The 133610-nt window shown below is 38.3% G+C and overlaps 1 protein-coding gene across 1 annotated transcript; it reads left to right on the forward strand.

The window, feature by feature from the left end:
- Positions 1 to 841: 841 nt before the first annotated feature.
- DEUP1 (deuterosome assembly protein 1) lies at positions 842 to 105304 on the forward strand. The gene is given in 13 exon segments (XM_089915872.1): positions 842 to 1096; positions 29880 to 30137; positions 31539 to 31634; positions 38627 to 38758; positions 43410 to 43523; positions 45528 to 45770; positions 51711 to 51856; positions 55257 to 55362; positions 60034 to 60231; positions 61930 to 62016; positions 82822 to 83018; positions 88652 to 88766; positions 104112 to 105304. Coding segments are annotated over 13 exon segments (2124 nt in total). The 3' UTR covers positions 104289 to 105304.
- The last annotated feature ends 28306 nt before the right edge of the window (positions 105305 to 133610 follow it).

A 133610-nucleotide genomic window follows, 5' to 3' on the forward strand; every position in this document is an offset into this window, starting at 1 on the left:
CAGCAAATGTTTTTTTGAAATTCAGGTGGAATTTGGATGGAGGAATTGAGGTCAGTATTAAATTGATAGCCATATTAAAGTAACAAATTAATGTTAATATTATGAAAGTGGAGTGCAAATAAAAGATTTTAAGAATTAGGAATTAATCGACTGAATGTATTGCAAGGAATTCTGTCCCTAAAATAGATGCTAGAATATTTTCCAAACACAAAATCTAATTGCTTAAAATATCATTCGTGGTATCAGTAGGAAAAAAAAGGGTATATATATATATATATATGTGTGTGTGTGTGTATGTACAAGTATTTATGCATATATTCTTTCCTATCATTTCTTTGAAATCAGAACCATGAGACAGAGCTTCTGTCATCAATTATACTTGGAATTTGGTGAAAAAAAGAAAGAATTTGGAATCAATCACTCTGAGTTCCGTCCGTGTTCCCCCACTTAGGAGGCATTTCCTTCTCCCTAAAAGGGAAGCAATACTATCTGCTCCGTCTAACTCGCAGAGCTGCTCTAAGGACCCAGTGCGCTGGACGGGAAAGACAGGTACAGTTGCTGCTGAAAGTCCAGCTCTTCCTAGCTGGGGACACTAGCGACTCGAAAGGCAGCTCTCTTTGCCGTAAGTCTATTTCTTTTTCGTATCATTTCAAATGTGGGTAAGAGAGGGGGGAAGCCAGGGGATTTAAGGAACATGGATGCAGAACCCTCCCTCCCCCCAGCTGTTTACACTTTGTTCCCTCGTTATTTCGTTCATTCATTCGACAAATATTTCTCGGAACCCGTCGAGTGCCGGACACCCTGCTAAGCAGTGGGAGCCACAAAGAGGACAGCACCCAGAATGTGGTCGCGGGGAGCCCTCCGCCTGCTGAGCAGACCCCACACCCAAAACTGCAGGGCGGCGAGGTCCCGGGTAGCCCGGCAAGGCGCGCCAGCCGCGGCCTCCCGCGGGTCAGCCCGCCGCGCCGCCAAGCCCATCCCCCGCCTCACCCCCCCCGCCTCACCCCCCCCCCCCCCCCGCAGCAGCGAGTTCGGCCGCGTCCCCATGGCAGCCAGCGGTGGCTCTGCGGCGGCGGCGGGCCGGGAGCTAGAGGCCGTAACGGCCTCGGAGGCCGCGCGGCGGGCGGGCGGGCCCGGGAGGCGGGCGGCGGGGCCCCTCGGGGCGGGCCGGGCTGGCGGTGGCCCCGGCGTTCCTACTCTCGGGGCTTCAGACCTCTCGGGAGAGCGCGGCGCGGCGCAGGTAACCTTCCTCGGACCCTCGACCTTTAGCCCAGCTTGCCCAAGAGGGGCGGGGGACCGCCAACAGACAGGCTGTTCCGCGGAGGCTGGCCTTGAACCCTCCTGGGGGGCGCGGGCTGCGGGGCGGGTGGAGAGAGGCTCGGACTGACCCTGTAGAATTCAGAACAGAGATTCTCCCTAAACTGGAAGGTCTGTGTTCTAGTTGTGTGGCTTTGGGCAAGTCACTTGGCTCGTCTGTGCCTCAGTTTCGCTGATGTTAAAGTGAGGGATTTGAGAACCTACAAAATGAAATTATTCATCTGAACGTACTGGTCAAGTTTTCATTGCCCATTCCTGCTCCTCGCCCTTCTGCTCCACTCTCAATTCCAGGGTCTCTCTTTAATCCCTTTGATTTGAGAGGGACTTGAGCCCGCCTGTCTTCCTCCTCTTTCTACCATCTTGAATGCTGTTTAACTTTTATTCAGAGGAGTCAAAGTCCTTTTCAATATTTGTCCATTTATCCTCATAGATTTTTTTCTTTTTAATTAAAACTACGTTGCTGGGAAAACCTTTTTTTTTTTTTACTTTAGGAAGTACTAACATCCCTATTTTGTCAAAAGGGTGAGCAGGTGCCCACAGAGCCACTGAGGAATTGTTAAGATTTCTATTTTTAGGCAATTTTACGTTTTTTGTCCTAAATCTCATGGCATATTCATTCTAACTAAGTCCAGACAGGACCAAAGAAAGACTCTACTCAAATAAAGGTAGACCTTTAGGGGAACCACCAGGAAGGAAAGCTTGAGTACCTTCAGCTGGGACCCATCTGGAGTAGGAATTCTGTTTTACTTATCTCATGTGTTGGCACTTTGCAAAGTACCTGGCACCAAGCTGTTGTTCATTAGATAGTGAATGAATGTTCACTTCAGTCAGTAGCATCTATTTCAACTCATCACTAAGCCAGTAAATGCATGGGGCACACGCACACATGCAAGTTTCTATGTTTTGTGGAACCAAGAGCTACTACACTCAGAAAAACTCATATAACAACATGGTTTGCCAGTAGCAAAATTTTCTTGTTCTATAGGTTAATAAATGTAAGCATTTTAGGAATCTAGATCATTTTTTTTCCTCCTCACAGATTAAAAATCAAGAAATTCAAACCAGATGCAGCAGTTTCTTGACATGGAGAACCAAGCCCATAATACAGTGGAGTAAGTGCTGAGACATTGCTTTTTAATTACGTTGGTACTTAATTATGCCAAAATCTCCCTGATGATATGTGAATTTTGAAATTTAGTATTAATAGAGGATGTACCAATTATTTTTGGTGAGGACGTTGGGAGAAATTCAAGTGACTTTAATTAAGAATCTATAGTTTGAGTCTTTCCAGTTTTGACTATGGATCTGTAGTCAAAAATCACCATTTTCCAACTTTTAGTGAAATTTTCCAGTGTTCTAGGGTGATGGATGCCCACATAGCCTCATGTGCTCTTGGGTTTCCACAGTGCAGCAGCTCCTGGCCAGCGTGCTCCTTTCCTGCTGCATTGAGTGTCCAAGCATCCCTCCAGGCTTGCCCTCAAGGCTGAACTCAAAACGTAAACATAGCCTCAAAACAGATTTAGCTCCTCAAAACTGCAGCAAGAACTGGATATTTTACCAAACGTTTCAGGAAGAGATAAGGAATAGAGTTTGTATGGCATTTGCCATTGTAAAAAATTAAATTCTTTTTGACAAATGTCTGTCCTGCCCTGCCACCAGCACCATAAAGGTTTCTCTTCCTACTGTTTCATTAGCCAACTGGCCACTGGCTGACCCTAGAGCTTAGGGAGTTGAGAGGGAGTGGAGAAAGTGGGAGAGGCATGGGGGGTAGGGGCGATACTATAGTGCCTGATCTTGACTGTGACTCACTTTGGCACTAGTCAAACACTCCAGATATCTTACTTTCAGTTATTCTGCTCAGACTGTGACTTTGACATCAGGCTAAAAGGTGCACAAGTCTTAAAATTCTACTGCATACTCCTCCTTAGAACAGCCCTGCTAGGTATCATTCTCATTTTACAACTAACAAAATTGAGCGTATTAGTTAGAGTATAGTCTAAGCTCTTGTGACAAAGAGACCCCCAAATACAGAGGTTTAAAAAAGATTGAAGTGTATTTCTGTTTCATCCACAAGACCAGAGATGAGCAGACCAAGGCTGGTAGGGCAGCTCTGCCATTCTCACTACATGATTTCCAGCTCTGGGCCTGAAGTGATTGCTTCAGCTCCCACCGTCATGACTGTGCTCCTGCCAGAGGGAAGGGGTAAGGGCAAGAGGAGAGAGTAAGACCATTCCTCTTAGGAGTATGACCTGGAAGTGACAAGCCTTGCTTCTGTTCACTCCGCATTGGCCAGAACTTAGCCCCAGGGCAAGAGCTAGCTGCAAGGAAGGCTGAGAAATGCAGACTCTAACTGGGCAGCCATGTGGCCAGTTAAAGCTTAGAGGTACTATAATAAAAGGAAAAAGAATGGATATTGGTGAACAACTAGCAGGCTCTGTCACACTGAGTTCAGAAAGGTAGAAAGAAAGAGAGATAAAGCAGGAACTTGGCCCAGAATACACAGCTGGTTTGTGGAGAAGGTAGGATTTGAATTCAGCAGATACGTCTGGCTCCAATCCCAGCATTTTGCTACATTAGAAATGGATGGGAAAAAGATGTGGGGAGCATCCTGCCTGGAATCCATAGCAGAGCCAGGATAGGGTTCTGAATGGAGCAGGTGTTAAGTCCCTGGTGTGAAGATGGCACTAAGGGCTATGATGCAGATTGAAGGTCTTGAAGCTAAGGTTGGGTACCAGATATCACTTCACTCCTGCAAATCTGAGGCATGGAGACTGCTGTTTCTCTTCATTCTTTTGGAAAAAAGTATGGAGGACTGAATGTATGCCAGGCACAACGCTAAGCTCTCTGACTCATACAAAGACCGTTAAGGAACAAACCTTAAAGAACTTGGTATTTAGTAGGGAGCCATAGAGCTCATTTGGGTACAATGTAATTACAAACCAGAAGTGAATGAGAATTACTGGAGGTTTCCATGAGAAAGCCACCACTTACCACAGCAGACATGGGACCAGACCTTGTCGACCTTGGTCTCCAAAGAATGGAGAGCCGGGTTGGCTTTGCCTCTGTCCCATGCACTATTGAGAAATATGTAAAAATTTAGATCATGAAGATGATAAAACCTCACTCATCAGGGGTTTGTTATATGCTTATCAAACCATGTCACCTATATACACAGTAATGATTTGTGGAGCAACCTTCATTTGACAAAGATTTCATTTATCTAAAGTCTACAATGAGCCATTCATTGGTCTAAGCACCAGGAAGACAGCAGTGAACACACTAGAGCCCGCTCCTCCAAGGGATTTTTACGTTAGTGGGAGAGACAGTGGGAGATATCAACATGTTTCATATGTGATATGAAGAAGAATAAAGCAGGCTGAGGATGAAAATGGGGTGGTCAAACAAAGATTCCTGGTAAGGCAGCATTTGAGCATAGCTTATGTCTGGGAGAAGGCGGTTCCAGACAGGAAGAACAGAAAACACAAAGGCCTGAGGTGGGAGCTTTTACACAGAACATTTATGATGTGGGTGAGTCATGATTCTCTGACATCTAGGTTATAACAGGGTTTGATTTTTATTTATCCAAGATTTCTCCCAATTATAGGTGTTTGTGCCATAATTATCAACCTAAACTTCTAAATGAAACATTTATTTATTTATTTTTGTCATGGGGGTTTTTTGTTGTTGTTTTTTATACATCTTTATTGGAGTATAACTGCTTCACAATGCTGTGCTAGTTTCTGTTGTACAACAAAGGGAATCAGACAAGTTTGTCCTTTTTGTTTTCAGAGTGTATGCCCAGAACATAAATAACTATAGGATGAATAAATAAACTACTTTTATTGGACTTTTTAAGAGAACCATGTCTACATTTTACTTTGTTTTTGTTTTATTCATGAATTACTGCTCTTTGTCCTTTTATGTTTTATTTTACTTATCCTGTTCTGATTTTTGAGTTGAAAAGTATTCAGTTATTTTCATGATTTCTGGATTTCATGATTTCTTTAAATAACACAAGCATTTAAAGCTAAAGTTCCTCTTGGGCTCAACTTCGCTGCAGGCCGTAGAATTAGTGTTTCCACTCTCAATTTCTAAATGATCTATTATTTCAGCTTTGATTTCCTCTTTGACTCAAGAGATATTTGGGAGATGTAACTTCTGGGGGCGGGGTTTAATTATCTTTTTATTATTACTTTCTAATCCCCCTACGTCCATGGTCATAGAATATGACCTATATGATAGTTCAGTTTCATTAAGATTATTCTTATGATTTGTTACATGATCAACTTTTATTAATGTCCTTTAGGCATTGAAAACAAATGTATATTTTGCTTAAGAAAAAAGGTTAAAAAGTTATACATATATAGCCAAACTGTTTAATTGTTATTATTATTATGTTTAAATTATGCTTTTCAAATCCACTATTACCTTTTTGTCTATTTGATCTGTCACATTTTAAGAAAGATCTTTAATTGTAAATCTTATCCAATTCTTCTTTTATTTCAGGCAGTTTTTATTTTATATGTCCAGTGTTCTGTTGCTCAATATATTGAGGTTCATGGATGTTATATCTTCGTGGTATATTATATGGTTTAACTTTATAGAATGTCTCACAAGTATAAGTGAGTGATTTTTATTTGAATTCTACTTTGCCTGATATTGATATTGCCATCTCTGCCTTCTTCTTAATTTGCATTAGTCTGTAATAGCCTTCTTCATCCCTTTTATAAGGGAAAAAATTCAGTCTTTTCATTCCTTTGTAGGGAAAAACCCATTTCTTCCCTACTGTGTCTTTCTTCCCTGTGTGTCTCCTTTACCTTCACAGAGAACACTTCACTTCTGGTCACCAAATGTGTGGAGGTTTTTTCCCCCACCAAGCAATTCTCTGGGACACCAGCTGGGTGTCCTGCAATTCAACTCAGTTCTGACACTGTCTACCTAGAGACAGCATCAGATCCCACAGGTTGAGGGCTTAGTCCCACAAGACTCCTCACCACCCTCTTCAGCTCCAGTTGCAAGCCCAGTTTGTCACCTGTGCTTCTGACCAACCAGTTACAGATCAGAGGTTCCAATAGCCCCTCCTTGGATTTGATTAATTTGCTAGAGTAGCTCACAGACTAGGGGAAACACTTACCTTTAAACTCTTACTTTCATCCAGCTTGTTAAAGGATACAGATGAGCATCCAGATGGAAAGGATGCATAGTGCAAGGTATATGGGAAGCGGCATGCCACTCTCCCAGCATCTTCACCTGGTCACCAACCCAGAAGCTCTCCAAACACCATACTTTGGGAATTTTTATGGAGGCTTCATCACGTAGGCATGATTGATCACTAACTCCATTTTCAGACCATCTCCCTACACAAGGGAATGGAGGGGGGAGAGGCGGGGCTGAAAATCCCAAGTTTCTAATCATGACTTGGTCTTTCTGGTGACCAGCCCTCATCCAGGAGTCATCTAGGAACCTGCCCAAAGTTGCCTCATTAGAACAAAAGACACTCCTATCACCCAGGAAATTACTAAGGTTTCAGGAACCAAGGTCTAAGACCAATATTAGAGCAAGAGATGCCCCTAGAGTTCTTATCACTTGGAAATTACAAGGGTTTTAGGAACTTTGTGCCAAGAACTGGGGGCAGAGACCAATACACATTTTCTATTCTCTCATACCCTTGTTTGCAATATTTTTTTAATATCATATTGTGTCTCTTATAAGTAGCATATGGTTAGATTAATGTATATATATACCTCAATTGGAATGCCTTTGCCACTAAAAAGAGGATTTTATGATCATTAATATATTAACATTTGACCCTTTTTGCTTTGCCAGCATTTGCTAGTCTTATCTAGTTTTCTTTTTTTTCTTTTTCTCTTAGAAGTTCTACATCCTATTTTATAAGTTTTTAATTTACATTTTTTACAAATTTTTTTTTTTTTTTGCGGTACGCGGGCCTCTCACTGTTGTGGCCTCACCCACCGTGGAGCACAGGCTCCGGACGCACAGGCCCAGCGGCCATGGCTCACAGGACCAGCCGCTCCGCGGCATGTGGGATCCTCCCGGACCGGGGCACGAACCCGCGTCCCCTGCATCGGCAGGCGGACCCTCAACCACTGCGCCACCAGGGAAGCCCAACAAATATTTTAAATTTGGATTTCTAGTCTGGCTTCCCGAATTTTTAGTGTAACTTTGACCTCCCTCAATCCTATGTAAGACTTCACGTTTAGTACTGTTTTTGCTTCCACATTCCCTTACTTCACCTCCAAGAAATAATCTGGATTTCTAGTTCTGATTTCTATTAATTTATATATAAATGATTATATATAGATAATGTTAACTATTTTATTCCTCTTTTAAGAATCCTCTTTAATAGCTGTAAATTTTATTGCATCGCTTATTACTATTATATAAAATTTTCCCTGTTCTTAATTTAATTTATTTAAAATTCATTTTTAATTTGACTGAAGTACTGCCTTAGGTAATCTTTTCATAAAAATGAACATAGGTAGTGTACTTCTTAACTTTTTTCATGTCCAAATGTCTTATTTTTACCCTTACACAGGAACTCTGTAACAGTCATTACTCCCATGGTCTTGAAGTGTAGTGTTGAAAATGGAAAGTCCAATGCCAGTCTCATTCTCTCCTCCAGGTTTTGTTATCCCTTTCTTTTTTTTTTTCATATCTGGAGGCTTATGGGATTTCTTTTTATCCTTGAAATTTACAAATTTACCAAGATAACTTTCTAGGTATAGATCCTTTCTCAATAATCCTTCACAGCATTTGGTGAACACTTTTATTACTGAAGATTCAAATCTCTTCAGCTCAGTGAAATTTTCTTCTATTCCTTTGATTAGTAATTTTCCACCATCTTGTTTCAATCTACTCGAATGCCTACATCTTTTTCTTTTTTCTCATAATTTCCATCATTGTCTTTTTTGTTCTGTGTTCTGGAGGAATTCCTTGCATTTTGTCATTTTTATTTCAGCAATGATTACATTCTGGTTTTTTATTGCTTCTCTTGAGATCTTTAGTATTGACAACCATGTTTTTTATTTCCAATACTTCTTTTTTGTATGTTTATTTCATTGTTCCTTTTACATAGTAAATTGCTTTACTTTATCAATGCAATACACCCTTTGACTCATTAAAAATATGAATAAGAAGTGTTTGAAATTAGCTCTTGCTTCTTATATTAACTCCTTTACAGTCAGTCATTCTGTGGGTGTGCCTCCAGTATATTTCTCCACATCCTTCAATTTGTGCCTCTTTCCAAACCCCAACAATTACTCCACGGTGCTGCCTTTCTCCCAGCCTCTGCTACTCTAGAAGAGAAATCAATTACATTTCCAGAGAAATCATTCCACCAACTACAGTGCAGCTACAGCTCCCTAAGGGCTCAGTATAACCACCATCCAATGTGCTGTGCAGTCTAATATATTTAAGGTTATTAAAGCTTATGTTTAATAAACTTATCTCTGAAGGTCATTTCTAAATAGGAATTCCACAAATGCACTGAGCAATGCTAAGGTCAATAAAACACAGAGAGTCCCAAAATTTCTGAATTCTGGAGTGATGTTTTGAAAAATGTCATTTTCCTTGTACAATATAAGTGGATGCACATATGATGGATTTTTTCTTTAAAATATCTTCTAACTGAAAAACAATATTTATCCAGATTTTCCTTTACTTAGTTACTCATGTATGTAATTTAAAAAGTCATTTGGTTCTTTGTCACTGTTACCAAAAAACAGCAATCTCCTATTCCTGCTCCAGTTTTCCACTCCCGAAAGGCAACCACTTTCATTTCTTTTGGCTAATCCTTTGATATTTATCTCCATATCTCTAAAGAACATGCTTACATTGCTACTTCTTGATTTTTCAGTTTTGGTCACCTCGTCATCCCTGCTATACACACACACACACACCATTCCTCCGTTCTCTCAATACACCATAATTTTGGTTGGATCAATATTCTGTTTGCCTTGTTATGACTTTATAAATACCTCTACCTTTATAAATACTCTTCACCTCTGAGCCATATAGTATACTGTGATTACTTTTCCTTTCCTGCACGTTTTGTTTTTCCTGGAGTTAATACCTCTAGTATCTTAATTATAAATTTTTTGAAGTTTTCTTCTTTCTGCATAATTTTCTTCAAACAATGTCTTTCTGTTTGTATTTGACCTCACTGTGTGAACTGCTTTCCTCAGATGTCTGTGATCTCTGACTGCTTGCTCCTATTTAAGAGTAATGGCATCGGAAGCTGATGGGAAGATCCAGTGTACAGGGGTAGGGCTTGTTGATAGTGGTCTTCACTGTCTGATTATCAGGGTAGTCTCTTTCCTTTGTCTCAGGCTGATCAGTTTCCAGAGAACGTGATTCGAAATCCTCCTGCTTACAGGGTATAAGTTGGGCAGCCAGTGTTCACCTCCTACTTCCAGAAATATCTAGTGGGTTGCTTCTTGGCTTTTTCCAATACTAGCTCCCATTTTTTTGTCCTGTAGGTTTAACCTTGTAGGTTAAAAATATTCCTTTGCTTTATTTTAGTAGGATTTGGGAAGGGAGCAAAATTTGTATGTTCATCCACCTTCAACCAAAAGTCTCATTTTCTCTACTGAATCATTTACTCTTTATTCTGTGACTTATATCTGAGTCATTGATCTCATTCATAGAATCTTGTCAGATCCTTCCTAAAAATCTAGGTACTGCTACATGATCTACCAAAATGTTTTTATCTGCTGTGAAAGTCATATTTTCAAAGACCAAGGCAGATGAATATTAAAGCACATTCTCACATCTGAATTCAGAAAAATCCTTTAAAGGAGTACTCTTCTATGTATACAACTTTTTTTTTTTTTTTTTTTTTTGTGGTACGCGGGCCTCTCACTGTTGTGTGGCCTCTCCCGTTGCGGAGCACAGGCTCCAGACGCACAGGCTCAGCGGCCATGGCTCACGGGCCTAACCGCTCCGCGGCATGTGGGATCTTCCAGGACCGGGGCACGAACCCGTGTCCCCTGCATCGGCAGGCGGACTCTCAACCACTGCGCCACCAGGGAAGCCCTCCTTTTTTTTTTCTTTAATGTTTTTATTGGTGTATAATTACTTTACAATGGTGTGTTAGTTTCTGCTTTATAACAAAGTGAATCAGTTATATATATATACATATATCCCCATATCTCTTCCCTCTTGCATCTCTCTCCCTCCACCCTCCCTATCCCACCCTTCTAGCTGGTCACAAAGCACCAAGCTGATCTCCCTGTGCTATGCGACTGCTTCCCACTAGCTATTTTACATTTGATAGTGTGTATATGTCCATATATACACTACCACTCCCTCACTTTGTCCCAGCTTACCCTTCCCCCTCCCTGTGTCCACAAGTCCATTCTCTAGTAGGTCTGCGTCTTTATTCCCATCTTGCCCCTAGGTTCTTCATGACCATTTATTTATTTAGATTCCATATATATATGTTAGCATACGGTATTTGTTTTTCACTTTCTGACTTATTTCACTCTGTATGACAGACTCTAGGTCCATCCACCTCACTACAAATAACTCAATTTCGTTCCTTTTTATGGTTGAGTAGTATTCCATTGTATATATGTTCCACATCTTCTTTATCCATTCATCTGTCGATGGACACTTGGGTTGCTTCCATGTCCTGGCTATTGTAAATAGAGCTGCAATGAACATTGGGGTACATGACTCTTTTTGAATTATGGTTTTCTCAGGGTATATACCAAGTAGTGGGATTGCTGGGTTGTATGGTAGTTCTATTTTTAGTTTTTTAAGGAACCTCGATGCTGTTCTCCATAGTGACTGTATCAGTTTACATTGCTACCAACAGTGCAAGAGGATTCCCTTTTCTCCACACCCTCTCCAGCATTTATTGTTTGTAGATTTTTTTTTTTTTTTTTTTTTTTTTTTTTGCGGTAAGCAGGCCCCTCACTGTTGTGGCCTCTCCTGTTGCTGAGCACAGGCTCTGGATGCGCAGGCTCAGCGGCCATGGCTCACGGGCTTAGCCGCTCCGTGGCATGTGGGATCTTCCCAGACCGGGGCACGAACCCGTGTCCCCTGCATCTGCAGGCAGACTCTTAACCACTGCGCCACCAGGGAAGCCCTGTTTGTAGATTTTTGATGATGGCCATTCTGACCGGTGTGAGATGATATCGCATTGTAGTTTTGACTTGCATTTCTCTAATTATTAATGATGTTGAGCATTCTTTCATGTGTTTGTTGGCAATCTGTATATCTTCTCTAGTGAAATGTCTATTTAGGTCTTCTGCCCATTTTTGGATTGGGTTGTTTGTTTTTTTGATATTGAGCTGCGTGAGCTGCTTGTAAATTTTGGAGATTAATCCTTTGTCAGTTGCTTCATTTGCAAATATTTTCTCCCATTCTGAGGGTTGTCTTTTCATCTTGTTTATGGTTTCCTTTGCTGTGCAAATTTTTAAAAGTTTCATTAGGTCCCATTTGTTTATTTTTGCTTTTACTTCCATTTCTCTAGGAGGTGAGTAAAAAAGGATCTTGCTGTGATTTATGTCATAGAGTGTTCTGCCTATGTTTTCCTCTAAGAGTTTTATAGTGTCTGGCCTTACATTTAGGTCTTTAATCCACTTCGAGTTTATGTTTGTGTATGGTGTTAGGGAGTGTTCTAATTTCATTCTTTTACATGTACCTGTCCAGTTTTCCCAGTGCCACTTACTGAAGAGGCTGTCTTTTCTCCATTGTATATTCTTGCCTCCTTTATCAAAGATAAGGTGACCATATGTGCATGGGTTTATCTCTGGGCTTTCTATCCTGTTCCATTGATCTGTATTTCTGTTTTTGTGCCAGTACCGTATTGTCTTGATTACTGTAGCTTTGTAGTATAGTCTGAAGTCTAGGAGCCTGATTCCTCCAGAATCCAACAGCACATTAAAAGGATCGTACACCATGATCAAGTAGGGTTTATCCCAGGAATGCAAGGATTCTTCAATATACACAAATCAATCAGTGTGATACACCATATTAACAAATTGAAGGAGAAAAACCATATGGTCATCTCAATAGATGCAGAGAAAGCTTTCGACAAAATTCAACACCCATTTATGATAAAAACCCTCCAGAAAGTAGGCATAGAGGGAACTTTCCTCAACATACTAAAGGCCATATATGACAAACCCACAGCCAACATAGTCCTCAATGGTGAAAACTGAAACCATTTCCACTAAGATCAGGAACAAGACAAGGTTGCCCACTCTCACCACTATTATAGTTTTGGAAGTTTTAGCCAGAGCAATCAGAGAAGAAAAAGAAATAAAAGGAATCCAAATCAGAAAAGAAGAAGTAAAGCTGTCACTGTTTGCAGATGACATGATACTATACATAGAGAATCCTAAAGATGCCACCAGAAAACTACTAGAGCTAATCAATGAATTAGTTAAAGTAGCAGGATACAAAATTAATGCACAGAAATCTCTTGCATTCCTCTACACTAATGATGAAAAATCTGAAAGTGAAATCAAGAAAACACTCCCATTTACCATTGCAACAAAAAGAATAAAATACCTAGGAATAAACCTACCTAAGGAGACAAAAGACCTGTATGTAGAAAATTATAAGACACTAATGAAAGAAATTAAAGATGATACAAATAGATGGAGAGATATACCATGTTCTTGGATTGGAAGAATCTACATTGTGAAAATGACTCTACTACCCAAAGCAGTCTACGGATTCAATGCAATCCTATCAAATTACCACTGGCATTTTTCACAGAACTAGAACAAAAATTTCACAATTTGGGCTTTCCTGGTGGCGCAGTGGTTGAGAGTCCTCCTGCTGATGCAGGGGACACGGGTTCGTGCCCCGGTCCGGGAAGATCCCACATGCCATGGAGCAGCTAGGCCCGTGAGCCATGACCGCTGATCCTGTGCGTCCAGAATGGGAGAGGCCACGACAGTGAGAGTTCGCGTACCGCAAAAAAAAAAAAAAAAATTCACAATTTTTATGGAAAGACAAAAGACCCCGAGTATACAACTTTCTTAACCTTTAGAGTGTCCTTTCCCTCTGAGGCATATTCATAATCACAACTTTATTTACCTGTTTCTTATGAGTTAAATACAGTTTTAATTATAATTTGTAAATAATTCTAATATAAGTCAATATATATTTGTAGTTTAATAAATTGTCATGTATTATTTTTGCACATTGAAAATTATTTTTAATTTGATTGATTCTCGTATCTGAGTGGCCCAGACTATACCCCATTATTCTCCCTCCCTCATAATTTATCCCCCACAAAATACACATATTCCTCTCCAGAGTAATCAAATTTAACAAGTTCTAGTTTCTTGTTTCTCTGAAGAAGCAAAGTGAAGTGGACCTAGGGTAGAATTCTGATATCTCAGACTTTGAAGTTAGACCCTGAAGTGTTAGCACAATGCTAAGTGGTTGTAGGAATTCACTGAGTGACTTTGAAAGGAGGGAAAGACACTTAGGAAGAAAGGGGAGGGAGTGAGATAGAGGGGAGGAGGGAGTGAGGGAAGAAAGAAGGGAAGGGAAAGGTTCCTTTGAAAGACTCGTTAAGCTGCTATTAAGTTAAGGCAAAGATTAAAGTTTACCTCTGTGTAGGATAATTTGCACGTAATTTTTACAGGACAATGTTTACAAAAGGTTGGTTGTATTAGTTACAAGTTACATTTTTTTAAAAATGAAAAAGAGATAAGCCATGATATGTGTAAACCTAGGCATGTACATCAGGATCCAGGCACACTCACCCTGACCTGACATTGCAGATGCTCCGTGGTCTGGCACCTTGGAACCACTTGGAGCAGTTGTGAGCCTCTTGTCAGATCATTGGTGAAACAGAGAGGTGCTAAAACATGAAAATGATAGAAACAGGAGGAGCTCGTTAGTTCTCTCCCCTGCGGGGGAAAAAGCAGTCTCACTGGGCCATAGGTCATGTAAAAGCTATGTACAAAAAGAGCATAACAGAGCCAGGTGCACTATAGAATCATGCGGTGAAATGGCTTCCAAATTTTCTCTAAAAAAGAGAAAAGCAGAAATGCAAATATCTTGTGCTAATCTTATTTTCAAATTATGAAAATACTTTTAAAAAGTTCAAGAATAGGAAAAAATGGGTGGATCAGCAAAACAGCTGACTCATGAAGGACAGCTGGTCAGAGTACAGATGAAGTCTGTACCCATTCATATAAGAAACTGAAGTGGGATATGAGGCACATTTGGTGCTGTGGCCCAGGGATCCCAGAATACCCAAATCTTGCCTCAGATCACAGACAATCTCAGGGAGATACATACATACTTACGATGGCAAAGAAAAACAGACACTTTGAGCGGTGAATGATAACGAGGCCACCCACTTCCCACAGTGTCCATGGGGGCCATGAGGACACCCCTGCCCCTCTCAGCCGTGGTGGTATTGGCAAAGGACTAGTGGGGAGCTTGAACCCCTCCCCCGGCCACCCAGCAGTAATGAGGAGTCCCTTCTCCCAAGTAGCAACAGATGCTTGGTCAAGAACGTGGATTCCACCATGGCCTGGCAGGAGTGAGACAGCACCCCATCTCTCTGGTGGTGCATTCTCAGAAAAGGCCTGTTGAACACAAATTTTATAAAGGATCCAGAGTCTCATAACACGATACCCAAACAGATTAGGGTTTTTATTTTTCTGCAGGTTGGCAGTTCAGAGCTGACACTGGCTCTACCATACCATCAGGGATTCATGGAGCTTACAGTGCAGTGGGGGGACAGACTTTAACAGATAAATGAGGGTATATTCTGTCAGGGGGATGGTAGTGACTGCCTTGAAGAAAAATTAATCAGGTTATGGTAGTAGAGAGTTACAAAGTAAATCTGATAAGGTGAAATCTGAAGAAAGACCTACAGAAAGTGAGGGTTCTCTTCATATGTATTCATATATATGAATATATGTAATTCATATATATATGAATTATATATGAATATATATAATTCATATATATATGAATTTTATTTATATATATGTATTCAATATGGCCTGGGGAATGGCATTCCAGGCAGAGGAGACAGCAAAAGCAAAGGTTCTGAGGCAGGAACATACTTAGTATTTTCAAGGAACAAAAAAAAGGCCAGTGTGTTTAGAGAGGAGCAAGCCGGGAGGAAGGTGGTAGGTGGTGACCTCAGAGAGACAAATAGAACCAAGTCCTGTAGGGCCTTGCAGACCTGGTAAAGACTTTAGGTTTCACTCTGTACGATGGGAAGTCACTGGAAGGCTTTGAGCAAAGCAGTGACATTTTCTGACCTAAAGTTTTGAAAGGCTCATTCTGGTTGCTATGTGAAGACTAGACCATAGCAAAGCAAGGGTAGAAAAGACAGACAAGCTGAACTCTAATTCAGTGGGAGATGGCAGTGGTTTGGATCAGGTTGGTAGAAATAGTGACAAATGGGGATGTTGTGACAGAAAAGCTGATAATATTTAGAAATCATAGATTGAATATGGAGTGTGCAGGAAGGAGATGTGATGGTGGGCTTTTGTCCCACCAATTGGAAAGATAAGATTGTCATTTATTAAAATAAAGAAGACTGGAAAAAATGCAAGCTTGGTTTGAGATGCCTGTTACCCATCCAAGTAAAGATCAAATAATTAGCTGTATATCCAAGTCTAGATGTATCTTTCTGCTTCATCACCCTCAGTGTGTGGCTTTATTGTTTGGCCCCAACTAATGATTGCAAGTTGGCGGAACCACCTCCAGCATCACATCTGCCTTCCAGGAAGGGAGCAGAGGAAGGGCAATGGGTAAAAACAAAAGAGAGCGTGCCAGCATTTTATTTGGGGTTCCTACAGAAGCCAAAGCCCTGAAACAAGGATTTGGATACAAGTAGTTTATTTGGGAGATGAAAGTATGGTCTATTAGTTCCCTATGACTGCTGTATAACAAACTCAGTGGCTTAAAACAACTAAAATGCATTTACTCACAGTTCTGTGGTCCAGAAGTCCAAAATCAGTGTCACTGGGCCAAAATCAAGGTGTCAGCAGGGCTGTATTCCCTCCAGATGCTCTAGGGGAGAATCCGTTCCTTGCTTCTTCAGGCTTCTGGTGACTGCCAGCATCCCTTGGCTTGTGGCTACATCACTGATCCTTAAGGCCAGCATCTTCTCATTTGTGTCTGATTCATCTTCATATCCCCTTTTCTTGTGTGTGTCAAATTTCCCTCTGCCTCCTTCTTAGGGCCCACCCAGATAATGTAGGATAATCTCCCCATCTCAAGACACTTAATTTATACAACGAACTTTCTTCCAAATAAAATAACATTAATAGGTTCCGGGGACTCAGACCTTACATCTTTGGTGGCCATTTTTCAGCCTATCACCTGTAGGGTTGGGGAAGTAAAACAAGGAAAGGCAGTTTATCAAACCAAGTACCACTGAGGGTGACTGGAGCAAAATCCTGATGGGGAAACTCTGGAACCCAGTGTAAATCACACTCCTCAGAGTTCTTCCATCCAAGGAGCAAATGAATGTTTATACACCAGTAACCGACAGTTATTGGTTGAAGGTTGCTCCTGGGAGGGCTTCAATTCCCTGTCACTGCTGGCCTATCACACAGGAGGCAAAGAGGACTCCAGTAGCAAGAGAAGACACTTAGGCAAAGAAATGCAGGCTCTGTCCACTGGAAGTAGGCTGAGTGCCCTGAAGTGGTAAGTGTGAGAGATGTGTGGGACACCAACAGCAACTGCTGTGGCCTTCTTTTCAACAGCTTCACGGCAACTTCCGCTTACATTTCATAGGCCAGATTTTGTTACATGGCCATGCCTAGCTCCAGGGGAGACTGGGAAATGTAGTTGTTTTTTTCGCTGGATACATTTCCACACTGAATAACATCAGAGCTCTGTTGGTATGGAAGAAAGGAAAGCTGGATGTTGAGTAGGCAACTAGCCACATAGGAGATAAGGATGGAAGCAGACAAGAGATAAGGATGACTCAGGCTAGGGTTTTATCACTGGATATGGTGAGAAGTAGTCAGAATTTAGTATACTGGAGGCAGTGCCAATAGGACTATGGTTCTGGGGTTTGAGGAAAACCCAAATCTAGAATCATGAAGAGTTTTTTTATCTTGAGTAACTGTAACTATGGTGCCAATTAAAGAAATGGAGTGGACTGGAGTGGGAGCAGGTTTGTGGCACAGGGAGTCTAGCACTCTGCTTTGAACTTGTGAAGACTGAGATGCCTATAGACGCCTATGGGAATGTCAGTGTGGAATAGGTAGTTGGTTAGAGAAGTCCGGAGCTCAGCAGCTCAGGCTGCAGATACAGATTTGGAAGTTATCAGAACAAGCTGACATTAGAAGTTTCATTAGAAATTTCTAATATTTAGGGAACAGTATATTTCTTAGTTTTCTAGCATTGGAAAAACAGATTTTATCAGTGTTTGCCTAATTCTTCACTGTTAGGATCCAGTGAAATAGATGGCTGTAGTTTTAAATAGAAAAAGGGTAAAGTGACTGTCCTCACATGTACTAACACTGCAGTCTCTCATCAGATAGACCTTTCGGCAGGAGGGAATTTTAATTGTCTTAAGAGATTGGCTTATAGAATCCATGCTTATGGTTATTAGTGGAAGTCAATTATTAAATATTTAAATGTTTAAATAGTCAAAAAAAGCACAAAGGGTAATTTTAGATGTTGAAAATGGGATAGCAATATACGTCAGATACAAATTTGATTTTGGGTTCATACTTTTTCAGTGGCTTTATAATATGTCCAGATTTGCTTTAGTTTCAACCTCTCCCACAGGCTTAAGAAAAGAAATATAAAAAAACAAACAAAAAAATCTAAGCTAATGCGTGTGTAAATATTTATTTACTATTAATTGTATCCTATGTTTGTATGTATTAATATGGAATAATTTTTCAGATAATTATTTATGCTTCTAGATGATTGTAGAAATCACCTGAAGAAAGAGGGTTAGTGCTTGCTAACATTTCACTGTCTCCTTACCTCATTCGATCTGTGAACCAAGATGTTACTCAGAATGTGAATAATTATCATAGAAAAGTTTCAAGAAAAAGTTTATCTGTACTGTAGATCTTTAAACAGAATTTCCATTCCCTTTAGAACATAAAAAAAATGAGATTTTAAATTTGTATGTACCTAGAATTCTTATAAAACATTGATAGAGACTTGAAAGCTATGACATTGCATTTTCTTTCTATAAACATCTTTTTTTGATGATTATAATGAAGGCTTTAGAATAAGGCCTTTATAAGTACAGTTAAGCATGCTTTATTGGAATAGTGGGATTTACACCTCCTCCACATCCTAACATTAAGCTTATCAAATGAGAGCAAAGAATGGACTGAATATGAGCTACCATCTCAAATATGCAATAAGAATAGGCATTGCAATGCTAGTATGTCAGCAAACACTCATGGTGACAGTAAATAACGTTTTTTGGACAACAAAAAAAAGTGCTTGAGAAAAAGCTACTTTTAACTATAATTCAATAATTAATTTTGAACAAGGGCAACCATGAAACTATGACCTAAAAATCATAAAGTGATAAATCTTTCATTTACTGTTTTAGGAGACACAATTGACTAAAGAGCAGGCTGACACCATAGACATGTCTACAAAAGTGAGTTCTAGGAGTTCTGCTGGAGCCTCTCTCGTTTGGTTCTAATTATGTTTCAGGTGTAGTACAGAATGTGACGTGCAAATAGGATTTGTGAGCCACCACAGAAATGTTAAATTCTATTTATTTATTATTATTTTTGAAACTGAAAAAACAGTTTATCCATTTCTCCTACCTCCACCTCTTGCCTCTGGCCACCACCAATCTGTTACCTGTATCTATGAGTTTGGTTTATATATACATTATATCTTATATATATATATATATATATATATCTTAGACTCCACATATAAGAGAGTACATATGGTATTTGTCTTTCAGTGTCTGACTTATTTCACTTAGCATAATACCCTCAGGGTTCATCCATGTTGTTGCAAATGGCAAGATATCACTCTTTTATGTGGCTGAATAATATTCCATTGTATGTGTGTGTGTCTATACACACACACATATACATACATGTACCACATCTTCATCCATTTATCCATCAATGGACGTTTACTTTGTTTCCATAACTTGGCTATTGTTAAATAATGCTGTAATGAATATGGGGATGCATATATCTTTTCAAGTTAGTGTTTTCATTTTCTTCAGATAAATGCCCAGAGGTGTAATTGCTAGATCGTATGGTAGTTCTAGTTTTAATTTTTTGAGGAACCTTCATACTGTTTTCCATAAAAACTGTACCAATTTACATTCCCACCAACAGTGTACAAGTGTTCTCTCTTCTCCACATCCTTGCCAACACTTTATATTTCTAGTCATTTTGATAATAGCCATTCTGACAGGTGTGAGGTGATATCTCATTGTGGGGGTTTTTTGCATTATGTTTAATGATTAGTGATGTAGATTAACAATAAAGAGCATTTTTCATGTGTCTTTTGGACATCTGTATGTCTTTTTTGGAAAAATGTTTATTCAGATCTGCTTTTTTTTTTTTTTTTTTTTCGGTAGGGGCCTCTCACTGTTGTGGCCTCTCCCGTTGTGGAGCACAGGCTCCAGACGCACAGGCTCAGTGGCCATGGCTCACGGGCCCAGCCGCTCTGTGGCATGTGGGATCTTCCCGGACCGGGGCACGAACCCGTGTCCCCTGCATCGGCAGGCGGACCCTCAACCACTGCACCACCAGGGAAGCCCCAGATCTGCTCATTTATTAATCATATTTTTTTGTATTGAGTTGTATTAGTTGTTTATATATTTTGGATATTTGCAAATGTTTTCTCCATTTTCATTTTGTCAATGATTTCCTTTGCTATGCAGAAACTTTTTAGTTTGATGTAGTCCCACTTGTTTATTTTTGCTTTTGTTCCTTGTACTTCTGGTGTGAGAATCAAAAAATCATCATCAAGGCATAATGCCAAAGAGCTTTACCACCTGTTTTCTTCTAGGAATTTTATAATTTTGGGTCTTACACTCCAGTCTTTAATCCATTCTGAGTTAATATTTGTGTATAGTGTAAAAGTATTAGTCCAGTTTCAATCTTCTGCATGTGGCTGTCCAATTTTCCCAAAACCATTTATAGAAAAGACTGTCCTTTCCCCATTGTGTATTCTTGGCTTCTTTGTCATCAGTTATTTAGCCATATATGCTTGGGTTTATTTCTGGGCTCTTTATTTTGTTCCTTTGATCTGTGTGTCTGCTTTTCTCTGAATATCATACTGTTTAAATTACTATAGCTTGTAATGTAGTTTGAAATTAGAGAGTGTGATACCTTCAGCTTTGTTCTTTCTCAAGATTGCTTTGGCTATTTGGGGTCTTTTATGGTTTCATACAAATTTTAGGATTATTTGTTCTATTTCTGTGAAAAATTCCATTGGGATAGGGATTTTGATAGGGATTGCATTGAATCTGTAGATTGATTTTGGTGGTATGGACATTTTAACAATATTAATTTTTCCAATCCATGAGCATGGAATATCTGTCCATTTATCTGTATTATTTTCAATTTGTTTAATGTTTTGTAGTTTTCAATATACAGGTCTTCCAACTCCTTGGTTAAATTTATTGCTAGGTATTTTATTCTTTTTTGATGCAATTGTAAATGGGATTGTTTGCTTAATTTCTCTTTCTGATAGTTCATTATTAGTTTATTTAAATACAACAGATTTTTGTATATTGATGTTGTATCCTACAACTTTACTGAATTTGTTTATTAGATTTAACAGTTTTTTGATGGAGTCTTTATACTATATATATATATATATATATATATATATATATATATATATAGTGTCATCTTAATAGAGTGACAGTTTTACTTCTTCCTTTCCAATTTGGATGCCTTTTATTTCTTTTTCTTGCCCAATTACTCTGGCTAGGACTTCCAATGCTATATTTAATAAAAGTGGTAAGAGTAGGTATCCTTTTCTTGTTCCTGATCTTAGAGGAAAAACTCAGCTTTTCACCATTCAGTATGATGTAGGCGTGTCACATGTGGCCTTTATTATGTTGAAGTACTTTTGTATGTCCCCTCTGTACCCACTTTATTGAGGGGTTTTGTCATAATGGATGTTGAATTTTGTCAAATGCTTTTTCTGCATCTATTGATATGATCATATGATTTTTATCCTTTATTTTGTCTATGTGACATATCACAGTGACTGATTTGTGGTTGTTGAATCATCCTTGCATCCCTAGAATAAATCCCACTTGATCGTAGTGTATGCCTGTTGAATTTGGTTTGCTAATATTTTGTTGAGGATTTTGCATTTGTGTTCACCAGGTAATTTTCTTTTCTTGTGACATTCTCGTCCGGTTTCAGTATCAAGGTAATGCTGGCCTCATAAAATGAGTTTGGAAGAGTTTGAAAAGGATTGGTATTAATTCTTTGAATGTTTGGTAAAATTCACCAGTGAAGCCATCTGGTTCTGGACTTTTGTTTATTGAGAGGTTTTTGATTACTGATTCAGTCTCTTTACTAGCAGTCAGTCTGTTTAGATTTTTTATTTCATTATGATTCAGTCTTGGTAGATTGTATATTTCTAGGAATTTATCCATTTCTTCCATATTGTCCAATTTGTTAGTGTATAATTTTTCATAGTAGTCTCTTATGATCTGTTTATTTCTGTGGTATCAGTTATAATATCTCCTCTTTCATTTCTGATTTTGAGTCCTCTCTTTTTTTCTTGGTGAGTGTAGCTAGAGGTTTGTCAATTTTATTTATCTTTTTCACAGAACCAGCTTAGTTTCACTGATCTTTTTTTATTGTCTTTTTAATCTCTATTTCACTTCTGCTCTAATCTTTTTATTTCCTTCCTTCTACTAACTTTGGGTTTTGTTTGTTCTTTTTCTAGTTCCTTGAGGTGTAAAGTTAGATTGTTTATTTGAGACTTTTTTTTTTCTTGAGGTAGGTATTTATAGCTAAAACTTCCCTCTTAGGACTACTTTTGCTGCATTCCATAAATTTTGTATGTTACATACGTATTTTCATTTGTCTCAAGGTATTTTTTTACTATCTCTTTTTATTTCTTCTTTGAACCTTTGGTTATTCAGTAGCATGTTGTTTAATATCCACACATTCGTGAATTTTCCAGTTTTCTTGTATAATAAATTTCTAGTTTCATAACACTGTGGTCAGAAAAGTTGTTTGATATGACTTCAGTCCTTTTAAATTTAGTAAGACTTGTTTTGTGACCTAACATATGATCCATGTACACTTGAGAAGACTGTGTTTTTGTTGCTTTTGGATAGAGTATTTTATAAATATCTATTAAGTCCATCTGGTCTAATGTGTTGTTTAAAGGCTGATGTTTTTTAATTGATTATCTGTCTGGATGATCTATCCATTAATGTAAGTGGAGTATTATAGTGTCCTACTGTTAGTGTATTGCTGTCTATTTCTCCCTTTAGGTCTGTTAATATTTGCTTTATATATTTAGGTGCTCCTACGTTGGGTGTGTAAATATTTACAAATGTTATATCTTCTTGTTGGATTGACTTCTTTATCATTATACAATGCCCTTTTTTGTCTCTGTTACAGTCTTTGTTTTAAAGTCTATTTTGTCTGATAAAAGTATAGCTACTCCAACTTTTTTTTCAGTTTCCATTTGTATGAGATATCTTTTTCCATCCCTTCACTTTCAGTCTATGTGTGTTCTTACATCCTAAATGAGTCTCTTGTAGGCAGCATATAGATGGGCCTTATTTTCTTATCTGTTCAGCCACTCTGTGTCTTTTGATTGGAGGATTTAGTCCATTTACATTTAAAGTAATTATTTTTTTTAATTTTAAAAATTATTTTTATTTATTATTTATTCATTTTGCCTGTGCTGGGTCTCAGTTGTGGCATGTGGACTTCTTAGCTGTGACATTCAGACTCTTAGTTGTGGCATGAGGGCTTCTTAGTTGCAGCATGTGGACTTCTTAGTTGTGGCATGTGGACTCTTAGTTGCAGCATGTGAACTCTTAGTTGTGGCATGCATGTGGGATCTAGTTCCCTGACCAGGGATGGAATCCAGGCCCCTGTGTTCGGAGTGTGGAGTCTTACCCACTGGACCACCAGGAAAGTCCCGAAAGTAATTATTGATAACTGTGCACTTACTGCCATTTTGTTAATTGTTTTCTAGCTGTTTTTACAGTTCCTCTCTGTTCCTTTCTTCTTCTCTTGCTCTCTTCCTTTGTGATTTGATGACTTTTTTTAGTGGTATGCTTATATTCCTTTATCTTTTGGGTATTTACTATAGGTTGTTGCTTTGTGGTTACCATGAGGTTTACATGTAACAATTGCTATCTATAACAGTTGATATAAAGTTGATAATAACTTAAGTTTGATACCATTGTAAAGCTCAACATTCTTACTCTTCCCCTTGCTGCATTTAATGTTTTTGATGTCACATTTTACATCTTTTCATCTTGTATATCCCTTAATTGTTGTAATCATAGTTATTTTTACTACCTGTTTTTGAATCTTCTTACTAGCTTTATAAGTGATTAACTCACTACCTTTACTATATATTTACCTTTCCAGTGAGATTTATTCTTTCATATGTGTTCTTGTTATTAATCAGTGCCCTTTCTTTTCAGCTTCAAGAAGTTCCTTTAACATTTCCTGTCAGGCCAATTTAGTGGTGATGAACTCCTTTAGCTTTTGCTTTTCTGGAAAATTCTTTATATCTTTTCTGAATGATAACTTTGCTGGTTAGAATAGTCTTGGTTGAAAATTTTTTTCTTTCACCACTTTGAATATATTGTGTCACTATACATTTAGTAGAACTAAATAATAGTAATATAACTAAGATAGTATGTTAATACATTTTTAAAATGAGTTTTATTAGAATATTTTGAAAAAGGTAAGACCTGATAAGATTGCTCATCAGCCTTTTGGAAACTCATTTTCTTAGGCTTGTCCATGTTGCATGAAATAGTGTCCTCTTTATTTTTTCTCCCTGCTTCCCTTCCTCTCTCCCTCCCCTTTCTCCGTGATGACTTCTATATTTGTTTTTTAAGGCAAAGCCCCTCTTCTCTCTCCCAAGGTGAAGATCCATTTCTGTCAGACTTCTCTCATGTCCTAAACTGAACTCACTCTTTTTTTTTTTTTAAATAGACCTGTTATCCCATTCTGTTTTCCAGACTGGTGATGTATAGACTGACCCTACATTTCAGTTTGCCGAGAACAGCCACTGTTTATACCTGTTGTCCTGGAATAATTAATATTAGTGCCCCTTTCACTTTTAAAATTGTCCTGGGTTGGATAACAAATCATATGGTCACCATAGTTATCTGTCTGATGAAGGTCTGCCTTTTAAGAATCAGCACCTGGGCTTCCCTGGTGATGCAGTGGTTGAGAGTCCGCCTGCCGATGCAGGGGACACGGGTTCGTGCCCCGGTCCGCGAAGATCCCACATGCCGCGGAGCGGCTGGGCCCGTGAGCCATGGCTGCTGAGCCTGCGCGTCCGGAGCCTGTGCTCCGCAGTGGGAGAGGCCACAACAGTGAGAGGCCTGCCTATCGCAAAAAAAAATAAAAAGAATCAGCACCTAAGCCCATTGTTAAAGGACTTTGGGGTGACATATATTACATGTATCTTACTCTAGCCCCTTTTACTCTGAATGACTCTCTCCACATTCCATTCCCCTGCCCTTTCCCAACACACTTGCCACTACTGCCTCCATTTACATCACCAGCTTTCTAGTTCGCTCTCTCTTCATCTCCAAATAATGATGTCCTGATATTTTAACTCTAGGATCCCCAGACTGATATGTTACCCTGCAAGTCTCAATGTGCCCCCTCCTTTCTGGCTTAATGCATTCAGACTGCTGTCCTGACCTCAGGATCTTTCTCTTGTGAATTGCTCCCAAGGATAAACCCAATAGTTAGGGCGGGGGTTTACGTGTCTTAAGTAGTGTTATCCAGCACAATCCAACCAGTCTCCAATGCTGAAAGATTCAGAGAATTTTTTTTTTTCTTTTTTAGCTCCTCAGTCAACTTTTCTAAACTTGGAATAATAAGGTCTACTTTATGGGATGTTATAAGGCTTCATGACAGGAAGTACAGGAAAGTAATTAGCATAGTGTTAGTCAGCATTTGACTAAAGGAAGAAATACAAATATAAATAATGTACTGTCCAGTTATGGAGGAGGCTAAACTAAGCCTTTTGTATTTTATTTTAAAGTTCACTAGATTTAGGAACAGATATTGATACTGAGACAGCTGAACTGCTATTAATTATCTCTGAGAAACTGAAGAAGGGAAAATATACTACAAGATTAGACCATTGACTTTCAAAAGGGAGTATTAAATATGACCAAAAGCTGAATTTGATGTAAAAGTGTGTTTGACTAAATCTTAGGTAAGACTCTGGAAAAGATTATCAGTGGTTTGTGAGCATCCAGAAGAGGAAGCAGTGGCCACCAGGACTCAGCGTGGATGCACCTGGACCACTGCATGCTAGACCAGCCTTGCTTCAAAGTGCAAATATGCTGGTATATCAGAGAACATATAGACAGAGATGTACTTGGGCTTTGGCATATTTTATAGGGCTTTTCACCACATATTTTGTGGGAAAAAAAAGTAAGGTTAATTAAGTGGATTAACATCTGATTATAATAAAAGAAATAATCAACAGATCACTGTGACCCTGAAGGGCTTGATTATGGAAGGCCAGAGGGCTCTGTCCTGTCTCCTGTCCTTTATGACATTTAACAATCACTTGTATGAAAAAAAACTGTATATGTAAAACAAGTAATGCTTATCAAATCTGCTGCTGACACAAAATTGGGAGGTATAGTGAATATATTCTCTGACAGTACCAGGATCACAAAATATATGCTCAGGTGTTACCTCTTTCAGGAAGTCTTCTGTGATAGTCCACGCTGTCCAATACCCAAGGGGTATTCGGGCCCCTCCTTTCTGTTCCCAAAAGAACTGTATGTATTCATCAATCTGTTACTGTACCTGCCTGCCTTGCAAGTCTTCCTATACACAGGCAGTTGGTCTTGTGTCTCTGTCTTCCTAGTTCCTCTCACAGTGGGGAGAAGTCACCTGTGAATGTTTGCTTCCTTAAAGAATCAGTGATGACAACCTACATCAAGGCTGAAACTGTAACACTGAAATGTAATGAAAATAAATATAAATCCCTGCCCTTGGAGCATCCCCCAAAATGAAACAATCACAAGATAGCGAGTAGGTGGCTCTACTCATAGCATTCATGAAAAGGAAAAAGCGTGTTTAGCAAGAAAAAACTTGCCTTAAAAGTCATATGATATCACTGCTTTACCCTTCCCCCTCCCAAATTCAAAGCTAAGGTGTTCTTCATCTGCTTGAATGAAAGTATGTATCACCTAAAACAAAGGATGTGAGAGTCCCTCTCTGAGCTGATTAGACCATGCCTTGGGTACCATGTTAAAGTTCTGAACAATACATTTCAAGGAGGAAATCGACAAACAGGAAGGAACTTGTTCAGAGGAGAGCCACCAGGATTATGAAGGTTCTGAAAATCTTAAAATAGTCATTCATTTCTTCAACTAATACACAGTTCAACAACTGTATATTAAGCATGTAGTATTTCCTAGACAGTATACTAGGTAGTGAATGGTAGAGAAAAAAAAAATCTCTACAAGCAATTGAAGGAAATAAAGATAACTTGTGAAAATAAACAAAGACCACCCAATAAGAACAAATGAAGGCTATTTATTCAAAGATTTCTATAAAAAGGGAGTCAGCTATCACTTGCATTTGGCAGACTCAAAGACAGGCAGGAGAGTGGGAAGGCTTAACAGTGAAAAACCAGAAGGCTTCAGGTATGCCTCAGCCCTAGGCTGTCGACATGGGGAAGCTAGAGGCAGGATCGTTAGAAGCAGGGCCTCCTATGTGATTGGTTTGGGGAACATATTTGCCTTTCTCTGGTTGGTCCTGAGTTGGAAGTGGAGGCAAAATTGGGGAAGCTGTCAGTCATTGACCAAGTCTTGACCATTCTAGGACTTTTGCTGCAAAGGTTTTGGGTCAGAATCCATTACCGTATATTCTGGCATTGTCTGTTAGTATGTTCAGTCTCAAATATTGAACATTGAGAAGACTCAGGGAGAATCTGGAGGTACACTGATAACTGTATTCAGCATATTGATAACTGTATTCAAGTATTTTATAGTCTACAGTGTTGAAAAGGCATTTGTTCTCAATGGTTACAATGGATCAAATTAGGACCAGTGGATGAAAAAGTTCTTCAGTATAAGAAAGAACTTTTAAAAACCCACTTCTGTTTAGATGCAATCTCAGACAGTGGTTACCTGCTAAAGGAAAAGTTCAGACCTAGGCTGGGTGACCTCTTGGCAGTGATATTACAAAATAGATCACAAACTTTGGCATGCACCAAGTGGCATGTACTTGATACCTTTGTTACTAATGCAGAATCTGGGCTCTGTCCTAGATTTGCTGAATCTGATCAGTGGGTTATGATAGATGATTCTCTCCAGAAACATTTGTGGAAGGTATGCAAACACTGAATGGGTAGTTGGACTAGATGACCTGTAAAAGCCCTTCCACCTTGAAGTCTAATATTCTGACTTTTGCATATCATAGTCATAACCAGGAAATAAACACTTCGTTCACTTATTTAACAATACTGATTGAGTAGCTCATATTATGCCACACTCTACTTTAGGCCTATATTTTAATTCTATTAGCATGGTACATTCCTATATGCCAAGGAGATAGTAATGGAAAAAACTCGTTTGTTGACTCTTCAGAGATTTATTGAGCATCTGCTATGTGCTGGAGCACTGTGCTAAGCCTTGGGGAGATGGTGATGAACAAGACTGATGTAGTCCTTTTTCTTTCAGAGCTTACACCAGCAGAAAAAAATAGACAAAATGTATTTACAGTAAAGGGTGATACATGTTGTTATGAAATAAAAATGGTGTGAAAACCATTCTTTTCGTTCTGTTGTTTTTCCCCACATCAGAACTCCAACCAAAATCCAATCAAGTTTTTTATAGAGGAACTAGTATTTCCTTTCCTCAGACTTGTTTTAGGTTTTAAGTAAAAATTGAGAGCCTTTGGGCCTTAGCCCAGGAATGTTAGAAGACTTAAGAATGGCATTTTGTACTTAAAACCTCTGTGGTGTCAAAACTGGTGAATCTGCTGTTGAATAAGCCAATCAAAGGGACATCTCTTGTTCAGGATGACTCTGGGTACTTGAGAAAGGGATTCTGGAAATTCTGAGTTCTTTGAGTTCAAATACCTATTTCTAAACCTATTGCAACAGAGCTAATTTGTACTACATTTTTCAAGCAAGTTCTTATGCAAAACACCATGTCTTTTGCTGTGTGGTATATAGGAAGGAGCTTAATTAAGATGGGAAGCAGCCGTCTAAGATCTAGTTCTGGCTCTTCCATTAATTAATGTGTGACCTTGATGTCTCCGGGCTTCAGTTTTTTAAAAATGCTAAATGATCCTTAATTAGCCCTAAAATTCTGATTTGGTGCAACTAAATGGAGGAAATGATGTCTTTTATACCTGCCTCTCCTGCCTTCCTCCCAGCTACGCAAATATATTGGAAGCCCTATCAGCACCACTGAATGGATACTGAAGTAACTTGCTTTTCTCATCTGGACATTTGTGTGTTCTTTAAGCTGAAGTCTGAGGTCTCAACATCTACCTACTTATCCAGGCTGAATGACTGGATTTATACCAGGTCCTTGCGGAATGCTTCAGCTTCTATGAAGGAGGACCCTGCCCTGGGAGCACTTAGCAACCTCTCCAACTCTCGGTCTCTATAATTCTAGTTATCATCAAGCGTCTTGTTTCAAACACAGTAGACCTTCCTAGACTCAAAATATTACCACTTTTCTGACTAATAGTATCCCCATTGTCTAAAATCTTACATTACTCTGCCCACACCTGCCCACTTAGATTCCTTCCAAAGAGATACCACCAGCCAGATCACACCAAGTTTCTCTCCCGAAGGAGCAGCAGTGTAGCCCAGATAGTACATTTGAATCTGGTCCTACCTAGCCTGGGCTTGTTCCTCTCTCCCTGGCAGGCACAATTGAAGCCCCAGCTGACCTGCCGTCAAACCTTCTCAACTTATGATAGGCACATAGGTATATGTATATTTACATGTAAGAGCATGGAATCATTTTTCATAATTAGAATTTTCCTTCGAATTAGCCCACTCTAAAATTAATTAATTTATTTATTATTTTTAAACTAACTTTCTTTATTGTGACCTTATTTTTGATGTAATCCACACAATATTTTTTTCATTTTAGGACTCCCTTGTCTAAGTCAAAACTTTTGGGTCAGGGAGATCCATGCATTACCACCAGTACATAAGAGAAATGCAGGCAGTGACTTTATCAATATATTGCATTATATTATGGCAGCAACTGTACTTTTTAAAATGCCTTTGAAAAGTATGTACACTGTTAGCTCTGAAATTAGCTTTTAGTTTTAATTTAAAACGTTAACCTCTGGTTTTCGGAATTCTTCCTATTTAAATAATTGAACAATTTGAGGAAATAATGATCAAGCTATTCAAAGCAAGATCATAATTTTTCTTTTTCTCACATTTCACTCTTTTTAAATGTATTTTACTTTTCTACAATTGCCAGAGTTTCTCCTTGTGAGGCTGAGCTTCAGGAATTAATGGAACAAATTGACATCATGATAAACAACAAAAAACTGGATTGGGAAAGGAAGATGCGGGCTCTGGAGACACGATTAGATCTTCGGGATCAAGAGTTGGCAAGTGCACAAACTTGTTTAGAACAGAAAGGTCAAGAGGTACTGCATAGATGTGTTAATAAATTGTTAATTCCTCAGACTGTTATAAATAGTATTTGTCCTGTCCGAATATATTTTTCATTACACATACTTTTTATCAGGCATCAGCAAGAGCATTCATAGCTTGAAATTCTGTCGCAGTGTGCTACATGTATTCTATCAAATAAGCGGCAAGCAGAGCTTAAACCGGTAGTAATTTGCCAATGCAGACAGAAATAGAGTCTAGTCAATGTCCTCTAGGAAAGTGAACAAACATTCAATACGTATGTGAAGTAAATGCTGTTTGCAAGCAAAGATGTCCGTGCTTTTGCTGCTGTAGAAACAAAGTAGTCAACAAAGCTGTGCCTTTGGATGAGGCAGAGTTCAGGAGCATTTGCCTTTTCTCATCTGCTAGAAAAATCTTTCCTAAAAGAAGTAAAAGGTAAAGCCTTGATTGCATAACAAGAGAGAAAACAGTTTGGTGAAGGGAGTGTGTGTCTACCTGGGCGCCCACTTGGGAGGAATGCCCTGGGCCCCGGTGAAGGTGCTTGTGGCCAAGCTGGTGATGGTAGAAGGAGGTCTGAGTGCTCTCGGGCCTGCAGAGGAGTTCAGGAAAGGCATACGCTTCACCTGATGTGGACTTTCATGTCTGTGAATTTTTCTTTGGGGTGAGGCATAAGAAACATGTTTACTGATCACATGCTAATAACTAAAACATCAAGTCAACTTGTTCAGTGGCTGTTTTTCTAACTCTAGTGGCCTCTCAATGGAACTTAGTTTTTTGTCATGGTTAACTAAGTTAATGTTTGGCCTAGTTAGTTATCAATAGAGGCAGGTCATAAGACCTGGCATATGGAAGGGACTATTTTCTCACTTTTGTACCTGTCACAGTACAGATGTGCGAACAGGGGCCTCGCCTACTTTTTAAGCAGACAAATTCTGTAAGCCAAATCCCTAAGAACTCCTCTTAGACATTTCTCTTTTTCTTTTTAATTTGTTAGTTCTTATAAAAATGTAACAATTATTCCACAACACCAATAAAACAGAGCTCCCATTGAAGGTAGTAGCACCTAAAATAAAGGCTGAAGTGTGTCTGCGGGGGTTCTGCCCCAGGAACGATGACATAAGCCTCCCAAAAAGATAATGTGACGTAAATTTTAAATCTTGCTTTAGAATGTGCCCGTGAGAAGGATCTTTTGTCAAACATCCATACCATACTGTCTTAATGTGTACCCAGTGGAATAGTGCTAGCTACATTTGGTTTTTGTGAATTTAATTATTAATAACTATTCTAAGAACCACAGTACAAATATTTATTCTTGGTTTGGTACAGCAGTTTTATTTGAACTGTACTCCTCTTTTGTACATTTTCTGATTTTGTCAGGCAAAATTTAGAAAAATTAAATTTTATTCTTAATTCAGGTGGGGTTACTTAGACAGAAGTTGGACAGTTTGGAAAAATGTAACTTAGCAATGACTCAGAATTACGAAGCACAACTACAAACCCTAAAAGCTCAAGTAAGGAAACTTATTACAATTTAATATTATATGTTTTGGTATATGTTTTGACCTACAAAATTGTGTTAATTTTGTTAAAATGAATTATTTTTAGTACAAGCAAAAGTTCTAGTATTTCAACTACAGGTTATATGTTTGGCCCTGTCTTTCATTGTTTTATGTGTATTGATTTTGTCTCTTTTATTAGATTGTCAGCTCTGTATCCCTTTAACTCTTAGCACAGTGCTAGACTAATGGCTTTCTATTTATCAAGTGATTAGTAGATTAATTATATCATGATAATTAGCTTTGTGAACAACAAAAACAGAGTATTATCTTTTGTAGTCACTACTTCCTAATAGGGGTGTCCTTTCTTCTATGGCAATTTAAAATATGGAGGTTTGCTATTATGAAATAGATATTTGAAAGAACAAAACTGGTCTTTATTGCTTTATTACTGGTAGGGCTGTTTCATAAGTGAGAGGGCTTCTGCATATATGATGAGAGGGATACTGATTTCTTTCTGATTTATCCCTATATTATACTCCCCACTGTGCTAGGAAGCAAAAAGTCTTCTCTTTCTTCCCACAGGTGACACATAGGGCAATAAGCATCTGAGCATCTCAGGTCTCATAGGTACTGTATCCTTGCTTCACTTAGTAAATTAATCAATGGGAAATATGGTTTGATTATGAATTTTACTTTATAACCAGCTTTCTCTGGAGTGCAGAGATTTCACAGATGATAATATAGTTAAAGGAGCCCAAAGAAGTTAAAGTTCCTCCTTATGTACCTTCTTAGGGAGGTGATCAGCCATTGCAATAGGAATATGAAGCATTTGATTCCGCCTAATGGGTATGATCTTACACGACTAGCTCTTAAGTCTCTACCGAGATATTTTGCCTGCAATTTAAATAGCTGCTGCTAGATGGTGGCTTGAATTATGAAACTTTATATGGGTTTTCCTACTTAAGACTCTAAGCATTTAACACTTAAGTCAATCAACCTTACTTTTTCTATAAAGATGAAGCTCTAACATAGCAACATAAATATTGAATCACTATAATTTTTCAGTATAAACAAAGAGATCACAACCTGGAATAAGTTTGAAAAAATACAGAAATCTAGATACAAGTTAAGTACCATCTCTAAATTATATTTAACGAGTTCAGCCGCAGCTTACCAGATCTTTAATTTCTGGATTTTTTTTTTTTCATGTCTGTTGGTAAAAAGTTTTGGGCTTGTTTACAGGCACTGAGCAGTCATTTAATATATGAATCCTTGCCATTTGATGCTTTGCAGCTCTATTTTATTACTCAGCTGCCAGCTAGCCAACAAATGTCTTTACAGCAATTTTCACAAAAATTTGTTCTGTGTACTGACACTGAAAGCTTAGGAAATGCTATTTACTCTTCCTCTTCTCCTGGACATTCACAGTGCATAGTGGCGTATTACAGGCTGTGAGAAGTCTTGCTTTAAAAACATGCATTTAGCCTTTTTAATCCATCATTTTTCAAACATATTTGACCATGGAACCCTTTTGTTTTTTAAACTAAAACCAACTAACACCATAGCACAGCTACAGTGTAAACACCATAAACAGGTATTTCATAGAATACACTTTGGAAACACTACATTGTTGTTGAGAGAACAGCCATATGCTTCCGCTGCAGTTTTCTGCCTCTCTTTTCTTCTCTGGTTAAAAGAAAGGAAAGGAGAGAGTTGGGGGGAGAAGGCAGAAGAGAAGGAAGAGGAAAGGAGGGAAAAAGAGAGAAAAAGAAAAGTACTATGTATATGACTTGGTTTGCATAATAACTAGTAATATGTCATATTTCTAACCAGAAAATGATATCTTGTGGCAAACATGCTTTTGTTGCTGCTGGCTCACTCTACTGCTTCTTTCTTTGAAATTCCTCGTTTCTTTACAACCTTATTTTCCTAAAATTTCTTAAGGGTACATTTTACCACACTCTGTCTTAAAAAACTCAACTCTGTCAAAACTTTCTTGTAGAAATTGCTTCCTTTTATAAAATGGGATATTTTCTTTTCCTTCTAACCATTATAAAACTATAATTATATATATATTTGAGATTTCTACTTCTAGAAAGATGGAGTCAATGTACTTTCCCCTATTCTTCCTGCTAAATGGAACTAGAAATCCTGGGCATTATTTGTAAAACAATAAGAAGACTCTGAGAAGTGGAGAGGAAAGACAGACCAACTAGGACCTTGGGACCCAAGGAACAACATGGTGATGAGTTCCTGGAATTTCTTTTTACCTCTTATATCCCAGACTGGATAACAGAGAAGCCAGCAACCCAGACACTCCAGTGGGCACAATCAAACAAAAAGAGCCCCAAGGAAAGCCTGTTGCCTACAACTGAAAAACCAGAAGAAAAGACAACCTACCAAGATTAAACACTTTTAGATAATAACTGCTTGACACTAGCCAAAGGCCACAGAATAAGACTATGGCTGCAAACCCACTTCACTGGCAGAGACTGAGTGGACAGCCTCGGTTCCACCCTTACTATCTATAATGAGGTAGCTCAGGCCCCAACCTGGATGGGGTCAGAGAAGACTGAGTGGAAATCCAGGAGTTTCATCACCACGGGGTGTCAACAAGGCCCTCCCCAGCCCATGGTGTCAGTGGAGACCATGTGGAGAGCCTGGACTTCTCTGCCCATCTGGTGGTGATGAGGCAGCCCTCCTCCTCTTCTCTGGAATGGTATCCAAGGAAGCCTAATGAGGAGTCAGGACATTCACCACCTCTCCATAGTAACAGGGCTACGCCCCTCACTACAGCATCATTGAAGATCGTGTGAGAAGCAGTAACAAGGCACCTATGCCCCTCCAATCAAAGTGTTGTCAGCGGAAAATGTGGGGAGCCTGAACTCTCACTCTCACTCAGCAGTAATGAGGAATACCTCCTCCCAGTTACCAGCTGAGGCCGAGTTAAGACCTGGACTTTCCCTGCCAGCTGACAGCAACGAGGCAGCATTCTATTTTTCCCTACTGGGATGTTGTCAGAAAAGGACTGCTAAAACACAATATTTAAATAAAATCCAGAGTCATGTAACACAATACCCAAAAATGGCCTCAGTTAAAAAGTCACTCATCACGCCGAAGACAAGGAAGATCTCAACTTGAATGAGAATAGGCAATCAAGAGACACCAACGCTGAGTTGATATAGGTGTTAGAATTATCTGACAAGGAGTTTAAAGCAGCTATTATAAAAATGCTTCAGTGAGCAATTACAAACATCCCTGAAACAAATTAAATTAGAACGTTTTAGCAAAGAAATAAAACTAAAGAGCAAGCAGTTAGAAATTTTATAACTGAAAAATACAATAACCAAACTAAAAAAATTCAATGGATAGGCTCAAAAGCAGAATGGAGAGGACAGAGGACATAATCAGTGAACTTGAACATAGCAAAATAGAAATTACCCAATCTGAACAACAGAGAGAAAACAGACTAAAAGAAAATGAACCTCAAGGACCTGTAGTATTACTACAAAAGGTTGAAAACTTGTATCATCGGAGTCCCAGAAAAGAGGAGAAAAAAGGGTAGGACTGAAAAAGTATTCAAAGAAGTAATGACTGAAAAGTTTCAAAACCTGGCAAAAGATGTAAATCTACAGATTCAAGAGGCTGTGTGACACTCAAATATGATAAATCCAAACAAATCTACACCAAGACACATCATGGTCAAAGTTCTGAAAACTAAGACAAAGTCTTGGAAACAGGAAGAGAGAAATAACACTTTGCCTATATAGAAAAACCAATTCAGATAATGGATTTCTTATCAGAGACCACGGAGGCCAGAAGGAAGTGGAATGTTTTTCAATTGCTGAAAGAGAAAAAGTGTCAACCCAGAATTCCATGTTCAGAGAAAATATCCTTAAGAATCAAGAGGAAATTGAGAAATTCTCAAATGAAGGAAAACTAAGAGATTTTGTCAGTAATAGATCTGCCCTAAAAGGATAGCCAAAGGAAGTTCTCTTGGTAGAAAGGAAATGATAAAGACTTTTGAGACATCAGGAAGGAAGAAAAAAAATGGAAAAAGTGAAAACATGGGTAAATGCAATAGACTTTACTTCTCTTGAGTTTTCTATTGATAAATTGTTTGACAGCTGAAGCAAAAATTATAAGTGTCTAAAGTGATTCTTAATGTATATTGAGAAATTTCTTAAAGACAATAATGTTAGAAATGGGTCATGGCAAAGGGAAATAAAGAGAACTAAGATGCTGCACTTCACTTGAACTGGTAAAATGTTGACACCAGTAGATTGTAATAAGCTATGTGTCTATAATATTACACCTAGAGCAATAACTAAAAATGCTATACAGAGAAATACATTCAAAAATACTATAGATAAATCAAAATGGAATTCTAAATAATGTTCAAAGAACCCAGAGGAAGTCAGGAAAGCTAAAACAGAGAAAACAAAACCTGGATAACAAACAGAAAACAAAAAAATGTCAGGCTTAAACCCTAACATAATAATAATTACTTTAAATGAAAATGGTCTAAATACACGTGTTAAAAGATAGAGATTTACAGAGTAAATTTTAAAAAAGACCAAACTATATGCTGTGTTCCAGAAACTCACTTCAAATATAACTACATATGTAAATTGAAAGTAAAAAATAGAAAAAACAAAAAAATATAGAAAAATATATACCCTACAGATATTAATCAACAGAAAGCAGAAGTGGTGCCAAAATAATTCAATGGAGAAAAAAGTCTTTTCAACAGTGACAGGACAACTGGATATCCACATGAAAAAGAATTAAGTTCAACCCTTACCATAGACAAAAATTAACTCAAAATGGATCAAAGACCTAAATATAAAAACTAAATCTGTAAAACTCTTAGAAGAAAACATAGGAGTAAATCCTCATGATTTTGGATTAGGCAATAGTTTCTTAGATTTGGCACCAAAAGCACAATAAAAATTAGGTAAACTTGATTTCATGAAAATTTTAAAAACCTCTGTGCTTCAGAGCACACCAAAAGAAAGTGAAAAGACAACCGACAAAATGGGAGAAAACATTTGCAAATCATATATTTGATAAGGGACTAGTGTCCAGAATTAAAAGAAAAAAACTCTTACTAGTCAACAATAAAAAGAAGACCAAATTTTAAAATGGGCATAGGTATAAATAGGCGTTTCTCCAAAGGAGATATATAAATGACCAATAAGCACATGAAAAAGTGCTGAACATCATTAGTCATTAGGGAAATGCAAATCAAAACCATAATGAGATACCCCTTCACACCTGCTGATAGCTATAACCAAATGATAGATAACAGCAAATGTTGGTGAGGATATGGAGAAATTGGAACCCTATACATTACCACTGGAAATGAAAAATGGTGCAGCCACTTTGGAAAACTGTTTGGCAGTTCCTTAAAAAGTTAAACTTAAAGTTTCCATATGACCCAGCTATTCTACTCCTAGGTATATACCCAAGAGAAATTAAAACATATATCCACACAAAAACTTGTACACAGATGTTCATAGCAGCATTTTTCCATAATATCCAAAAAGTGGAAACAATCCAAATGTCCATCAATTGATGAATGGATAAACAAAATGTGGTATATCCATGCAATGAAATATTATTCAGCCATTAAAAGGAATGAAATATTGATACATGCTACAACATGGATGAACCTTGAAAACATTATGCTAAGTGAAAGAAACCAGACACAAAAGACTACATGTTGTATGACTCCATTAATATGAAATGATCAGAATAGGCAAATCTATAGAAACAGAAAGTAGATTAGTTGTTGCCAGGCCTTGGGGAAGGAGGAAATGTGTAGTCACTGTTAATAGATATAGGGTTTCTAACGGAGGTGATGAAAATATTCTGAAATTAGATAGTGTGATAGTTATACAACTATGAATATACTAGAAACCAATGAAGTATATACTCTAAAGGGTGAATTTGATAGTAGGTGAATTATATATCCATTTTAAAAACAATGTGAGAAGGAAAAAGGAAGCAGCAATGACTACATTACTGTCAGATAAAGTAGACACAATTGTTCACAGATTTACTTATAATAGTCAAAAACTGGGAGCAACCAAAAATGTCTCAATATGTGAATGGTCAAACAGACTGTGGTTACATCCATACCATGGAATAATACTGAGCAATAAAAAGGAATGAACTATTGATACACTCATGCACATATTGTACTGACATAAATTTCCTGGGTTTGATACTGTACTATATAGTTCAATAAGATGTAAATATTTGGGGAAACTGGATGAAGAGGACCCAGAACCTCTCTGTAATATCTTTGCAACTTCCTCTGAATCTATACTTATTTCAAGATAAAAAATAAAAACAAAAAATCTTGTTAAGTTATTTAGAAATTTCCTATCAACAGATGTTGATAGACCATGACACTTATAATCAATTACTTGAAGGTAGAAGCAAGAAAAAAAATAATACAGAGTCTAAGTTATAACAAGAATTACTGGTAAGAAAAAGATCATATCAAGCTTGATATTTAATTTTATTTAAACTTATATCAACATGAATAAGCGTATGTTGTTTGTATCTTTTAAATTAAGTCCTCAGTTTTCTTAAATGGATTATAAGTTGGTTATTTTATAGATTGAGTTACTGAAATTAAAATCGTCAACACAAGATGTCACTAAATAAAAATAAGAAAAAAACTTGGTTGTTTTAAATTTTGAGCCTTGCTACATATGGTTAAGACAAAACTGAACAAAACATTTTATCAAGTGAATCGCTGTTTAACTGTGCAGTTAATGAAGTTCCAAATTTACATGAAAGCTGAATTGCGTTCAACTTCAATAATTTAGTTTTAATAACTAGTTCTATCTTCACTAATTGGAACATTTAAGCTTTACTGCATTTGCTAATCGTGACTTAAATTTTGAAAGAGGTACACAAGAAAAGAACTATCGTGAAATCGAGTTAGAAATAACCAATAATAAAATGTTATCATTCTGTATTATTTACAGTTCTCCAAACTAACTAATAGCTTTGAAAAACTGAGATTACACCAGATGAAACAAAATAAATTTCGACAAAAAGAAGTACCACACGTCAAAGAAATACCCTTTGAACTGAGCAATTTGAACCAGAAATTAGAGGTGAGCTATATTTTCTTAGTTTCTCCCTGTGTATTGAGATGGGTTTTTGTTGTTGCTGTTGAGGGCTATTTGTCTCTCGTGTACACAATGACATGTACCGCTGTGGTAACAAACTCCATTAGAAATCAACTTCTCATTGAATATATTTTCTTAGTGCACCTTCCCTTCAGGCACTTAGTGAATTAAAACATCACTTCGATTTATACATCTTTTATGTGTATCAGCATTTTTGGAGAGCAAAAAACAAAGTTCAAAGGAACTGCAGATGTCGAGTGAAGTTGAAGGACATCCCTGGGGTCACTTAAAGCGAGTGTCTAGTAAATCTTTTAATGGCTGTTTAACTATTAGGTACTTAAATCCCAATGAAGCCTCATAGCAGTTTTCAGAACAGAGCTTGAAGTCTCAGGATCTTTTCTTTGAAGAGGTAGTGCCACTCCAATATAGCTACCCCATGTTACCCGGAACTTCTAAAATCTCAGTCCCTATAAAGGTTTACTATGACATAGATACACTTATTTTAATCCCCTTAACTTTCCAACCTTGGAAAAAATAAACCAGCTATTTTTCTTCCCTGTGCCCTTGAGCATTCCTGCTACTGGTCACATGACAGCAAATAGATTCTAGTATGAATCCCTGTTCTCTAACCTTAGCTAAATTCCCAGTGCTGCTCGATCATTGTTTTTTAATTGACCTCAAGTTGACCCCTATCATGTTATCCCAGTCATTTTTTTTTTCACTGTTCTCAAGCCCTAAACCCCAGCTTCTCCCACCGTCAGCCAATGATTTCAGTTTCTTCTACTTTGTTAATAGGTAATGGTTCTGTACTTCCCAATCAACCAGGTAGAAACCCCTTAGGAATCTTTGATCTGTTCCTTTCTCTAACTCTCATATTCCAGCCCAGATTTGCCCCTTTCCTTTGTCTAATGCCTCTTATCTCTGTCTTTCTCCTATCTAATTGTCCTTGCCCTGTTTCATACTTCTTCATCTTTATCATGACTCTTCAATTAAGTCCTTCTCAAACTTTTCCTCCAAAATATTTTTAAGAGCAGGAAAAAAAAAAAAATCTGGAATCACAGTCCTAAAACCAGCCTATCGCAAGAACTTTGTTGGAAGTCTTTGGTTTTAGTTTTTAAATTCCTGCAAATTTTATATTGTACTGAATAATAAATGTACCTTCTTTTAAATACAAAATTACTACCACTGAGTAAGGTTGACCCTCTAGGAAAATGCACTGTGTATAACTCCCTGGCTCTTGCAGTGGTGTAACTCGACTGGCTTCTGAAATATTCTGGTCTCACAGAAGATGCCCAAAGACTGCGACATAATATACACGAGCTTTCACTGAAAATGCAGTTAAGTCACTGATGTTCCATTTGATTGACTTCTCATGGGGATTAGTGGGAGAATTACATTCATATAAATTGTTTGGACAAAGAAAAAGCCTTAAATTAAGTACTTTGTGTGTATACATTTTACATTTAGGGAGCTAAATATTTATATAAAATGTATCTCGTGAAATTATAGTGGAAATTAGTAGCAAAGTATGACTTGATATGTTTGTACTTATACAAACATTTTTAAGCACACTATGTAGATACAGTTTAATCTATTTTATTACAGAAATGCTTCATGTACCTGTTTTTGCTTAGAAGCATCTGAAAAATTAATGTGTAGGAGATGGGCTGTTCCAGTTTTAGTCTACATCTAAGCATGTTTCTCCTTGGGGACAAACATTTATACACTGGTACAGCGATCGAGCAATGGGAAGCAGCTTGCTATAGTGGAAGAACCTGACAGTTTACAACTTAAAATAGGACCTGACTGACTCATTTATTTGCCCTGTGACCTTTAGACAAGCTGTTAACTTCACAGAGATTACAGTTTTCACCAATAAATGGGGGCTAAAAATATAAGTGACATTGTGGTTATGGAAGAAAAAAATATGTGTGTATGTGTGTTTAGATGCACACTCAAGCATTTGGGGGTAAAAATACATGAAGTCTGGAAGTTGCCTTAAAATACTCCAACAAGAATGGGTGGAGCGATAGATGAAATATAGATGGACTGAGTTGACAGTAGTTAAGCTGGGTGAAGGGTATATGGGAGTTTGTTTTACTCTCTACTTTTATGTAAGTATGGACATTTTCATACTAAAAAGTTAAAACTATCTTGCAAGTGGAGGTTTGTAGAGTCCCTGACATACAGTAATCACTAAAGAAATGGTCATTCTACCTCTCAAGATTTAGTAGAGGGATTAAAAACTATATATAATAATATAGCTTCTGCTAGAAACTTTGATTTTAATGCCTCTGATCCACTCTCAAACTTAAAGACCTAGAAAAGGTTTCTAGCTGTGGAGAACGTACTCTGGAGGTTTAAGCAAGTGTACAGAGCCTCTGGAACTGGAGCCTGGGCCGACACCTCCAGTCTCTACAAAATCCTCATAAAGCTTTTCTGTGTCTTTGCACGGCCCCATGACTGCTGGAGATGTGCTTGCTTGTTTGCTGATCTTGAAACCAATACATCTGTAAGACCAAGGAAGCCAGGACTGTTATAAGGACCAGACTATATGTTTGTGACACACATTTTTAGCCTTGTTTGGCCTCATTCTTGGCCTCATTTCTACCTGTTGTAGAATTTGTAAGGAAGTGAGGCTGATGTTCCTGCCTCCTCCTAAAGCATGCTGGGAAATATTTATTGTCAAGATTGAGATTGTTGGGTGTTAAGTATTAATATCATTGAAAGATATGAACTGTGCAAGTCAACCTTGCCCACATTTTGACTTCTGACTCCAAATACTCCTTTCTAAATTAAACAGCAATTTTTTAATCCACCTTGTACTGATTTGAAGTGTACCTAGTTTTGTAAATTTGTCACTATTTCTGAAGACCCTGTTTTCATGTACCTAATTTTAAATTGTCAAATATCAGAATCAAAGTCAATAACTTTAAATGAACTGTGTCCATTTATCTTAATAAATATGGTCTATTTATCAGGGTATTATTATATATTTAAAACAGGGTCTATCTATATTTCTCCATCTTTCTTACCACCACTCAATCTCAGGTCACCTTTAATTACTATAAAAGCCTCCCAATTTATAGCCTTCTTTCACTGATTATCTTGGGACTTTTGGATTTATGAAATGAAGATTTCCCCAAATAGTCTTTAAAATCATTTCTCTATAGAAAATATGAAATGCCATATTCTCATTTTAAGCAAGTTGTAGCTTTCATTCTCTAAATTAGTATATTTATTTTCCAGCTAGCCAATCCAGTCATTTCAACCATCTTCAAAACATCGCCAATCTCTCTAGCCAAATGAAGTCTTTTCCAATTGACGTATTATTGGGGACGGCTAAGATGATCACGGCATCATCTGCATGGCTTTTATGTGGCACTATTATTGTACTAACACTTTACAATTATTTACATGTACATTTCCCTACTTTATTTTATATATAAATTGATTTTTTCTTTCAAAAATTTGTTTCTTTTAATCATGAAATATTTCCAAATTCTCCTCTCTCCACAGTACCTGCTGGACACTAATACTACTAATACTACACTTAATACTACTGAGTTGATAACTGGAAACATCAATGCATTCATGCCATGTATCTACCTTCAGTAATATATCGCTATGGACTTAGTAGCTATAGAGTTTGTTTCCAACCACATTGTTTTCTTTGCAAAATTTAGTGAGAAATGTTTACATTTTTGGAAATATTAATACCATGCTTTTGTTTGTACATCCCTGTACGTGGTGCCTGGCACTTTGTCATGCACTGTGAGCAATACAAAAGTAATGAAATACATAGTCCTTACCCTTAAGTTGCTTACAGCCTGGACAGAAAGATGAGATATGATGGCCAGCCCTAGGCAAAATTGAGAAGCGGTGAAGTTTTCTTTGGGATTCCCAAAGCCACATTCTTTCCTCTTATAAATTTGTGAACAGATAACCAGGCTCCATGAAGACACTACTTGAGCAAAACGGTGAAGAACTGAGAGCATGCTGTATCAAGTAGTTCTACCACTTCTTCTCCAGCTTAGCCCAGTTGGTACTGCCTAAAGGAGGCCTGAGATGGTTGTTCTGTCTGTTCTCAAGAATGGGTCAATCTTGGTTTCACCTGGGATAACAGTTTTGAAAGCCACAGGGGACAAAGTCACTAAATCAGTCCAAGCCCCACCCCCTCAAAAACAAGGGAGCAGGTTTGGTGACTGAGTGTAAAGAATGAAAGAAGGGAAAAAAACTTCTGGTGTCAGCTCAGGAAATAGAAAGGAAGTACTGGTTGATGCAAAAAATTGTTTGAAACTCTGCTGTTTGTTATCAGTATTTGTTATAAAATTTTTTAATATTTTTAACAAACAAAATCCTTATTTTTAAAAAGATGCAGTAAAGGAACTATACTCCAATAAAAATAAAAATAAAATAGTGGATTCAATTCCATACTTTCCTAGCAAAAATTAGAAGATATATCTATTAGTAAATCCAAGATGAGTGATTTGATACTTTTTTGTTTTCCTAATGGGGAAAGAATGGATTTACTTTTTTTCTCAGAAGAAAGACGTACAAATGAAAGAAGGCCTGTTCATTGTGCTTTAAAATGAATAATTTTTTCAATTTATATTTCTCTCTCCACTTTTTAAAGGAATTTGGAGCAAAGTCAAGAGAATGGGACAAGCAGGAGATACTATATCAGACTCATCTGGTTTCTTTAGATGCTCAACAAAAAGTATTATCTGAGAAGTGTAATCAATTTCAGGTACATTATCTAATACTATCCTCTAAATCAGAATAAATTAGAGGTTAAATACTATTACTCTTTTTACCATTCAGCATGTAATCCTTCTACAGATACAAATGCCAACTAAGGGAAAATAACCAGAGTAGGTCCAACACTGGGTAGAGTTACAAGTGCATGAAATATCTGTAATGGTGACTTTAGTCTGTATGTCTCAGAAGGTGGTGCTATTAAAAGTCTCCATTGTTATTATGTCATTAAATAACATGTTTTTGTTATGAGCAAGTCATTTAGAAAGTCTTAAGATTGCTTGGTCCTGGCACTCTAGAACCTTACAGCCTAGACACAGATAATACATGTACAGGTTTACAGATAATTAATGACAAGTGAATGAAAAGGATACAAATCCTTTTGGAGGTCAAAGGAGTAAGAGAAAAATTTGGACTGAGATAGTCAGGAAACATCCTTCAGCAGGGGTGGGACTAGGCCTGGGCCTAGAAGAAGAATGGCTATATTTTGAGACAAGAGAGAATGTATTCCAGGTGGTGGAAATAACATGAGCAAAGTCACTGAGGCAAGAGAGCAAAAGGCAAATTCAGGGAATGGAAAGTGGGCCAATTGGCTAGAAGTCCATGTGGGAGGTGAAGGGGCAGTAGGCGGGAGGGAAGGCTGGCGAGTGGGATATTAGATTGTAATAAGCCTTAAAGTCTTTCCTAAGGAATTTTGCATTTTTATTAAAGCTGGTAAGAAACATTTTTGTTTGATATATACTTATTTTTCATTCTTTCTTTAAGTTACTTGAATTATATGTTATACATGTTCCCTGAATTCAACAATACAAAGTAATGTGATGTAAAACTGATAGCCTCATCCTCTATTTCATTCTTATCCATTTAATATAAACACTGTTAACAATTAGGTGTTTATCTTCACATACATTTTCTTTTGTTTGTACAAATATGTAAATATATGCTTGTGTGGAAATTGTATATTTTTCTTTTTTAAATTTTGCTTTTTTACTTAATAAGCCATGAATAGCCTTCTGAGTCACTACTTAATTAAAATATTTCAAAGTATATAGTGTATATATATCATATATACCATAGTATATCGCAGATGTACCATAATTCTTTCAATCATTTCCTTATTAACTAACACTCAGGTTGTTTCCAGTTTTCTGCTATTACAGTAGTGTAACAAATACCCTTGTATGTACATCTTTAAATACGAATACTTTCGTTTTGTTAAATAAAAATCCTAGAAATGATCGCTGAGCCAAAAGGTGTGTTCATTCAAAATTTTAATAAATATTAGCAGATTCCTTTCTTAAAAATGATAGTAATTTATAATTCATGAACAGGCAACAAGACTACCCCTACTCTCACCAGCATGGACTATCTGTCTTTTGATTTTTACTAACTTGATGGACTAATAGTAACCTTGACTTCATTTGCTTTACGTTTCTCTGACTACTTGTAAGGTTGAGCATCTCTTCTTGTGTTTCTCAGCCTTTTTCATTTCCTCTTCTGTGAATTGCCTGTGCATAAACTTTGACCACTTTTCTTTTGTGGTGTTTGTCTTTTTCTTATTGATGTGTAGAAGTTTTTGTACATCAGAAATTACCCTTGTTATACATGTTGACAACTTTCTTGTACAATCCAGATTTTTTGTTTTATTTTGTTTATTTTTTGTCATAGAGACATTTTCAGCTATTATGTAATTGAATCCATGCTTTTTTTCATATCTTCTATATTTCCTTTTTCGCTGAATAAGAATTCCCTAGCAAAAGCCATCTGCTCTACTCTGCATCTTTGCTCTGAGGTTATACAGATATATTTTCTCTTTATGCCACCTGAAATTGAGGTTTTAGAATAAACCCAAGACTGAATTATGAAGGACAAAGCTTCATTATCTAATAATATATTTAAAGATGTTTTTACTAATTCTTTTCTGTCATTCTTGAACTTTGCGTAAGCTTAAATATGATATTCTTCACTTAACTGAAACAATTTTTGTATTTCTCAGAAACAGGCGCAAAGTTACCAAACTCCACTAAATAGTAAAAAACAGGGCATAGAAGAAGACAGCAGCTCTGAAATTCCTTGGATATGCGAAGCAGATACCAGTTGTGAAACCAATGAAAGAGATGAGTTCATTATTGAAAAATTAAAATCAGCTGTGAGTGAAATAGCGTTAAGCAGGAATAAGTTACAAGATGAAAATCAGAAGCTCTTACAAGAACTGAAAATGTACCAAAGACAGTGCCAGGTAAAGATTTATTTGTTTTTCAACTGTTATAGCCCATGAGTTGTACAAATGATGACTCAACAGGCATGTGGATTAGAAAGCTAATTTTTTATTACATATGTAAATTCAGCTCATATTTCCTCTTAATAAGTAATTCTTACTTGATGAGTAAATTCAGTATTTCCATGGGTACTTTTCCCCACTAGGTGCACTCGGGTTCTGCAGCGACGTGATAATAAATATTACCAGTGCAGTAGAGCAGTGGCCTCTCACAGACCTCTCTTCCTAAAAACCATGGCCCTTTAGCCACACCACACCCTCTGTCCCCAGTGTTCATTCTCTCTGACACTGTGCCTCTTTGCCTCTCGGGAATCCTGGGCTGGAGATCCAGGAAATGATTAAGGGTTTGACAATCTAATCACCTCCCTGAGAGGCATGAGGGTCACTCCCTGTGATTTATCACCATTAACCTTATCATAATCGTTTACCAAATAGGAGGTAACTCCAGCTTGGTAGATGTGATGGATGGTTTTTCCAAGGATTAATTTTTTTCTTAACTCAAAAATCTTTTTTTTGTCTCTCTCTTGGAACTGCTAAGAAGGTTATGCAGCATTCATCAAAATTGATCATTACCAATTTCTCGACTAAATATGTATTTCTTATTCATGGCTCTCCCAGTTACTTGAGACATTCTGTGGTTTTCTCTCCCATTCTAGGTCTTATCTCCCACCAGCAAACATTCAGCCTCTTTCTACTGATTCCTCTGTGTCAGTTGGCCCATTTCTTAGTCCCACTCTATTCCCTCCTCAGGCTGAGGTCACCTTTCCAGGTCATTGCCTGAGCAGACTCCCACTTCTCTAAGATATTCCACCTCAGGCTCTTGTTCCCAGGGTCACTTCTTAGTGTTGGGCCGACTTCTCCTTCCCTCCTTCTGCCACATTGTATGTGGGATTACGTGTGGGATTCATCCTTTCACTTCTTTCTCTGCCAGCATCTATCTTCTGTGTTCCCCTGTCCCCACGTTGGGAAGGGGACAGAGCACAGGCTCCCAGCTTCTCCTATCCTGTGGCATTTCTACGAGAAGTACAGCTTCCCACCCCAAACTCCAGCTTTGTTTGTGGAGGGGGTGTTATTCCAATACAAATGAGAAAGCAGATGTACACAAACCAGGCTAAACTACAAATGCTAAACACTGAGAAAGTCATATATCTTCTAGAAACAGAAAAGTTATCGATGATGCTTTCTCTGGATTCACTAGAATGTAAGTGAGACGAGCCCCTCCTCTTCTGCTCTAGAGCTTGTCCAGGTTCTAGTTTTCTAGGTTTCTAGTGTTTAGCTCGCCATCAGCCCACCAGTCCTGGTGGAGCTGGGTTTGCGTGACTGCTAGTTCTGACAGGCTCCCCTTCCTCCCAGGGGCTGCTTCCCCTTCATCCCCCTGGACAGGGGCCACGGGTCACACCTCTGGCCCTGATTTAAAGACGGCTTAAATTTACATTTTGCAGCTGTCTTTATACTGCTAGAGGCTGCACCAGGATCACAAGGGTTCACTTGCAGAAAAAAAAAGCAAATTATTCTGGAGTATGTTTCACACACACACACAAAAAGTATATTATAGTTCTAATGAAAAGATTTTTGAGAAGTAATTTACTTCAAAAACTTCCAAGGTGTCTAAAAGCTAAGATTTCTACTTCCAGGAGAACACTAATTAATTTTGATGCAACTAGAAAAAAATGCTGAAAATGATGCTTTTGTTTGGCCTTTTCCCTGTTTTACTTCCAAATTTTACTTACGTTTCATTCTTTTGCTTTAGAATAAGTATCAATTATTTACTGCTTGATAGCTGATTGAGGGTTCAAACTCACTGCTTCTCTCAAACCATTAAGCAAATTTCTAACTAAACAGATGGGCCTCAAACTAGTTTTACAAAATTTATATTTTACCAAATGGGAATAATTAGAAGTGAATAATCACTGTAACCAGTGCATGTATTTAGAAAGAAGTTTCTCTTCTCTTTTTGCAAAACTGTCATATGATGGTGTTCCACGTCTTGCACATGAATTTAAAAAGACAACCATTTCAGTCTGAATTACTGTCACTTATTGTATATAAAATTCTCTTTAGTTTACAACACACTTTAATGCCAGCTGCATCTGAATTTTCACACGAATCACATCTTCTCACTTGTCTTTCCACAACCTTGAAATGTGTCAGCATAGCTATTAATTCCTTTGCATATGTTTATTTACTGTGCTGCATTACTCACATTTTGAAAGTGTACAATATTTCCCATTGGCAGTTAATGACAGAAATAAATTGTTCTGCATTTTTTCTAATATCTATGCCAAAAAAATGGACCTTTTTTGTTTGCTTGTTAATGTGTCATTAGGGTACTAGAGCAGCACTGTCCAATAGAAATATAATGCAAACCACAAATGTAATTTAAACTTTTCTAGTAGCCACATTAAAAGAAGTAATACGAAATGGATGAAATTAATAGATAATAGTAATAAACTTTATGTAACACAACATATATCCAAAGAGTTATCATTTCAACATATAATCAATGTAAAAAATTATTAATGAGATATTTTACATTTCTTTTCATACTAAGTCTTCAAAATCTGGTATGTATGTTACACTTGCACATCTCAATTTGGATGTTTAGTATTCACCGGAAGTTCCCAATCTGTATTAAGATTTCATAAAATTTACAGTTAAAAAAGTAGAGATTTACATACCCAAGTTGTTCCAAGCAAACTTGAAAGTGTTCCAGTAACTGAATCAAGTACCAAAGAATCATTTTTCCTGAATATTTGCATCCACACTGACAAATAATTGATTTGACTTTTATACAAAAGCATGCTAATTTTAAATCACCTAATCTAAGTTAAATCACCAATTCTTGTGTCAACTCAGTATTATTAACATTGAATTCAAAGGGATATTACACAAGTCAAAAAACAACTCAATTTATCAATATCAACAAAGCTTCTTTTTTTGCACTTTCTAGTCAATTTTACATAATGCTGTCAATTATAATTAAAAACTTTCACATATTTCTTCATGTTAGAAAAACCTGTCAAATCATTATTATTGTAAAAGTTTCAATTCTAACATAAATTCTTCTACCTGTGCAGCTAGATCACAAATACGCTTTTTTTTCCCTTAATGATATCTCCAAATGTCACTCTTTTTTTTTTGTGGTACGTGGACCTCTCACTGTTGTGGCCTCTCCCATTGCGGAGCACAGGCTCCAGACGCGCAGGCTCAGTGGCCACGGCTCACGGGCCCAGCCGCTCCGTGGCACGTGGGATCCTCCCAGACCGGGGCACGAACCCATGTCCCCTGCATCGGCAGGCAGACTCTCAACCACTGCGCCACCAGGGAAGCCCCAAATGTCTCTCTTTTAGGTATTATTTTCTAATGACAGTACACAAATAGACTCCATTATTATCACATTTTACAGAATTCCATGGTGACACTACATTTCATTGTCCTGGAGTTAGAGCCCTTTTGTACCCCACCCCTTCCCCAAGTGAAGGCAGGCCCACTCTTCTACATGCAGGTTCATGTTAGATTGCTCCCTGGTAGTAAATCTGCAATGCAGGGAGCTGGGAGAGTGCCTTCCTCAATTGGGTAAAATAATCGATGAAATTCACATCAAGTTAATTTGTCTTTCTATTTGCTAATCTATTGTTTCACATTTCTTTTGTTTATTTTGGAATTTTAACCTCATCTGAAAAATCCCCGCTGTTTGAGACAAGGACTTTATCCAAACAAGTCTGTTAGGTCACCTATTTGAATATATTTTCATTCTTATTTCCAAATCAGCCAGGAATTTCTGGGGCTAAAGTATTGCAGCTAGGTCTTTTACTGAGCCCAGGTCTCTAGGTCTCCTGGAAAATAATACATTATATTTAAGGCTTTGGTAAAAAAAAAAAAAAAAGAAAGTTTATCTGGGAACCCATATGTCCTATACTGTCTACATGATTATAATTCTAAGCTGTGAATTTTTGCATAAGAATTAATGAATAAGAAAACGTATGTCCACGTAAAAGCTTATACATGAATTTCATAACAGCATTATTCATAATAGCTAAAAAAAGGAAATACCCAAACGTTCATCAATTGATGAATAAATAAAGTGGTATATCTATACAATTAAATATTATTAATAAAAAGGAATGAAGTACTGATACATGCTACAACATGGATGAACCTTGGAAGCGTTATGCCCAGAGAAAGAAACCAATCACAAAACGCCACATGTCATATGATTCCATTTGTATGAATTGTGCAGAATAGGTAATTCCATAGAGACACAACATACGGTAGTGGTTGCCAGGGGTTGGAAGGAAGGGAAAATGAGGAGTGGTTGCTAATGGGTATGTGGTTTATTTTAGGAGTGATGAAACTGCTCTGGAGTTAGATAGTGGTGATGCTTGCACAACTTTGTGAATATTCTCAAATCCACCGAACTGTACAGTTTAAGTGGGTGCATCTTATGGTATATAGATTATATTTGAATGAATCTATTATTGATATATAAGGCATTATTGAACAAATGAGTTTTTGAAAATATCAACAGTGGTTTCTTTACAGCCTTTATTAGCAGTGCCCTCAGAACAACACCCCCCCTCATCTTTACTGATAAGCTACAGGTCTGCTTTACTTATTTTGCACGAAACAATTATTTTTGCGTCTTGAATGTTCTAACTGGACTAGTAGACAAAAGATCTGGATTTTTCCATTCCAGAATCTGCCAGTTATGAGCTATGTAACTTTGGACCAAGTCTGGCCCTCAATTTCCTCATCTATAAAAATGGCGATGGATTTGATGACTTGGGTCATCAAATATATTAATATGTATTTAATATTAATTACATTAATAAATGTTCATTTCTCTGTGTAATTGAGTGGAGGAGAACTATTGATATGAAAGGACTCTTCCATTCCTCTCTCCCAGAGAACAGCCAAGTTCTGCTGGAGAAAATCACTCAACAGGTCATGGGCACAAACCTCAAATGAGTATCAACATTGCCAGGAGTCCTACTGTGTTGCTCCAAACAACTAACTCTCCCATGCCCATTGAAGGCCATCTCAAACCTTCTCCACTCTCAAAAACCCCTCCCCTACCCCCACCTCCACCTCTCCTTCCACTGACCTGACATTGCCTTTTTCCTTCACAAGGAAAATAAAAGCCAACAGGTAGCCCCTCTCCTAGCTCCCCATTTCCAAATGCATATACGTGTCTCCATTCCATCTTCCTTCCTTCTTTCCTACTGCAGGAGCAGAGGGACTCTTTTGCTTTAGGCAGTTCTTTCACTTGTGCTTTGGGACCCACCCCACCTACCTTCTCAGGAACCTGACACTTAGTATTACCCCTTCTCTCTCCCAACTAGATCCTTCCCAACAGCTTCTAAACTTGCTCAAGTCCCTGCTATTAGCCAAGTAAAACACTGGGCTCACAGGATTGCTGGTATTTCTAGTTAACCAGCTGAAGTAGGGCTACTATTGGGCAATAGTGGGACCGTAAACCATGGTTTATAATTCACTTTGTTGGCCAGCTTTGAAATTAGATTTTTCTTGGCTATTATCTTATTTAAATTGGGAATTACTTGCATTAATTCAAATTTTATGCATTGATATTTTATTCATACTTTTATGTTTCCCTCTTTCATACAGTATGGCCATATTTGGATGCATCTTTGTCTTTATCACTAGACTGTAAGCTCATGAGGACAGATCCTGTGACTGTATCCTCAGTGCTGAACATAGAGTAAGAGCTCAGTAAATATTTGTTGAATAAATGAATGAAATTCTGTAAGACAGATCCAGCAAAGGATTATATATCAGTTCATTTGAAATTAGGCTGCTTCATAGATGTTAAATATTTTTAAAAGTATTATACATCATGGTATCCAAATGTGAGGATTGAAATTTTTTGATGTTTTTATTTAGGCCATGGCAGCAGGACTCTCAGAGGTGAAAAGTGAGTTACAATCACGTGATGATCTCTTGAGAATTATAGAAATGGAACGATTGCAGTTGCACAGAGAATTATTAAAACTAGGAGAGTGCCAAAGTGCTCCAGAAAATAAAAAAAGGTATATTTTTATATTCAGCAGCCAGAGAAAAACTATTCAAAACATCATGTTTGAATATTTTTAAGAGTTTTATATTTGAAACTAGAATTAAAAGTCAGTTTTGTATTAACATGCTGTTAATTATTAGGTAATATTAGATATTAAAAATAAAGTTAGTGGGGACTTCCCTGGTGGCGCAGTGGTTGAGAGTCCGCCTGCCGATGCAGGGGACACGGGTTCGTGCCCCGGTCCGGGAAGATCCCACATGCCACGGAGCGGCTGGGCCCGTGAGCCATGGCCGCTGAGCCTGTGCATCCGGAGCCTGTGCTCCGCAACGGGAGAGGCCACAACAGTGAGAGGCCTGCGTACCGCAAAAACAAAAAAAAAGTTAGTGATTATTTTATCTTCAAAATCAGTATCTTTACTCACCTAGAAAATTATATCATGTTCTGATATGTGGATATTTATGTGTCATAATGAAGTCAGAGACTTTCTTAGAACTTTCTTCTTCAGAATATCTTAAAAACAATAGTTTAGAGCTGGTATTTAATTATCAATGTTGATACATAAGATTTATTCCATATTTTTCAAGTATTTTTATTTTGTTGGCCTTAAACCTGTTACTAACTTTTCACTCATAAATGTTGTATTTATTTTGGCCTCCACACTCACCACCGTGTCAGTTCCGTTAAGGGTTTTGTTAGACCAGACTTCTTTTTTAAAATCAGACAGATGTTGTGTACTACATAACCACAAAGGAAATGGGACTCCAGAGAATTATTAAATGTTTATGTTTGTGAATAGACAGTTTGACTGCTCTAACTATTCACTGATGTTCTGATTCTCACTAGAACTTGAATCCTTCATACATCTGAAGGCGAATGCCAGACCAATGATAGGATTTTAGAAACTGAGTAGCCAAATGGTAAGGGATGTTTTATTGGAGGATAATTACATTGTTTTAAAGGCAATAATTATTTCTTCAAAGTTGTGGGATCTGCTAGCATTTCTTTGAGGTCTACACTTAACAACAAATGGCAAATTAAGATTCGTAAAAATGACCTACTGTGCATCTAACCAAGGATGGTAGAATGCCTGTTAGCCAGTTAGCATTATAGAGTGCTCAGATATATAAGCTATATGTCATCACCACTGATCATTAATCCATTGGAAATATATTATGTGCAAGGCACTGTCCCAGTGTGGTGAGTTGGTGAGAAACATCTTCGCGCAAGGAATGTATATGCCTAAAAACGTAAGAAGTTTCCTACAAGAGCAAACCATTCAACCCATGTCTAGCTCTGGTTTGTGAAGAGCATTGTAGGTATTTTCTCTGGAACTTCCTCACAAGGCCAATGCTGAATTCCAGACATTGCCAACTGTCCTTCAATACATGATTTAATCTAAAATCTTGCAGTTATTCACATATTTGGCTAATACAACTCTTCTGGTATGCCTGCTTGCCATCTTCTATTTAAGTTGGTATATATTTTGGTCTCCAAGCTACATCTTTCTCATTTGGAGGATATTCTTCAGTTCTAGTATTCTGAGATTTGATGAAAAGATAGATATTTAACTTTTCACAGCTTCCATTGTATTTTAGACTTTGGGCAGAGTCTTCTCAGCCTTCATCTTTCCCACTGAAAGTTTCTAATTCTTTTAGTTTGTTCTCATATGAACATGATTCTATCCTCTTTATCGTTTTGGGTTTTTTTTTTTATTTAGACTCTGTTTTGTCTTTACAGCTGTATTAAGGTGAAGCAGCCAAGGCTACTGAGTGTAGACACACAATAGCTTTATAATAGTAGCATTATAATGTCTTCATTCATTTTCAGAACCTTTCTCCATAATGCTAAGGTTTTGTTAGCTTTTTCTTTTCTCACTTATAGAAACACCTTGGGCTGATATGTTCTGAGAGTTATAAAAATAATTTCTGCATTCCCTTCTTACAAGCTAAATGATAGTTCCTTTATATCTTTATATTAGCATGATTATTGTTTTCTTCTTTAAACCTGTCCACATTAAAGCTTGATGTTTGTTCCATTCACTCACTGAAATTTATGAGGTCATTATGAGGTTTTACCATTCAGTTCAGCATTCCACTCCCTGAATTGCTTAGGAAGAATTAAAAAAATAGGAAATTTCATTTTTTACCTTTTTAAAATCATAGCAAATAAGAGAAATTTAAGATTGATCCTGAAATAATGTTTTAGGAGAATATTGGATAAAATACTCACAATATATTACTGAGTGGGAAACAAAAGCGGACTGAAAAATAATGTGTTCAGTACATTCTAATTGTACAGGAAACATGTATGTTTTTATACACATATGCACAGGCAAAAAAGACAATTAATGTACACAAAAATGCTGACAACAGTTTTTCCTAGATGACAATTTATCGTAGTATATACTCTGATAAACTGTTTTCTACACTTAACATGTATATTTGATAATCAGAAAGAAAGCAGTCCAGTCCAGACATATGTACCTCAGGGATACCACTATTAATTTATACCTTTTAAAAGAGCCCTTTATTTTCCATCTTTACATTAGTTATTTCTCTATCATTACTCAGATTTTGTTGTGTTTGAATGTGTGGCTTAAGTTTTTGATTTGTGGAACTTTTTAAAAAGCTCTTTGGAAATCTAAAATTATACTCACTTATAGGTGGGTACATTCCTCAAAACCCCAGACTCTACCAGGTTAGTCCAGCAATAGTGGAAAGCATGTTTCTTTTCTTGCCTGGTTATCTTTATTTTTCTGTTTTAATGTTTTTTTAATTTTACCAACCTCCCTGATGTGGAAGTGAACATTACCTGTTTCTAGTTCTCCAACCTTCCTATGGAAGTGGTACTTTTTATACTAGTTTCTGCCTTTCCTCTCTAGTGTCCATATATGGTTGCTATTCCATTTTATAAATTGAGCAGCCAAAAAATAGACATATTTGCACTCTCTCTGGGTAGCCTGTCAGATTTAATCATTTTGAATCACTTTTACAGAGTAGCGGCTCCCCTCGGACATCTCCTGACATAGCTCCTTTCCACAATGTAGAAGCAGGTCAGGTTTATTTTCTTTTTTAAACTGGCTCCCAAGCTATTTTATTATACCAAACAGTCTTTTCATCTTATCCAAAAATCTTATCTACATATGCAAATCCAGTATTCAGCCAATTTTTAATGTATAATTGAAATTCCATATTAATAACTAGGTTTTATTTTTTTCACTAAGACTATTTGCACTCAGTTAAATATGCAAATACTTATGGGACCTGAATGTCTTAGAACTTGCCATTTCTGTAACTAGAAATGTTTCCAGAAGACTAATAATCTATCTCTGCATCCTATGATGGCCTAAATTAACAATATAATCGTAACAATTTATCAAGTTAAGCTTAATTTTTACTCATTATAATTTGTAGAATTGAATCATCTTATTCACCATCTATTAAAGAATCAGAAAAACAACGGAAAGAGCTGTTTGCAGTGACCCCAGATCAACCAAATCATGAAAAAGAATTGAACAAGGTATGGCAAATAACGAGCTTTGTTCTTCCAGTCAGATCTGAAGTCTCTGAATACAAAGGGGGAAAAACATCTTCCCTCTCACTCCCTTCTTTTTCCTTCTGTGTTTTCTCCTAAGATAATAACCTACCGAGCTGCTAATTCTGACACTCTTCTGTGTGATGCTGTAAGAAAGACAAACCTTAGGTCATCACTCTGCTGCTGGGAGACTGCCCAGGAAACACAGAGGGCCTGTGGCTCGGTGCAGGGTAGCTGAGCGCAGGAAGTGTGAGAGCAGAGGCCTGCACTCAACCACACACTAGGTGCATGAGCTTTGGGAAGCTGCCTATGCGAGCTGCTTATGTTTCTCATTCCTAGGATGGGGGTGGGATAATTCGCCCTACCTCACAAGGTTGTGATGAGGATTAAACAAGCTTAAACAACTCTTGCCATGTGCCAGAAGCTGTTCTAAGGGCTTAACAAATCCTAATTCATGTATTCCTCACAACCATCTTATAAGGTAGGTACTAATACTATCCTCCTTTACATTTAAGGAAGCTAAAGCACAGAGAAGGTCAGTAATTTCCACCAATATTATATAACTAGTAAGTAGCAGTGGCCGGATTTGAATCCAGGCAATCTGGCTCCAGAATTCATACTCTTCCTTTAAGAGTATGAATTCATACTCTTCCATTAAATCCATAAAATAATGCAAGTAAAGTGCTTAAAACGGGGCCTACCTAGCTCAGAGGAAGCACCTAATAGATGTTGGCTGCTATTGTTATTGGTGACACCCACATTTTGTCATTGAGCACCTAACATGTGCCAAGTACTCTGCCAGGAGCTAGGCAGCTACAAAAACTGTCTTCTCTTCTTCCTCTCGTCAAATTCAGTAGTGGCTTTCCCATGAGTTTCTCACGGCTGCTACCCACTTCTCTGGTCTTTCAGTTTAAGGATTACACAGAATATTCAGTGCTATATAGTCTAAACAATTTTTAAAAGCAGGAAAATACTGGATGTGGCTTTGAATTATCATCCAGTGCCCAGCAAAGTGCCTGACACACGATGAGTGAAAATAAATATTTAGAGAACAAATTAATTAATATTAAGGCTGAAGACTCCCATAATTGTATAGGGTTATAAATTCAGTTGTTTGTATAAATTAAACAAACATTTATTGAGTATCTAGTAGGACTGTTGCTGTACTGCTTATTTCTGTAGGAAATATAATGTAAAAGGCAAATCCCATCTCCTGAAGAATTGACTGTCAGGCAACTATTAAGTGTAGAAAAGGTGTTATGAATTAATTATCATTTTCCTTATATTTTTCACATAATCCCATGAAACTTATTTTACTGATATTTTAAAATATAACTTTAAAAACTGTTCTTGACTGGAGTCCCCAGTGAATACATTATGATAAAAGGTTGATTAAATCCTCCTAAAGTATAGTTACACCGTTCTTAACCTCATAGATTTAGGTAGAGTAATAAAACTTAGAAGGAATCTACTGATTTTGCACAGTTTTGATGTGGAGGGAGAGACTGCAAGACACAAATCTCTTTACAGACTCTGGGAGACCTCTAGATAATGCATTGCTGTGCAGAAAAGGTAACAAATGAATTGTGTATAAATAGCTATAGTTTCTGGGAAGTGTTTGTAGAGAGCATTTTCATTCTCTTGTAATAAAACCAACAAGAGCCATGTATTATGAATCTTGCAAGTGTTTTATTTCTTTCTCTTTTGTCAATATAGAACGATTTTTAGTAACTTATTTTGTGATAAAATTGACATTTTTAATAAAGCCAAAAGTCATTTACAGCTAGGTAAATTCATCTCATTTAAAAAGAAATTTTGCAGTATAGCATGTTTTAATATCTAAATGTTGTGAAAATAATGAAAATAGTTTACTCCTTCTTCATGATAATATATTCTTTTTTTCCCCACATTTTAAAAATACCATTTTAAGAGAACATGTTAAACTACACCATGGGGATGCAATCAGCAAAATCCAAATTGGGGCAAATGATAGAACAACCCCATTGTTCATCAAATAAATTGTAAGAGAAAAAATTGGAGAGAGAAGATGGGAGACGAAAGGAGATGTGTACTATTGTCCTGGGGTGAGGGTATTTGTACTTCAGTCTCCTAGTCTACGCTTCTGCTCTTAGGAGCTGGATAACTTAGACCCAGTCAGTTCCTTTCCCTATGAGCCTTTGTTTTTCCATTTTTTTAATGATGGAGTTAGACCATGTGATTTCTAAGGTTATGTCCAACTCTGAAATTCTGAAAATTTTAGTAAAAAGAATAGACTTAGATGAGAAATTGATGGTATAAAGCCTGAGGCTGGACCATGGTTGCCTTACTGACCTGAGAACTTTCCATGTTAGGTCATCCCACTCTAGCTTTTTTCCAATGTGGGAACCACGTTCTAGGGCTATGCTCACAGGGGTTACGTAGAACAATGGGTAAGGACCTGGAATCAGACTGCCTGTCACCAAGAATGTGACTGTGAACAGTTATGTATCTTAATTTTCTGATCTGGAATATAGAGATTGTGGTGATTAAATAAGACGATGTATGCAGAGTACTCAGAACACACACACACACACACGTGCACACGCACATGCATGCACAAAGAGAGGCTTTAAAAAGATAGGTGCCGGGGCTTCCCTGGTGGCACAGTGGTTGAGAGGCCGCCTGCCGATGCAGGGGACACGGGTTCGTGCCCCGGTCAGGGAAGATCCCACGTGCCGCGGAGCGGCTGGGCCCATGAGCCATGGCCGCTGAGCCTGCGTGTCCGGAGCCTGTGCTCTGCAACGGGAGAGGCCACAACAGTGAGAGGCCCGCGTACCGGAAAAAAAAAAAAAAAGATAGGTGCCAGTCTCAATGTGTGGACCATATTTAGATCTCAATTCAAATAAGCAAACCTGAAAACCATCCATTACACTTCTGATATAATTTTAAATTTGATAGTGCCTGGATATTGTATGATATTGAGGAATTGTTGTTAATATTTTTAAGACATTATAATGGTATTCTGGTTATGTTAGAAAAGAGAGAGAGCACACCGCTATTCTTTTAGAGATATATCCTGAGATGTTTAAAGATGAAATGAAAAAAAAGTTTTTGAAGTAAGTTCCGAGGGGTAAATTCATATAAATCTCTTTGTGAATGGCCCCTCCTTAACTGTCCAGCCTTACTTCTCACAACGCGCCAAGTCCCAGCCACTCCAAACTCCTTTTGGTTCACTGAGTATGCCTTCTCCCTCTGACCCCACTCCTTCACTGCATTCGTTGCCTGGGAGCTCACCTCCATCTCTCTCTTCCATCTGGCTTCCATTCATCCTTCAGTATTCAGTGCGATGTCCCTTCCTCTGGGAATCCTATCCTGGCATCCCCAGGCTGGAGTAAGCACTACTCCACTACATACTGCTGATATCAGTTGCTACACTGTGTTCTAACTGTTTATTTTCCTGTTTCCCCCGATGGACTGTGATTTTTTTTTTTGAGACCGGTAATTACATACTTTATCTCTGAACCTCAAGAATTAGAGAGAGTGAAAGATTTCTAGAAAGACGGGAGGAGGCTGGACTAAGACAGTGGCAGTAGGAATGGAAAGCAGAGGTGAGATTTAAGAGAGGTTGAAACAGAAGGGACAGAACTTGCTACCTGACTTGATTTGGGAGGATGAGGGAGGGGAGGAGTCCAGGGTGATCCAGAGGTTTCTACCGTGGAAGGTTTAGCTAAAGTTAAGAATATGAGACTCCACCGGCTTAAGAAATGTAGGTGTTGCTTTTTGATGGACACTTTAAGTTTGAAATTTATTGTAGCAAGATTCTAAAAAACATAGTGTTCAGTCGCAAATAGTACAGCATGATTTAGTCCCAAAAAGCACTGAATTTAGATCCAACAGTCCTAAGTTCTAGACCCAGCTCTGCCAGTTAATAGTTTTATGAATTTGAGCGGGTCACTTAACCTCTCTTAGCCAATTTTTTTCTCCCTAAAAAATGGCTCATCAGCCTCTGCGCTGTGGGTCCAGAGCTCTTCCATGGCACCAAGTCCGGAGTGGTGGCTTAATGGGTATCAAGTAAGTTACACGAGATGAGTGAGTTCCACAGCCTGCTGTACAACACAGTGCAACAGTAAACAATAAGGTATTGTGCACTTAAAACTTTGTTAAGAAGGTAGAGCTTGAGTTAAGTATTCTTACCACACGTACACAAAATTAAAACAACAAAGGGACACAAAGAAACTTTTAGGGGTAATGGTCATGTTTATTTTCTTGATTATGGTGATAGTAACACAAGTGTGTGTCCAAACTCACCAAATTTTATCCACAAACTATGTACAGTTTTTGTATAGCAATTATACCTCAGTGAAGCCGGGGGGAAAGTGCTTGATAATACTTTCCCCACCTTCCTGTCAAAGTCGTCATTAAAGTGGTATCAGTAGTTGGCGAGGACTTACATACAATAGAAAATAGAAGTGAAAAAAAATTTTTGAAATTGGAAGGAAAAAGTAAATGAATCATTATTGTAAGTTTCTTTTTCATTTAGCATTGATCAGAAAAGGAGGGTAAAGTGAGGTCTGGCAAAGTTTTAAGATAGGATGGGAAGACCGAACATGGCCAATAAAACCTTTCAGCTGCTGTATAAAGGATTTGTTACTATTTTCTGGAAAGTGTCTGCTGCAGATAAGAAGCCAACTCTATCAGGAGGAAGAGTACCATAGCTCTGAGCAGGAAAGAATGAGGAATGAAATCTCTGACCTAACAGAGGAGCTTCATCAGAAGGAAATCACTATAGCAACTATCATGAAGAAAGCTGCATTTCTGGAAAGACAGTTAAAAATGGAGTTAGAAATAAAAGAGAAAATGTTGGTGAAACAACAGGTATGCAAGCGGCAGGAAGCACCTGTCCAGGTCACTCTTGCTCAGTGCAAATAGTCGCCTTCCTTATTGATTAATAAAAGGGTTGTATTTCTTGTATTGTTTCTGAGACTAACAGCACAGAAATGCTTTGTGGAGTCACATAAAACCTTGGTGAGATAATGCAAAGTGTCATCAGACAAGAACCAGGGAAACAAGTGACAGCACAAGAAAATTTCTTTAAATCTCATGCTAACATTTTCTAGTGACCCATATTCTGATCACCTCCCACAGCATGCTCTGGCCAAAGATTTCTTCCTGTATTTGTTTTCCATAGTTCTCTTCTATTAACATTTGTATCTTAAAAAAAGCTTCTACTCCAGTTTTTCTTGGACATTTCATACCTTTATTTTAGAGTTTTAAAAAATGGACATGAAACACAAAGATTAGTTCATATTTACTGAACATTCACTCAATGCATAGCGTGGCTCATGGGGAAAAACAGCCATTGTAACGTTCTACTGTTAAAATACTGCAAGTGACTTCTAAGTCTTCCCTCCCTCCCTCCCCTCCTATTCATTTTGAAATTCCCTCAGTCCCATACTCATCATCAAATTGGTGGCCTGCTACTGAAAGTATAGGGTTTCTCAGTGTTTTTACCCCAAATATAGAGGGATTTTTAAATTTTATTTTATTTATTCATTTTTATACAGCAAGTTCTTATTTGTTAGCTATTTTATACATATCAGTGTATATATGTCAATCCCAATCTCCCAATTCATCTCACCACCAAATAGGGTTTTTGAGAGCACCATTCAATAATTTTCTAGGCATATGAGGGTTACTTCATAAATAACAGGGCTATTTCAATCCTGAGTATTGTAAAAACAAGAAAAGATTCTGCCTTTGCCCAATTATAAGCTTTAAACTGTGATTAATTTGTATAATATTACAGGAAAACAGCATAGATAGGACAATAGCATTGGTTGCACCTGTAAAGGAAATGATATTTTTACAGGTGTTAACAGTGATCTGGGTAGTTGGATCATGAATGATTTTTATTTTCACCTTTATATTCTTCTATATTTTTAGATTTTTGTCAAGGAGAATATATTTTGTAATTTACAAAAGTAAACCTTTTTAAGGGAAGTGTTTTATATGGAAATGAGCCCTAGATAAATAAAAGGGCAAATGCTATGTCTAAGTGCTCTTAAGTAGAAGAAATTAGGGAAAAAAATAAATGAGGAGACAAAATGAAGTTGTCACAAAAAAGAAGGAAATTTGGCAGAAGTATCAAGAAGAACAAAATTAAACATGAAATCATATTTGCATATTGTAAAAATTAATCAGGTCATGAACAAATTTAACGGACACTATTATTCAAGCATGTTTTTAAAACTGCAATTTTTCTGATGGTAATTTGCATACCATAAAAAAATAGAAGTGAGAAATGGAATTTTGGAATAGAAAAGTATAATGAATCATTATTGTAAGTATCTATTTTTAATTTAGCACCAATCAGAAAAGGAGGGTAAAATGGGGCCTGCTAAAGATCTGAGAACTGAATGAAAATACCTGATTTATGATGATCCTGCCTAAGAAGTGTTTCCCTTCACTACACTTTGAAAATATTTACATTAACAAAATAAAATTAATTTTCATAGAATTGTGAACCTTTATTATGAATTTTACATTCACTTTTAACTACTAATCTCCTTTCAGGTCTCAGATAAGAGAGATAAAGCTGTCAGAACTGAAAACACACACTTGAAAGGCATGATGGGAGATTTAGACCCTGGACGGTACATGGTAATATGCTGAAATCATTCAGTAACTTGAACAGAGAGATTACTTAGTTGGTCAGGATTTACCCAGACATTCTTTACTGAATGCTTCCCACATGTCAGGCATGCAGGAGATGGGGTGGCAAATTATCTTGCACTTAGATTGAATTTACTTTTATCCTCAGGCTAGAACTTGTGAATTTCTAGTTTTCTCCCTTGTTCTTTTCTTGCGTTGGGCTCAATTCTGATCATTTCCTCAAACACACTACTTCCTTGCTTTTGCTCTTGCTGTTGCCTCTGGAATCCTACATCCTACATGGCCTGACTCATGTGTCAACTTTCCCCTTGATGAAGCTGCTCCTGAAACTCCAGTCAGAATAAATCATTCCATCTACACTTGGTTTGTATTTTGGGTCCAACTTGTTTCATAGCTTATCACTTCCCCACTGGATGGTGAACAAAGACTGTGCCTCACTAATGTGTGTATCAAGAGTACCTCCCAGCGTCAGGAGTATAGACAGTGTTCAGTGAATGCTGGTTGAATAAAAAGGATGGATCAGTGAATGATTGAGGACTGACCGTGTGGTTTCAAGCAGTGTCTTTACAGGTTTACACGAGGCAACTTAAACAGGTTCTGTGCCTTTCATTTCAAATGTTTAATATAACAGTTGAGGGTTGGTTTTTTACATGTAAAATAGAAGAACTTTTATTTATTGAACTAATGAAATACCATTGTTACTTGTCTACCATTTATTTGCTCTGAGTGAAAATTCTGAGATAAAATAATTTTCTGCCATGCAAGGAATGGAGGGAATCGAGTACGGCAGTCGCTTAACCTGGCCTCACATTCCTCGGCTGTAAAGTGAGGAAGTTGGACCGGGCGTTTTCCAAAGTCCTTTCTTAAGCCAGGATACTGTATTTCTTTTTTTGTCAGTATTTTATTTTTGCTTTTTTAATTGAAGTATAGTTGATTTACAATATTATATAAGTTACAGGTATACTACATAGTGACTCACAATTTTAAAGGTTATACACTATTTATAGTTGTAAAATATTGGCTGTATTTCCTGTGTTATACAGTACATCCTCATAGTTTATTTTATACATGATAGTTTGTACCTCTTAATCCCCTACCCCTATCTCTATATCTGTGAATCTCTTTCTTTTTTGTTATGTTCACCAGTTTGTTGTATTTTTTAGATTATACATATAAGTGATATCATACAGTATTTGTCTTTCTCTGACTTATTTCACTTAGCATAATACCCTCCAAGTCCATCCATGTTGTTGCACATGGCAAAATTTCATTCTTTTTTATGGCTGAGTAGTATTCCATTGTGTGTGTGTGTGTGTGTGTGTGTGTGTGTGTGTACCACATCATCTTTATCCATTCACCTGTTGGTGGACACTTAGGTTGCTTCTGTATCTTGGCAATTGTAAATAATGCTGCTGTGAACATTGGGGTGCATATATCTTTTTGAATCAGTGTTTTTTGTTTTTCTCAGATACATACCCGTGAATGAAATTGCTGGGTCATATGGTATTTCTATTTTTAGTTTTCTGAAAAACCTCCGTACTGTTTTCCACAGTGACTGCACCAATTTACATTCCCATCAACAGTGTGTGACAGTTCCCTTTTCTCCACATTCTCACCAACATTTGTTATTTGTGTTCTTTTTGATGAGAGCCATTCCAACAGGTGTGAGGTGATATCTCATTGTGGTTTTAATTTGCATTTCTCTGATGATTAAGAATGTTGAGCATTTTTTCATGTGCCTGTTGGCCATCTGAATGTCCTCGTTGGAAAAATGTCTATTCAGTTCTTCTGCCTAGTTTTTAATCGGGTTGTTTGTTTTTTTGATGTTGAGTGTATGAGCTGTTTTTGATATTAACCCTTATTGGTCATATCATTTGCAAATATTTTCTCCCATTCAGTAGGTTGTCTTCTCATTTTGTTGATGGTTTCCTTTGTTATGCAAAAGCTTTTAAGTTTAATTAGGTCTCATTTGTGGTTTTTCTGCTTTTATTTCCTTTGCTTTAGGAGACAGATCCAAAAAAATATTGCTACAATTTATGTCAAAGCGTGTTCTGCCTATGATGATACTATATTTCTGTGATAGTATGTCCTTGTTCTCCTAATAGCCTGTATTCTAGCATCAAAGAATAGAAGCATTCTGCATTCTTCTTTGGGCCTTGTTATGGATCCTGTGATTGGAGTATAAATGGATAAAAAGTAAAGTATGTGTGATTTCCCTGTCTGTTACAGAAAATCTGTTTAACACAAGGACTTTTTTTTCTAAACTGGACACACGAAAACGTTATTTAGGATCCTGCCCTCATCTATGTCTTTCTCTCTCTCAAATATATGGTTTTTATGTTAATTTTTTACATTTCAATCTGGATTTTTTTTTTTTTTTTGCGGTACACGGGCCTCTCACTGTTGTGGCCTCTCCCGTTGCGGAGCACAGGCTCCGGACGCGCAGGCTCAGCGGCCATGGCTCACGGGCCCAGCCGCTCTGAGGCATGTGGGATCTTCCCGGACTGGGGCACGAACCCGTGTCCGCTGCATCGGCAGGTGGACTCTCAACCACTGCGCCACCAGGGAAGCCCCCAATCTGGATGTTTTTAGTTGTGTATTCACAACTAAAACTAAAAAAGCTGTGTATTCACAGTTCGTCACAGCCCCCACTAAGCCTGCTTCACTCTGGCTCCTGTAGGCATTTGGCTTTGTTCATTTATTGGTTTTCATTTTTTCAAGAAATAAAACACGTGAAGATGTGTAAAGAAGAAGCTAATTATCTCTGCTCCTATCCCCAATCCCAGTTTGGACTCCAGAGATATTCAGTGCTAACCAGCTAGTGTGTAGCATTCTTTAACTTTTTCCTTGCTGGTGTACACACTTAGGAGGGATGAGCTGAGTGTTGTTTTACAGAAATACATGTGTAATATATACATTATTCTAAACTGCCTTTTGACTATGTATCACGGACATCTCTACAAGTCAGTAGAGAAACACCTTTTTATTTTTCTTAATTTCTTAGAAAAAATAAATGTATATATAGTCATGTAAGGTATATACAAATTTTAATGAATTGAAGAGTAACTTACACACTAGTGATTTTAGTGCAGTCTCTCTTTTTCTCTTGCTTCTCCCCTTCCCCTTTCCTCCATTTCTCTAGCCACCTCATAACCCATCCACCAGATAGCACGTTAACTATTCAGTATGTATCATTTTGTGTTTTATCATATATGTTTGTGTGTGTGTGTGGTCATATACCTATTTAGAGGTTTTAATTTTTTTTAAAAAATGGTTTAGATTTTACACACTTCTCTGTGTCTTGTATCCTTTGCAGATCCTATGTCAACAAGTTTAGGTCTTATTTGATTGTATAGAGTAGCTTAATAATATCCCATGATGTGAATGTATCAAAAGTTATTCAGCTATTTTTTCAGAATTATGGTTGACCCTTGAATAACGCAGGGGTCAAGGGTGCTGACTCCATGCAGTCAAAAGCCTGTACATAACTTTATAGTCAGCCCTTCTCCATATCTGAGGATTCAACCAACTGTGGGTCTTGTAGTACTGTGGTACGTATTTAGTGAAAAAAATCCATGTATAGTGGGCCCACACAGTTCAAACCCCTGTTGTTCAAGGGTCAACTGTAATTCATTCATAATTAATAACTTTCTAGATTTTTACACAGATACACAATACTGTCAAAATCATCCTTGTACATACATCTTGGAATAGCTTTCTGAGAATGGAATTGCCGATTCAAAGAATACGTTTTAATTTTAAAATATTTGTTGAATCATATTTCTGCCGTCTCTGTATGAGAGTACCCTTTTCTTTCATCCTTAGTGGCAATAATAGGTGTTATTGCTATTTTATATTTTTGTCGGTCTGATGGGTGTAAAGTGATATCTCAATAGTAGTGTAATTTGCATTTCCCTGACTACAGTGAGCATATTTTTGTGTATTTATTGACAATGTACTATAAATTAGTTATATTCTTTGCTCGTTTTTCTCGAGCAAAGCTCAAACTCATTTCCTTTGGGCAATCTTTTTCTTGTCAATTTATAACAGCATTTTTCTAAATTTGCTGTTTCTAATTTTATTTATGATATCTTTTTATCATACAAAAAATTTTAAACTTATTTGTCAAACATGTACATCCTTTTGTTTATAGCATCTGAATTTCCTTGTGTAACATGGTTCTTCCAACTTCTAGACAATACATATAGTTTATTCAAAGATTTTTATATTCTTCATCTAAGTCTTTGATCCATTTGGATTACACTTTTGCGTGTGATATAAAACAGGAATCCGATTTAAATTTTTATATAAATATTAAGCTCAATTAATCCAGTTTCTCCCGATAATTTCCTGTTGGATTCTATTTGGAATTGAATTAAGTTTATATATTATCTTTGAAAGAACTGGCATTTTTATAATAGTAAAATTTGCCATCCAAGAATATGGCATGGCTTTCCATTTCTTCATCTCTTATTTTATGCTCTTCCATAAGACCTTACAATCGTCTTTGTATAAATTCTGTGCCTTTCTTTTTAAATTTATTCTCAAGCATTTTATAATTCTTGTCACTATTGTAAGTAGAATATTTTCCTTTTTCCATATCTAAAAACTTACTGCTAATATAGAAAAAAAAGCCAAATTATCTTTTAATTTTAGTAGGCATTTTACTAGAGATTCTTAAGTTTTTTGAGATATGCAGTTGTCTCAACAAAAATAGCTGATCTCTTCCTTTCTCCTGTTCATATCAGTAATTTTTGTCATATTGAACTTGCTAGCACTTCCAAGAGAATATTAAATAATAATAGTGATTGTTGACAAATTTGTCTAATTGATGAAATTGTTTTAGAGTTTTACTGTTTAGGATATTTGTTCTTGACTTATGGTCTTTATTTTGTCTTTCTATTCCTAATTAGGGTTTTTAAGATTTGCTGCTGGTTTTATCACATGCCTTTTCAGCATATGTGACATCATGTAGTTTTTGTCCATTAATTTGTTGATGTGTAATAGACTATGATTGACAGATTTGCTGATATTGATCCACCTTTGAATTCCTGGAATAAACCTTCTTGGTCATTGTATTCACTTTCTAGTGCTGTCATAACAAAGTACCACAAACTGGGTGGCTTAAAACAATAGAAACTGTTGTATAGTTCTGGAAGCTAGAAGTCTAAAATCAAGGTGTCAACAGGGCCATGCTCCCTCTGAAACCTGTGTGGGAGGATTCATCGTTGCCTGTTTATAGCCTCTAGTGATTTGCCAACAATCTTTGGCAATCCTTGGATTGTAGATGCATCACTCCAATGATTTGTCTTCACATGGCCATCTTCTTTCTGTTTCTTCATATCACCTTCCCTCTATGCATGTCTTTCCCGGTGTCCACATTTCCCTTTTTTATAGAATACCTGTCATATTGGATTAGGGTCCACCCTGATGACCTCATTTTTTATTTGATTACCTCAGTAAAGATCCTGTTTACAAGTAAAGTCCCATTCTAAGGCATTAATAATGGTTAGGACTTCAACATATCACAGTCATACTCTAACAGTTTTGATATATTTCTGGATTCTATGTGGTAATATTTTATTTAGAAATTAAGATGTGTGTGTATAAATGAGATTTGTATATAGTTCTCTTTTATCTTGCTTGTTATACAGTTATGCTGGCTTTATAACATAAATTGGGGGCTTTCCATATTTATGAGCAGTCTAGCATGGTTTAAATAATATTGGAATTACAGTTCTTTAAAGGTTAGAAGGAGCTTAGCTATGAAACTGTCTGGACGTTGAACCAGTGAAGATAAACCATAATGGAAAAGGATATAAAAAAGAATGTATATATATGTAACTGAAGTTCAGCGAAGTAGATTTTCAATTACCTTTCTATTCTCTTTCAGGGTACCTGGTATATTCAAATTTCACTTCTTCTTAGGTTGTTTGTGGTCATTTTTATTTTTCTAGGAAATCTTTACCCATTCCAGTATGTTTCCTTGTTACCAAAGGGAGTAATATCCTAAAGTTCTTTGCATCTCTTCTATATTCTGTATTTGTTTCCTTTCTTAATTGTAAGTTTGTATAGTTTAACTCTCTCTCTTTTTTAAGTCTGGCACACAGAATCATTGCTTATTTTCTTAGTATTAAAAGTATTGACTTTGGATTTGTTATTATTTATTCTTCCTAATTTCATTATTACTGTCTTTTATTAATTTCCTCTTCCTGATTTGTTTTGTTGTACTTTGTCTAATATCTTAAGATAAATACTGAATTTCTTAATTTTATATCTTTTTCTTTAATTGTAAGGGTTTTTAAAGCTCTGTGTGTTCCTCTGGATATAGCTTTTGCTGCATCCCATCAATTTTGCTGTGAAATGTTTTCCTATATGTTTCTCTTCAAATGCACTCTGCCAGTCATAGAGTGGGCTTGGTCTCTGAGAACTGGACGATCAGGCACACCCAAGAGGGCTAATATAACCCAGCCAAGCCCCTCCTAGGTTACGTGGCCCTGCTTTCTCTGAGGGAGGGAAGGAGTCTTCACCAGCTTTCCCTGACAGGAGCCTCACTCACTTGGCTCAGGAGCAAAAGTTTAGAAATAAACATGGTACAGGGGAGATGCAGCAAGATGCCAACTTCCAAGTCTCCCTCACTCCTCAAAACAAGAATATTAGAAAATATATATCCCACAGAGAAGTTAGCACTCAAGTTTTAATGAAGTTAGTCAGTTTCACATTGGTTTCTTAAAGCTTTCTTTTGTTCCCCCCTAGATTTATTAAGGTATAATTGACAAGTAAAATTGTATATATTTAAAGTATACAATGTGATGATTTGATGTATATATACATTGTGAAATGATTACCACAAATTATTTAACACATCCTTCACTCACACAGTTACCATTTGTGTGTGTACGTGGTAAGAACACTTAAGATCTACTCTCTTTGCTAATTCTCAGTGTACAATACAGTATTATTAACTATAGTCATTATGCTGTACATTAGATCTCCTGAAGCTTTTCACCTTATAAATGAAAGTTTGTATTCTTTGATTCAACATCTGCTTATTCCACCCCCCCACCCAGATAGCCCCTGGCAACCACCATTCTACTCTCTGCTTCTATCAGTTTGACTTTTTAAAGAAATTCCACATATAACTGCAATCATACAGCATTTGTTTTTCTCTGTCTGGATCATGTCACTTAGCATAATGTCCTCCAGGTTCACCCATGTTGTCACAAATGGCAGGATTTCCTTCTTTTTATGGCTGAATAATATTCCATTATGTGGAATTTTCTGTATCCATTCATCCATTCATAGACACTTAGGTTGTTTCCATATTTTAGCTATTGTGAACAATGCTGCAATGAACATGGGAGTGCAGATATCTCTTCAAAATACTGATTTCATTTCCTTTAGATATATACCCAGATGTGGGATTGCTGGGTCATATGGTAGTTCTATTTTTAATTTTTTCAGGAACCTCCGTACAGTTTTCCATAGTGGCTTCTCCACTTTATATTCCCATCAGCAGTGTACAAGAGTTCTCTTTGCTCCGCATTCTCACCAACACTTGTTATCTTTTGCCATTCTGATACTAGCCATCCTAACAGGTGTGAGGTGATATCTCATTGCGGTTTCGATTTGCATTTCCTTGATGATTAGTGATGTTAATAACTTTTTCATGTGTCTCTTGCCATTTGTATGTCTTCTTTAGAAAAATGTCTATTCAGGCCCTTTGCCCAATTTTTATTGTTCATATTTTTGCTGTTAAGTTGAATGAGTTTGTTATATATTGTGGAAATTAACCCCTTTTCAGATAAATGGTTGGCAAATATTTTCTCCCATTCCATAGGTTGCCTCTTCACTCTGTCGATTGTTTCCTTTGCTGTGCAGGAAGCTTTTCAGTTTGGTGTAGTCCCACTTGTCTACTTTTGCTTTTGTTGCCTGTGCTTTTGGTGTTATATCCAAAATATCATTGCCAGGGCCCATGTTAAACAGCTATTTCCCTTGTGTTTTCTTCTAGGAGTTTTACAGCTTCAGGTCTTACATTTAAGTCTTTAATCTATTTTGAGTTAGTTTTTGTGAGTAGTCTACGATAGAGGTCTAGTTTCATTTGTTTGCTTGTGAACGTCTAGTTTTCCCAACAACACTTATTGAAAAGACCATCCTTTCCCCATGGTGTGTTCTTGGTGCCCTTGTCAAAGATTAGTTGACTGTACATGTATGGGTTTATTTCTGGGTTCTCTATTCTGTTCTGTATTTATCGCATGCCACAATCACCACAGAATGTTTTCATTCATTCTGTAAATACTTACTGAATGTCTGCTATATGTCAGACAGTATGTTAGGATTGTAAGTCAGACTACATCCTTGAATTCATGGAGCTTAATATTAGTGGAAGGAGACATACATTAGTGGATACAGACAATTAACTAGATAGTTATGCTAAAGAGTGATAGGAAATTGCAGAGTGCAGGGGGCTGTATAGGGGTTACCTACCCAGTATTGGGAGTCAGAAAAGGCATCTGAGGAATAATTAGCCAGACAGAGTGGCGGGAATGAGTCATGATAAGGTAATATAATGTACAGAGACTAGAGATAAAAAGTCAGGGAAACTGGTAGAGCTGTATAACAACAAAGAGCTGCTGTTCATTGGGTGTTTACTACATGCCTTGCCCTCTGCCGAATACTTTACATACATTAGTGTCTACATCCTTATACCGTGTGTGTAGGGTAGGTATTATTATCCCAATTTCACAGAAAAAGAAATGAAATCTTTAAGTTTTTAAGTAATTTGCCCAAGATCACATAGCTTGTAAGTAATTTGCCCAAGATCACATAGCTTGATAACTCCAAGTGCATGGTATTAACTGTTATTATATCCCGTGGTTCTGTTTCTTCTGTTTTCTTCACTGGCTCCTCACCCTTCTTCCTCTACTCATCCTTCAGATTTGGCCTTGGCCCTCTGCTTCTCTGGCTGTGTACTTTCTCTTAAAGGATAGAGATAATGTCAGTTATCTCTTCTGGGTCATAGAATGGCTTCCAAGTTGGGCACTTCTCAGACCAGATATGCTTTCTTTACATAAGCTTTCCTTGTAGAACATGTGCTCAATTTCCCATAGGAAGTCAGAACTCTTTACATTCCACGGCTTCCTTAATCTGGCTCACCCACTTTGTTTCCCTGTAGTGACTTACACAAAGCCTCCACTATAGCTAGAGTAGCTTATTCTCATCTGTGTGTGTGATGCTCATTTCTCATGTTCTTTCTTATTACCAGGCCTTTGCACATGCTTTTCCTTCTACCTAAAAATCCCCTTTCCCTACTTCACATGGCCATGCCCTATTAATGTTTCAAGTCTCTCCACATAAATTTTACGTGTTATACGAAATCTTCCCCGATTTTCCTCTGTTAAGAGCCCCTCCTCGAAGCCATCATAGCATCCTTTACTTAACACCTATCATACCACAATATTAAAATTACCTGTTTCTTGTCAGCTACCCATCCCCTTACCAGTAGGCTCACTGAGGGCAGTTATGGTCCTAGTTTACCATTGTACCTCAGCACTTACTATAGTGCCTGAATATAGGAGGCACTGAAAAAATCTTCTGTTGGATGAGTGAATGAATAAATGAATGAGTGAATGATGAATTAATTAACCTATAATATGTCCTCCACCTTTCCTTTACTCTACGAGAGTAAAGACATACCCTTTTCTTTATTAAATCCTACCAGTCCCGGGCTTCCCTGGTGGTGCAGTGGTTGAGAGTCCGCCTGCAGATGCAGGGGACACGGGTTCGTGCCCCGGTCCGGGAGGATCCCACGTGCCACGGAGCAGCTGGGCTCGTGAGCCATGGCCACTGAGCCTGTGCGTCCGGAGCCTGTGTTCCGCAATGCGAGAGGCCACAACAGTGAGAGGCCCGCGTACTGCAAAAAAAAAAAAAAAAAAAAAAAAATCCTACCAGTCCCTTAAGGGACTAGATTAAATTTTATTTCCTCCATGAATTCATTTCCCATTACTCTAGGGTCCATTTAGTTCTCCTGTCTTTGACTTTCTTTAGCACTTAGTTATAACAGTTTAGCACTAAGTTTAGAATTGTCTTCTTTTATTTTTTTAATTGTTTAGTATGGGTATGTTTTGTCTCATCAATCATAGACTTCTTGAGGGAAGAAGTGGACTATGTTTTATACTTTTTCTTCATGTAGGGTTTGGTATAGTGTAGGGCTCAATGAATACTTGCAGATTTATGGGACTCACCTGTAGTCTAAGAAGCATGAATAAGTTATCATGAAAATCATTTCTAATATCATTAAAAAGATCACTGAAGCCTTGTCTTATCTCACTTTCTGGATGATCTCAATCCCAGTAATTGTTGACATTCATTGATTCAGAAAACATTTGAGTTCCTACTTGGTGCAACATAATTTAACACATAATTATACCATATCTATATTATTTACTATTTTTTCATACATGTTACTTTAGCCTACTCAATTTTATTATATTTTCCATAAAGGCAGAGTCACTTTTTGATATTTGATTACATCTGGAGAACCTAACACATATATATATATATATATATATATATATATATATATATACACACATATATAATATATATGTCTAAAGATTTGTTAATGGGCTATCATAAAATGGAATGCCATTGATGTATAGCCTTCAATATGATCTTATTAAAATAGCATTTAATCATATATATTTTATGTAACATTTTACTTCATATAGGAAGGTTATTTTAATTGAAATGTACTTGACATAAAATATGTTGGTTTCAGGTGTGCCTCATAGTGATTCAACATTTGCATATATTATGAAATGATCACAATAGTCTAGTAACCATCTGTCCCATATAAAGTTATTTCAGTATTATTGACCATATTCCATATGCTGTTTAGTACATCCCATTGCTTATTTATTTTATAAATCCCCTTCACTTATTTCACCTATCCACCCTTATGCCCTCCCCTCTGGCAACCATCAGTTTGTTCTGTGTATCCTTGAGTCTGTTTTGTTTTGTTTTTTAGATTCCATGTATAAGTGAGATTATATGGTATTTGTCCTTCTCAGTCTGACTTATTTCAGTTAGCATAATAACCTCTAGATCCATCCACTAGATCCACTTGTTGTCCCAAATAGCAAGATTTCATTTTTTTAAATTATGGCTGAATAATATTCCATTGTATATATACACCACATCTTCTTTATCCATTTGTCTATTGATGGACATTTAGGTTTTTTCCGTATCTTAGCTATTGGGTTAGTGTTTTTGTTTTCTTTAGGTAAATACCCAGATGTGAAATTGCTGGATCATATGACAGTTCTGTTTTTAATTTTTTGAGGAACCTCCATATTTTTTTCCTTAGAGACTGTACCAATTTATATTCCCACCAGTAGTGCACGAACATTGCTTTTCTCCACATCCTCACCAACACTTGTTATTTTCTGTCTTTTTTATGATAGCCTTTCTAACAGGTGTTAACAGATAATCACATTGTGGTTTTGATTTGCATTTCCTTGATGATTAGCGATGTTGAGCATCTTTTCATGTCTTTTAGTCATCTGTATGTCTATTGACATCCACATTTTTTAATCAGTTTTATTTTTTGATGTTGAGTTGTATCAGTTCTTTATATATTTTGGATATTAACCCCTTATCAGATGTATCATTTACAAATATCTTCTCCCACTTGTTAAGCTGCCTTTTCATTTTGTTTATAGTTTCCTTCCCTGTGCAAAAGCTTTTTAGTTTGATGTAAACACACTTGTTTATTTTTGCTTTTGTTTCCCTTGCCTGAGGAGACAGATCCAAAAACGATATTACTAAGACCAGTGTAAATGAGTATACTGCCTATGTTTCCTTCTAGGAGTTCTTTGATTTCAGGTCTTACATTTAAATCTTTAATCCATTCTGTGTTTATTTTATGAATGGCGTGAGAGTAGTCCAGTTTGATTCTTTTGCATGTAGCTGTCCAGTTTTCCCAACACCATTTATTGAAGAGGCTTTTTCCCATTGTATATTCTTGCCTCCTTTGTTGTAGATTAATGACCATATAAGTGTGGATTTATTTCTGGGCTCTCTAGTCTGTTCCATTGATCAATGTACTATTTTTGTGCCAGTGCCATACTATTTTGATTACAGTAGCTTTGTAGTATAGTCTAAAGTCAGGGAGCATGATATATCCAGCTTTGTTCTCCATTCTCAAGATTTCTTTTGGTTATTCAAGGTCTTTTGCATTTCTAAACAAGTTTTAGAATTATTTCTGCTAGTGCTGTGAAAAATACGGTTGGTATTTTGAAAGGGATTGCATTGACTCTGTAGATTGCCTTGGGGAAAAGGGTCATTTTAACAATATTAATTCTTCCAACTTATGGGCACAGTATATCTTTCCATTTGTTTCAGTAATCTTCAGTTTCTTTCATCAGTGTCTTATAGTTTTCCAGGTATAGGTCTTTCACCCCCTTAGGTCGATTTATTCCCAGGTATTTTATTTTTTTAATGTGATTATAAATGGGAATGTTTTTTTAATTTCTCTTTCTGATAGTTCATTATTAGTGTATAGGAATGCAAAGGATTTCTGTATATTAATTTTGTATCCTGAAACTTACTGAATTCATTTATTACATCTAATAGTTTTTTGGTGGCATCTTGAGGGTTTTCTATATATCGTTTCATGTCATCTACAAACAGTGACAGTTTTACTTCTTCTTTTCCAATTTGAAATCCTTTTATTTGTTTTTCTTGTCTCGTTACTGTGGCTAGGACTTCCAGTACTATGTTAAATAAGTGGCAAGGGTGGGTATCCTTGTCTTGGTATTGATCTTAGAGGAATTGCTTTCAGCTTTTCACTGTTGAGTATGATGTTAACTGTGGGTTTGTCATATAGGGCCTCTATTATGTTGAGGTATGTTCCCTCTATGCCCACTTTCTGGAGAGCTTTTATCATAAATGGATGTTGAATTTTGTCATAAAGCTTTATCTGTATCTATTGTGATGATCACATGACTTTTATTCTTCAATTTGTTACTGTGGTGTATCAAATTGATTGATTTGCAGATATTGAACCATCCATGCATCCCTGGGTTAAATCCCACTTGATCATGGCGTATAATCTTTTTAAAGTGTTGTTGAGCTAGATTTGCTGGTATTTTGTTGAGGACTTTTGCATCTATGTTCAGCAGTGATATTGGCCTGTTGATGCCAATATCAACAGAAGGGGTGTGTGTGTGTGTGTGTGTGTGGTGTCTTTGGTTTCAGCATCAATCTGATGCTGGCCTCACAGAATGAGTTCAGAAGCATTCCTTCCCCCTCAATATTTTGGAATAGTTTGAAAAGGATCAGCATTAACTCTTCTTTAAATGTTTGGTAGAATTAACCTGTGAAGTTGTCTGATCCTTAACTTTTATTTGTCGGGAGTTTTTTGATTACTGCTTCAATTTCATGACTCGTAATGTCTGTTCATATTTTCTACTTCTTGATTCAGTTTTGGAAGATTGTACATTTCTAAAAATTTATCCATTTCCTCTTGGTTGTCCATTTTATTGGTGTATAATTATTCATAATAATCTTTTACAATCCTTGGTGTTTCTGTGGTGTCAGTTGTAATTTTTCCATTTTCATTTCTGATTTTATTTATTTGGGCTGTATTTCTTTTTTTTATGAGTCCGACTCATTTAAAAAATTTATCAATTTTTTATCTTTTAAAAAGTTTATCAATTTTTTATATTTTAAAAGGAGCAGCTCTTAGTGTCATTAATGTTTTCTATTTTTTTAGCTTCTAATTCATCTATTTATGCTCTAATCTTATGATTTCTTTCCTTCTGCTAAGTGTGGGTTTTGTTTATTCTTCTTTTTCTAGTTTCTTTAGGTGCAAGGTTAGATTGTTTGAGATTTTTTATTGTTTCCTGAGGTAGGCTGATATCACTATAAACTTCTCTCTTGGAACTGCTTTTGCTTCATTCCTATAGATTTCAAATTGTGTTTCCATTTTCATTTGTCTCCAGATATTTGTATTTTCTCTTTATTTCTTCAGTGACCAATTTGTTGTTTAACAGCATGTTTTGTTTTGTTTTGTTTTGTTTTTACAATTTTCCATTTAGTTATTTCTAGTCTTACAGTATTGTAGTCGAAAAAGATGCTTGATATAATTTCAATTTTCTTAAATGTATTGAGACTTGTTTCCGGCCTAGCATGTGATCTATTCTAGAGAATTTTCCATGTGCACTTGAAAAGAACGTGTATTCTGCTGGTTTGGGATGAAATGTTTTGTATGTATCTATTAATTCTAACTGCTCTAGTGTGTCATTTATGGGCAGTATTTCCTTATTGATTTTCTATCTGGATGATGAGTCCACTGATGTAAGTAGGTTGTTATAGTCCCCTACTATTATTGTATTACTTTCACTTTCTCCTTTTATGTTTGTTAATATTTGCTTATGTATTTAGGTGCTCCCATGTTGGGTGCATATATATTTACAATTGTTATATCTTTTTCTTGAATTGATCCCTTTGTCATTATGCTATGTCCTTCTTTAGCTCGTTATAGTCTTTGTTTTAAAGTCTATTTTGCCTGATAGTATTGCTACTCCAACTTTCTTTTCATTTCCATTTGCATAGAATACCTTTTTCCATCCCCTCACTTTCAGTCTGTGTGTGTCTTTAGATCTACGTGTGTCTCTTGTAGGCAGCATATATATGGATCTTGTTTTTTAATCTGTTCAGCCACTCTGTGTCTTTTGATTAGAGTGTTTGGGCCACTTATATTTAAAGTAATTATTAATAAGTATGTGCTTACTGCCATCTTGTTCATTGTTTTCATAGTTCTTTTTTGTTCTTCTTCTTTTGCTTTTTTCCTTGTGATTTGATGACTATGTTTATGATGATTTCTTAAGTTCAGATGCATTTTGACAACTCTACATTTTTACTCCCCACTCACGTTTAATGTTTTTGAGGTCATGTTTTATATCTCTTTGTTTTGTGTATTCCTTAACTACTTATTATAGATATAGATGATTTTAATACTTTTGTCTTTTAACCTTCTACTAGCTTTACATATGTAAAGCTGTACATCTTTACATATAGATGATTTTAATACTTTTGTCTTTTAACCTTCTACTAGCTTTACTACCTCCTGTATGTTTGCCTTTACCAATGACGGTTTTTCCTTTCCTAATTTTCATATTTCTAGTAGTGACCTTTTCTTTTCTGTTTAAGGAAGTCCCTTAAACTTAAAGTTTCCTGTAAATCTGGTTTAGTGGTGCTGAACACTTATAGCTTTTGCTAAAAGCTTTGTCTCTCCTTCAAATCTTAATAATAGCCTTACTGGGTAGAGTATTCTTGGTTGTAGCCTTTTCCCTTTCATCACTTTAAATATATCATGCCATCCTCTGATGGACTGCAAAGTTTCTGCTGAAAAGTCAGCTGACAGTCTTTCGGAGTTCCCTTGTATGTAACTAGTTGCTTTCTCTTACTGCTTTTAAGATTCTCTTTACCTTAATTTTTTTCCATTTTAATTATAATGTGTCTTGGTGAAGGCCTCTTTGGGTTCATCTTATTTGGGACTCTTTATGCTTCCTGGACCTAGATGTCTGTTTCCTTCCCCAGGTTAGGGAGATTTACAGCTATTATTTCCTCCAGTAAGTTCTCTGCTCCTTTCCCTCTCCCTTCTCCTTCTGTGACCCCTATAATGTGAATATTAGTATCCTTGATGTTGTCCCAAAGGTATCTTAAACTGTCCTCATTTTTTAAAATTATTTTTTCTTTTTTCTGTTCAGGTTGGGTGATTTCCACTACTGTCTTCCAGTTCACTGGCCCATTCCTCTCTATCATCTAATCTCCTATTGATCCCTTCTAGTGTATTTTTTCAGTTATTGTATTCTTCAGCTCTTTTTGGTTCTTCTTTGTATTTTCTAACTCTTTGTTAAACTTATCACTGTGTTCATCCATTCTTCTCCTGAGCTCATTGAGCATCTTTAAAATCATTGCCTTGAACTCTTTATTGGGTAGATTGCTTATCTCCCTTCACCTACCTCTTCTACATATGGAATATATATCTCTCTCACCTCATTTTGCCTAATTTTCTGTTTTTATTTCTTCATAGTAGGTAGGTTGATTATGATTCCTGATTTTGGAGAAGTGGCCTCATGTAGGAGATGTCCTATGGGGCCCAGCAGAACACTCCCCTCTATTCACCAGAGTTGTGTGCTCTTGGGATGCCTCATATGTGGGCTGCATGAACCCTTCTCTTATGGCATGGCTAACTACTGTGGGCACACTGGTTGGCAGGGCTGGGCCCTTGCAAGGGTGGCTGCCAGGCTTTGCCTCATGTGGTGAATGCTGGCCCACAGGTGGGTGGGGTTGGGCCCCAGCATAGCTGACCATGGGGCCTGTGGGGCCTGAGGCTGGTTCCAGACCTCTGATAGGTGGGGCCATGTCCTGGCACAGCTGGACCTGCAGCCCATGAAGTCCTGGGACTGGTGCCATCCAGCTGGTGGGCAGGTAACCCCTGGCACTAAGAGGCTAGAGGGAGGTCTCCAAAATGGCGCTTGCCAGTGCTGGTGTCCATGTGGTAGAACGAGCTCCCAAGAATGGCTGCCACCTGTATCATCATCCCCAGGGGAGTCCTAGTTGCCTCCTGCCTCTCCAGGAGGCTTTCCAAGATTAGCAAGTTTATCTGATCCCGGATCCTTTCAAACTCTGCCTCTGTGCTGAGACTTGGAGCATGAGAAATTTTGTGTGTTTTCTTGAAGAGCAGAGTCTCTGTTCCCTAGTAGCCCTCTGGCTTAACATAAGTCCTGCTGGTGTTCAAAGCCAGACATCCTAGGGGCTCATCTTCCTGGTACAGGACCCCCAGTCTGGGGAGCCTGATGTGGGGCTCAGATCCCTTGCTCCTTGGGGAGGACTTCTGCAATTATGATATTCTTCCAGTTTGAAAGTTGCTGATCCAGGAATGTGGGTCCTGACCATACCGTGTCTCCACCCCTTCTACCCGTCTCGTTGTGGTTCTTTCTTTATAACTTTAGTCATGGAAAATCTTCTCTGCTAGTCTTCAGGTTGTTCTCGTAGGTAGTTGCTCTATAAGTAGTTGTAATTTTGGTGTGCCCCTGGGACAAGGTGAGTTCAGGGTCTTCCTACTATGCCATCTTGAACACATTCCCCTCATAGGAAGTTGACTTTATAATTGCTCTCCATTTTTTATATATGAAGATTTGGAATTGACTTTGATAATTGAAATAGTCAAGCCACTGCCCAAAGAGAAAAATCTTGTGTCTATTGAATAATAAAAAAGAATTCAATATGACTCTTGGCTCTTTAAGCCTTTATAATCTATTGTCACCTATTTAGCACTTATCTGTTTAAAGATTTAATAAAGAAAACTCATATCTGCTATATGTTAAAATCCCATAATTAGATAGTTAATTTGCTCTGAAATAACTAAAATTAATAAGTAAACATACAATTAAATAATTTGTGCTGAAGCTTTACCTCACGCAATAAGAAACATAATATTTACATCATTATTTTTAGATCTTCTAAAATATGTAGTATTTGTATAATATTAAAATAACAATTATTTTTTCCTTCCTAGACAAGTGGAATTACTGATATAAAGGTAGATCATTTCTGAATAACTAGAGCTTTGAGAACTTTTCTGCTTAATTAATTGTGAAACTCCCTGATTATTTACACTTAGGGGAAGAAAAGGTTGAAAAATGACACCCACCCAGCGGTAGGACCTACCCAGGTAGGACCAGCAGCCCTGCACTCAGTTCTTACCTATTGCATACCTGGGGCTGTGACCACCCCCATTTTCCTCTGGAGAATTTACTGTTGGTACTATCCACCTGGTATGTAAGTTTTCCTCTGGTCTCAGTGAGACACTTAGAATAGGAACAGTACTAGCAAGAGGTTTTCTGTGCAAAAACTTGACTGTATGGAGAAAAGTGAGGGGTTTATCTTTATTCTGCTCCTGGATAAATTATGAAGAATCAATTTTATCATGATAGATTTTTGTGATTCCATATTTATTTAGACCTATATTTGTATTTGTTAAATTTTCTTTTATTTAATGAAGGTATAATCCAGTTAGATTTAGTCAGAACTCAGAATTTATGGTAATTTTTAAGACTAATTTGCCTTTCACTATCCATAAAGTTTGCTAAACAAAATAACAGCATAAAAAATTAGTACCCTCATAAGCATCTAAAACATCCATTTATGTACTAAAAATTAATATAGTAACCTTAAATTAACATGATTAAAGCCAGTCCTTCTGTAGAAGTACTTTGTTAGCCTAATTACTATTGTAGAATACACATGAATTTAAGAGAAAAAGTGCACATACAAAGCACTATCATTCAGACAGTTCAGCAACTCAACTGGCCTCGAGCCAGTGAGTTCAAGTAAACAGGCACCAGCAGGTTTTTCCATTTCAAGAAAAAAAGTCGAAAGAAAAAAACTATGAAACCCTAAAATTTGGGAGGAAAAAAACAAGAAATTGAGATAATGGGCCTGTAAAAGAACTGATCAGCAGTACAGAGGTAAAGTTTAATCAATGCATGATAACCATCTAGTGGAGGATATATTTCTGAAATCCCTAGAAAAGTATTTAGGAAAAAAATAAAATGAGAGAGCCCCAAAATGTTGTCCAGGAAACTGGAAAACGCTTTTAAATACAAATCGTGTAAACACATTACCTGTGTAATTCTTTCAGGTCATGCTCACAACACATTTAATTTTGGTGCATTTAGAAAATTCTGGGTTTTTAAAAAAATCATTACGATCATTCTTAATTACTTTAAACCAACACTGGGCCAAAGAGTCACAGATGAAATCTAATTATATAGAAAATTTTTGAATAAAATTGTAACAGAGCAGCAGACCATCAAGAATTATATATTTTGACTAGTAGATGTCTTTTTAGGAGTAAAATTTTGAATCTTTTCCAAGATCTTTTTCAAACAGATCTGTGCATATGAGTATTCTCCTTATGAGTACAAATTTTATAAGATCTGCCTCCTTTATGTTTATCACAAATCTCTAATTTTAGAATAAACAATCCTTTCTCTTTTAAAGCAGATTATAGATTACTCTTTTATATGCACCAGTGTATCTCAAATGAGCAAAGTTGAGATATACTAAAGGCAAGGGCCTAACAAGCAGAGAAATACCTTGAATGGCTCTTCTTTCCCAAAGGGCATCTTGGTCAATAGACATATAAGTATATAACCCTTGCTGTACTGTTTTGAGGACACTTGATCTCCTGGAGCACTTTTTTTTTTCATTCAAAAGTAAGATCTTTCTAAAATTCATAAACTTCTATAATACATTAGGCAGTAAACAAAAATTTTAATAAACAGACTTTGCCTGTGAAGCAAAAAATAAAACAAATAGGTAAACATTTTAAATGCCTAATATATATTTCTAATACTTATCAATCTTGATACTAATATGATAGTATATGAATGATTTTAAATGTGCAATTAGTCAGAAATTTTTGAATGACTTTATGGCATGGCAGCCCATATGAAATGGCACTCAAAGCCTTAAATTTAGAAACTTATAAATGAAAGTTCTAAGCCATAATCAACTATAGTCTTATGAGCTTTGAAACATAGACATTTGTAGCTTCAAAAGACATTTTACTCATGTTATGCTTTTTGTGCTAAAATATTATCCTTCTGAAAGCAGAGAGCTATTGTTTAATCAGCAACTGCATGATTCATGGGTATTCGAATCATAGCACTGTAAAGGACTACATGGGGTCATTTAAAGCATTTTCATGAGTTTTCGTGTGAGTATATATCCTGTTTTTTAAAATTTTGTGAGAAAAAAGTTTAGGGCTTCCCTGGTGGCGCAGTGGTTGAGAGTCCGCCTGCCGATGCAGGGGACATGGGTTCGTGTCCCGGTCCGGGAAGATCCCACGTGCCGCGGAGCGGCTGGGCCCGTGAGCCATGGCCGCTGAGCCTGCGCGTCCGGAGCCTGTTGCTCCGCAACGGGAGAGGCCACAACAGTGAGAGGCCCGCGTACCGCAAAAAAAAAAAAAAAGTTTAGACTCTCCCTAAGAAACTTCTTACAGCATTTAATTAAAACAGCATCAGGAATCTTTCTTCTTGCTCTAAACCTCTCATTTTGTGATTTAAATATGCTGCTTATTCTTTTATGAAGACATTAAAATTGGGTTGCCAGTACTAGAGAGTAAAACTTTATCATGTAGCTACATTGCTCAAAACTGTGTGGTATTGGCACGCTCTCAACCAGGATCTAATGATCCTGGTATAGAATGGTCCAGAATCATATCCCAGTCTACATGGATTTAGTATATAATTTGTTGCATCACCCAACGGTGGGGAATTGATGTGTGATTTTCTATAATGACACGTATTGTTTTAATCAGAAAAAAATCTCTTAAAATTGAAAGCTGTGTTAATTCTGGTTCCATGATTAATCAGCACTAGAAGGCGTACCCTATAAACACAAGAACTCCTTTATCTAGCCAGTTTCTTCTAGGTGCAGCGAACGGTAATGCATGGAGTGAGCCTTTTCTGTACTGGAGCGTGGGCAGTAGTGTGTGCACCCCTTTTACTGCGATGTGTTCAGTGGCAGCTGTCCCTGAGTGCCTGTGTTGTGAGAAGGCGGGGGTGAGAAGAGGCATTTAGGAGGCACACAGGAGTAGAGCGACATCACTTGACTCAAATTAAAGGGTCTTTCCAACGTGTGTCCAAACGCACAGAAAACATGCGTCACTTGTAAGTAACAATTTTTTCAATGATAGTTTATTTTATTCTCTAGAGTGTGGACTTCACTAACAGGGAACATGCAAGGCATACATCTATTAACAAACTGGAATATGAGAATGAAAGTCTCCGAAATGATCTTGCAAAACTTCATGCCATTGGAAAATCAGCAAGGGCTAACCAAAATACCTACAAAGAAACAGGAAGGTATGCCTATCAGAGCCAAAAAAATAAGGGAAAAAATGAAGATTGGTATGCTGACACCATTACATAAGGACATAAATGTACAGACATTTAAGTGACATTTATTTTTAAACAATTCAAATTATAATTTTATATACTTTCTCTTCAGTTGTTTAACATTTATTTTATGGTGATAATTCAATAGTCTAGATATACCGTTTTTTATATGAAATTCTGTGTTGCCAATAGCTTTCAAAGTATAACAGTGAAATGGGTAGAATGTTAAAATGAGTTTTCGTCACTTCACACCCTTCTTAGAACCTGATGTGGCATACAAAATATACAAATAAGTAATCTTATTTTTTACGTCAAAATATAGGAAGATAGCATGTCTGACTTAACTTCAAATATATATACACTTTATATTGACACTCCGGCAGTGGTGAAAAACTGTGGTCATTTCATAGGAAAGAATCTATGAATGTGTAAGAGAGGTCTTTTCTGTGTGAAAAGAAGAGTGTGGAAAATCAATATCTGTTGCCCTCGTTATCCCCAGGCTCTTTAAAATGTCTTAGTTCAGGGCTTCCCTGGTGGCGCAGTGGTTGACAGTCTGCTTGCCGATGCAGGGGACGCGGGTTCGTGCCCCGGTCCGGGAAGATCCCACATGCCGCGGAGCGGGCTGGGCCCGTGAGCCATGGCCACTGAGCCTGCGCGTCCGGAGCCTGTGCTCCGCAACGGGAGAGGCCACAACAGTGAGAGGCCCGCGTACCGCAAAAAAAAAAAAAAAAGTCTTAGTTCAAAATTTAAGTAAATACATCAGCCATAAAATTGGCTAATTTCTTCAACTTTAGTAAAGTATTTATGGAGTCAGAACTGTCTCTGGAGTTCTTTCACCATTTTCCCATACTTGGAAAATGCTCAGCAAGACAAACAAGTTTCTTTTCTACAGGATTTCTCAAAGCCATTAATATTGCTAATTACATTGTGAGTTTCCAGGAACAGGTATGATGTGCAACATTCCCCAAACTTATTTGATTTATTAACATTCCATGGTGCTTAGAGACGGCAAATTAATAAGTCCAGACCCAACTTCAATACAACTTTTGCTTTGAAGCTCCTAATACTTAGCATGAAAACTTTACATATTGTTTTCATAAAATATAATTAATATTTGCAACTTTGGGAAATTCACTTAACCTTTGTTTTCCCACCTGACAAATACAGATAATAGTTATAGGGGTTTTCCGAGGATTATAGGAGAAAACATATTTCCATGTAAAATATATAGCCCCCTAAATGTTAGCCATTATCATTGATGTTATTATTACCAACAAAATTGTTAGTATTTATACTAATGTTAATACCGCTCCAACAACTCACAGTACCTAAAAAGTATATTATTTTGGTGGATAAACAAATGGCCGAATCTGACATTTCCTCAAAAGATAGTCCTGTTGGGGAGGAGTGATGCCAGGCTCATCTTTGTAACTAAGCGGTCCAGTTCTACAGGTAGATAAATCCATAAACCCAGGGGCCGTACTAAAAATGTCTGCTCAGCATTCTTGCGGATGTAGTACAGCTCTCTCCCACTTTCACCGCCCCAGCCCTGTGTGTATTAGAGGGATATATTCTAAACTGATGTAAGAAACAGAAAGCATTCAGAAGTGCTAAAGTAATAACTCCTCTTCAGGTGGTTAGGGAAGGGAATGAGGGAAGATTGGCTGCTACCCAAAACAAGCACTGTGCGTGGGGTGCTGTGATGGGGTGGGAGCAGCAGCACAAAAGCAGTGTGGGGAGGATGAAAGCGGGCACTGCGCCACCAGGGCCCGGTTCTCTGGTGAGCGTGCCCACGTTGACCGGCCAGTATAACTGAAAATCTGTCCAAAGGGGCCTAATCTTGATTTGAGGGTAAGAATGTATTTTCTAATGTAGAATGAATGCTTTACAAAGTGCTTCCCTACACTATGGATTCATTTCTCCATGGGTCAACTCACCACCCCATCTGTATAGTTTCTCATTGTAGGAGAAAGCAGGCCCCTGTGTTACAAAGGATCTTCCAGTGTATCTTAGTCACTGGTCTGTGTTGAGTGCCCATTAGATGCACAACACTGTTTCCTATTCTTGCTTGTTGGGAATAACTTTGAAAGCCTTGGATGAAGGTACTAGGTGTTGTTATTTGAACAAAAAGACAGCTACTCTGCTTTTTACTATTTTTAAAGAGTGTTTTTATTGTTTGGATTGCTCCCTTTTCTCTTTGCCAGGCAGTAGGGAATGTGTTAAACATGCCTAACGAAAACAAGACAGTAGGGGACACAGAGAGCAGCATAAGAGGTAAAATGCTCAGCAGGAGACTCTTAATAAGCAGTTTGGGTGACTATTCCTGCTGCAAAGCCTTGTGTCCTGCCAGTCTGATTTGTTGAAAGTTTCATTAAATTTGTTTTAATGGCTTGTCTGATTTCAGTGTTCTCCAGTGACCTGATTTTTTTTAAAAGAAACAGCATTTCAAATGTTCTGAATAAATTATTACCATGTAAAACCCACTATGGGGAAAGAGTTGTTGAGAGGCAAGGACACTGTGAACTCACCAGTGGAGAACTGTAAAGCACATATCTATTAATTTTAGCAAGTGAAAAAGGCAATGTGCTTTCCTTCCCTCACAGCACGGCTCAGTGAAGCCAAATAGTGAAAGCTGTGTGTATTGATTAGGCAGAAAATAATTTTAAAAACTACATAGTCATATTTACATATCAATGGTGAATACAATAAGGTCATATTAAGCTATTTTAGAAAGGAAAAAGCTTTTAGGTAAAGGTATATAAAGATAACATTCCACAAAATTTTTAAGTCTGTAGTCTAATTTTTAGCCACTTCTTGCTTTTACCTGAGGAAGATTTGTATACTGTATTATTAAAATAATCTTTTATCCACTTGGAGGTGACTCAGTTTTTGTTGTTGTTTTTCACTCCTGTTAGAAGTGATAAGAAAATTTTCATGCTCATCCACTTAAAATGTGAAGCATTTTAGGATATTCCAGAGGATTTACTTTCCAATAAGAAAGTTATTCAGCACTTTAAAAAAAACTAATGAATGAGATGAAATTGAATTTGGTGAGGATGTATTAAATGTTTTAAAAGTTTTTTAAATTAGAGTTTTGAAGTTTAAGGATCATTTACATTCTCACTTAGAGTAGTGGTATCCAGAGCTATTAATATACAACTAATTTTAATGGCAAATCAGTTTTATAATAAATGGAGCTTTATCTCTATATATGATTCATACTTAAAACTGAATATACAGCTTTAAAAACTATATCCTGTACTGGAAAGATTTTGGTAATCACAAGCAAATCTAGTCAATAAATTAAAAGTTTGTAATACTAAAAAACCACAAAGTCAGGTTTGTCTTAATCACTCTACAGGATCCCTTGTCAAGGAATGAATAGCTGGTTAGAAGCAAAAAAAGTAAGTTGAGTAAGTTTTGGCACCACGGTATTGCTTAATCAGGAGAAAAACACAGCAGGCGAAAGAGTTCTAGGCCAGGAAATAATGAGTAGTTCATAGAATAAGGGAGCGTTATGTGGAGTGTTAGAAGGCAAGGCTGGAAGCAGGTAAATTAGCATAGTTTGTGCAGGGATCCTGTTCCATGCTGAGGACATTATGCGACAGCCCAAGGAGGGTTATAAAATTAATGGAGGGCCAGGATTGGATGTACAGTCGGACAACTCTGTAAACTGTGCAGAGTTGACTGAGGTCTCAAGCTGACTCCCGTTGGATAGAGTTCTGCTCCCCAACAAAGCAGCCAGGTCCTGCACTCCTGGCAAAGTAGGCAGAGGCCTTAGAATGGGGCCTGTGGAAAAGCTAATTGAACAGACCGGCTTGTGAGAGTGTATTAAAAGCCTTCTGAAATAATTTTTAAGATAGCTTTTAAATTGATATTCTTAGCGTGTTTTTGCAAGGTGGTTTTATGAAGTATTTGAATAGCTGTATTCTAGAAGAACAGCTTAGATATAAAGATGAGTTAAAGCAAAAGTACTTTACTTCATAATGTAGTCTTTCCTTTCAATTTCTACATTTTATTGATCTTACAATAAAGAGAATGTTCATACATAAATTGTAGTAGTTAAGACCGTAAAATTGTATCTATACATCCAAAGCCAAATGGATAATTGAGATAATTATTTAGATAATTTAAGACAAATAATACTTTCCCTGAATTCTCTGTATAATTGAGATGATAGAGAGACGTATATTTCTTGAACCACTTCTATAATTATCTTATTTTTTCCCCACTGTGCTTTGAAGTATAGATGGTAGCCTCACTCAAAGGTTCAGCTGAAGATTCTATGCAGATGTACTAGGCAATTGTCGTAATTCTATTTGAATTGTGGGATGTTTCATTTTATTGTGCACATCATAAACCATGTTATTTCAGTTTAATTTGCTGTTCTGTTTCCATGGTAATTATGGTTTGGAAGAACGAATTTTAAAAAAAGATCTATTTCAAGATAAGTAAAAATGTAAAGCATGTTGTGTTTGTTTTTATGTACCAATTTACAGATGCCTCACTTACCTTTTATTGCTATTTGTATGCATAGCTTTGAAAATGTTTGCATAATAAAAAACGAGTTTATATAGATAGTCTTTGGATAAGAACAGAGGAAAAGAATGTAACTTTTTTGAATGGTGTGAAGTTAAAATATGAAGACTTTGAAAATGGTTAATCAATACCTGTGGAGAATTTGAATTATTAGTAAAAATAAATAATTTTAAATTCAAGGGGTTTTTATGTTTTCATGGTCTTTGATGATTTTGATTAAATTTAAACCCAATTTTCATGAATTAAGGTTCAGAAAAAATACTTATCAAGCTCCAAACAGCCCCTACTGTTAGGACCTTTTTGTGTAAAATTTTAGGGTAAGTTGGCTTGTTTCTTTGTTTCATTATTCATTTGCTTAGTCAGCATACCAAAATTTAAAATCTCACTGGTATTTTGTTCAGTCTCATCTTCTACCCCATATCTTAGCACAAACAGCAAATTCTATACTGCACCTTTCATCAAATTGTGGAGTTCAATTCTCATAACCTTTTTTTATAAATGAAAAAATTAAGATCACAGAAAGATATAGTCACCTGCTCAAGGTCATACAACTAAGGGTGGAGGAGTTCAGGAGATGATGTAAATTGAAAACATGCTATAAATTATTAAGCTCCTTAGAAATTAGAATTATTATTATACAGAGATGTATTAGCATCAAAAAAAAAAAAGGAATAACTCTGCTAAGAAAGCCAGTGAGCTTAAGTGAAATAGAAAATTAAAAAAAAAAGAGTACCTATTTATAACTGTCAAGGGCAGCCGTGTTAACTGTTTTGAAATTTTTCTCAAACTGTTTTAATATTATTTAATTAAATGGCCAAGAGATAAAACAGTAAAACACAGAAAGGGAAAAAACGTAGGCAATAAGAATGGCAGAATATTTTTTAACAATTATAAAAGTTTTCTGCTTCATTATTAATTGTTCTAAGTCTTTTAAGTGGAATAGAAATTATCAGCAAAATTATTTTCCAAGAAATACCCAGATAACAAGCACAAACGTTTTGTTGTGTTTTCCTCACAGTTAGATATCAGAGATATTTAAATCCTTAGCCCCATAAATAAGCAGGTGTCCTTGGGAGCAATAACGACAACCAGTCCTTCTCTTTTAGATTTAGCCACGATCGTGAGCCAAACAAAAGTGCAACACCTTCGTTGCCACCTTCGCCATTTCAAACCAAAGAAATGACAAGTCCTTTGGTTAGTGACGATGAAGTATTCCCAGTGGTGAGTTGCTGATTATTGGTTATTGTTTTTTCCTTTATAGGGTGATTACTCTTACACTGATGCTGATATACTGATGTGTACATAGTGGTTAAAAACAAAAACATTGCTCCTTGAATAGGACTCCAAGATGGGTCTTGTGAATCATCTGGCCATGACTACCTATAGAAGGAAAGGATCCATAATGTTTCATGAAGTATTTCACTTCTAGAACAGGCCAGAATTACCGGTGACTCTTTTTTTAAAAAAATGCAAGTCACCTCTGCACATTCTAAGACCCCTCAAAGATCTGTATATTTTAAAGAGCTACAAGTGATTTTTTGTGCCTGTTTTTTTTTTTTTTTTTTAAATATTTATTTATTTATTTGGTTGCACCGGGTCTTAGTTGCGGCACGCATGTGGGATCTAGTTCCCTGGCCAGGGATCGAACCCAGGCCCCCTGCATTGGGAGCATGGAGTCTTAACCACTGTGCCACCAGGGAAGTCCCCTGTTTTTTTTTTTAAAAAAAAAAAAAAAAAACTTTTGTTGACTCTGACATACATACAGAAACATGTGCAAATCAGAACTGGACAGCTTGATGAATTATTGAAAAGGGAACACAGCAGTGTAACTACCACCCACGTAATAAAAAGAGCATTAGTTGTACTCCAGAGCTCCCTTCTGTGCCCTTCCAGTCACTCTGACTCGCTCTCAAGATAACCACTGTCTTGACCTTTAACATCGTAAATTAGTTGTGGCCATTTGTAAATTTTATATAAATGGTATTACACTATATGTGTTCTTTTGTATAGCTTCCCTTGCTCAACAGTGTTTCAACATTGTTTGATGAGAGTCATCATCCATATTGTTGGCTGTAGTTTATCCCTTTTTGTTTCTCTATAGTATTACATTGTATATAAATACTATATATAATGATAGTGTTATATAATGATACTGATACAATTTATCCATTCTACTATTGACAGATATTTGAATTATTGCTGTTTGGGGCAATTACAAATACTGCTTCTAAAAACATTCTTGCAAGTGTCCTTTGGTGCACATGTGTACATATTTCCATTGGATCTATATCTAAGAGTGGAATTGCTAGGTTATAGAATATGCATAAGGTCAGCTTTAGCAGGTACTGTCAAGCTGTTTTCCTAACTGTTTGAGTCAGTTCATATCCCTACAAGTAGTGTGTGAGTATTCTCCTTTTCTATATTCTAACAGTTGGTGTTATTGGTCTTAATTTTAACTTTTATGGTCAGTGTGTAGCAACATCTTATTGTGATTTTAATTCTTGTTTCCTGGTGACTAATGAGGTGAGCACCTTTTCATAAATTTATTGGCTATTTTGATATCCTCCTTTGTAAAGTATCTGTTTGATTTTCTTGCCTAATTTTCTATTGGATTCTCTTTATTCTTCTTGATTTATAGGAGTTCTTGGTATATTCTAGATATAAGCCCTTTCTTGAGTATATGTATTGCAGGTATCTTCTCCCACTCTTGCTTGCCTCTTCCCTTAATGGAATGTTTTGATAACCAGAAGTTCCTAGTTTTAATACATTCGTACTTATGAATCTTTTCCTTTATGCTTCATATTTTTGGTGTCCTATTTAAAGCTTTTGCCTGTCCCAAAGTTATAAAAGATATTATCCTATGTTATCTTCTGGAAGCTTTGACTCTTTATTTTTTACTTAAGTATACACCTGGAATTAATTTTTTGCATGTAGTGCAAGGTATGACCTCAGTCCCTTTTCCCATGGAAATATTCAATTGAATTTATACATGTTTTCCAGTTCTGTAGATTCTTTGAATTTTCTATATTCAGAATCAAAATGATAGTTAGACTTCCTACTTTCAAATCTTTATACCCTTTCTTTTCTTCTTCTTGCCTTATTGTACACTAGGACCTCTAGTAAATGTTCAGTAGTAAAAGTGGTATTGCCAGCATCTTTCTCTTATTTTCAATTGCAAAGGGAAAGCATTCAATATGTCATCATTGTACATAATATTTGCTATATATATTTTGTAGGTTCCTTTTAAAAGATTAAGAAGGTTCCTTTTATTCCTAGGTTGCTAAATTTGTTTTCACGAGTTGATATTGAATTTATCAAATGCTTTTTCCACTGCTATTGAAATGACCATATAATTTCTCCTTTGCTCTGTTAATGTGGTGTTTTTTTCTTGACGTTAGATTGTTAACCCATCTTTGAATTCTTAGAATAAACACACTTGATTACTGGCTTTGGTCTGTTCATATTGGTTTAGAATTTTTGCTTTATGTTCATGAGAAAAATTAGTCTGTAATGTTTCTTTGTTGTCTTTGTCAAGCATTGGTATCATATTTTGCCGACCTCATAAAACAGGTGGGAAGGGTTTTAAATTTCATATTCCTTTGTTCTTCGTTTTCCCTGACTCTCTGTGTTGGTTTCTCTGCATAAGATAAAGAGCCACCTCTCCCAGCCTTGACCTCTCCCAGGCTTGAGGAAGTGGCCTCATGTAGGTTAATTTCAGTTTTATTATTTTTCTGTTCTTGGATTTTCATTTGATTTTTCTTTTTAGTTTCCAGTTCTTTGCTGAAATTTTCTACCTTGTGATTTGATTTACTGAACATAATCACATATTTTTAAAAGATATGTAGGTTTTTCACCTCAGAAACTAGTAGTACTCTTAGCAGTTACCTTTGCTTATATTCAAAGTGTATTATGTAATTTTTCAGTGCCTCTCCATGATATACCACTATTAGATACAAATTATAAAAACAAACAATAACAAAAAAACCCAGAAAATGTTTAAACTGGTTAGGCATCCCATGAGTACTTTTCTGCTTTTCTGGAATCTATCACCTTCTTTGGGAGAGACTGGTAGTAAGATTTAAGCTATTGTGGAAGAAGAAGACGTAAATCCATTAACTTTGGATGTTTTAGAGATCTCTATAGCCCTGAAATGCTCTTTTGTTTCATCTCAACATAAAATGCCAAAATTATTTGAACAGAATAAAATTCCATAACAATAAAGTAAAGTAAATAAATTTCCTCATTTAAGCTAAGGGAACATCTAAGGGGACTTAGCAAATTTTGATCAACAAAACTTTGATCTTTAAGTACTCCAAAGTAAGCACATACTCCAGTCCAGCAAGAGAAAAAAAAGGGATAAACTGCTAAATCCTTCATTGTTCTAATATCAGATGATTTTAGGATGATTTGTCTCTGCTCAAATATCACCTCATCAGAAACACCTGCACAGCTACCCTACAGTAGCACCTCCCTTGTAGACTCCCTGTCCCCTCATCCTATTTTTTGTTTCTCCATAGCACTTTACCATAAGATATTTTGTTTGTTTGCCTCCCTCTTCTAGAACTTAAGCTGCATTAAAATAGGATTTTTTTTTCTATTTTTGTTTACTGTTTTAACCCCAACACCTAAAACAGTGCCTGGCACTAGCAGGCACAAAAAGCATTCAAGAGTATTGTATAACTTAACACGGGGTTTCTTTCCACCTCTAAAATTCTACATTATTCCTTTGAGGAGTTCATAACTACAGAGTCAACCAGGAAAGAAAATTCTCTACTGTTGTAGGTCTGGGCACAGGGAACTTAAGATGTGATGGTGGCCCTAGAATTTCCTGAAAGACGTAGCCCAACCCACCGTTCTGGGTCCAGTGATTTCCATCCACTGCTGCATTTTTACTTCTACACCAATACTGTTCCTACTCAGACCACCAGTGACATCCTAGTTGTTAATTAAATACACAGTTTAAAGAACTCATCTTCCTTAACCCTTTTCTCTTGATACTCTTATGTTCTCTGACTTCTAAGATGCTGTTCTCCACTGATTCCCCTACTGCCTTTCTGGTTACTCTTTCCCAGTCTGCTTCCAAGCTTCTCCCTCCTATACCTGTCCCTTAAATACTAGAGTTCATCATTCGCTCAGTCACTGATAAAATAAACATGTATTAAGCACTCACTGTATGGCAGGTTCTGTTCTAAACACATCTTTGATGAGACAGACAAGTCTATAGACTGGTGAAAAGTGGGGAGAACTCCATCAGTGGGTGAATGGATAAACAAAGAGTGGTATGTATACATGGTGCGATACTAGTCAGTCACAAAAAGGAGTAAAGTACTGATATATGCTATAATGTGGATGAACCTGGATAATATTATGCTACGTGAAGGAAGCCAGACACAAAAGGTCATATATTATATGATTCCATTTATACAAAATGCCCAGAATAGGTAAATACATAGAAACAGAATGAAGGTTGGTGGTTACCAGGAGTAAAGGGGGAGGGAGGATTAGGGAGCAGTGGCTTAATGGCTATAGAGTTTCCTTTTGGGATGATGAAAATATTTTGGAACTAGATAGAGGTGTGGTTTTAGTACATTGTGAATGTGCTAAATCCACTGAATTGTTCATTTTGAAATGGTTAATCTTATTTTATGTGCATTTTATCTCAAAAAAGAGGGAACAGTTAATGACTAGAAACAAATGAACAAGTAAGAAAATATCAAAAAGTTATAAATGCTATAAAAAATGATGAAAAGAAAGCAGACGATGTGATAGGAAGTGATGAGAGTATGGGGGATGACTTTAGGTTGAGTGGCCAGGAAAATGATTACTGAGGAGGGGACGTTTAGGATGAGACCTAAATAACAAAAAAAGATCCAGCCTTGAAAAGATCTGGAAGTAGAGCACTTCGGGCAGAGGGAACCACTGGTGCAAATCTGTATGGCAGGAAGAAGTTTGGTAAGTTTGAGAAGCAGAAAAAGGGAAGGGGGTGGTCTGGAGCTTAGAAGGGCAGAGAGAGAATGTAATGAAATGGGGACAGAGAAATAGGCAGGGGAAGTCCATGTATGTAGAGACTGTAGGCCATGGGAAGGAATTTGGATTTTATTTTAAAGCAATGGGAAGCCATGGGAAAGTTGCAAGTGGGGGAGTATATGATCTGTTTAAAAATTTTTAAGAGATCCATTTGACTGCCAAATAAAGAATAAATTATAAATTATAGATGGGCAAAGGTAGAAGTGGGGAGAACAATTGCCAGGCTATTTCAGTAGTCGAAGCAAGGGATGATGCAGCTGGCTTGGGAACGGTGGAGGTGGAACCACACGTTAGATCCAGGAAATGTTTTGGAGAGATCGGACGTGACAGTGGATTGGCTACGGGAGCGAGGGAAAGAGAGGACTCAAAGATGACTCCTAGGATCTCAGCCTGAGCCTCAGGTAGATGCTCGTGCCACTCTCTGACATGGAAGGCTAGGAAGGAGCCAGGGTTAGAGGAGAAAATCATGATTTCTAGGTTAGACATTTAAATTTAAAGTGTTTATTAAACATTCAAATGGAGATATTAAATAGGCAATAGATATGTGAACCTGGTAATCAAGGAAGAGATCAGAGCTGGAAATAAAATATGGGAGTAATCAGCATAAGGCTGATACTTAAATCTATCAGACTGGTTGATAATACTTAAAAGAGTATAAATGGAAAAGTTGTCCCAAGACAGAGCCTTAGACCATAACATTTAGTGGTCCAATGGGCATCTTCAAGGAGAGGAGGAAAGTTTGATGGTGAAAGAGGTGGGGTGGGACCCAGGGAGGGATGAGGTTCATTTGTAGAAGTCATTAAGCAGGTAAGAAGGAATAGAATCCACAGTGTAGATAGAAGGAAGACTCTGAAACAGAGTATGGCCTAAAATATGGCTCCAGGTGCAAGTGGTGTGGAGAGATGAAGGAGTTTCCACCTGAGAAAGAGGCAAGGCCACAATGCCATGAGTGAGAAAGTGAACATACTAGGGAAGTGCAGTAGAATGGCCAGGCAGTGCTAACTAACCATTTGAATTTGTGGTCATGAATTTCAAGTGAAACCAGTCCCTACAGTAATGTAATTTCTCCTCCATCCACCTGCCCAGCATTCAGTTGCTCAGGTACAGGCATGGTGCAGGCAGTTTAATTAGGCCTGGGTTTTACCAAATACCTAGGATAGAGCCAGGATATAGGGAGGGACAAGTTGCTGAATGGTTATCATAATGGATATGGAATATGAGCAGAGTTAGAAAAGAATGGAAGATATGAGAAAGTGGGAATACTAGACTAAGTCAGATGGAAGGATAATAGGTGGGTTGCATAAAATCTTTAATAGTAAGTAATGCAGTTATCACTGATGACAATGTCAAGAATATGACCACGGGAGTGGGTGCCTGAAATGAAGTGTTCCCCTACGTTTTCCTCTAGGAGTTTTATAGTATCTGGTCCTACATTTCGGCCTTTAAACCATTTTGAGTTTATTTTTGTATATGGTGTTAGAGAATCTTCTAATTTCATTCTTTTACCTGTAGCTATCCACTTTTCCCAGCACCACTTATTGAAGACATGGTCTTTTCTCCATCGTATATTATTGCCTCCTTTCTCATAGAGTAATTGACCATAAGTACATGGGTTTATTTCTGGGCTTTCTGTCCTGTTCCATTGATTTATGTGTCTGTTTTTGTGCTAGTACCATACTGTTTTAATTACAGTAGCTTTGTAGTACAGTTTGAAGTTAGGAATTATGAGTCCTCCAGCTCCGTTCTTTCTCAAGATTGTTTTGGCTATTTGGGGACTTTTGTGTTTCCATACAAATTTAAAAATCCTTTGTTCTAGTTCTGTGGAAAATGCCACTAGTAATTTGATAGGGATTGCATTGAATCTGTAGATTGCCATGAGTCGTATGGTCATTTTTAACAATATTGATTCTTCCAATCCAAGAACATGGTATATCTTTCCATCTGTTTGTGTGGTCTTCAATTTCTTTCATTAGTGTCTTATAGCTTTTGGAGTACAGGTCTTTTGCATCCTTATGTAGGTTTATTCCTAGGTATTTTATTCTTTTTGATGCGATGGTAAATGGAATTGTTTCCTTAATTTTCTTTCTGATATTTTCTTGTTAATGTATAGAACTGCAACAGATTTCTGTATATTAATTTTGTATCCTACAACTTTACCAAATTCATTGATGAGCTCCAGTAGTTTTCTGGTAGCATCTTTAGGACTTTCTATGTATAGCATCATGTCATCTGCAAACAGTGACAGTTTTACTTCTTTCCAATTTGGATTCCTTTTATTTCTTTTTCTTCTCTGATTGCTGTGGCTAGAACTTCTAAAACTATGTTGAATAAAAGTGGCAAGAGTGGACATCCTTATCTTGTTCCTGATCTTAGAGGGAATGCTTTCAGCTTTTCACCATTGAGTATGATGTTAGTTGGGGGTTTGTCTGTATGGCCTTTATTAATATTGAGGTATGTTCCCTCTATGCCCACTTTCTGGAGAGTTTTTATCATAAATGAATGTTGAATTTTATTAAAAGCTTTTACTGCATCTATTGAGATGATCATATGGTTTTTCTCCTTCAATTTCTTAATATGGTGTATCACATTGATTGATTTGTATATATTGAAGAATCCTTGCATCCCTGGGATAAATCCCACTTGATCCTTCTAATGTGTTGTTGGATTCTGTTTGCTAGTATTTTGTTGAGAGTTTTTGCTTCTATGTTCATCAGTGATATTGGTCTGTAATTTTCTTTTTTTGTGATATCTTTTTCTGGTTTTAGTATCAGGGTGATGGCCTCACAGAATGAGTTCAGAAGTGTTCCTTCCTCTGCAGTTGTTTGGAATAGTTTCAAAAGGATAGGTCTTAACTCTTCTCTAAATGTTTGATAGAATTCACCCGTGAAGCCATTTGGTCCTGGACTTTTTTTGTTGGAAGTTTTAAAATTACTGATTTAATGTCAGTACTGGTAATTGGTCTGTTCATATTTTCTATTTCTCAGTGTTGGGAGATTGTATCAATACCTTTATAAGAATTTGTCCATTTCTAGGTTGTCCATTTTATTGGTACATAGTTGCTCATAGTAGTCTCTTATGATCTTTTGTATTTATGTTGTGTTGGTTGCATTGTAACTTCTGCTTTTTCATTTCTAAGATTTGGGTCCTCTCTTTTTTCTTGATGAGTCTGGCTAAAAAAATGTATCAATTTTATTTATCTTTTCAAAGACCCAGCTTTTAATTTAATTGATCTTTTCTATTTTTTTAGTCTCTATTTCATTTATTTCTGCTTTGATCTTTATGATTTCTTTCCTTCTACTAACTTTTTGCTTTGTTTGTTCTTCTTTCTCTAGTTGCTTTAGGTGTAAGGTTAGGTTGTTTATTTGGGATCTTTCTTGTTTCCTGAGGTAGGATTGTATTGCTATAAACTTTCCTCTTAGAACTGCTATTGCTGCATCCCAGAGGTGTTGGATCTCTGTGCTTTCCTTTTCATTTGTCTCTAGGTATTTTTTTTATTTCCTCTTTGATTTCTTCAGTGATCCATTGGTTGTTCAGTAGCATATTGTTTAGCCTCCACATGTTTGTGCTTTTTGCAATTCTTTTTCTTGTAGTTGATTTCTAGTCTTATAACGTTGTGATCAGAAAAGATGCATGATTTGATTTCAGTTTTCTTAAATTTACCAAGGCTTGTTTTGTGGCCTAGCACATGATCTATCCTGGAGAATGTTCCATGTGCACTTGAAGAGAATGTGTATTCTGCTGCTTTTGGGTGGAGTGCTCTATAAATATCAATTAAGTCCATTTGGTCTAATGTGGTATTTAAGACCTGTGTTTCCTTATTGATTTTGTCTGGATGATCTGTCCATTGATGTAAGCGGGGTGTTAAAGTCCCCCACTATATTACTGTAAATTTCTTTTATGTCTGTTAACATCTGCCTTATATATTGAGGTGCTCCTATGTTGGGTGCATATATATTGACAATTGTTATATCTTCTTCTTGGATCGATCCTTTGATCATTATGTAGTGTCCATCTTTGTCTCTTTAACAGCCTTTATTTTAAAGTCTATTTTGTCTGATATAAGTACTGCAACTCTGGCTTTCTTTTGATTTCCATTTGCATAGAATATCTTTTTCCATCCCCCCACTTTTAGCCTGTATGTGTCTCTAGAACCGAAGTGGGTAATTTGTAGGCAGCAAATATACAGGTCTTGCTTTGGTATCCATTCAGCCAGTGTGTGTATTTTAGTGGAGCATTTAATCCATTTACATTTAAGGTAATTATTGATATGTATGTGCTTATTGCCATTTTGTTAATCGTTTTTGTAGGTCTTTTTTTTTTTTCCTTTTCTTCGTTCTCTTCTTTTGTGATTTGATTACTATCTTTAGTGTTATGTTTGGATTCCTTTTTCTTTTTTGTGTGTTTATCTATTATAGATTTTTCATTTGTAGTTACAATGAGGTTTTGGTATAGCAGTCTACATATATACATGATTGTTTTAAGTTGCTAATCTCTTAATTTCAGATGCATTTTAAATGCCTTGCATTTGTACTCTCCTTCCCTCATGATTACTGTTTGTTTGTTTGTTTTTTGTTGTTGTTTGTGGTACGCGGGCCTCTCACTGTTGTGGCCTCTCCCGTTGCGGAGCACAGGCTCCAGATGCGCAGGCTCAGTGGCCGTGGCTCACGGGCACAGCCGCTCCGTGGCATGTGGGATCTTCCCGGACTGGGGAACAAACCCGTGTCCCCTGCATTGGCAGGGAGACTCTCAACTACTGCACCACCAGGGAAGCCCAATTACTGTTTTTGATATCATATTTTACATCTAATTGTTTTGTGTATCCCTTAACTGCTTATTGTGGATATAGACAATTTTACTACTTTTGTCTTTTAACCTCCCTACTAGCTTTGTGTGTGGATGATTTCCTATGTTTTCCTTTACTGGTGAGGTTTTTCCTTCCATAATTTTCTTGTTTCTAGTTGTGGCCTTTCTTTTTTGCCTAGAGAAGTTCCTTTAACATTGGTTGTAAAGCTGGTTTGGTGGTACTGAATTCTTTTAGCTTTTGTTTGTCTATAAAGCTTTTGATCTCTCCATCCAATCTGAATGAGAGCCTTGCTGGGTAGAGTATTCTTGATTGTAGGTTTTTCCCTTTCATTATTTTAAATATATTGTGCCACTTCCTTCTGAACTGCAGAGTTTCTGCTGAAAAATAAGCTGATAGCCTTATGGGGATGCCCTTGTATGTTATTTGTTGATTTTCCCTTGCTGCTTTTAGTATTCTCTCTTTATCTTTAACTTTTTTTCATTTTGGTTACTATGTGTCTTAGTGTACTCTTTTGTGGCTTAATCCTGTATGGGAGTCTCTGCATTTCCTGGACTTAGGTAACTATTTCCTTTCCCAGGTTAGGGAGGTTTTCAGCTATTACCTCTTCAGATATTTTCTTGGGCACTTTCTCTCCCTTCTCCTTCTGGGACCCCTATAATGTGAATATTAGTGCACCTGATGTTGTCCCAGAGGTCTCTTAACTGTCCTCATTTCTTTTCATTCTTTTTTCTGTTCGGCAACAGTGATGTCTACTACTCTGTCTTCCAGCTCACTGATCCATTCTTCTGAATCATTTATTCTATTATTGATTCCTTCTAGTGTATTTTTCATTTGAGTTATTGTATTCTTCATCTCTGTTTGGTTGTTCTTTATGTTTTCTAACTCTTAGTTAAAAAATTCTAACTTCTTGCTCTGTGCATCCATTCTCCTCCTGAGTTCTTTGATCATCTTTATGATCATTACTCTGAACTCTTTCTCGGGTAGATTGACTATCTCCATATCACTTAGTTCTTCTTCTAAAGATTTATCTTGTCTGGAACATACTCCTCTACCACCTCATTTTGTCTAAGTTGCTATTTGTATTTTTATGTATGTGGTTGGTAAGTTAACGTTTCTCGACCTTGGAGAAGGCATCCTATGCATCCGAGCAGTGCACCCACGGTATATGCTCTAGGGGTTCCCCCTAAGAGGGCTGGGTGGGTCCTCCTCTTATGACAGGCTATGTAGGTGGTCTGGTAGGCTTGGTTGGCCCCTAGTCTGGTTGGTTGCCAGGCCCTGCCTTGTGCAGTTGCTGCTGGCTGCTGTTTAGTGGGGCCTGGTCACGAGGCAGCTGGTTGTGGAATCCTAGGGGGCCCTGGGGCTAGTGCTCACTGGTGGGTGGAATCAGGGTCCCAAAGACTGAGGCTGTCGCCAACTCACTGGCAGGTAAAGTCAGATCCTGGGGTTAGTGCTGGAATAGTGGCAGGGAGAGCTGGTTCCTAGAGTCTGGCTGCAGGGCCCTGGGATCCCAGAGCTCATTTCAGATCACTGCGGGGGGAGGCAGTTGACTATGGGGTCCAAGGTGTCTGGAAGGTTGCGTTGGCCTGCTACTGGGCAGGGCCAGGGCCCAGCTAGTCCCAGGAGGCCTGCATTGTGGGATTGTAGTTTTCTTGCTTCTGGTGTCTGCTCTGTGGTGGGTGAGGCTGATCTAGAGGTTTGTGCAGGCTTCCTGGCAAGAGGGGCCAGTGCCTGCCCACTGGTAGGTAGAGTTGGGTCTTGGCCCTCTGGTGGGCTGGGCCCTGTCTAGGGGTGTGTCCACAGGCGGCTGTGGGTTCTTTAGTCTGTAGGCAGCCTGTCTGCTGATGGGTAGGGTTGTGTTCCTGCGCACTTAGTTGTTTGGCCTGAAGCACCCCAGCACTGGAGCCTGCAGGCTGTCGGGTGGGGCCTGGTCTTGGTGCTAATGATCCAAGATGTCAGTTGTCAGGAGTGTTCATGCAGTTGAATGTTTCCCGGTATGTCTGACACCAGTGTCTTTGTCCCCAGCGTTAGCCACAGCCACTCCTTACCTCTCCAGGAGACTCTCCAAGGTCAGCAGGTAGATCTGACCCAGGCTCTTATCAAACTACTACTTTTGCCCTGGGTCCTGGTGCACGTGAGGTTTTGTGTGAGCCCTTTAAGAGTGAAGTCTTTATTTCCCCTAGTCTTGTGGGGCTCCTGCAGTTAAGCCCTGCTGGCCTTCAAAGCCAAATGCTCTGGGGGCTTCTCTTCCCAGTGCTGGAACCCCAGGCTGGGGAGCCTGAGGTGGGGCTCAGGACTCTCACACCTGTGGGAGAACCTCTGCAATATAATTATTCTCCCATTTGTGAGTCGCCCACCTGGGAGGGTATGGGATTTGATTATATCGCAAGTCCCGTCTTGTTGTGGTTCCTTCTTTATGCCTTTCACTGTAGATCTTTCCTGGAAGGTTCCAGTCTTTTTCATCGATGGTTGTTCTGCAGACAGTTGTGATTGTGATGTGCCGTGCCTGTGAGAGGAGGTGAGCTCAGGGCCTTTCTACTCTGCCATCTTCTTGGCTGGTGTTTTGGGCCCTGTGTCAATCAGTCACTGCCTCTGAGAAGAGGGGGGAAGAGTAACTTCCCAGGTGAGGCGGGAGGCTCCAGTTTAGCCACAGGCAGATCTCCAGAGAAGTGGCCAGCTCTGAGCTGTTAGCAGCCAAAACCCACAGCAGCTGGAGGATAGGTGCACCAGCCTGGTGAAGGGATCCAGGTAGAGCACCAGCGGCATCCACTGCGGTCCACTTCTTGAACCACTCAGAGCCATGTGCTTTCCATGTTGTTCATTCCATTCAGGCATAGCTTCTCCAAGATTCTGGCTGGTTATAATTTCTGGGAAAATTTACAGAGGAGGGTTGGTAGAGCAAACTATAGCCCTTGATGCTGTCTCAAGGGCTTAACTGATACTCATCATCTCTTCACCCACTCTAGGTTCCCGGCCCCCTCAGCTGGCACTTCTGTTGGTCCAGGTGGCTTGCCTTGTGGGGTGAGCCCCTGGTTCCCGTGCCCTTATCAGGATGTGGTTTGTCATCTACAGTTAAATCTGGGCATGAGAGCACCAAAAGACCACCTCAGTGGATTACCTGAGTTCCAAACATATTCCTCACTGCTTCCATTATGTAGTAGTAGTCTTACCTCTTCATGATGCTTGGGGTCAGTTACTGCCGCCAGTATAGTACCTCTTTTCTGTGCCTCTGATCTGTCAGCATTAGGAGGCCAAAGTGAGTAGGTACAGCCAAAGCTTTAAGTTTAGGGAGACTCTTACCGTCTCACTTGGTGAGAGGCATTGCTTCTCTGAGACCAAAGACCTGTAGACCAACCAGACAGAGACAGAAGGAACAAATTCTCCAAGAGGGCCAACAGAGAGTGAAGCCATTCCTACATCCTCCCTTCTGTTCCCAGATCACTGTTACAAACACAGTAGCCTATAACAGCCATTGGTTTAAAGTCTCTACCATATGCTGAAGAATGGCACCCCATCCTCACGGGATATGATTTCCAAGCTAATTCCTCAGCTGTGCCTTCAAGAAGCCTATCAGGCTAGCATCCTCTGGAGACACTTCATGCTGTATGTGGTAGAACCAGTAGATACCCGGTCATGCCCTCACTGCCATACTCCTCTGCTGTAAAGTAGGTTCGTTTATTATTAATCAGGATCTCATGTCAGTAAATCAGTTACTCTATGAGCCCTCGGATAGTGGTGCTGACCGAGGCCCTGCAGGCAGGAAAGGCAAATTATAGGATACACATCAGTTCTGGTAAGGATAACACATTGCCCTTTCCAAAGTGTAAGGGACCTGATGTAATCTAATTGCCACCGAGAGGCTGGTTGATGTCGTTGAGGGACGGTGCCATATCAGAAGCTCAGCTTTGGCCTCTACTGCAAGCAGATCAGCCATTCAACAGGAACAGCAGCTAGATGAACCTGGGTAAAAGGGAGATGGTGCTGTTCGGCCCATGCATAATTTCCACTGGAGTGGCCAAGGACAGAAGCTAGATCAAGTCATCCTGTCTACTTCTTAGATGCTCTGTCTCAACCGGGGCACACTAGCGTGACAGGAACTGTTCTGCAAATAGTATACAGTTTTCTGCAGCAGATGGCATGGCCTTGCTGCAGAATCTCAAGGGTTTGTAACACAACTCCCCGCCAAACCTTGCCAAAGGCTCCACAGAGCACTTTTCTCTATGAGAAATTCTTCTACTATGAGAGCTGCTAAGTCATTTCACCCAACTAGCAGGACTGCTTTTCCCCCCATTCCCAACTTACTGCAAAGCCCTTTCTTGCTCTGGGCCCTGCTCAAAAACAAACAAAACTGCCTCTGTGTCCACGTAATAAATGAGTCAGGTTATTCCTCCCAAGAGTGGAACATGCTGCCTTCCAAACCTGAAGAGACCTACCAAGCTTTATGCTCCTTTCATAGTGATAAGAAATGCAAGGCGCATTAATTTGTGCTTAAAAGGGGATGTCCTGACATGTTCCATATCACCAGACACCTACAAACAAAGTGTCAAGCCTTGAATTGCTTCTGGGGTTTACCTTTCACTCTCCGGAGCACCTGTGTCTTTCCAAGCCTTCAACATGCTTGCCAATTCTTGCTCATCAGGGCTTAGCATGATGTTCATGTTACTGTATCATGTCCTATAGTCTGCAGTCCGTGGAACGTCCAGGTGGTCCAGGCTCCTTGAGAGTGTATTATGACAGCATCGTTAACATAAAACATCATGTTGGGGCGAGAACATGGATGTGTACTGTCTATCCCATGAGAATGCTAACTGCTTCTGATCTTCCTCCTTGCTGAGTATTAAAAAGAATGCATTTGCCAGATCAACAGCAGCATACCATGTCCCCAAGACTGTGACATTCTACTTCAGTAAAGATGTGATACCTGGCACGGCAGCTACAGTTGGGGCTACTACTTGGATAAGCTGGCAGTACTCCACTGTCATCTGCCACAATCCCTACACTTCTGGCAGAGGCCAGACTTGTGAACTACATCCCCCTATAACAGAGTTCACCTGCATACAGGTCGCTGACTCTCCAAACGCTTTATAAAAATCCCATTCTTCCCATAAAACAAAAGTTGAAGAAAAGTCTGGGGGGTGCCGCAGAACTAAAAAATTAAAGTACAGATTTCCCCAACTTATTTTTTTTAATTAAACTGAACAAATTATTTTGAATGAAACACTGTAAAATTATGGTATCATTGCCCTTTATTCCTCAGCCACACATTGTATGTGTGTGCGTGTGTAAATAAGCACTACACAGGTCACAGTTAACTGAGCACTTCCATACCACATGAAGGGTGGGAGCAGGCACTCATCACTGAAGTGCTCTCAACTGCGCTTGGACAAACAAGATAGCCCCGGCATTACGCACCCGCCTCCACTATACATCATGCTTTTATCCCACCTCACCTGGCCACCTCCATGCAGCAGCGAGCCCCCTTGAAGCCCAGCCTTAAGTTTCTTTCCTCTATAAGCTTTCTTTGCCCGACTCGACTATACTCTTCACTTGCTGTTTTCGTTCCTTAAGGGTTTCATTAGCAGCAGCTGTATTACACTGGTGTAGAGAGTTCAGCTTAAGACACATTATTTCATTAAGAGTTGCAGTGTTCTGTCAGGGGTGAAGCATACCAAGAAATATGAAAACTTTTTGTAAAAGACCTTGTGTTCCTCATCTAACTTTTCTTTTTCTTTTTTTAGTCGCCCCCAGATATAGCCTTCCCCGCTTCTTTGGCTGCACAGCATTTCTTTCTGGAGGAGGAGAAGCGAGCAAAAGAACTTGAAAAACTTCTGAATACACATATTGATGAACTGCAAAGACACACAGAATTTACTCTTAATAAATACACCAAGCTAAAACAAAACAGACACATATGAGCTTTTAAACTTTTTTATTTGCTTCGCCCACCCCAAGGAAAAAAGCTCTGGCAAAATATTTACAAAGCTGATTCATGAAACTGAGAGATTTTGTTCTGTTTTCCTGAGTAAATCATTTCTGTAAGGCAGCTAGAAAATAGTATTTTGTTCAATAAAGCTGTTTGTATTTCTGCATTAACAAACAAATTGTTCAGCTACAGTTACTCTAAAATAAACATGACTTCTCCAAAAGAGATTTTTTTCTCCAGTCTGAGGAATAGTTTGGAATTAAATATGCAGTTTTTGCCCCCCTGAATCATGTATACTGAAACCCATTTCCTCTGTAACAACACATGATGAGGGAAAGGGATACACTATATTCTAAATACAAACAGATCAAGTGCAGCTCTGTTGTACTAGGTTTGAAAACCCAATGATTTTTTGAAATGAATAGCTATGTAAACATCCTAACATTTCTTTTAGGAAAAAAAGATACAGCTTACTGTTACTGCATTCATCTTTGTAATGTCTCTCTGTTTTTTGTTTGTTTGTTTGTTTTGTGGTACGCGGGCCTCTTACTGTTGTGGCCTCTCCCGTTGCAGAGCACAGGCTTCGGACGCGCAGGCTCAGCGGCCATGGCTCACGGGCCCAGCCGCTCCGCGGCATGTGGGATCTTCCCGGACCGGGGCACGAACCCGTGTCCCCTGCATTGGCAGGCGGACTCCCAACCACTGTGCTACGAGGGAAGCCCCCTGTCTCTCTGTTTTAACACAAAAGACCTGGAATGTGCTGTTTGCACACTTAAAACATATGTGCCAAATATTAATGCTTTCCTGTTAGTACTAATTATTACTTCATGGACATAAGATAAAGAAACTATAAAGTATTGCTGTTGTTACCTTCTCCTTTGTCATACCTCTGTTTTAAATACAATTAAAGAATGAGAAATTCTTTGGACTTAAAACATAAATGCCAAGTCTGTAAAGAATAGTAATAGCATGGTGGTGAACAAGGAAACTCAAGTTCCAGATACACAAGCATGATAATCCATTTTTCTTTCTTTAAAAATGACATTTATATAAAGATTACGAAAAATCCCCATGTCATTACTCCAGGTTAAGTCCTACGGTTTTTATAGTTTTCTTTTTGAAGAAACTAAATCTCCACATACGGAAAGATAAGTCACAATGTCCTTAGACAAGTGTCATTGCCACGGGAAATGCAGAGCCCTGTTCACTTCAGCTGAAACAACCACGTGGGTTTGTAGAGCTCTTGATATTTGCAAAAAGCCTTCAGAGAGCATTATTCATTTCAGCCCAAAACAAGCCTGTGCAGTCAGCAAGGCTAGTATCCTTGTTCCTGGGAATCAAGCTGTTAAGAACTTACTAGAATCACGGTGAGCAAGAGTCAGAAACGCCAGCCTCTGATTCCCAGCTCTGGCTCTTACCACTTCCCAGCATTATGTCTTGTCAGCAGGCAGGTGGTGAGCAGTGCTCTATCCACAGAAGCCATGTTTCATGGCAAAACATCAGAGGGTACAATGACCCACATGAGGAAAATAACCCGTTACCATACCTTTAATTAGAAATTTAGTAATTTCTAGCCTGGACACAAAGAAAATAGAATACTTTTCAGTGTTATCTTTAGAAGATGGGAAGAAAAAGTATGTTTAGGTAAAGGACAGTCCATAAACAAATTCTAAAACCTTTATATCCCTAATGCAAATGCAAACAATGCAAAAATTTAAAGGTACGTATCTTTAAAATACGCTACGTCTGCATGCTGAATCGAAGACTCTAGACTACAATGATTTTAAAACTTAACAAAGTCAAGAGAGCATGAACCTGGAATATGTCCAGGACTCACAGTGCATTTGCCCCTCCAGATTATTATGTCAAGTCCACAAGCAAACTTCTTTTAAATCACTAGGTTCAGCATTCCTCTTCATACCCACTTTCTTAAAACACTGGTTTTCAATAGTTTTTGCTTAACAGCAGGATTCAATGTTTGAAAGGAATCATATGCTGAAGCCCAACATATATACAGTCAAGATAAAAAGCAAGCAGCTCTGGTTGAACGTTGAAAGGAGAGGAGTGAGGCCTACCTGCTGCTCCTCCCTTCCCCTCCCTCCCTTTCCCCCTCCCCCCTTCTCAGCCCCTCCCCTCTCCCTCCCCCTCTCAGCCCCTCCCCTCTCCCTCCCCCCCCTCCCAGCCCCTCTCCCCTCCTCCCCTCCCTCCCTCCTCTTCCCCTCCCCTCCCCTCCAGTCCCCCTCCCCCTCCCAGCCCCTCCCCTCCCCTCCCCCCTCCTCCCGTCCCCTCCCCTCCCCGGACCCAGGGAGTTGACAGAGCAGTTGCCCATGTGTTGCTGTGGGAGGGGTCGAAGGAGAGGCAGCTGTGCTGTTACTACCTCAGGACAGAATACAGTTTCCTACAGAAACCATGCCATGAAGAGGGTTATAACCCCCTTCATATTACAAAAGTCAGTTTAGCCCATGATTGAGCTAAAACACAATGAAAGGAGTAGAAGCAGAGCCGCAGGAGAAAGACCAATCAGGTCACCTAACGCTGGGAGTCAACTAAGAGGAGGTGGGACTTGAGTTAACTTTTGCCTTGTAATGGCCTAAATATATACTTTTACTTCTTAATTATCCAGGAGCAAACTGGTTTGAGAATCAACCAAATTTGAAGGAGGGAAGGCTGCTGGAAAAACACAGATAACCCCCAAATGTCAGTTAAAACAAAATGATGGACAGCTCTGGATTATCTGTCAACAGCGCCGCTCCGGCTAAGTGGGACGCAGTCTCCCCAGGACCATGATCCTGAGACAGCGCCCTCCCCTCTGGGAGAGCAATCAGCTCAGCAGCTTGGGCTGCCTAAACAGAGGCCTGCCCTGCAGTGAGTTTGTCTAGATCCCTGCCATGCCTCAACCATGGTTAACCTGACCCAAGCAATCCGTAATCGTGGTTTTCACAGTGCTGTGCAGTTATCCCCTCCCCATCCCGTTATCTCACTTAATGTACATTTCCTCTTTATACACGCGCCTCCAGTCTCTCCAACTGGCCTGAAAGCTCCTAGAAAAGAGGAGTATTAGGCTTCTTTGCCTCCCCTGTGCACCTAGCACAGGGAGGTATTGGATAAGTAGCAGTCAGTGGGTGGATTGAGTCCAAACACTGGGAATGCCTTTAGCAAAGGCAAAAAGTAGAGGAAGTTTGAGGCAGTTTAGATACAAGACAAACTACTAGCCATATCAAATTGTCAGCTGCAGAAAGGAGCACAGAACTGTGAATTTGTCTGAATGGTGATGGGCGTGGGGGGAGATTTTCACTTCATACTTGACCTAACGTAGGACCATCTGAGCATCTACACACTCCTTTTATATGTTTTAACTAATGTCTAATAGGAATCTAATATAGAACAGCAGCCATGGTGCTTAACAGAGCAAATGAAACCATTAGAATCCCAGGATTGTGAGAGGGATTTGGGCCCAAGGACTTATACCCAACTAGCAACTGAAACTCTGTCCTACCCTCCCAATCCCACAGCGTAGAGCATCACCAAGAGCTAAACCCTAAGGGATAAAGCATTCCAAACTGATGAAAGGCTCTTTCCTGCTACAGAGAGGATGCTCTCACTGTGCCAGGGATGACAATGAATGGGCAATGGGCCTATGAGTCCTGGCTGAGGGAAGAGCCTGGGGAAAAATTTTCATGACCACCAGGGACTCCCAAGGCAGGCATGAGGCAAAAACATTGGCACAAGTCACAGAAGCCAACTGGGCAGTGTTCAGAGGCTACCTGCCACACAGCACCATCCTCCAACACGGGTCAAGAAGGGTCACAGTAACTCATGAAGCTCAATAACAAACAAACAACCAAATCAAACAATGGGCAGAAGACCTAAATAGACATTTCTCCAAAGAAGACATAAAGATGGCCAACAGGCACATGAAAAGATGCTCAGTGTTGCTAATTATTAGAGAAATGCAAATCAAAACCTCAATGAGGTATCACTTCACACCGGTCAGAATGGCCACCGTTAAAAAGTCTACAAATAATAAATGCCGGAGAAGGTGTGGCAAAAAGGGAGCCCTCTACACTGTTGGTGGGAATGTAAAGTGGTGAAGCCACTATGGAGAACAGTTCCTTAAAAAACTAAAGATAGAGTTACCATATGATCCAGCAATCCCACTTCTGGGCATATATCCAGAAAAGACAAAAACTCTAATTCAAAAAGATACATGCACCCCAATGTTCACAGCAGCACTATGTACAATAGCCAAGACCTGGAAGCAACCTAAATGCTCATCGATAGATGAATGGATAAAGAAGATGTGTTAGACAGATACAATAGAATATTACTCAGCCGTAAAAAAGAATGAAATGATGCCATTTGCAGCAACATGGATGGATCAAGAGATTATCATACTAAGTGAAGTAAGTCAGAGGAAGACAAATATATGATATCACTTCTATGTGGAATCTAAAAAAAAAACGATAAAAATGAACTTATTTACAAAACAGAAAGACTCACAGACATGGAAAACAAACTTATGGTTACCATAGGGGAAGGCAGGGGAGGGAAAAATTAGGAGTTTGGGATTAATGGATACACACCACTATATATAAAATAGATAAACAACAAGGACCTACTGTATAGCACAGGGAACTATACTCAAAATCTTGTAATAACCTATAATAGAAAAGAATCCGAAAAACACATATATATGTTTATATATGTGTGTGTGTGTGTGTGTGTATATATATACAAAACTGAATCACTATGCTATACACCTGAAACATGGTAAATCAACTATACTTCATTAAAAAAAGTTTTTGACACCTCAAAGAGCAGTCACAGTCTTGTGACAAGGAGAAACATGAGTCAGAGTCAGCCAGGTAATTATTGCTATGGTGACCAGCAATTTCATTGCACAGCAGAACTGCCAGGTAATCTAGAACAGCAAGGCTTCAAACAGCAAAGGCTTCAGGAGGGCCAAGCAGAGCACAAAGGAGATGCTCAGAGCCACCTAGCCAGACCCATGAACAGACTAGAAATTCTTAGGTCTTAAAGGTTCCCGACACATTTGGACAGGTTAGATCTGTTGGAGGCCAGGTATGCTCCATGCCTTGACCCCAGGACCATAACAAAGCTTCCGTTTCCTTTTCTGTAGAACAGGCACAATGTCAGAGAGTTGTGAGATTAAAGAAGGCAATACACATAAAATGGTTAGCAAAGAGTCTGGAACAGTGAGTACTCAGTAAATGCTAGCTGTGAGCACGTGCCATCCTTGCCCTCTTGAGGCATTAGGTCTGAGCTCAGAAGAGAAAATACATCTTCAAAGAATAAGACTATCATTTATGGAGGACCATGTGCCAGCCGCTATAATATATACTCATTTAATCATTAACAGTTCTATTAATAATTTACAAACCATAGAATTCAGCCATTTCAAGGGTATAATGCAATGATTTTTACTAAATTTACAAAGTTTTGCAACCATTGCCACAACCCAATTTTACAACATTTCCATCATTCCCCAAAGATCCCTAGTGCCCATGTGCCGTCACCCCCCCTTCCCATGCCCGACCCCAGGAAGCTGCTAAACTACTTTGTCTTTGTGACTTACCTGGACATTTCGTATAAATGGATTCATATACAGTGTGGGTTTTTGCATCTGGCTTCTTTCATTTGGTATGTTTTTGTGGTCCATACTCTAGCATGTATTGATACTTTGTTGTTTTTATTGTTGCTGAATAGTGTTCTGTTGTATCAATAAACCACATTTTCTTTATCCATTGCACTAGTTCATTGACATCTGAGTTGTTTCCACTGAGGCTATTATGAATAAAGCCATGATGAACATTTACATACGAGTCTGTGTGTGGACATCTTTTTGTTTCTATTTAGTACGTTCCTATGAGTAGAATTTGAGTCACATGGTAAATTTATGTTTAACTTTTAAAAGAAACTGTCCAACTGTTTTCCTAAGTAGCTACACCATTTTACATTCCTACCAGCAAGGCCTAAGAGTTCCGATTTCTCCATATCCTCTCCCATACCCGGTACTGTCTTTCTGGTGAGTCATTTCAGTGTGTGTGAGTGGTATTTCATGCTAGTTTTAACTTGCATTTCCCTAATGACTAATCACGTGAGCATCTTTTGTGTGCTTATTGAGTATTCATATATTTTTTTGCTGAAATGTCTGTTCAGATCTTTTGCCCATTTTATAATTATTTCTTCTTTTACTGAGCTATAAGAATTCTTTATATATTTTGGATATAAATGCTTTATCAGATATATGATTTGCATATATTCTCTCCCAGTCTGTGGCTTCTCTTTTCATTTTCTTCTTGGTGTCTTTTGAAGCACATAAAGTTTTGAATTTTGATGTAGTACAGTTCATCAATTTTCTCTTTTACGGACTGTGATTTTGGCATCATAGCTAAGAAATATTTGCTTGACTCAACGTCACAAATATTTTCTGCTACATTTTCTTCTAAAAGTTTTACAGTTTCAGGTTTTACATCAGGTTTATGATCCACTCTTAGTTAACATTTTTGAATAGTGTAAGGGTCTAGATTCATCCTTTTACATGCAGATGGATACCCCATTGTCCCAGACCATTTGTTGAAGACTATTCTTAACCCCATTGAATTATCTTGGTACTTTTTGTTGAAAAATCAACTGACCATAAATATAAGGCTTTATTTCTAGACTCAGTTATTTTCCACTGACCTATATGTTTATCCTTATGCCACTACCACATAGTCTTTTTTTTTGAAAACTTGAATTTTATTTTTTTATACAGGAGGTTCTTAATAGTTATCTATTTTATACATATTACTGTATATATGTCAATCTCAATATCCCAATTCATCACAACAACAACACCCTCCTGCCGCCACTTTCCCCCTTGGTATCCATTCGTTTCTTCTCTACATCTGCATCTCTATTTCTTCCCTGCAAACCGGTTCATCTGTACCATTTTTCTAGGTTCCACATACATGCATTAATATACGATATTTGTTTTTCTCTTTCTGGCTTACTTCACTCTGTATGACAATCTCTAGATCCATTAACGCCTCTACAAATGACCCAATTTCATTCGTTTTTATGTCTGAGTAATATTCCATTGTATATATGTAGCACATCTTCTTTATGCATTCGTCTGTCGATGGGCATTTAGGTTGCTTCCATGACCTGGCTATCGTAAATAGTGCTGCAATGAACATTGGGGTACATGTGTCTTTTTGAATTATGGTTTTCTCTGGGTATACCCAGTAGTGAGATTGCTGGGTCATATGGTAATTCTATTTTTAGTTTTTTAAGGAGCCTCCATACTATTCTCCATAGTGGCTGTAACAATTTACATTCCCACCAACAGTGCAAGAGGGTTTCCTTTTCTCCACACCCTCTCCAGCGTTTGTTGTTTGTAGATATTCTGATGATGCTCATTCTGACTGGTGTGAGGTGATACCTCATTGTAGTTTTGATTTGCATTTCTCTAATAATTAGTGATGTTGAGCAGCTTTTCATGTGCTTCTTGGCCATTTGTATGTCTTCTCTGGAGAAATGTCTATTGAGGTCTTCTGCCCATTTTTGGATTGGGTTGTTTTTTCTTTAATATCAAGCTGCATGAGCTGTCTATATATTTTGGAGATTACTCCTTTGTCCATTGATTCATTTGCAAATATTTTCTCCCATTCTGAGGGTTGTCTTTTCGTCTTGTTTGTAGTTTCCTTTGCTTTGCAAAAGCTTTTAAGTTTCATTAGGTCCCATTTGTGTATTTTTGTTTTTATTTCCATACTCTAGGAGGTGGGTCAAAAAAGATCTTGCTGTGATTTATGTCAAAGAGTGTCCTTCCTATGTTTTCCTCTAAGAGTTTTATAGTGTCCAGTCTTACATTTAGGTCTGTAATCCATTTAGAGTTTAATTTTGTGTACGGTGTTAGGGAGTGTTCTAATTTCGTTCTTTTACATGTAGCTGTCCAGTTTTCCCAGCACCACTTATTGAAGAGACTGTCTTTTCTCCATTGTATATCCTTGCCTCTTTTGTCATAGATTAGTTGACCATAGGTGCGTGGGTTTATCTCTGGGCTTTCTATCCTGTTCCATTGATCTATATTTCTGCTTCTGTGCCAGTATCATACTGTCTTGGTTACTGCAGCTTTATAGTATAGTCTGAAGTCAGGGAGCCTGCTTCCTCCAGCTCCGTTTTTTCCCCTCAAGACTGCTTGAGGCTATTCGGGGTCTTTTGTGTCTCCATACAAATTTTAAGATTTTTTGTTCTAGTTCTGTAAAAAATGCCATTGGTAATTTGATAGGGATTGCATTGAATCTGTAGATTGCTTTGGGTGGTAGAGTCATTTTCACAATATTGATTCTTCCAAACCAAGAACATGGTATATCTCTCCATTTGTTTGTATTGTCTTTAATTTCTTTCATCAGTGTCTTATAGTTTTCTGCATACAGGTCTTTGGCTCCCTAGGTAGGTTTATTCCTAGGTATTTTATTCTTTTTGTTGCAGTGGTAAATGGGAGTGTTTCCTTAATTCCTCTTTCAGATTTTTCATCATTAGTGTATAGGAATGCAAGAGATATCTGTGCATTAATTTTGTATCCTGCAACTTTACCAAATTCATTGATTAGCTCTAGTAGTTTTCTGGTAGCATCTTTAGGATTCTCTATGTATAGTAACATGTCATCTGCAAACAGTGACAGTTTTGCTTCTTCTTTTCCAATTTGTATTCCTTTTAATTCTTTTTCTTCTCTGACTGCTGTGGCTAGGACTTTCTAAACTACGTTGAATAATAGTGGCGAGAGTGGACATCCTCGTCTTGTTCTTGATCTTAGAGAAAATGCTTTCAGTTTTTCACCAATGAGAATGATGTTTGCTGTGGGTTTGTTGTAAATGGCCTTTATTATGTTGAGGTAGGTTTCCTCTATGCCCACTTTCTGGAGAGTTTTTATCATAAATGGGTGTTAAATTTTGTCAAAAGCGTTTTCTGCATCTTTTGAGTCGATCATATGGTTTTTATTCTTCAATTTGTTAATATGGTGTATCACATTGATTGATTTGCATATATTGAAGAATCCTTGCATCCCTGGGATAAATCCCACTTGGTCACGGTGTATGATCCTTTTAATGTGTTGTTGGATTCTGTTTGCTGGTATTTTGTTGAGAATTTTTGCATCTATAGCCATCAGTGATATTGGTCTGTAATTTTCTTTTATTGTAGTATCTTCATCTGGTTTTGGTATCAGGCCTCATAGAATGGCCTCATAGAATGAGTTTGGGAGTGTTCCTTCCTCTTCAATTTTTTGGAAGAGTTTGAGAAGGATGGGTGTTAGCTCTTCTCTAAATGTTTGATAGAATTCACCTGTGAAGCCATCTGGTCCTGGACTTCTGTTTGTTGGAAGATTTTTAATCACAGTTTCAATTTCATTACTTGTGATTGCTCTTTTCATATTTTCTATTTCTTCCTGGTTCAGGCTTGGAAGGTTATACCTTTCTAAGAATTTGTCCATTTCCTCCAGGTTGTCCATTTTAGTGGCATACAGTTGCTTGTAGTAGTCTCTAGGATGCTTTGTATTTCTGTGGTGTCTGTTGTAACTTCTCCTTTTTCATTTCTAATTTTATTGATTTGAGTCCTCTCCCTCTTTTTCTTGATGAGTCTGGCTAAAGGTTTATCAATTTTTTTTATCTTCTCAAAGAACCAGCTTTTAGCTTTACTGGTCTTTCCTATTGTTTTCTTTGTTTCTATTTCATTTATTTCTGCTCTGATCTTTATGATTTCTTTCCTTCTACTAACTTTGGGTTTTGTTTGTTCTTCTTTCTCTAGTTCCTTTAAGTCTAAGATTAGATTGTTTATTGGAGATTTTTCTTGTTTCTTGACGTAGGCTTGTATTGCTATAAACTTCCCTCTTAGAAGTGCTTTTACTGCATCCCATAGGTTTTCGGTCATCGTGTTTTCGTTGTAATTTGTCTCTGGGTATTTTCTGATTTCTTCTTTGATTTCTTCAGTGATTTCTTCGTTATTTAGTAACATATTGTTTAGCCTCCATGTGTTTGTGGTTTTTTACGTTTTTTTCCCTGTAATTCATTTCTAATCTCATAGCGTTGTGGTCAGGACAGATTCTTGATATGATTTCAATTTTCTTAAATTTTTGGAGGCTTGATTTGTGACCCAAGATGTGATCTATCCTGGAGACTGTTCCATGCACACTTGAGAAGAAAGTGTAATCTGCTGTTTTTGGATGGAATGTCCTATATATATCAATTAAATCTATCTGGTCTATTGTGTCATTTAAAGCTTCTGTTTCCTTATTTATTTTCATTTTGGATGATCTGTCCATTGGTGTAATTGAGGTGTTAAACTCCCCCACTATTATTGTGTTACTGTCAATTTCCTCTTTTATAGCTGTTAGCAGTTACCTTATGTATTGAGGTGCTCCTATGTTGGGTGCATATATATTTGTAATTGTTATATCTTCTTCTTGGATTGATCCCTTGATCATTATGTAGTGTCCTTCCTTGTCTCTTGTAACATTCATTATTTTAAAGTCTTTTATCTGATATGAGCATTGATACTCCAGCTTTCTTTTGATCTCCATTCATGGAATATGTTTTTCCATCCCCTCACTTTCAGTCTTTATGTGTCCCTAGGACTGAAGTGGGTCTCCTGTAGACAGCCTATGTACGGGTCTTGTTTATGTATCCATTCAGCGAGCCTGTGTCTTTTGGTTGGAGCATTTAATCCATTCACGTTTAAGGTAATTATCGATATGTATGGTCCTATTACCAGTTTCTTAATTGTTTTCAGTTTGTTTTTGTAGGTCCTTTTCTTCTCTTGTGTTTCCCACTTAGAGAAGTTCCTTTGCCATTTGTTGTAGAACTGGTTTGGTGCTCCTGAATTCTCTTAGCTTTTGCTTGTCTGTAAAGCTTTTGATTTCTCCGTCGAATCTGAATGAGATACTTGCCGGGTAGTGTAATCTTTGTTGTAGGTTCTTCCCTTTCATCACTTTAAACATACTGTGCCACTCCCTTCTGGCTTGTAGAGTTTCTGCTGAGAAATCAGCTGTTAACCTTATGGGAGTTCCCTTGTATGTTATTTGTCATTTTTCCCTTGTTGCTTTCAATAATTTTTCTTTGCCTTTAATTTTTGTCAATTTGATTACTATGTGTCTCGACACGTTTTTCCTTGGGTTTATGCTGCCTGGGACTCTCTGCACTTCCTGGACTTGGGTGGCTATTTCCTGTCCCATGTTAGGGAAGTTTTCAACTATAATCTCTTCAAATATTTTCTCGGGTCCTTTCTCTCTCTCTTCACCTTCTGGGACCCCTATACTGCAAATGTTGTGTTTAATGTTGTCCCAGAAAAATTGCAGAAGGTAGTGGAACAAAAGGATGAATACGTTGTTCTATCAAGTTCTCAGTGAAAATGAAAAATGTGTCTTTTATTTTTACTTAAAAACTGAAGGCACTTTTAGCCAGCCCAAATATAATCAATTTTTGTACATTGGTCTTGTCATCTGTGACTTTGCTGAGCTCATTTATTCTGGGCGGTGGGGGTGGGGGTGGGGTGTGATGAATTGGCAGATTGGGATTGACATGTATACACGAATATGTATAAAACAGCTATAACTAATAAGAAGCTGCTGTATAAAGAAATGAAATAAAATTCCAATATTCAAAAAAAAGACTGTGGTAGTGGCATAAGGATAAACATATAGATCAATGGGAAATAATTAAGAGTCTAGAAATAAAGCTTTATATTTATGGTCAGTTGATTTTTCAACAAAAAGTACCAAGATAATTCAATGGGGTAAAGAACAGTCTTCAACAAATGGTCTGGAACAATGGGGTATCCATCTGCCTGTAAAAGGATGAATCTAGACCCTTACACTATACAAAAATGTTAACTAAGAGTGGATCATAAACCTGATGTAAAACCTGAAACTGTAAAACTTATAGAAGAAAATGTAGGAGAAAATATTTGTGACGTTGAGTCAAGCAAATATTTCTTAGCTATGATGCCAAAATCACAGTCCGTAAAAGAGAAAATTTTCTACATAAGGATCATGTTGTCTTTAAATAAAGACAGCTTTTACTTCTTCCTTTCCATTCTGGGTGCACTGTCTTTTTTTTTCTTTCTTACCTGATTGCACTAGCTGGAAACTCCAGTACAATGTCAACTTGAAGTAGTGAAAGCAACCATGTTTTCCTTGTGCCTGATCTTATGGAAAATGTTTCAGTCTTTCACCATTAAGCATGATGTTAGCTGTAGGTTTTTTTGTATATGCTTTTTATCAGGTTAAGGAAGTTCCCATCTATTCCTAATTTGTTGAAAGCTTTCATGATTGGCTGTTAGATTTTGTCAAATGCTTTTTTTGCATCTATTGAGGTGATCATGTGGTTTTTGTTCTTTATTAATATAGTATATTATATAAACTTATTTTTAGGATGAACCAATCTTGCATTCTTGGGACAAATCCTGCTTAATCATAATGTATAATCCTTTCTTACATGCTGTTGGATTTGGTTTACTAACATTTTGTTGAGGATTTTGTGTCTATATTCAGAAGCAATAATGGTTTGTAGTTTTCTTGTCATGTCTTATCTGGCTTTGGTATCAGGGCAATTTTTATTTTATTTTATCTTTTTAATTTTTAAAAAATTTTACTTATTTATTTATTTATTTTTGGCTGTGTTGGGTCTTCGCTGCTGCACGCGAGCTTTCTTTAGTTGCATCGAGCAGGGGCTATTCTTCGTTGCAGCACGCGGGCTTCTCATTGCGTGGGCTTCTCTTGTTGTTGATCACGGGCTCTAGGCACACAGGCTTCAGTGGTTGTGGCACACAGGCTGAGTAGTGTGGCATGCGGGCTCTAGAGCACAGGCTCAGGAGTTGTGGCACATGGGCTTAGTTGCTCTGCTCATGTGGGATCTTCCTGGACCAGGGCTCTAACCCGTGTCCCCTGCATTAGCAGGTGGATTCTTAACCACTGCACCACCAGGGGAAACCCAATTTTTACATCATAGAACAAACTGGGAAGTTTCCCTTACTCCTCTATTTTGTGGAAGAGTTTGTAAAGAACTAGCATTATTTCTTCAAATATCTGATGGATTTCACTAGTGAAGCTATCTGGGCCTGGGTTTTTGTTTGTGAGAAAATTTTAGTAATTAATTCAATTTTTCTCCTTGTTATAGATCCATTAAGGTTTTCTATTTCTTCTTGAGTCAATTTCGATGATTGGTGACTTTTACATTAAATGTAATCTTTATAATAATCCCTCAAAATAATAATTAGGCCCATTTTATTTTCAGACTTAAAAGATTGAGTGATTTATCTCAAGGTCAGATATCTGGAAAATGTCCAGTCAGTGGGACTGCAAAGTCCATGCTGCTTCTACCAGGTCACACTGCCTCTAAACAGACATAGGGCTTTATAAGGTGACCCCCAACCCCCAGAGTCACCACTAAAAACAACCCTTTTTTGTGGATGACTTAATCTATCCACGTTTGGGGTTTTTTTTAATCAAAGACTTGTGACTCCCTGCAATACGAGTTGCTGGCAGCAGGGATGCCACCCACAGCCCAGGGTTCTCCCTTCTTTAAAGCCCCATTGAGAATCACTGCCTTAGGAATCCCACTCAGCATGATACAGGTAAACCCTCTTGGGAAGGCACCTAATGGCAGAGGCTGCACTTAACAGTTTAAACTGGTACACCTTCCTCCCCTGCCTGCCAAGGAGGGGAAAAACAAAATATGCCCAAGGACATAAGTGGTTAGACTGAACCACACTTGTTTTGACAATGACAGTTGACAACTGATATCAAGATCGCTTCTAGATTAAGAGAAGCCTGATGTGTGACTCCCTAAATTTTGTTTACTCACACAGAAATGATACGGTTGCTCCTTTAACAGGAAGAACCATCAGCAATAAAATTTATTTGGCTCTGTGTGCTTCACATAAAATAAAGAACTAGGATTCTCACTTATCCGGTCAACATGCCTTTTATCAGGGATGGTGAACTGCCTAAAAGATTATTATATAAGATGAGGCCAAAGGGCCCATACTAAGTAGATGCTATGCTGTACTTGAGGTGCGCATAACAGATCTATATCAGAAAATTTTATACATTAAAGTGACAAAATAGAAAAGAACTGAGCTGGGCTTCCCTGGTGGCGCAGTGGTTGAGGGTCCGCCTGCTGATGCAGGGGACATGGGTTCGTGTCCTTGTCCGGGAAGATCCCACATGCCGCGGAGCGGCTGGGCCCGTGAGCCATGGCCGCTGAGCCTGCGCATCCGGAGCCTATGCTCCGCAACGGGAGAGGCCACAACAGTGAGAGGCCCGCATACTGCAAAAAAAAAAAAAAAAAAAAAAAAAAAGAACTGAGCTAACATTCTTCCCATTTTGGTTTGATTTCTTTTTCTTTTTTGTTTGTTTGTTTCTGAAAATCAGAACAGCTTTGAAATTCCTCATTTTCATCAGCTTGAGGAAAATCTTCTAAAAGTCAGTACTGTTTCAGTTCAAACCATTTCCAATCCCAAACATATCTCTCAGCTGAGATAAATTATTTGATGAGTCACTCCCAAATGACTTTGATGGATAAAATGATGAGTAACCAAATTAAAACAGCTCTTTGGTTTCATTTGCTGCATAAAAAGTTTAGCTTATAACAAAAGGTTTTTATATTAACAAGAGTTGCACCCAAGAATTTCAGGAAAATAAACATATACATATATATGTATATGTATATATATGTATACACACAAATGTGTGTATATGTACATAGACATGTATGTATATGTAAGCAACGTATACACATACATACCTATATACACACAATGTTCTGAAAATAATCATCAATAAAATAATAAATAAAGAGAGGGAGGAAACTTTTGAAGTTGATAGATAAGTTAATGGCACAGATGATTTCACAGATGTATATTTATCTCTAAGCTCATCAAGTTGTATACATTAAATATGCACAGCTTTTTAATATGTCAATTATATCTCAATAAAGTAGCTTACAAAAACAAGCATGAATCAAAACAGTCTCAGTGGGACTTCCCTGGTGGCGCAGTCGTTAAGAGTCTGCCTGCCAATGCAGGGGACATGGGTTTGAGCCCTTGTCCAGGAAGATCCCACATGCCACTGAGCAATTAAGCCCGTGCGCCACAACTACTGGGCCTGTGCTCTAGAGCCCGCAGGCCACAAGTACTGAGCCCACGTGCCACAATTACTGAAGCCCGCGTGCATAGGGCCTGTGCTCCACAACAAGAGAAGCCACCGCAATGAGAAGCCCGCTCACCACGAGTAGCCCCTGCTCGCCACAACTAGAGAAATCCCGCATGTAGCAACAAACACCCAATGCAGCCAAAATGAATAAATAAATAAATAAATTAATTAATTAATTAATTAATTAATTTTAAAAACAGTCTCAGGGCTTCCCTGGTGGCACAGTGGTTAAGAATCCGCCTGCCAATGCAGGGGACATGGGTTCGAGCCCTGGTCCTTGAAGATCCCACATGCCGCGGAGCAACTAAGCCCGTGTGCCACAACTACTGAGCCTGCGCTCTAGAGCCCGTGAGCCACAACTACTGAAGCCCGCGCGCCTAGAGCCCATGTTCCGCAACAAGAGAAGCCACCGCAATGAGAAGCCTGCGCACCAAAATGAAGAGTAGCCCCCACTAGCTGCAACTGGAGAAAGCCCGCGTGCAGCAACAAAGACCCAACGCAGCCAAAAATAAATAAAAATAGAATAAATTAAAAAAATAAGTCTCAGAGCTTAGAAAATAAAAACTTAGTTTAGACACTACTTGAATATTAAAAATATGAGGGCTTCCCTGGTGGCGCAGTGGTTGAGAGTCTGCCTGCCGATGCAGGGGACATGGGTTCGTGCCCCGGTCCAGGAGGATCCCACATGCCACAGAGCGGCTGGGCCCGTGAGCCATGGCCGCTGAGCCTGCGCGTCTGGAGCCTGTGCTCCGCAACGGGAGAGGCCACAACAGTGAGAGGCCCGCGCACCGCAAAAAAAAAAAAAAAAAAGAGTACTTTAGGAAATAAAGGATTTAATGGCCAAACATAATAGCTTCATTTTGGAGAAAATGCATTTATTTAATTGAAGACACTATGCTAGATGTATAAGGCACTCCAAATTTTGCGTCTATTATTTAAGCCACCCAGTTTGTAGTACTTTGTTACAGGAGCCCAGGCAAACTAATCCACTTATATATCCCAGACTTGGAGCTGAAAACGCTGACAACCTTGAAAGGGCAATGGGCCCAAACAAAAAAGGCCCCGCAGAGTCTGCTCTCTCGAGACAAAAGACAAGGAAAGGGGCAGCAGAGCAAGGCAGAAAACCTCTAGACGACAACAACCACTCTAATTGAGCCAAACACCACAGAGCAACCTGGAGCCCCTCTCCCACCACACCAGCAAAGGTAGGCAGAGCACCTAGATTTCCACCGTCAACCCAAATCCCCCACCAAAGTGGTGTCAAGAGGGCCGCAGAACAGCAGCACTTTCATCCCCGCCAGCAGGTAAGGAGGTATCACCTCAGGAGTACCAGTGGAGACTAATGTGGGGAGCCCCCAGGAGGCAGTAACAAAGCATCCTTACCCTTCTCCACTAGGGGGCATCAGTGAGGTCTAGTGGAGAGTCAGGATATTAACCACAGCTGGGTGGTAATGAGGCCACCCTCCTGTGCCCCACAGTGAGACTGGAGTCCATGTCAGAAGCAGTAATGAGGAACCCCTGCCCCTCTCAGCCAGGGTGGTATCAGTAACAGACTACCGGGGGGCCAGAACTCCCACCCATCCAGCAGTAACGAGGAGCCCCTCTCCCCAGGTGTCAATAGAAGCTGAGTCAAAAACTGGGGTTTCCACTACCATCTGATGGGAATGATGCTGCACCCCATCTGTGCTCTAACATTGTCAGAATAGGCCCACTAAAACACAAGCTTTAATTAAGATCCAGAATCTCATTATATAATGCCCGAAATATCCAGGTTTCAATCAACTGTCATACCAAGAACCAGGAAGATCTCAACCTGAATGAGAAAAGACAATCAATGAGGGACAACACGGAGATGACACAGATGTTAGAATGAGCCAACGAAGATTTCAAGCAGCCACCATAAAATGCTTCAGCAAGCAATCAGAAACATAACAGGAAAAAATGAAAATAAGGGAAGTTTCAGCAGAGAAATAGAAGATGTAAAGTAAAACCAAATGGAAATCTTAGAACTGAAAAATACCATATCAAATAAAAACTCAGCAGAGGGGCTCAAGCAGAATGGAGGAGATGCAAGAAACAATCAGTGAACAATAGAAATTACCCAACCTGAACAACATGGAGAAAACAGAATGAAAATGAAAATCAACAGATTCTCAGGAACATGTGAAACTATAACAAGGGACCCAACAATTGTGTCACTGGAGTCTTGTGTCCCTGAAGGAGAGGAGAGAAAGGGAAGGGCTAAAAAAGTACTCAAAGAAATCATGCCTGAAAATTTCCCAAGAGGCTGAGCAAACCCCAAACGGGATAAACCCAAGGAAATCCACATTGTGACATACAGGTGTCTCCTACTTTTCGCAAGTTTGCTTTAAACCACTTTGCTTCTACAAAAGACCTATGCTAGTATCTGTTTTCACTCACTAAAAGAAATCTGAAGAAAACTTTTGCTTTTATGAAAAAAAGAATTGCTTCTTTGCTTTACACCGTTTCGGCTTACAAAAGGCTTCACAGGAATGCTCTACTTCCAGGTAACAGGGGAAGCCTATATTATAGTCAAACTTCTGAAAACAAAACAAAACAATCTTGGAAGCATCAAGAGAGAAACAACACCTTAGCTATAAAGAGAAAACAATTTTAATTAAAGCAAATTTCTAATCAGAAATCATGGAGACCAGAAGTAACTGGCACAATATTTTTGAGGGCTGAAAGAAAAGAACTATTAACCCAGTATCTTATACACAGTGAAAAAGTCCTTCAGGAATGAGAGCGAAGTCAGGACACTCTCAGCTGAAGGAAAGCCAAGAGAATTTGTCATGCTTTATACAATAATTAACTTTTTTGGTAATTAAAAAATTATAAAATTAATTATACAAAAATGGATCATGGACTTAAATGTAAAACTATAAAAGTTTTAGAACAAAACATACGAGAAAAGCTATGAGACCTGGGGCTAGGTGAAGAGTTCTTAGATGTAAAGGAAAAGCACGTTCCATAAAAGGGAAAATTGATAAATTGGAAGTCATCAAAATTTAAAACTTTTGCTCTGCTAAAGGCCCTATTAAGAGAATGAAAAAAGCTACCACCAGGAGAAAATATTTGCAAATCACACATCTGAAAAAGAGCTAGCATCTGAATGTATACAAATCTCTCAAAACTCAACAGCAAAAAAACAAATAATCCAATTAGAATATGGGTAAAAAATATGAAGACACATTTCACTGAACAGGATATACAGGTTACAAATAAGCACATAAAAAGATGTTCAACATGTTTAGTCGTTAGGGAAATGCAAATTAAAACCACAGTAAGATATCATTACAGATCTATCAGAATAGTTAAAATTTTAAAATAGTGACAACACGAAATGCTGGCAAGAACACAGAGAAATTGGACTGTATTGCTGGTAGGAATGTAAAGTGGTACCGCCGCAACTCTAGAAAACCGTTTGGTAGCTACCACATGACCCAGCAATTGCACCCCTTGGCATTTATCCCAGAGAAGTAAAGACTTATGTTCACACACAAAAAGCTATACATGAATGTTCATAGCAGCCTTATTCATAACAGCCCCAAACTGGAAACAACACAGATGTCCTTCAACAGGTGAATAGTTTAACGGGGGAGTGGTACAGGGTACATCCTTATCATGAAATAACCACACAGCAATTAAAAAAACAAAAAACTGACTTATATAAAACCTAGAGGACTCTCCAGAGAATTATGCTGAGCAAAAAAGCCTAAATGGGTACATTTTGTTATATAACAAATATATGCATAACAAAGCCATTGAAATAGAGACCAGGTTAGTGGTCACCACGGGACAATGGAGGGAGTGGGGCAAGAGGGAAGTCGGTGTAGCTATAAAAGGGGAACAGAGCATCCTTGTAGCCTCCGTTGACTGTGCCAGTGTCAATATCCTGGTTGTACTAGGTCACTGTACTACAGGTTTGAAGAAGTTAATATTGGGGAGAACTAGGTAGAGGAAACATAGGACCGCTCTGTATTACTTTTTACAACTGCATTTGAATCTACAATTATCTCAAAATAAAAGGCTTAATTTTTTAAAAAGTAACTATTCTTAGCTCTCCATCTGTTCAAAAACAGGTGGTAGGCTGAATTTGGCCCACAGGCTGTAGTAGCTTATAGAGCTTAATGCAAACAACAAGAAACACTACATGTTCATTCAGTGCTGTCTTAGATGCTAAAACTTTATAGAGAAATCTAGACACAATCAGAGGTCTTAAAATGTGTTTACGGTAGTTAGTTCTTACACTTTTTGCAGTGGTTTCCTAGGTGGCAAGTGTCCATTCCCAAAGTTAACTTGGAAGGGGATAAGAGCAGTGGGTATGTAACCCCCTCTGGATTTGGAATCTTCAAAATCCTCTTTCTCTTATCATTGCTCTCATATCAGTATTGTGAGCGCATCTTCTCCAGTTATACGCCACCCCTATTTTCCTACATCCTGGATATTCACTGCATCATGGACGCTAGTTGTTTGTTTTATTCAACTCTGCTGTGGTCCATGTAAATATGATTGCTCTCTGAACAGGAGTTCTGTTTAAATTGCATGGACTGGTATTAACTTTCTCAGTCTTGCCGTTAACGATCTCAGTTTTGTCCACTGTGCAGCACACACAAAAAATTTAACACCATATTTGAAGCATCTGTATTCACATTCATGTTAGGAAACCTTTCATCCAATACAGCAGTCATTACCCAGCCATTCGGTGTGGTCTCTGTTTCCGCTGCATTGCTTTGTAATTGTTTATTTTGGCCTCTTAACAATTGTATTGTGATCCTTAGCTGTCTGATTGTATTTAAGGGTGAGGCACTAAAAAGCTCTGTGTCCATGGGTGAGGCTTGGTGGAGCTTACTGAAGCCCAGGGCTCTACTGAAGGCTAATCCAAATAGATCGCTTCTTTGGGGAGCCCACAACATTAGTCCTTAGGTCTTTTCTCCTGGGTCTATTAAATTACCTGGAGAAGATACTCTTCTGTCTGAAGTTTATGATCCTCCTTGACGCATTCTGGGGGCCTAGATGTGGATAAAGGGCTTCTCACTTTCTCTTCATCCTGGGAATTTAGTTCCTTTTCCTTCACTGCTGTTTTATCATCAGGAGGGAGCATGTGTTTGACTCGCCTTCATTAACCAGAGGTCTTTATTTAAATAATCATAGTCTGAGCCAACACATGAGGAATTAAAGTGGTTGTAAGGGTTTAACATGACATCTGCTTTGTCATCATTCTTGCGCCCCAGCCCCATGGTTACTTAAAGCACATGGACTCAAATTACCACTCTGGATGTAGCTGAGATGAGCTCTCATCATAACTGGAGGTGGTTAGACAAGAAGGCAGGAGGTCAAATCCCAAAAGCCTAACTTGAAGGAGGAAGTATTTGGATGTGGAATCTTCTTCAACATCCTTTCGCCTGCTTTTAATTTTGTTTCATTAATACAAGCATTTGGGGCCTATCCTCTCCAGTTGTAGGCTCTCCTAATCCTAGATACCTAATCAGAATCTATCAGGGTGACACAGGAAGAAGTAGGCGATTAAACCAGTCATTTCTATAGAGCTTTCAGCTCTAAGGTTCTAAAATTCAAACAGTTTTTTGTGGGCCAGTCTGGAAACCTAACCATGAAATATGCACCTTTTATTGCTATGTGGAAATGCACTCTGAGTTTCATGTAGCAAATTTACACGTCAGCTATAGGCTAAATGTCAGCCTAGGGTAGATACTCCCTTGGGGGAGAGCACCAGAGCGGGGCAGACTCACAGTGACGGGCAAGAGCAGCTAAGCAGAGAGTTCCTGGGCGCTGTTCGGAAATGGGTCGACCTCAGCTGTGGGCCTATCAGGATGAGATGCCATCCTGCCTGTGGCCACGCCACCCACTGAAATAAAGGGAAAGTTAGAATGTGACCTAACACAAGTAGTACATTTCCTCAAGGTCATGGCTCACCTTGGATGTTTGCGTGAGAGGATCTGGAACTGGGAAGAACCGTGTGTGTTACCTGTTCTGCTTGACATTTTGCAGAGCTGACACAGTATCTAGGTATGCATTTATATATATAAAGCAAGGATTTAGAGCATGTTATTTTTTTTTAAGCTTTGCCAACTTGATAGGTAAAATTATATTCTTTTGATATCTGAATAGAAATAACTTTGGTTATAAAGTTGTGCTTTTTTTCCCCCATGAGCTTATTGACCATTTATGTTTTTCTTTTGTGCATTGTTCTTTCACTTACTCAAAAATATTTATTGGTCACCTCTGTTACTTCCTGGGATAAAGGGTTAACAAGACAGACAATTTCCCTTTTCATCTCACAGAGCTCATCATTTACAGGAAGTAGACAAACGTAAGTAACTTTTTTTGTTTGTTTGTTTGTTTGTTTTTTGCGGTACGCAGCCCTCTCACTGTTGTGACCTCTCCCGTTGCGGAGCACAGGCTCCGGACGCGCAGGCTCAGCGGCCATGGCTCACGGGCCCAGCCGCTCCGCGGCATGTGGGATCCTCCCGGACCAGGGCACGAACCCGTGTCCCCTGCATCGGAAGGCGGACTCTCAACCACTGTGCCACCAGGGAAGCCCCAGTAACATAATTTTTGTAAATATCTCTGGAACCTGAAAAGACATAGCCTCTATCTTTAGGACAGAATTTGATATATATGAGTCAGGTCTATTTTATTATGTTGTTTAGGTCTTATAAACCCTTATCTTTTACTTACTTGCTCTGTCATGGGCTGAAAATGGTGAACTAAAGTCTCCATTTACTGATATGCTTCTATTGCTTTGTAGTTCCTGTGATTTTTGTTGAGAAAAATGTGATTTTTATACATATCCATAATTTTTAGATCTTCATCATGAATTATGCACTTTATCATCGCGGGTCCTTTCTCCCTCTTACATTTCGTTCCCATTCAACTTTAACAGTGAGGCTGCGAACACTGCTTCCTTCTTCTCTGACAGTGTCATTTCTTCATGTTTACAGATATAAGTATTTAAAGCTGTGAATGTTCCTCTCAGCACTCCTTTAATGGTATTGTTATTTTCCACATGTATCACTGACATACATTTTGCCCATCCTTTTACTTTCAGCTGTTCTGAATCACTTCAAGGTGTATCTTTTTTTATATAGCATATACGTGGGTTTTCCTTATAATCCAATTTGAGCCTTTTTCTTTAAGTGTATCTGGGCCATTTACATTTACAGATAGGACGGCTGTTTGGTCTTGTTTCTGTCATCATGTTTTACATTACACAAACTATTTCCATTGATGCTTTAAAATAACTTCCAATATATGGCTTGTTTCCTTTGCTCATGTATGTGTTCTGATCATTCAAAAGATTTTTACGTTGTCTTACCTTTCAGCGGTTATCCTATTGATGAACCCTCTATTTCTTAGCTTCTATCTACTGACACCATATATAAAAAATAAAATAATAGTATGCTTTTACTTCCTCATACTCTCCTCTCCGCTAAATTAGCTGATTATTTCTATTTATTCTTTCAGTACTTACCTTTATACTTTAAAGTATATTACTGGATTTCCCTGGTGGCGCAGTGGTTAAGAATCCGCCTGCCAATGCAGGGGACACAGGTTTCAGCCCTGCTCCAGGAAGATGCCACGTGCCGCAGAGCAACTAAGCCCGTGCACCACAACTACTGAGCCTGCACTCTAGAGCCTGCGAGACACAACTACTGAGCCCGCGTGCTGCAACTACTGAAGCCCGCACGCCTAGAGCCTGTGTTCCACAACAAGAGAAGCCACTGCAATGAGAAGCATGCACACCCCGCTTGCTGCAACTAGAGAAAGCCCACGTGCAGCAACGAAGAAACAATGCAGACAAAAATAAATAAATAAATTGATAAAGTACATTATGAACTTTTTTACTCCTAATAATAAAAGAGTAAGAAATCAGAATACTTATGCCACCTCTTACCTTCTCTTACTTCAAACTTTTGTAACTGTAACTTCCACTGTGGATCCTGTCTTCATCCTATAGCAAATTCCTTTGCTGTGATTTCTCATTTACCGCTTGTTTGGAGCTTATCCTCTTGCAGTTTTTTCATGAAATGCCCATAAGAAATACAGTCCTTAATTTTCCCATGTTTATAAACGTCGATGTATTACACTCAAACATAAGTGGCAGTCTCACATATTCCCTCACTAGAGTATACACTACACAGGCAGGAACGTGTGTCTGTTTTGCTCACTGGTGTATCTCCGATGCCAAGAACAGTAGCTGGCACATAGCTGCACTATAAATATTTGTTAAATGAACAATATACAAAGGAAAATTACAAAAAAATGTTTGGGGTTGGGCTTTTTCCTTCTGAGAATTTTGTCAGCATGGCTTTTCTAGTGCCAAATACTAAAAGAGAGAAGTTTGAGGCCTCTCTGATTTCTACCCCAGTACAATTTAGTTTTGGTTTTCAGCAATTTGACCTTGAGTTGCCTAAGTGTCATTTTCTTTGTGTTTAATCTTACTTGAAATTGTTATACATCTTGAATCTATGGGTTTATATTTTTCATCAAATTTGAAAATGTTTAAGCTAGCTTTTATTTCTGTACCATGTGTGCTCTTAAAAAATCTTTATTCTCTCTTGAGTGAAAAGATCTATATTTATCTACTAGATCAAGTTCATTAATTTTACAATTCAAATCTATATCTCTGCTCTTTTCAGCTTTTGATCTATCCATTTCTGCACGGTATATCTTAAAATCTTCAACTAAAACTTTCTAGTCTGGTGATAGTCACTTGCTTTATATATTTTGAGGCTATATTGTTAGCAACATACATATCCACGATAAAATATCATTTGTTACTACTAATATGACATCCTTTGCCCCTTATGGCATATTCATCTTATAATTGTTTTGCTAATGTTAAAATTGCTACCATGGCTTTTGTTCAATCTGCCTGACACATATTTTTTCCATCTTTTAAATTTTCAATCTTTAGTATACTTTTGCTTTAAATATATCTTTTGTAGATATTGCTACATCTTTTAAAACCCAACCTGGGAGGACTGTGTGAGGCAGGGAATTACAATGTCTCTGGAGAATGTGGGTGGATGAACTAAATGGAAGACTTTCAATGAACCAGTAATGCAGTAAGAGGCAGAAGTAACTCCAGGTGGAGGGCCTTGCAGGAGGAGTTCATCGTGGGCTTTCTTAATTTATTCCAATCCAAACGAGTTGATGCCTTGGGAGTTGGGCCTTATCCCAAAGAGTTCACCGTGCTTTCTGAAAGAGTGGCTGTGATCCGTGTGGCCAGCTGTGCTTTGTTTCAGTTGGAAAAGGAACAGTCACAGGTTGGAGAAGTTTCCTTCCTGGGAAGGTTCAAAGAGACAACCTTCATGCAATGATTAGGAAGTGAACAAAAGAAGGAGAGAGACCCTTAACCGTGGCATCACTGAGCACCCAAAGCTCACTCTGGTCTGCCTTCCTGAAGTTATTACTCAACAGCTCAAGTGATTAAAAGCTTTTTGAAAAGACTGGCTCCTTTCCACAGAACTGGCAGGCGGCGGGATAATACAGATGACCCAACTGACATACTCTGAAGTCAGAAACATTTGCCTTGTAGAGTAATGAGAAAATACTCAGAACAGAAGAGGACAGCCTGGCTACTGCACGACATAGACTCATAAGGAAAAATTAAGCCTGATGCAGTGGGTGAGGCAGAACATACGTGCACAACTGCTCTTCCCTGATCTCTGAAGCACGGGGGCAGGTGGGACAGGCCTCCGAGGATGTGCAAGCCCCTACCCAATCCTAGTACAGATGTTCTGGAAGGGCTGAGGAAGGTACTCATCTGTCTCCTTGATCCAAAGATTCTGTATCTGATTTTTAATGCTTAAGCAAGTCCATGACAAATATTGTCGAGCAGGGGTCCCCAACCCCAGGGCCTCAGACCACTACCAGTCCGCGGCCTGTTAGGAACCAGGCCACACAGCAGGAGGTGAGCAGTGAGCGAGCGAAGCTTCATCTGTATTTACAGCCGCTCCCCATCGCTCCCATTACCGCCTGAACCATCCCCCCACCCCCAGTCCACGGAAAGATTGTCTTCCACGAAGCCAGTCCCTGGTGCCAAAAAGGTTGGGGACCGCTGTTGTAGAGAACACAGAATTAAAGGTGGTTCCCGAAAAAGAAATTGCATTCAAAGTAAGGCAGACATCTTCCGGTGACAGAGCATGTGGGGCATTTTCAACACGGAGCTATAAAAGATAAATATATTCATGTATATGCACACACACAAATACATACACACACACATATATGTGATGGCAGCCTTCCAAAACGAAATCCAAGAGCCATAATTGACTTCCTTCTTTTTCTACCTCTAGCAAGTAAATAATGATGTAAGACCCTTTGGGGGAAAAGGGAAAGACAGTCATCTCTTTCATCTTCCGAAACAAACCTGAGGCAGGTGTTAAAAACCATCTCCAATTTACAGATGAGTCTGGCTACAGGTTTCCTTCCTGTTACCTCACGAAGGATGCAGGAAGGAAAGACAGGCGTGTGCTGTTCTGCCTTTGAACCGACTGAGAAGGAATTAAAGCTGGTGGTTTTAGAACCGGCAGATACACAAATACATCTTGGTATGATTTTCTTAAAAGACAACAAGTGACGCCTTTCAAACCAATGACAATGGTTTCTATTCCTGTTTCTAATCTGATTCCTCTTTTGGAATTTGCTCTTCGAGAAATGTTAGGCTTTGAAATGAGGACCCCGAAAGCCAAGAGCCCCAGATCCTGCTGCAGAACCCCAGCATGACCTTCTGTGAAACTCCTAATAAATCAGTCGGTTTTGCCTTGAAGCCATTGAATAACTGAGCACAATTTGGAAGCTGGTGTCTCAAATCATCACCCAGTGCCTCCACATGAGAGTACCGTTTACCCTGAGAATTGTTCAATTCCACCCAGCAAGTCCACAATAAATTGGCACCTCGTTCCTGCCAGGAGGGGGCTCACATCAAAGTTATGTTAACTTTCAGAAGTCCATCTCCAGCCTGCTTTCACCAAGCCTGCCTGGTAATTGCCTTCACCTGAAAATCCAGTGCAACTCCACCAGGCTTCCCGATGGACAACAAAGAGAAAAACAGTGGGAGAAAATAAGGGGCAGAAGCACCTCAGGATCTGTCATCCAGTGTGAGGTCTTGTGTCAGTCTGGCAAGTGACACCCTGGGAGGCTGGCCTTCCTTCATGCATGTCCTGTGAGGTTTGAACGCACTGACAAACAGAGAATGGCTATTTATTGAGCATCTACAATGTCCTAGGAACAATGTCACACCCCTTTTTTATTTCCATTTATCCTCCCAACATCCTCTACATAGTTAAAATGAACCTTACCTGACAGATGTGGGGCAACTACAGCTCAGGTCACGGGACCTGACTGAGGTCATCTGGTTAGAAAGTGGTGGGGTGAGGATTCACACGTGTCTTTGCTTCCCAAACCTCAGGCTCTTTTCACATCACACCCGAAATGTCCTAAGCACGAATACTGAGATGCTTTTCTAAGGAGCCCACGAAACAGGTATTTCTCCTTGATCGCTACAGGGTGAGAGATTGAGCAGGGTGTCAGACACTCAGTGGGTAAAGCTAAACTACGGCCTGTTGGTCCAAAGATGGCATCTAAGGTTGTTCACGGCAGCTGTGGGCAAGTGAGGGCTGTTCACACACCTGGGCAGGAAAGCTTACTTTAGGCTGGGAGAGTGGAGAGGGGGAAATTAGTGTTTATTAAGAGGTAACAGGTCTTCATAATGAAGAGCACGGACTCTGGAGCCAGACTGCCCGGGTTTAAATCCCATCTCCTGTTCTGCTGCAGAATAATCCGGTGTGCGTGTGCACAGGAAGGTGTCTGGGTGTGAGGGGCAGTGGAGATGGGTGAGCAGGAGTGGCCATGTGTTGCGGTTTGCTGAAGCTGGTCGAGGTGTACGTGAGGTATATTGTATTACTGTTCTATTTTTGTGTATGTGCGAAACTTCCCATAACAAAAGCATTAAAATAAACAAACCTGGGTTCCTCCGCTGACTAGCTGTATAACATCAACAAGTCCTTTGGCCCACCTCAGTTTCCTCAGCAGTAAAATTGAGCGCTAACAGTACCTACTCCTAGGGCTATATGAGAAATAAATGAGTTAATACGTGGAAAACAGTGCATGTATACATTACCTGTATTACACGAATACATGTCAAATGCTAGAAATTACTACAGAGTAACTACTACATCCCAGGTGCTAGACTTGGCATCACAAATGTATTATTTCAATTGATTCCTCCCAACAGCCCTATGAGGCAAGAGAGCCTCCATTTTCACAGGAGGAAGTGGACTGAGAGGGGTTCTGGCAGCAAAGCCTGCATAAAAAGTCAGGTTGGCTCTAAAAGCCTTGTTTCCCCTAGAGGCCCACTTCCCTGAAAGTGCCTGGACTGCCTACTACAGATGGGGAAACTGAGCTCTGGGGGTTTGGGAAATCCACAGCTCTGAGGGGTAGGCTGGAAACTGAACACAGATGAGGCCAGGACCCAGCACAGCCTGGGCTCTTCCTTCTGGAGCGGACAGGCTGTCCTCACACAGGCTGTCCTTGGGGAGGGAGGGGCGGAGCTCTGCATTTCGTGGCTAAGTGGCCATCGTGAGGGCAGGGATGGTGCAGAAGCCCCGCCCCCTCCTTCACCCCAATGAGCCGTCCTGGGGGCAGGAGGCTCCAGGCTTTCTCAGACCAGCAAGCACTAAGGCTCCTCAGAGAACCAAATAAGGGGGAGGAAAACGGAAACCTAAGAGGAACTTGATGCTAGCAGCCTCTGCATCTGATAAATGTTTCAGCGAATCTCTTTCCAGGGCCACAGGCACTGGAGTGAGCGTGGGGCAGCACGCGGTCTCCCTCGGAGGCCCGCAGAGCTCCGTCGGCCCTGCCCAGCCCAGCATCCGAGCTTCAGCTGGAGCCCTTCCTTGCAGCAGCCGCTTCGTCTTCTTAGAGACTCACTCCAAGACGCTCCACGCCCCCAGAACACGCCTGTGCAATCAGTGAGCGAGTCATGCAGCCACCGAGATTAGACAAGCACTTGTCTCCCCACAGAGCTCCCCCTAATCAGCAATGACAGAGGAGCAGACACCCTCAGAGCAGTAACCATGAATCTGACTTCCAAAAGGGGCCCACTCCACCAGCCACCAGGACGGCTAACGATGCCCTAAAATACAATGAAGCAACCCTTCCAGCACAGCCAATTTGCATCCCAAACTCAGCTGGACTGTTGACAATTTGTACCCTTTCTGCAGGAACTGAACCAAGCCTGACCTTTACCTCCAGGACCACGTCTGTGTTGCTGCTGTTTGCTAACTGGTGTCAAAAGCAGTTGTGGTCCCATTCCAATTAGAACTCTTATTTTTGCTGAAACAGTCCAATTTATGCATCCTTTCTGGCCCTCTCAAGAGTCTCTCAATCTTAAAATGAGCCAGTCAAAAAACACAATTTTACCGGAAGTGATTCACAGCAGGGAGTGAAGGGGGAGACGGAGAAAGCCCAGAGGACTGGAGGTGAGAGGGACATACTTCCCAGCCAGGGGACCCGCACGGAGAGCACCTTCCTGTGCTCCCGGGAGAGCAAGGCCACCTCCTGGCAAAACAAGATAAACATCCAGTTTAAGGCTATTATCTCCTTTATTCAAAAAATAAATATTTCACTTTTGAGTCAACATATTTCAAATCACATGAAGCACAGAGAAGAAATACAGTCCCTTTGGAAATCATGAACACGTGTAGCAAAGAGTCATGTTCAAAGCAAAGGGGATGGGGTGAGCACTGATTCCAACTGATCCATGACCCAGAGATTCCTCCTCTCACCAGGTGGAGCTACATATCGATTGTAGGCGAGAAACACACACACACACACACACACACACACAAACACACACACACGGCTTTGAAGTCTGAAAGGCACATGAAGTGGACCATAAGGTGTGTGGCACATTCACTGATAAAGCGTTCCCTATTCCCTCCCAAGAAAAGTGGAGAAACTTTAATCAAGTCACAGACCAGAGAAGACAGGGTCCTCTGGCTCAGAGCTCAGCATCAGGAAAATCTCTGCAGATGAAAGCCATTCTTCTTCTGC

Source organism: Delphinapterus leucas, chromosome 7, assembly GCF_059928025.1.
Source record: "Delphinapterus leucas isolate spDelLeu-1000000601 "Yukka" chromosome 7, BTC_Dleu_Yukka2, whole genome shotgun sequence".
Lineage (NCBI taxonomy): Eukaryota > Metazoa > Chordata > Mammalia > Artiodactyla > Monodontidae > Delphinapterus > Delphinapterus leucas.